The following is a 126,758-nucleotide window of genomic DNA, read 5'->3' as shown; positions in this document are numbered from 1 at the left end:
CCCCTCACTAACCCCCCTCTTCCCATTTCCTCCCCTCACTACCGCCCCTCTCGCCCTCACTCCCCCATCTCCTCCCCTCTCACTAACCCCCTCTCTCCACCTCACTCCCCCTCTCTCCCCATGTCCTCCCCTCACTAACCCCCTCTCGCCCTCACTCCCCCATCTCCTCTCCTCACTACCACCCCTCTTGCCCTCACTCCCCCATCTCCTCCCCTCACACCCCCTCTCCCCCATCTCCTCCCCTCACTAACCCCCCTCTCTCCCCCTCTACCCTTCACTCCCCTTCTCCCCCATCTCCTCCCCTCTCTAACCCCCTCTCTCCCCCTCTACCCCTCACTCCCCCTCTCCCCCATCTCCCCCCCTCACTAACCCCCTCTCTCCCTCTCTACCCCTCACTCCCCCTCTCACCCATCTCCTCCCCTCACTAACACCCTTCTCTTCCCCATCTCTTCCCATCACTAAACCCCTTCTCTCTCCCTGACCACCTGTATTCCCCTGCATTCAAGTGCTACCTCTAAAAATGTGTGAGATTAAGTATACTGACCATTAGCTGGCTAAATAGTGGGGCTTTGACACCGAGCTGGACGAAGGCAATACTCTCAACTTAACATTGAACCATTTCTGGAGGAGTCCAGCAGCATGTTCTGATGATTCCTTGGACAACAGTCCTTGTCTGTGGCCCAATTATCTATCCTTCCTCCTAAAGTGTGCTCTTGTTCACTTCCCTTCAATGAATTAAAAGGAAATGGCCGGTACAAGAAATATGGTGGAAACTCCCACTAGTCTATGTTTTCCACCAACTCAATGCTTTTAGATTTGTGGGAATTAGTGAAAGAGTACACACTTCAGGAGAAAGGAGACTGCATAGGTTGCAGTGGAAGGTGAGGTATGGGCACTGAAGTCAGAAGGGAGCTGTAGCATTCCTCAACCGGCTCACTAGTCTTAAAGAAACAGACAGCCATTTCCTAGGACTGACCCTGGTGATGCTTTCCTACTGCTGACAGGGTTCATTAACAACTTCAGGGACAGGAATACATGTAGATGTCTCTCTCTCTCTCTCTCTCTCTCTCTCTCTCTCTCTCTCTCTCTCTCTCTCTCTCTCTCTCTCTCTCTCTCTCTCTCTCTCTCTCTCTCTCTCTCTCTCTCTCTCTCTCTCTCTCTCTCTCTCTCTCTCTCTCTCTCTCTCATCCTCCACACACACATAGCCAGGTTGTCAGTCATCATGGTGTGAGATGTGAGTAATCACAAACCTGATTGAGGTGTGTGAGAGAGAACACTGACTATAGAATATAGAATTCAACATTCCAGAACAGCATCCAGTCCACACTTCGCTAGATCGATCCAGTCCACTAGCTAAATCCAGTACACTAGCTAGATCCAGTCCACTAGCTAAATCCAGTCCACTAGAAACAAACACATTGGTTAGTAGAACATCAGACATACACCTCTGCTTTAACCAACCACAGACATGCACACACACCAACACACACACACACACACACACACACACACACACACACACACACACACACACACACACACACACACACACACACACACACACACACACACACACACACACACACACACACACACACACACACACACACACACACACACACACACACACACACACATACACACACACACACACACACACACACCACACCGCACCGCACCGCAGCAGGAAAAGACACTTGTTGCATTTCTGACATACCTGGGTGTGTATGACTGGCAGGTCGGGGGTGTGGTCACAGTCAACCAGATGGGAGCAGCGAGTACATTGGAACTCAGACACAGGTAACTTCTGTGTGTGTGTGTACGTGACCTGGACAAGGTGACCAGGGGGAGGTACTAGGCTCTTTGGGCACGGGGCAAGAGGAGTGGTATATTATGTGTAATATGTGGGAGGGATGAGGTGTGTGTGTGTGTGCTGGCTGTGTCATTGTTTGACTGTGATTTATATTCAATGACTCATCAGTGTGTGTGTGTGTGTGTGTGCGTGTGTGTGTGTGTGTGTTTGTGTGGCTACCTGGGTGACATTTTAAGCAGATTGTCAAGGCACAAGCCAGTTCATCCAAAATATGAAAAGGAGAGGGGAGAAGTGGAGAGATGAGAGAAGAGAGAAGAGTTCCGTTTTTAGCCTGCTAGCTACGTTAGCTGGTAACCTTTGTGTGTTCAATGTTCAAGCTAACTAACACGGCTACTTAGCTAGCTAGCTAACACGGCTACTTAGATAGCTAGCTAGCATCTTCTGTATTCAGACTGTTTCGTACTCAAAGGAATCTAACAATAGCATCATGTAACTTAGGCTTGGAGCCTCAAGACTCATGACTCGGCTTTGACTTTGACTTGAGACCGATGACTTGAAATTATTTGGCCAGGATTTGTAAAGTTCTGTCACTCATTTTGTGGCACAGAGTCTCTGTGACTTGACTGAAGAAATAAACTTGTATCTCGACTTGACTTGCTCTTATAATGCATGACTTTCACTTGACTCAAGACTTGACCCGTTCTTCTTGGGACTCGACTTGAGACTCGACCTGTTCTACTTGAAACTTGACTCGAGACTTAACCCGTTCTACTTGGGATTCGACTTGAATAATTCATTTAAAAAATATATATGAATACTGTATGATCGTAAAAAAAATACTTGTCAGCAAGTTTTCATAGAATTGATTCAAACTCAATGTAATTGTATGTTAATTTCTCACGTTTCATCAGGAAAAGGGAAAATACTTTCATTCTGTTTCTTATCAAGCACTTTGCATTGATGTTCCTGAAGAAACTCTTGATTGGTTGGTAGTGGGACAGGAGGGACAAGTCTGAGCCTGTGGGGGTTGTTGGCACTGTGTGAAAACCAGGGGTGCAACTTTCACTGGGGGCGGGGGGGGGGACATAAACCCCCCGCCACCTTCTAAAATTGCATTTTTGCCCCCACCAGTTTTATTACTGCACTGTGATACAAAACATGGGACCAGTGTGCTTTAGGACCATGCAGACGCCCGGGTAGGCTGTTTCACGGTTTTAGACAGCTGGATGTAGGACCACACGGACACCAAAGAGTGTGCGGTAAGGCTGACTGGTTATAAAAATCTAGTGTATAGGAACAGCCTGGGAGAAATGAGGCAGCTGATTTCTGTCTGTGTTGCGCTTTTCCTCCGTTGTAAAAGCAAGTAGAGCAGAAACATGTTACTCTTTAGTTGACTGATCTAGTTTGCAAGGTAAATGCTGTTTGTCAGAAAAAAATATTTATTCCCAGTGCTGAGCTAGTAGTGTAGCTGACATGTTATGTTATCTAATGTTTCATCCCCTTTCCACTGAAGTGAATGAACTACTATCAGCTAGATAGCTAGCTAGTAGCTACCACAGCCAGTTCAACTCTAGCTAGCCTCTAGCTATCTGTCAGGTAGCAGTTTCTAACAACTCTTGTGTGTATGTAAATGTTTTGTTTTGTCCTGTTTCAACAGAAGTCAATTTGATGATGTACCATTGTACCATGAGCTAGCCAAAAGTTGACTAACATTAGCTACCTAGCTAGCTCACTAACTTTAGCTATTATTTTTGGACATGATTTGGAAAGGCACACACCTGTCTATATTAGGTCCAACAGTTGATAGTACCTGTCAGAGCAATAACCAAGCCTTGATGTCAAAGGAATTGTACGTAGAGGTCCGAAACAGGATTGTTTCAAGGCACAGATCTGGGTAAGGGTAGCAACTTTTTTTGCAGCGTTGAAGGTACCCATGAACACAGTGGCCTCCATCATTCTTAAATGGAGACATTTGGAACCACAAAGACTCTTCATAGAGCTGGCCGCCTGGCCAAACTGAGCAATCGGGGGAGAAGGTGACCAAGAACCCGATGGTCACTCTGACAGAGCTCCAGAGTTCCTCTGTGGAGATGGGAGAGTCTTCCTGAAGGACAACCATCTCTGCAGTACTCCACCAATCAGGCCTTTATGGTAAAGTGGCCAGACAGAAGGGCACATGACAGCCCTCTCGAAGTTTGGCAAAAGGCACCTAAAGACTCTCAGACAATGAGAAACAAGATTCTCTGGTCTGATGAAACCAAGATGGAACTCTTTTGCCCGAATGCCAAGCATCACATCTGGAGGAAACCTGGCACCATCCCTACGGTGAAGCATGGTGGTGGCAGCATCATGCTGTGGGGATGTTTTTCAGCGGCAGGGACTGGGAGACTAGTCAGGATCGAGGGAAAGATGAAGTACATAGAGATCCTTGATGAAAACCTGCTCCAGAGCACTCAGGACCTCAGACTGGGGCGAAGGTTCACCTTCCAACAGGACAATGACCCTAAGCACACAGCCAAGACAATGCAGGAGTGGCTTCGGGACAAGTCTCTGAATGTCCTTGAGAGGCCCAGCCAGAGCCCGTACTTGAACCCGATCGAGCATCTCTGGAAATACCTGAAAATAGCTGTGCAGCGATGCTCCCCATCCAACCTGACAGAGCTTGAGAGGATCTGCTAAGAAGAATGGGAGTAACTCCCCAATTACAGGTGTGCCAAGCTTGTTGCGTCATACCCAAGAAGACTCGAGGCTTTAATTGCTGCCAAAGATGCTCCAACAAAGTACTGAGTAAAGGGTCTGAATACTTATGTAATTGTGATATTTCATTTTTTTTGTAATAAATTTGCAAAAATGTCTAAATACCTGTTTTTGTTTTGTCATTATGAGGTATTGTGTGTAGATTGATGAGGGGAAAAACTATTTATTCCATTTTAGAATAAGGCGGTAACTTAAGAAAATGTGGAAAAAATCAAAGCATCTGAATACCTTCTGAATGCAGATTTTGCTGCGAAGAGACATACGATTTAGACCTGACAGAGCTTGAGAGGATCTGCAAAGAGGAATGGGAGTAACTCCCCAAATACAGGTGTGCCAAGCTAATCTGTTTTGGTACTGTTCATATGTAGCTTGTTTTTGGTCGCAGGTTCAAGGATTGGCTGAAGAATTGCAACATTTACCTGGAATTAACTCTGCAAATAGCACTGCTGGTGATCTGAAAAGTCATAGTCAATTAATCAATAACATAATAATACTCTTAACAAAATGTTTATCTTGAATTTACAATCTGTAGAAACTACGAGAATTGAAAGGCTCAGAACTTTAGTGAAACACCACGGCACAGTTGAAGAAAATATGGCAAATAAAAGTCAGAACTGCTTGTTCTTCAGAGATAGATAGGAGGGGTTGAGGGGAGCTGAAGGATGGGGCTAAAAACAAACAAAAGATAACTAATGTAAAATATTCTGTATCCGTAAAATGAATTTAAGTATGTATAAGCTGGAAGTAAAACACTAAGTGTTGTTGTCCATTAGTTTACTCCAATTAAGGGATGGGTGGAAGGGTTAGGGGAAAATAATAAAGTAAAATATATAATATTTTTGTATATATACATTTATAAAAAAATATACATTGGGATAAAAACAATTAAAACGTTTTTTTAAATGTGTTGCATCTTGAGATCTCCCCTCTTTCTACATTTCTAATGGATATTTTCATCTCTATCACATGAAACTGCATTCCAAAAAATATATATAATTTGTACATTACTTGTATGAATTTTAAATCTATTGTCCCAAAACTGTCCCAGAGTCAGTTTGAACTGTCCTAGACATATTTGTTTTTATTGTCCCCCGGGATGACGGGACAACCTTCATTTCAAGTCATGGCTACATACCCAGAGAGAAAGCACATTGTTCGATCCTCTCTCCCTCTCTCTGAAAATGTTGGATGATTATTTACCAGTTTCTCTCCCTTGCTGTGTTCACTCCGGTAATGATTGGTAGGATTGGTCAGGATACAAGGAACGAGGAGAACAACAATTACGAGCGAGAAGTATGTAGCTAGCTAGTTAATTAATGTGTTGTTCTCACATCACGAATGCCTGCTGTAGCACTATCTCCATACCACTAACTAACTAACTAACTACCTTAGCAACAGCCTGCCTGATAGTCATCAGTAGCAGGTCACAGTAAAATTATATTTATTTTTAAGAGAAATGCCATGGTGGCCCCAGTGCAACTTAGAAGTAGCCCAAAAACACGACCAATACATTTTCACCCACAACATCGTTTTGAAAGTAGCCCATTTTCTGGAAAACCGTGGATATGGCAACCCTGGCTGTAACGTTAGCTTGCAAGTCACTTTCGCATCCTCTCCAGCTCCGGGGCCATGGCAACAAGGTAATTGCCATAAGGCCAGCCCAAGGCGGCTCAGGGCTCAACCCTCTTGTCTTCGTTCAAAGTGAAAACACTACACAGTGGGGTGGCACAGGGCTACGTCCCCTACCGTGTGTGTGTGTGTGTGTGTGTGTGTGTGTGTGTGTGTGTGTGTGTGTGTGTGTGTGTGTGTGTGTGTGTGTGTGTGTGTGTGTGTGTGAGAGTGTGTGTGTGCGTGTAAGCATGTGTGTGTGTGTGTGTGTGCGTAAGCATGTGTGTGTGTGTGTGTGTGTGTGTGTGTGTGTGTGTGTGTGTGTGTGTGTGTGTGTGTGTGTGTGTGTGTGTGTGTGTGTGTGTGTGGGCACGTAAGCATGTGCATGTGTGTGTGTGTGCGCGCATAGGAATTTGTGTGTGTGTGTGTGTGTGTGTGTGTGTGTGTGTGTGTGTGTGTGTGTGTGTGTGTGTGTGTTGCGTAAGCATGTGTGTGTGTGTGCTTGTAAGCATGTGTGTCTGTGTGTGTATGTGAGTCTGGAGAACTGTTCTCTCCTGGTGTGGTGATGATGGGTCACACATATGACAGAACACTGTTGGTCTGTCTGAGGATATTAGGGGGATACAAAGTTTTACTAACATAATAACAACCTGCTCTCATTAAGGAGCTACATACAGAGTTGCAGTAGCGCTACACAGAACACATACACACTGAAGCATACTATAGGGCTGTGGTGGACATGACATTTGGTCAGACACTTTATTGTTATGCGAAAGACTGCCGGTCTCACGTTAATTGACCGTTAATTAACATAAACACGTTTAGCATCTCTAGGTCTCCACGTATTACAAAGACACATAAAAAGCAGCTGATGCCTTTGGACCATTTTTTATTTAAAAAGTCTAATAAATCAATTGAATTGAACACCATCACAATGAACATATTATCTATTTTAGGCAGGTCTAAAGAAACATTATGATATGAGGACAATTCAGAACATGAGTTGGTCTACTGTATGTTATCTGGCTATGCTCCATGCCGTAGGCTGTAGGCTTGTTCATGTAGCAGACTAGATACTGTATGTTATCTGGCTATGCTCCATGCCGTAGGCTGTAGGCTTGTTCATGTAGCAGACTAGATACTGTATGTTATCTGGCTATGCTCCATGCCGTAGGCTGTAGGCTTGTTCATGTAGCAGACTAGATACTGTATGTTATCTGGCTATGCTCCATGCCGTAGGCTGTAGGCTTGTTCATGTAGCAGACTAGATACTGTATGTTATCTGGCTATGCTCCATGCCGTAGGCTGTAGGCTTGTTCATGTAGCAGACTAGATACTGTATGTTATCTGGCTATGCTCCATGCCGTAGGCTGTAGGCTTGTTCATGTAGCAGACTAGATACTGTATGTTATCTGGCTATGCTCCATGCCGTAGGCTGTAGGCTTGTTCATGTAGCAGACTAGATACTGTATGTTATCTGGCTATGCTCCATGCCGTAGGCTGTAGGCTTGTTCATGTAGCAGACTAGATACTGTATGTTATCTGGCTATGCTCCATGCCGTAGGCTGTAGGCTTGTTCATGTAGCAGACTAGATACTGTATGTTATCTGGCTATGCTCCATGCCGTAGGCTGTAGGCTTGTTCATGTAGCAGACTAGATACTGTATGTTATCTGGCTATGCTCCATGCCGTAGGCTGTAGGCTTGTTCATGTAGCAGACTAGATACTGTATGTTATCTGGCTATGCTCCATGCCGTAGGCTTTAGGCTTGTTCATTTAGCAGACTAGATACTGTATGTTATCTGGCTATGCTCCATGCCGTAGGCTGTAGGCTTGTTCATGTAGCAGACTAGATACTGTATGTTATCTGGCTATGCTCCATGCCGTAGGCTGTAGGCTTGTTCATGTAGCAGACTAGATACTGTATGTTATCTGGCTATGCTCCATGCCGTAGGCTGTAGGCTTGTTCATGTAGCAGACTAGATACTGTATGTTATCTGGCTATGCTCCATGCCGTAGGCTGTAGGCTTGTTCATGTAGCAGACTAGATACTGTATGTTATCTGGCTATGCTCCATGCCGTAGGCTGTAGGCTTGTTCATGTAGCAGACTAGATACTGTATGTTATCTGGCTATGCTCCATGCCGTAGGCTGTAGGCTTGTTCATGTAGCAGACTAGATACTGTATGTTATCTGGCTATGCTCCATGCCGTAGGCTGTAGGCTTGTTCATGTAGCAGACAAGATACTGTATGTTATCTGGCTATGCTCCATGCCGTAGGCTGTAGGCTTGTTCATTTAGCAGACAAGATATGCTTATTAGTCCCGTGGCATTATTTTATATTACAGCGCCTTCAGAAAGTATTCACGCCCCTTGGCTTTTTCCACATTTTGTTGTGTTACAGTCTGAATTGAAAATGGATTAAATAGGGAATGCTTTTTGTTCACTGGCCTACCCACAATACCCCATAATGCCAAAGTGGATTTACAGCGCCTTCAGAAAGTATTCACACAGCTTGACTTTTTCAACATTTTGTTTTGTTACAGATGTTGGGTGACTGGTCTAAACACTACCCCATAATGCCAAAGTGGAACTATGGTTTTCTAAATGTTTACAAATGAATAAAAAAACTAAGAGTTGAAATGTCTTGAGTCAATACGTATTTAACCACTGTGTTATGGCAAGCCTAAATAAGTTCAGCTGTAAAAATTCTTAACCAGTCACATAATAAGTTGCATGGACTCACCGTGTGCAATAGTGTTTACCATGATTTCTAAATGACTACCTCATCTCTATACTCCACACATACAATTATCTGTAAGGTCACTCAGACGAGCAGTGAATTTGAAACACAGATTCCACCACAAAGAACAGGGAGGTTTTCCAATGCCTCGCAAAGAATGGCACCTATTGGTAGATGAGTGAATATCACTTTGAGCATGGGGAAGTTATTAAATAACTAATTTGGATGGTGTATCAATACACCCAGTCACTACAAAGATACAGGCGTCCTTCCTAACTCAGTTGCCAGAGAGGAAGGAAACCGCACAGGGATTTCACAAGGAGGCCAATGGTGACTTTAAAACAGTTACAGAGTTTAATGGCTGTGATAGGAGAAAATGGAGGATTTATAAATAACATTGTAGTTACTCCACAATACTACCCTAATTGACAGAGTGAAAAGAAATAAGCTTGTACAGAACACATGCATCCTGTTTGCAACAAAGCACTAAAGTAACACTGCAAAGAAAACTTGGCAAAGCAATTCACTTTTATCTTTGAGGCAAATCCAATACAACACATTACTGAGTACCACTCTCCATATTTTCAAGCATAGTGGTGGCTGCATCATGTTATGGGTATGCTTGTAATCATTAAGGACTGGGGAGTTTTTCTGGATAATAAAGAAATGGAAAGGAGCTAAGCACCGGCAAAATTCTAGAAGAAAACCAGGTTTAATCTGCTTTCCACCAGACATTGGGAGATAAATTCACCTTTCAGGAGGACAATGACCTAAAACACATGGCCAAACATACACTGGAAAGGCTCACCAAGAAGACAGTGAAGGATCCTGAGTGGCCGAGTTACAGTTTTGACTTAAATCTACTTGAAAATCTATGGCAAGACCTGAAAATTATTGTCTAGCAATGATCAATAACTAATTTGACAGAACTTGAAGAATTTAGAAAATAATTATGGGCAAATGTTGCACAATCCAGGTGTGCAAAGCTCTTAGAGACTTACCCAGAAAGACTCAAAAGTTCACATTTTTCTTCCACTTTGACATTTCAGAGATATTTTGTGTAGATCCTTGACAAAAAAATTATAATTTAATCAATTTTAATCCCACTTTGTAACACAATAAAATGTGGAAAAAGTCAAGGGGTGAGAATTCTTTATGAAGGCACTGTATATGCTTATATATTAAGAAAAATGTAATTGAACTTAAGTGAATAATACATAGAAAGAATATTTTTGTCCCATTCCGGAGCGAGTACGCATATGAAGTGGCTATGTTGAGCAGAAAAGTGATAATTTGGAACAGGTCCTATAAAACATAACTTGGATAGATTTTCAGAATGCATCGATAACTTGGTCCACGTGGAAAACTAAAGGCATGGAAACCGTAAATGACTTAGAATATAGGAAATACATGTATTTCCATGACAGAATTAAAAAGCAATTTTGGACTGACCCTAACCCCCTTTCACAGACCAGATAGAGAAAGGACTGTTCAAACCCCCTTTCACAGACCAGACCATAGAGATAGGACTGTTCAAACCCCCTTTCACAGACCAGACCATAGAGATAAGACTGTTCAAACCCCCTTTCACAGACCAGACCATAGAGATCGGACTGTTCAAACCCCCTTTCACAGACCAGACCATAGAGATAAGACTGTTCAAACCCCCTTTCACAGACCAGACCATAGAGATCGGACTGTTCAAACCCCCTTTCACAGACCAGACCATAGAGATCGGACTGTTCAAACCCCCTTTCACAGACCAGACCATAGAGATCGGACTGTTCAAACCCCCTTTCACAGACCAGACCATAGGGAAAGGACTGTTCAAACCCCCTTTCACAGACCAGACCATAGAGATAGGACTGTTCAAACCCCCTTTCACAGACCAGACCATAGAGATAGGACTGTTCAAACCCCCTTTCACAGACCAGACCATAGAGAAAGGCTTGGATGTAAATAGCTTGTGTTAGATCTTCCCATGGGTTGATATCTATGCTCCTGGGTGGCCTGCATGGGGAAACAAGCCAGAGCGCCAAAGACAAATTTCCATTGTGTAAACTTAATGGACAATAACGTTTTCTAATTTCATCTTATCTAAACACGTAACTATCCCAGCCTGTACACTGGTTAGAGAGAGACAGATCACTTCTGATTAAACCTACTGTATCGTGTTTACACAATATGTCTTATTTTAAGCAACGGGCGAGGAGATGAAGGAAGGGAGTGGAGGAATAAGAAAGCTCTCTCTGACATTAAGGCAGTATAAGGTAATATGGATTTGTCCAAAACCAACATGTGAAATCCCATGAAATCCTGAATAATGATGTGTCAGCTACTGTCAACACAGGATCAGACTGTTGGCTCTACATCCTGACATTTGACTCCACAGGGACAGGCTTGGAAAAAGATTCCACATGCTTTCCGGAACACACACACACACACACACACACACACACACACACACACACACACACACACACACACACACACACACACACACACACACACACACACACACACACACACAAGCACACACAAACATGCAAACAAACACACACGTACACACACGTACACACACACACAAACATGCAAACAAGCACACACACACACACACACACACACACACACACACACACACACACACACACACACACACACACACACACACACACACACACACACACACACACACACACACACACACAAACAAGCACACACGAAACCACAAAAGCCAGTACACACAGTCACAACATGTCCCAGCACTGTCATTATCATCAGTCATGTTCAGAGGTGGTTAATGGGAGAAGAAAGACTGGCATTACTCTTCAAGAATCAAAAGCCAAGGAGAAATATGCTGCTGAAATGAACAAGAATGGTGTCATTTCAAAGAGACATCACTAGAATTTATACCATACACTTTTAGAAAATTAATTTCATTTTAAAAACATTGAAGTATTAACTAACAATGGAATGTTTCTCAATAAAATGGAAAAAGATGGGACTTTAAACGGGATGATATTCCCCTGTATAGAGATGGGTTAGGGTGGTGAGTTTCCCCTGTATATAGTGAGGTGGTGAGTTGCCGCTGTATAGAGTGGGGTGCTGAGTTTCACCTGTATAGAGTGGGGTGAGGGTGGTGTGTTACCCCTTTATGGAGTGGGGTTAGGGAGGTGAGTTACCCCTTACCCCTGTATAGAGTGGAGTTAATGTGATGAGTGTCCAATGTACAGAGTGGGGTGGTGAATTGCCCCTGCATGGAGTGGGGTGCTGAGTTTCCCCTGTGTACAGTGGGTGAGAGTGGTGAGTTACCCCTGTACAGAGTGTTGTTAGGGTGGTGAGTTTCCCCTTTATAGAGTGAGGTGGTGAGTTGCCCCTGTGTATAGTGGGGTTCTGAGTTTCCCCAGTGTACAGTGGGTGAGAGTGATGCGTTTTCCCTGTATAGATTGGAGTTAGGGGGAGAATGTCCCCTGTATAGAGTGGAGTAGGGTTGGTGAGTTTCCCCTGTATAGAGTGGGGTTAGGGTGGTGAGTTACCCCTGTATAGAGTGGAGTGGTGAGTTACCCCTGTATAGAGTGGGGTTAGGTTTGGTGAGTTTCCCCTCTGTAGTGTGGGGTTAGGGTGGTGAGTTACCCCTGTATAGAGTGTTGTTAGGGTGGTGAGTTTCCACTGTAAAGATTGTAGTTCGGGGGGTGAGTTTCCCCTGTAAGGAGTGTAGTTAGGGGGGTGAGTTTCCACTGTAAAGGGTGGAGTTTGGGGGGTGAATTTCCACTGTAAAGGGTGGAGTTTGGGGGGTGAGTTTCCCCTGTGTAGAGTGTTGTTAGGGGGGTGAGTTTCCACTGTAAAGAGTGTAGTTAGGGGGGTGAGTTTCCACTGTAAAGGGTGGAGTTTGGGGGTGAGTTTCCACTGTAAAGATTGTAGTTAGGGGGGTGAGTTTCCCCTGTAAGGAGTGTAGTTATGGGGGGTGAGTTTCCCCTGTATAGAGTGTTGTTTGGGGGGTGAGTTTCCCCTGTAAAGAGTGAAGTTAGGGGGTGAGTTTCCCCTGTGTAGAGTGTTGTTAGGGGGGTGAGTTTCCACTGTAAAGAGTGTAGTTAGGGGGGTGAGTTTCCACTGTAAAGAGTGGAGTTTGGGGGGTGAGTTTCTACTGTAAAGAGTGTAGTTAGGGGGGGGGGGGGGGTGCCCCTCTACAGAGTGTTTATGGTGTGGTGAGTTTCCCCTTTATAGAATGAGGTGGTGAGTTGCCCCTGTATATAGTGGGGTCTGAGTTTCCCCTGTGTACATTAGGTGAGAGTGGTGAATTTCCCCTGTATAGATTGGAGTTAGGGTGGTGAGTTACCCTTGTATAGAGTGGGGTTAGGGGGGTGAGTTTCCCCTGTATATTGTGGGGATAGGTTGGTGAGTTTCCTCTGTATAGAGTGGGGTAGGGTGGTGAGTTTCCCCTGTTTAGAGTGGGGACAGGGGGGCGACTTTCCCCTGTATAGAGCCGAGTTAGGGTGGTTCTGAGTTTCCCCTGTATAAAGTGGGGACAGGGGGGCGACTTCACCCTGTATTGAGCTGAGGTAAGGTGGTGAGTTTCCCCTGTATAGAGTGTTGTTAGGGTGGTGAGTTTCCCCTGTATAGAGTGGGATTAGGGTGGTGAGTTTCCCCTGTATAGAGTGGGGTAAGGAGTTTCCCCTGTATAGAGTGATGTGGTGAGTTGCCCCTGTATAGAGTGGGGTAGGGAGTTTACCCTGTATAGAATGATGTGGCGAGTTGCCCCTGTATAGAGTAGGGTAGGGAGTTTACCCTGTATAGAATGATGTGGCGAGTTGCCCCTGTATAGAGTGGGGTAGGGAGTTTCCCCTGTATAGAGTGGAGTTAGGGGGGTGAGTTACCCCTGTATAGAGTGTTGTTAGGGTGGTGAGTTTCCCCTGTATAGAGTGTTGTTAGGGTGGTGAGTTTCCCCTGTATAGAGTGGGATTAGGGTGGTGAGTTGCCCCTGTATAGAGTGGGGTAGGGAGTTTCCCCTGTATAGAGTGATGTGGTGAGTTGCCCCTGTGTATAGGGGAGTTAATGTGGTGAGTTTCCCATGTACAGGGAGGGGTGGGGAATTACCCCTGTATATAGTGGGGTGGTGAGTTTCACCTGGATAGAGTGGGGTGGTGAGTTACCTCTGTATAGAGTGGGGTGGTGAGTTTCCCCTGTATAGAATGATGTGGTGAGTTACCCCTGTATATAGGGGAGTTAATGTGGTGAGTTTCCCATGTACAGGGAGGGGTGGGGAATTACCCCTGTATATAGTGGGGTGGTGAGTTTCACCTGGATAGAGTGGGGTGGTGAGTTACCTCTGTATAGAGTGGGGTGGTGAGTTTCCCCTGTATAGAATGATGTGGTGAGTTACCCTGTATAGAGTGGGGTTAGGGTGGTGAGTTTCCCCTGTATTGAGCGGGGTTAGGGTGGTGAGTTACCCTGTATAGAGTTGTTAGGGTGGTGAGTTACCCTGTATAGAGTGTTGTGGTGAGTTACCCCTGTATAGAATGGGGATAGGGTGGTAAGTTGCCCCTGTATATAGGGGAGTTAAAGTGCTTACTTTCACCTCTATATAGTGGAGTTATTAAAATTACACGTTGTAATGCAACAAAATAGGAAAAACGCCAAAGGGAATGAATACTTTTGCAAGGCACTGTAGATGGGTAAAAAAAAAAAAATTGCAAAATATACCTTTGAGCATGGTGAAGTTATTCATTACATTTTGAAATGTGTATCAATATTCCCAGTCACTAAAAATACAAAGAGTGGAAGGAAACTTCTCTGGGATTTCACCATGAGGCCAATGGTGACTTTAAAACAGCTACAGAGTTTAATGGCTGTGATAGGAGAATACAGAGGATGGATCAATCACAATACTAACCTAATTAACGGTGAAAAGAAGGAAGCCTGTTTCAGAATACACATATTCTAAACATACATCATGTTTGCAACAAGGCACTAAAGTAATACTGCAACAAAAAAAAAATGTGGCAATGCAATTCATTTACTAAATACCACTCTCCATATTTTCAAGCATCGTGTTATGGGTATGGATTGTTCAGGTAAAAAACAAACGGAATGGAGCTAAGCACAGGCAAAATCGTAGAGGAAAACCTGGTTCAGTCTGCTTTCCACCAGACATTGGGAGATGAATTCACTTTTCAGCAGGACAATAACCTAAAACACAAGGCCAAATCTACACTGGAGTTGCTTACCAAGAAGACAGTGAATGTTCCTGAGTTGACGAGTTACAGTTTTGACTTAAATCTATTTGAAAATCTATGGCAAGACCTGAAAATGGATGTCTAGAAATGATCAATAACCAACTTGACAAAGATTGAAGAATTTTGAAAAGAATAATGGGCAAATGTAGCACAATCCAGGTGTGGAAAGCTCTTAGAGACTTACACAGAAATACTCACAGCTGCAATCGCTTCCAAAGACGATGCTAACATGTATTGACTCAGGGGTAGAAATACTTTTTTAAATACTATTTAAATGACATATTTATTGAAAATGAAATGCTGCAAAAAAATTCTTAAAACATGTTTTCACTTTGTCATTATGGGGTATTGTGTGTAGATGGTTGAGAAGAAAACATATATTTAATCCATTTTTGAATTCTGACTGTAACACAACAAAATGTGTAATAAGTCAAGGGGTATGAATACTTTCTGAAGGCACTGTAGGTAGAGGTCAGAGGTCACTGGAGGGCATCCTATGGCACATACCAGGGTTATGGTCAATTCCAATTGTATGTAGAGAATTGAGGTATTGATTTGAATTTAATATACTTTTTTTCTAGCTTTCAAATAGGCACATTCTTCTCCTCTCCTCTGCAACTATTTACTAGGTCCTTAGAGAGAAAGTAGTGCACAGTTTTCTGTCAATTTACCTTGGTTTTTTTTACTCTTAAAAATACATTCTCTCACCCTCTCTCTCTCTCTCTCTCTCTCTCTCTCTCTCTCTCGTTTCAGTCTGGCAGGAATGTGGGCCTCTCATTTCAATCAGGCAGAGCTGTAGACACCTCTCAGTGCTAATGAAGGATCCCACTCAGTCTTCCCATGGGCCCAGACACCAACCCAACATCAGCTGACTGCCCTCTCTCCCTCTCAAACAGACACACAGTTCTCTCTGCAATCAGTGCTGTGGCTGCTGTTACAGGAGGCCCGGGGCTACACACATTCACATTGAAAATGAAGTTATGTAGCACAGATCCAGAACCCCAGTGAACTCTGGGCCATCTGTGGATCATGGGTTTAGTTTGTGACTTGACAGTGAACTTGTTGTCTGGTACGTCGAACACCATAACACATTTCTATCAGGGTCACTGAACGGCTCTTAAAAACACATGAGACCGATTCTGATAGGGACTCCTGACTAAAACTGTTGCCTAGATCAGGGGTGGCCAATCCTGTGCTCCTGAAGACCTACTGCAAAAGCTGAAGGGTAGTCTCCCAGGGTAGCACCGTAGAGGCCTACCACACACTCTCTCACACACATGCACACCTGCTTACGCATGTCTAGAAGATCAATTAGTATCTAATGAGAACATCAGGCCTCGGCAGAAAGCAGTCAAACAACAACACCATGCTTACACACACACACACATTGAGGACTATCCAATTACTCCTAATACACAGTTAACACACCGCTAACGAACAATCAGAGATTCAGAGAGAGCGAGAGAGAGAGCGAGAGAGAGAGCGAGAGAGAGCGAGAGAGATTCAGAGAGAGAGAGAGAGAGATTCAGAGACATATTCAGAGGAAGAGGTTCAGAGAGAGCGGTTCAGAGAGAGAGAGATTGAAAGAGAGAAAGAGGTTCAGAGAGATAGATAGATGGATAGATAGATAGATAGATAGATAGATAGATAGATAGATAGATAGATAGATAGATAGATAGATAGATAGATAGATAGATAGATAGATAGATAGATAGATAGATAGATAGATAGATAGATAGATAGATAGATAGATAGATAGATAGATAGATAGATAGATAGATAGATAGATAGATAGATGATATAGATATTATTCTCCTTCACATATTCTCCTTGAGAAGAGAAAAATACAGCAAAGTGAAACAGAAAATAAGCAATCAAAAAAGACAACTCGGCCAAACTGACTGAATGAAGCCCGTCTCTCAGTGTGGCTGTAGTCTCTCTCTCTCTCTCTCTCTCTCTCTCTCTCTCTTTCGCTCTCTCGCTCTCTCTCTCACTCTCTCTCTCTCTCTCTCACTCTCTCTCTCACTCTCTCTCCCACTCTCTCTCTCTGTCTCTCTCTCTGTCTCTCTCCCTCTCTCTCTCTCTGTCTCTCTCCCACTCTCTCTCTCTCTCTCTCTCCCAATCTCTCTCTCTCTCTCCCTCTCTCTCTCTCTCTCTGTCTCTCTCTCTCCCTCTCGCTCTCTCTCTCTGTCTCTCTCTCTGTCTCTCTCTCTGTCTCTCTCTGTCTCTCTCTGTCTCTCTCTGTCTCTCTCTCTGTCTCTCTCTCTCCCTCTTGATGTCTCTCTCTCTCTGTGTCTCTCTGTCTCTCTCTCTCTCTCTTTCTCTCTCTCTTTCTCTCTGTCTCTCTCTCTCTATCTCTCACTCTGTCTCTCTCTCTCTCTCTCTCAGTCTCTCTCTCTCTCTGTCTCTCTCTCTCTCTATATCTCACCCTGTCTCTCTCTCTCTCTCAGTCTCTCTCTCTCTCTCTGTCTCTCTCTCTCTTTCTCTCTCACAAAGACCGACGAGGGGGAGGCAGTATTGTTAGATCCGGAGGCACAGTCGCTATAGCGTACCAACCCCACATGACACATTTTAGAAGCTCGTATTTGTTATATAAAAACTGGCCTACTTACTTTTTATCAACAGTGAGTTGTTTCACTTCAGTATGAAAGTTTCCAGCTAGTTTGCTAGAATTTCAGCTCAGTCACCTGCGGCAGGTAACATGTATAAGATAGCTTCCTACACACCTCTTATCCTGGCTGTCTCAGGCACTGCCAGAAGGACCTTAACTTACACGATTATCAAATGGTGTCATAAACAATCAAACGGTGTCATAAACAATCTAACAGAAAGTTCTGGATCTTTGAATCTCCCTGACAATGAATCAGTTAGTCAATAGAGGTACTGTATGTCCGTCATCTATAGATCATTTTTTCCACCGTTTAAATACATTTACACACAGGCAGTGTGTGGACAGCCGGATCAGTGAAAGTGACACGGCAACACAAGGATCTCATAAAGACAGTACCAAAGATGAAGATCAGCAGAAACTGCTTCTCCGATAGAAAACCCCGATCTCACTTGTAGGTGATGTCATGGTGACTTTGGCATGCTAAGCTCATGCACAGAAACACGTCATTGGGTCTAACTGTCGTCTCGCGTAGAATTGCTCATATGTAGGACGATAAAATTTGATATACCTTTGACATAAAGTTGTTTATGACAAAAATGAAAATGTGTCAGTTTGGAGTAATGTCATGTTCAACTACTTAAGGTATCGAATTTAAGTTATGCCTTTAGATTTTGAGAAAATTAACAACTAAGGAAGAATGTGTCACTTCTCTCATTGACTTTAGGAGATGATTGTGGACTACAGGAAAAGGAGGACCGAGCACGCCCCCATTCTCAAGGACGGGGCTGTAGTGGAGCAGGTTGAGAGCTTCAAGTTCTTTAGTGTCCACATCACCAACAAACTAACATGGTCCAAGCACACCAAGACAGTCGTGAAGAGGGCACGACAAAGCCTATCTCACCTCAGGAGACTGAAAAGATTTGGCATGGGTCCTGAGATCCTCAAAAACTTCTACAGCTGCACCATCGAGAGCATCCTGACTGGTTACATCACTGCCTGGTATGGCAACTGCTTGGGCTCGGACCACAAGGCACTTCAGAGGGTACTGCGTACGGCCCAGTACATCACTGGGGCCAAGCTTCCTGCCATCCAGGACCTCTATACCGGGCGGTGTCAGAGGATGGCCCTAAAAATTGTCAAAGACTCCAGCCACCCTAGTCATAGACTGTTCTCTCTGGTACCGCACGACAAGCGGTACTGGAGCACCAAGTCTAGGTCCAAAAGGCTTCTTAACAGCTTCTAACCCCAAGCCATAAGACTCCTGATCAAATGGCTGCCAAGACTATGTGCGTTTCCCACTGCTACTCTCTGTTTATTATCTATGCATAGTCACTTTAACTCTACCTACATGTACATATTACCTCGACTAACCAGTGCCCCTGCACATTGACTCTGTACCGGTACCCCCTGTATATAGTCTCCACATTAACTCTGTACCGTAACACCCTGTATATAGCCTCCACATTGACTCTGTACCGGTACCCCCTGTATACAGCCTCCACATTGTTATTTCACTGCTGCTCTTTAATTATTTGTTTACTTATATTTTTTATTTATCTATTTTTTACTAAACACGTATTTTTTCATAAAACTGCATTGTTGGTTAAGGGCTTGTAAGTAAGTATTTCACTGTAAGGTCTACACCTGTTGCATTCGGCACACGTGAAAAATACAATTTGATTTGATTTGACTTGTCAAACCCCGAACTCCGACCTGATCTGCTTGGTGTGTTTTTTTGGAAGCGTTTCCCAGAAGTCTTGCTATCTTGCGCCTCTGGGTTTGGTACAATGGTTTAGAAACTCTGTGGAGACAACCCGCTGCGTGATGACGTGGGTTATTTTGGCTGACTTGGGTTATTTTGTTTGGAAAGCTGTGCGCTCACCAACAGAGAAAAGTTGATATATTATTTAGGGTATTAAAGTCCAGAAAATTCAGCCCACCATAATCATAAGTGTTCATTACAACAGTTTTCCTACAGTAATGGATATGGTTTCTCAACAGAAAGTTGCAAAAACATCTGGTCTATCTCTTTGCTTATTTTACCGTCAAGATAAACTCAGAAAAAAAAGAAACGTCCCTTTTTCAGGACCCTGTCTTTCAAATATAATTCGTAAAAATCAAAATAACTTCACAGATCTTCATTGTAAAGGGTGTTAACACAGTTTCCCATGCTTATTCAATGAACCATAAACAATTAATGAACATGCACCTGTGGAACGGTTGTTAAGACACTAACAGCTTACAGACGGTGGGCAATTAAGGTCACAGTTATGAAAACTTTGGACAGTAAAGAGGCCTTTCTACATACTCTGAAAAACACCAAAAGAAAGATGCCCAGGGTCCCTGCTTATCTGCGTGAATGTGCCTTAGGCAAGCTGCAAGGAGGCATGAGGACTGCAGATGTGGCCAGGGCAATAAATTGCAATGTCCGTGAGACGCCTAAGACAGCGCTACAGGGAGACAGGACGGACAGCTGATCATCCTCGCAGTGGCAGACCACGTGTAACAACACCTGTACAGGATCGGTACATCCGAACATCACACCTGCGGGACAGGTACATGATGGAAACAACATCTGCCCGAGTTACACCAGGAAAGTGTAATCCCTACATCAGTGCTCAGACTGTCCGCAATAGGCTGAGAGAGGCTGGACTGAGGGCTTGTAGGCCTGTTGTAAGGCAGGTCCTCACCAGACATCACCGGCAACAATGTCGTTCATGGGCACAAACCCACCGTTGCTGGACCAGACAGGACTGGCAAAAAGTGCTCTTCACTGACGAGTCGCGGTTTTGTCTCACCAGGGGTGATGGTCGGATTCGTGTTTATCGTCGAAGGAATGCGCGTTACACCGAGGCCTGTACTCTGGAGTGGGATCGACTTGGAGGGTCCGTCGTGGTCTGTGGCGGTGTGTCATAGCATCATCGGACTGAGCTTGTTGTCATTGCAGGCAATCTCAACACTGTGTGTTACAGGGAAGACATCCTCCTCCCTCATGTGGTACCCTTCCTGACATGACCCTCCAGCATGACAATACCACCAGCCATACTGCACGTTCTGTGCGTGATTTCCTGCAAGACAGGAATGTCAGTGTTCTGCCATGGCCAGCGAAGAGCCCGAATCTCAATCCCATTGTGCACGTCTGGGATTTGTTGGATCAGAGGGTGAGGGCTAGGGCCATTCCCCCCAGAAATGTGCTGGAACTTGCAGGTGCCTTGTCGGATGAGGGTGGTAACATCCCACAGCAAGAACCGGAAAATCTGGTGCGGTCAATGAGGAGGAGATGCACTGCAGTACTTCTTTGGGATAGGGGGCAGTATTTTCACGTCCCGATGAAAAGCGTGCCCAAATTAAACTGCCCGTTTCTCAGGCCCAGAAGCTAGGATATTCATATAATTGGTAGATAGGAAACACTCTGAAGTTTCTATAACTGTTTGAATGATGTCTGTGAGTATAACAGAACATATTTGGCAGGCGAAATCCCGAGGACAAACCAACCAGGACTTTTTTGTTGTTGTTGAGGTCACTCTCTTTTCAATGAGGTTCCTTTGGGAACCTATATTTCTAAGGCAGTTGCTTGCAGTTCCTATCGCTTCCACTGGATGTCAACAGTCTTTAGAAATTGGTTGATGTTTTTCATTTGTGTAATGAAGAAGTACGGCTGTTCAGAACGAGGCTCGAGGGAAGTGTACTGTTTGATAGAGGCGATTGACCAGAAAGCACACTCCACATTGTTTTCCTCCGGTATTGAATGCTGTTTATCCCTTCTTAAATGTTATCGATTAGTTACGTTAAAAAATACCTAACGTTGTTTTAGGAAAGATGTTTGAAATGTTTGGACAAAGATTACAGGTAACTTATGAGATATTTTGTAGTCATGTGGCGCGAGTTCGAACGGTGTTTTTCTGGATCAAACGTGCCAAATAAATGGACATTTTGGATATATAACGATGGAATTAATCAAACAAAAGGACCATTGGTGATGGTTATGGGACATATTGGAGTGCCAACAGAAGAAAATCTTCAAAGTTAAGGCATGCATTATATGTTAATTCTGACTTTTGTGTTGTGCCTGGCGGGTTGAATTCTGATTGTCTGTGTTTGTTTGTTTGTTTGGGGTGCTGTCCTCCGATAATAGCATGGTTTGCTTTTGCCGTAAAGCCTTTTTGAAATCGGACACTGTGGTTGGATTAACAAGAAGTTTATCTTTAAAATGGTGTATAATACTTATATGTTTGAGAAATTTTAATTATGAGATTTCTGTTGTTTGAATTTGGCACCCTGCAATTTCACTGGCTGTTGTCGAGGTGGGACGCTAGCGTCCCACATATCCCAGAGAAGTTAATGCAGCTGGTGGCCACACCAGATACTGACTGTCACTTTTGATTTTGACCCCCGCTTTGTTCAGGGACACATTATTCCATTTCTGTTAGTCACATGTCTGTGGAACTTGTTCAGTTTATGTCTCAGTTGTTGAATCTTGTTATTTTCATACAAATATTTCCACATGTTAAGTTTGCTGAAAATAAACGCAGTTGACAGTGAGAGGACGTTTCTTTTTTTGCTGAGTTTAAATCATTATTTAAAAAGGAGCTATTTAGCTTCCGGTAGGATGCTCTACCAAGGTTAGTGTATCAGGGGTAAATATTTTCTAATGGCCCTATGGTCTGTGAGGGGAGTAGTACAAATGTTTTTAGTAACACACTCACTATCAATACATTTTGATATAAGCCAAAAACCTATTCTGGACTGTCTGGAAGCTGTTTTGTTACTCCAAGTTAATGATCTGTCGGCCAGAAACCTCTCTCCATATATCAGTAAGATCAAACTTTTCCATAAAAAGTATTAAACCAAAATTCTGATTGGTTGGCCTACCTGGGGGCCATCTATCAGATGAACTGCAGTATCTATTGTCATGTTAAAGTCCCCTCCTATTAATTATAACCAATTGGGACATTTAGATAACCAATGAAGTGTATGTTTCTCAACAGATTCAAGCAACTCATCATTCTCCTGTTTAGTGTTGTACCCGTAGAAGTTCATTCCTCATCATGTCTTCTCTACTTTTGGTAGCCTTAACTTCATATCTGTTTGCAATTATAATATTGACAAAGTTCCAGTGAAACTCTTTTCTTTTCATCGGCAGGTTTTCTTGTCATGGTCCTTAATTTATAAGCACATTTTTTTCTTCACACAGATATTATATATGGAATAATCGGGACACATAAAATAAAAATACTTCTTTGTTTTTAGAATATTGGTTCTGAAGTAATATCCTATTGGTGAGCTAACTTGTAAATTCAGAGGGTCTTTTTACTTAGTTCTAAGGAATACTTATCACTTCACAAGGTCCCTGTAACACCTAAACATTTTTCTATTGTTTTAGATGCCATTCCCTCAGGTGTTGCTTTATTATTCAGGAACGTGTCAAGACCTGACCCTCAGAACATACCTACGATTTACCCTGTTGTCTCATCAGTAGGGAAAGATTCGTTTTTCTTTTGGTCCATTCAACAACAATAGAGCTATATGAGCCATGTTTCAACAGAAATACCTTATGTCATGCCTTATTGGAATGGTTTTATTAATAATATCTGTTGGAAAAAAGTTTGGATGTTGCCACACACATACCTACTTATTAACAAAATGAAGGAAGTTTATTTTACAATGATTCATAAATATTATCCTGCCAACCACTATATGAAGAAGTTTAAGAAAAACATAAATTCAAATTATACCTTTTGTAATGACCACACAGACACTGTGTTTTTTTACATTGTATCTGTGGCAAGACATCAGTAGATTTATAATTGAACACATTTATGAAGATTTTACGCTATTATGGAGATATGTACTGCTTGGATTCTTTACCTACGATAGAAATAAGTTGAAACAATTTTATGTAATTCATTTCATTATTCTTTTGGCCAAATTTGATATTCACAAAATGTAAATTTCCCAACAAAACACCACATTTTCTTACCTTACCAAAATAAATTGCACTGTATTTTAAGACAATTAAATACTCTACCAACGAAAAAGCTGTTCGAATTATAACTGTTTGTATGTCCCTTAAGGTCCTTGTGTAATGTGATATTGTAACCTCTAGCCCAATTGTCCTTTGTATATACTTTATATATTATAATTATAATTATAATAATTATAATTGTGTTTCCCCCCCATGTACTTTTCATATTGATTTGTTGTTAATACAAAAAAAAGAGATGATACACTATCATCCCTAGATACCACAGCCACAAAGTCAGAAGGCCCCCCCTACTCAACCAATCAGTTAAGGGAGTGTGATGATGTGTAATGCAGGTTCACGGTTCATGGGAATCGACCAATCAGATGAGGGAATGTGGTTACGTGTGTACCGACCGGCTTGCAGGAGCAGACGAGAGACATGTAAACATGAGTTGGTCAAGATGGAAATAAACAATTTAATTACACACTTCTGGGAAAAAAATCTATAAATGACAATTCATACAGTAATAACTGGGACCTTTTTTAAATATGAGGTTGGAAAATATTTAAGAAAATATGTGAGTATTCTTGCCAAGACGAGGCGAGCTGAAGAAGAAAGTGTAATTACAAAGATCACCTGTTTTTGTCAAAAGTCTGTTGAAAGTCTCTCAGAGGAGGACAAATCTGTATTGTTTGAGCTACAACACAAGTTGGATGATATGTATGAACTGAAAGCAGAGGGAGCCTGTATGAACTGAAAGCAGAGGGAGCCTGTATGAACTGAAAGCAGAGGGAGCCTGTATAAACTGAAAGCAGAGGGAGCCTGTAAGAACTGAAAGCAGAGGGAGCCTGTATGAACTGAAAGCAGAGGGAGCCTGTATGAGCTGAAAGCAGAGGAAGCCTGTATAAACTGAAAGCAGAGGGAGCCTGTATGAACTGAAAGCAGAGGGAACCTGTATGAACTGAAAGCAGAGGGAGCCTGTATAAACTGAAAGCAGAGGGAACCTGTATGAACTGAAAGCAGAGGGAGCCTGTATAAACTGAAAGCAGAGGGAGCCTGTATAAACTGAAAGCAGAGGGAGCCTGTATGAACTGAAAGCAGAGGGAACCTGTATGAACTGAAAGCAGAGGGAGCCTGTATAAACTGAAAGCAGAGGAAACCTGCATGAACTGAAAGCAGAGGGAGCCTTTGTCAGATCTCGGAAGAAGTGACTAGAGGAGGGTGGACAAAATTCATCTTATTTTTTCAGGTTAGAAAAATACCACTCTAAAAATAATACAATTCAACGATTAAATATTAATGGTCTCATCACAGATGATCTCAAATTAATCTCTAACTTTAGTTGCGACTTCTACAGGAATTTCTATAGTTCTCAGTATTGTGAGGTTTCCTCAACTCTTTTTTTTTGACTCTCTGGGGGGATGAAATCAATTGTGTAGGCTGTGAGGAAACAGTGTGATGACCTTATTATAGTTGAAGAGATCATTTATTCTATTGAACACCTTAAAAATAATAAGTCTCCTGGGACTGATGGTATATCTGCTGAGTTTTACACAACTTTTTCTCAACAGTTGGCCCCATTTCTGTTGTAGGTCTTTTTCTGAAAGCATCGCAAATAATGCTTTCCCTTCCAGTTTGACTCAAGGTCAAATTACATTAATACCTAAGCCCAAGAAAGACTTGCTTCTCCTCGATAATTGGCGTCCAATCTGACTGCTCAATAATGACTACAAAATATTAGCCTCTATACTTGCAAAAAGAATGAAGGCAGTATTGGACTCAATTATAGAAGATACCTAATCTGGCTTCATGAGGAATAGACATATCTAATAATAGCTGACTGGTGTTAGACCTTATTGACTATTCTGATCTAATCTTCGAAGACAGTTTTATTGTCTTCTTGGACTTTTATAAAGCCTTCGATACAGTGGAACATGAGCTTCTCCCTTGAGAAATTTGGTTTTGGGGAATTATTTTGTAGTACTATTAAAACTGTTTATGAATTTTTATGAATGGGAACAGTTCCATTAAATTAAAGCATGGCACTTCTCCTAGATTTGATTTGAAAAGAGGAACCAGGCAAGGCTGCCCAATTTTGCCTCACCTTTTCCTGCTTGCAACCCAACTTCTTACAAGTTCTGTTCAATCCAATGAGGGATCTCTATTGCTGACAGAGATATTAAAAGGGATGTATATTACTGACAGAGATATTATCATAAATCAGCTTGCAGATGACACCACCCACTTTTTGAAAGATACTGACCAGATTCCTAGAGCAATCGATTTTTTCCAAAGGATCAAGTCTTTGCCTAAACCTTAATAAGTGTGAATTGTTTGCTGTTAAAGACTGTGTGATACCCTCTATATGCAATATTCCAGTCAAGGAAAATGTAACATACCTTGGGATTAGAATTTCTAATGATCAACAGGAAAGATGCTCATTACATTTCATACCTATTATTGAAAAACCAAAAAGAAGTTGAACCATTGGTTGCAGAGGGATTTATCCTTGAAAGGTCAAGTATTGCTTTCTAAAGCTGAAGGTATCGCCAGACTTACTTTTGCAGCCCAGTCCCTACATGCTTTTCAACTTCATCTTGAAAAATCGTACACATTAAACTAGGAAATCTGTCGTTATGAACACATATGAGTATGGGGGGGTCTCCAATTTTTTTGATTTTCCTACTTTGAATAATACTTTTAAGATAAATTGGGCTAAACATTTCTGAAAGAATCCAACTTCAATTTGGAATTTCATCCCTCATTATATCTTCTCTCGTTTTGGTGACTTCAATTTTATGTTACTTTGTAACTATAACATTGATAAGATTCATACAAAATGATCTGCTTTTCATAGACACGTATTCATAGCGTGATTGTTAATATATAAACATCATTTTCCCCCGCATAGGTATTTCATTTGGAACAATAAGGATATTTTGTATAGAAACAAGTCTTTATTTTTTAAGAACCGGTTCAATAATCAAATCCTGTTGATGAGTCAACTTTTTAATGCAGAATGGTTGTTACTCAATTATGAGGATTTTTTTTTTATCTCGTTACAATATCCCTGTTACACCTAGAGAGTTCGCCATTGTCTTTGATGCTATTCCATCTGGAACTCTCATGTTGTTTAGAGGTGTAACCAGGCCTCACCTTCTTGACCTACCCTTGTTTGATCCAGTTGACTCACCAATAGGAAAAATGTCTTTCTCCCTTAGAACAACAGATCTATACATGTGTGACGATCGTCGGCGAAAGGAGTAGACCAAAGCGCAGCGTGGTAATGTCAACGTTATCCTTGGTAGCAGGAAAGGGGCAGAGTCAATTGCAGGAGACTGCGGTCCGTTCAACACAGATGTTTTATTAAACACTGTGTAAAATAAGGTAGCCACAAGGCTGGGTGCGCCAAAACACACGATAGGAGAACAACTCCAAAGTTCAAAACGCACGGGGCGCAGCCCGGCAATCTCAATACAAGATTCAAGTACGCTGCGTAGGAAAAGGCAGCGTAAAACACTAACTGCCACACACTCATGACATGTAATAATCCCGCACGAATTCTCAAACAAAAAGGACAAACTAAATACCCCCCCACTAATGACAAACAAAGAACAGGTGCGGACCTAGACAGACAAAACCAAAAGACACAGAAACATAGGTCGGTGGCAGCTAGTAGGCCGGCGACGACGACCGCCGAGCACCACCCGACCAGGGAGGGGCGCCACCTTCTGTGGATACTGTGACAGGTAAGTGCTCATGATATATCTTTATTTAATGTGGTGAGTTTCCCATGTACAGGGTGGGGTGGGGAATTACCCCTGTATATAGTGGGGTGATGAGTTTCACCTGTATAGAGTGGGATGGTGAGTTACCTCTGTATAGAGTGGGGTGGTGAGTTTCCCCTGTATAGAATGATGTGGTGAGTTACCCATGTATAGAGTGGGGTTAGGGTGGTGAGTTTCTTCTGTATAGAGTGATGTGGTGAGTTACCCCTGTATAGAATGGGGATATGGTGGTGAGTTGCCCCTGTATATAGGGGAGTTAAAGTGCTTACTTTCACCTCTATATAGTGGAGTTAACGTGGTGAGTTTCCCATGTACAGGATGGGGTGGGGAATTACCCCTGTATATAGTGGGATGCTGAGTTTCCCCTGTGTACAGTGGGGTCAAGGTGGTGAGTAACCCCTGTATAGGGTGTGGTTAGGGTGATGAGTTACCCCTGTATAGAGAGTATTTAGGGTGGTGAGTTTCACCTGTAAAAAGAACATCTGTGAACATTCTTGTGACACTGTGTACGTTTTACAGGTGGATTATTTGTGGGTATTGAAAATAAAAATCTATAATCAAGATGGATCAATTTCTCTACATGCCATTTTTAAAACAATGCAGATATGCGAGTAAACCTATTTTGGGTTAATAAGACAAGTAACATGAGTAAGGGTAAACATCATGTCAAGGTTGCAAGCTGAGTTTTAATAAACCATCCGATTAATTAACACTGTCTTTATAAACGGTTGGTTCTTACTATATGTAATAAATAGTCAAGTCATAGATGGAGTAACAGATCAAAGAAATACATGTTTCTTGTCTTTTTTCTTTCTGTTTTATTGCAGAAAAATCAGTATACGTACAAGAAGTATACAAACACATAATGATAAATAATAGATTATACAAAGACTATAGAATGGAATGGTCTTCATGTACTGCTCGAATTCCTTATAGAAAACACGGAGGAGTGTTGTTTTATTAGTGAATTTACATTTATGAATATTACATTTTCCATTAGCACAATTAGATTTATGAGGTAAAATAGTTTTTCTTTATCTTTATTATAGTTCAGGAAACCGAGCAGCACATTTTCCCATAACAAACAAAAGTCATCAAGAATATTAACAATTATAAAACTATGAATATCTTTTTTTTTACATGTAGACATTGCCAAAATAAATGTTAAACTGTTTCTGGATGCTCAACACAAAAAGTACAGTTATTAATGTAAATTATTTATTTTTTTGTTTCTTCAGGTAATGATTCACAGAGATCGATCATTCTGAAGGAGAATGAGGGATGAAATTCAAAATTGAAGTTAGATTCTTTAAGACCACGCTAAGAATACTTGTCTATGAAAAGCAGATAATTTTGTAGGACTCTTATCAATGTTATAGTTACAAAGTAACATAAAATTGAAGTCGCCAAAACGGGAGAAGCTATAATGAGAGATGAAATTCCAAATTGAAGTTGGATTCTTTCAGAAATGTATTAATCTTAAAAGTATTATTCAAAGTAGGAAAATCAAAACAATTGAGACCACCATAATCAAATGTGTTCATAACGACAGATTTCCTAATATAATGTGTACGATTTTTCCAGATGAAGTTGAGATGAAGTCCAGATGAAGTTTGACAATGCCAAAATAAATGCAAAACTGTTTCTGGATGCTCAACACAAAAAGTACAGCTAATGTTAATGTCTTTTTGGAGTTTCTTCAGGTAATGATTCACAGGGTAATACTTATGGATCATTCTGAAAGATACCTCTTTGACCTTGTTAACAAGCAGGTATTTGTGTGGTATTAACCAGACTTTGTTTCCAACAGATATTTACTGACAAATGTATTCTAGTAAGTTGTGACATAAGGAATGGATACAATATCCTTTTGAAACAAAGCACGTTGTCACGGCCTGACCTGAGAGAGACGGTTTATTTCTCTATTTTGTTAGGTCAGGGTGTGGGGTGGGCAGTCTATGTGTTATATTTCTATGTTGCCTTTTTCTTTGATTGGCCTAGTATGGTTTCCAATCAGAGGCAGCTGTCTATCGTTGTCTCTGATTGGGAATCATACTTAGGCAGCCCTTTTCCCCCCTTCTGTGTGGGATCTTGTTTTTGTACAGCTCAGTTAGCCTGCATAAGGTGACGTTCGTTTTCCGTTGTTTATTGTTTTGTTTTAGTGGTCTGAGTTAAATAAAGAAATATGATGAGCACTTACCACGCTGCGCTTTGGTTTACTCCTTTCGACGATGATCGTCACAGAAGATCCCACCACAATATGACCAAGCAGCGTGGTATGGACCAGTGGACTTTTGAGGAGATTAGGAGAAGTATATCCTGGACTTTGGAAGGAATAGTGGCAGGAGACAAGAGCCTGCCAAGGAAGCAGGCGGAAGCAGCGAGGGAGGGACAGCTACGAAGTCGGGAAGGAAGGCCACAGAAACCCCAAGAAAACATTTTTTGGGGGGCACATGGAGCAGTCGGCGGAGCCGAGGAGGGAACCAGAGCCAATCCAGGAGAAGAGAGATATGGGAGAGTTGTTGAGTTGGTGGAGGATGCACGGATTTTTCCCAAAGGAACATGTTATCAGTTTGGTGCCACCTGAGTCAGTTCCCTGTATTCGCACTGAGGTGCGTGTTACCAGTCTGATGCCATCTGTACCTGCTCCACGCACCCGGCCTCCAGGGAGTCTCTCCAGTCCGGTGTGTCCTGTTCCTGCTCTCCGTACTCGCCCTGAGGTGTGTGTTACCAGCCTGGCGCCACCTGTGCCAGCCCCACGCATCAGGCCTCCGGCGACAGTTCCCAGTCCAGAGCTTCCGGCGACAGTTCCCAGTCCAGAGCTTCCGGCGACAGTTCCCAGTCCAGAGCTTCTGGCGACAGTCCCCAGTTCAGTGAGACCTGTTCCGGCTCCACATAAGAAGCCTCCAGTGATGATCCATGGCCTGGAGCCTCCAGTGATAATCCATGGCAAGAAGCCTGTAGGGATGATCCATGGCCTGGAGCCTGTAGGGATGATCCATGGCACGAAGCCTCCAGTGGTGATCCATGGCGTGGAGCCTGCAATGATGATCCATGGCATGGAGCCTGCAGCGATGGTCCACAGTCCGGAACCTCCTGAGATGGCCCACAGTCCGGAACCTCCTTAGACGGCCCACAGTCCGGAACCTCCTGAGACGGCCCACAGTCCGGAATCTCCTGAGACGGCCCACAGTCCGGAACCTCCAGCGACGTTCCCCAGTCCGGAACCTCCAGCGACGTTCCCCAGTCCGGAACCTCCAGCGACGTTCCCCAGTCCGGAACCTCCAGCGACGTTCCCCAGCCCGGAGCCTCCAGTGGCGGCCTGCAGCCCAGAGCCTCCAGCGGCGGCCTGCAGCACAGAGCCTCCAGCGGCGGCCTGCAGCACAGAGCCTCCGGCGATGATCTACGGTCCGGTTCCTCCTCCGACGATCCACGGTCCGGTGGCACAAATGCGGAGGGATCAGTGGGCAGAGCGGGGGCTATGCCCCGAACCAGAGCCGCCACCATGGGTAGATGCCCACCCGGACCCTCCCCTATAGGTTTGCGGCCGGTAGTCCGCACCTTTGGGGGGGGGGGGGGGGGGGGGGGGTACTGTCACGCCCTGACCTGAGAGAGACGGTTTATTTCTCTATTTTGTTAGGTCAGGGTGTGGGGTGGGCAGTCTATGTGTTATATTTCTATGTTGCCTTTTTCTTTGATTGGCCTAGTATGGTTTCCAATCAGAGGCAGCTGTCTATCGTTGGGAATCATACTTAGGCAGCCCTTTTTCCCCCTTCTGTGTGGGATCTTGTTTTTGTACAGCTCAGTTAGCCTGCAGAAGGTGACGTTAGTTTTCCGTTGTTTATTGTTTTGTTTTAGTGTTCTGATATAACCTCTTGAGGATACCCTAGGATAGGGGGCGCCACAGCGCATTTTGAAAAAAAAATCGTTCCCATTTTCAACGGCCTACTAATCAAACTCAGAAGCTAGGGCATGCATATACTTATTATATATGGATAGAAAACACCCTAAAGTTTCTAAAACTGTTTGAATGGTGTCTGTGAGTATAACAGAACTCAAATGGCAGTCAAAACCCCGAGACCGATTGAAACAGGAAGTGGAATTCAGAATTGTGGACTCGACTTCTCATCTTTCCCTATAAATCACACCGTTAACCATGGTTCAGTGAGCACTTCCTATTGCTTCCACTAGATGTCGCCAGTCTTTTCACAGTGGTTTGAGCCTTATACAGTCGAAACTCAGTGAATGAGACTCTTTAGAAATTGGTCACAGGGGATGGGCCATCACCATTATGACGCCGGCGGCCATGTCTACCCCCACCTTTGGAATGGGTTTGAAAGACAATTAAATCATCCCCCTCGAATCTTATTGGCTCTCTTGGTGTTACAGGCCCTGAAGATTAATGTTTTACAACGTTTGACATGTTTGAACGAACCTACAGGCGGGAGAATCATTTTATCCGAAACTTCAGCCCTGCGCACATCGGAGAATTTGGAGAGAGCCCAAGGACGCGCTACCAACAGCAGGCTAATGGAACGTGAAGTATGGACTTTTTCGACCGAAAATACATCTGTTGTGGACCTGGGATGCTTTCTGATGAAGACAACTAAAGGTAGGCGATTATTGACAATATTATACAAGATGAGATGTGACATGCGATTGTGCCAAGATGGCGCCGAGCTCTGTATATTAGCTCATTTTCTGAGTATCGCATCTCCTTTTATTGCAAAGTGTGATTACCCAGTAAAGTTAATTTAAAATCTGGTATGACAGGTGTTCTCAAGAGATATTCATCTATAAATGTTAGATTGACAATATAAATTTAAAAAATCGTTATCGGATAGTATTTAGGGAATTGTAGCATTGTTTACCGGGACGCATTTGAGGGGAAATTATTTAGTCAACGTCAGACGCCGATGTAAAATGCTGTTTTTATATATAAATATGACCTTTATTGAACAAAAGAATGCATGCATTGTATAACATGATGTCCTAGGGGTGCCATCTGATGAAGTTTGTAAAAGGTTAGTGCTGCATTTAGCTGTTTTTTGATTATATGTGATGCAAGTGGTTGGTCGGAAAATGGCTATGAAGCTGCTTTTTACGATGGACTCATCTAACATAATCTAATGATTTGCTTTTCCTGTAAAACCTTTTTGAAATCGGACGACGTGGGTCGATTCAGGAGAGGTGTATCTATAAAAAAAAATATATGTATTATTATTTTTATTTTTTTTATTATGATTTTTATTTTATGCTAATTGGCGATATGATTTTTCGCTGGATTTTGATCCCTCTGACGGGATCAGACGCTGTGGATTTTTATTTGGATTTCATGTAATGGACATACACAAAATAGTCCAAATTGGTGAAGTGAAATGGAAAAAATACAAAACGGAAAGTGGTGTGCATATGTTATGAAACCCCTTTGTTATGAAACCCCTAAATAAGATCTGGTGCAAGTCACATAATTAGTTAAATAAAGTCCACCTGTGTGCAATCTAAGTGTCACATGATCTGTCACATGATCTCAGTATATATACACCTGTTCTGAAATGCCTGTAAGACCGTAAGACCACTAAGCAACGAGCACCACCAAAAAAGCAGCATCATGGAGCTCTCCAAACAGGTCAGGGGCAAAGTTGTGGAGAATTACAGATCAGGGTTGGGTTATAAAAACATATCGGTAACTTTGAACAACCCACGGAGCACCATTAAATCCATTATAAAAAAATTTAATATGGTACCACAACAAATCTGCCAAGAGAGGGCCGCCCACCAAAACTCACAGACCAGGCAAGGAGGGAATTAATCAGAGAGGCAACAAAGAGACGAAAGATAACCCTGAAGGAGATGCAAAGCTCCACAGCGGAGATTGGAGAATATGTCCATAGGACCACTTTAAGCCGTACACTCCACAGAGCTAAGCTTTACGGAAGAGTGGCCAGAAAAAAAGCATTTGCTTTGGTGTTCGCCAAAAGGCATGTGGGAGATTCTCCAAACATATGGAAGAAGGTACTCTGGTCAGATGAGACTAAAATTGAGCTTTTTGGCCATCAAGGAAAACACAATGTCTGGCGCAAATCCAACACCTCTCATCACCTCGTGAACACCATCCCCACGGTGAAGTATGGTGGTGGCAGCATCATGCTGTGGGGATGTTTTTCATCGGCAGGGACTGGGAAACTGGTCAAAATTTAAGGAATGATGGATGGCACTAAATACAGGGAAATTCTTGAGGGAAACCTGTGTCAGTCTTCCAGAAATTTGAGACTAGAACGGAGGTTCACCTTCCAGCAGGACAATGACCCTAAGCATACTGCAAAAGCAACACTCAAGTGGTTTAAGGGGTAAAAATTACATGTCTTGGAATGGCCTAGTCAAAGCCCAGACCTCAATCCAATTGAGAATCTGTGGTATGACTTAAAGATTGCTGTACACCAGCCGGACCCATCCAACTTGAAGGAGCTGGAGCAGTTTTTCTTTGAAGAATGGGCAAAAATGCCAGTGGCTAGATGTACCAAGCTTACAGAGACATACCCCAAGAGACTTTCTGCTGTAATTGCTGCAAAAGGTGGCTTTACAAAGTAGGAGGGGTGAATAGTTATGCACGCTCAAGTTTTCAGTTTTTTTGTTGTATTTCTTGTTTGTTTCACAATAAAAAATATATTATCTACACTATATACAGTGTCTTCGGTAAGTATTCAGACCCCTTGCCAGTTTCCACATTTTATTATGTTACAGCCTTATTTTAAATTTGATTAAATTAATGGTTTTCCTCATCTATCTACACGCAATACCCCATAATGACAAAAGCGAAAACAGGATTTTAGAAATATTAGCAAATGTATAAAAAATAAAAAACTGAAATACCTTATTTACATAAGTATTCAGCCCATTTGCTATGAGACTCGAAATTGAGCACAGATGCATCCTGTTTCCATTGATCATCCTTGAGATGTTTCTACAACTTGATTGTAGTCCATCTGTGGTAAATTCAATTGATTGGACATGATTTGGAAATGCACACCTGTCCATATAAGGTCCCACAGTTGAGAATGCGTTTCAGAGCAAAAACCAAGCCATGAGGTTGAAGGAATTGTCTGTAGAGCTCCGAGTCAGGATTGTGTCGAGGCAGAGATCTGGGGAGGGCTACTCAAACATTTCTGCAGCATTGAAGGTCCCCAAGAACACAGAGGCCTCCATCATTCTTAAATGGAATAAGTTTGGAACTAACAAGACTCTTCCTAGAGCTGGCCTCCCGGCCAAACTGAGCAATGGGGGGAGAAGGTCCTTGATCAGGGAGGTGACCAAGAAACCCAGTGGTCACTCTGACAGACCTCCAGAGTTCCTCTGTGGAGATGGGAGAACCTTCCAGAAGGACAATCATCTCTGCAGCACTCCAGCAATCAGGCCTTTATGGTAGAGTGGCCAGACGGAAGTCACTCCTCAGTTAAAGGCGCATGACAGGCCTCTTGGAATTTGCCAAAAGGCACCTAAAGACTCTCAGACCATGAGAAACAAGATTCTCCGGTCTGATGAAACTAGGATTGAACTCTTTGGCCTAAATTCCAAGCGTCACTCCTGGAGGAAACCTGGCACCATCCCTACGGTGAAGCATGGTGGTGGCAGCATCATGCTGTGGGGATGTTTTTCAGCGGCAGGGACTGGGAGACTAGTCGGGATCGAGGCAAAGACGAACGGAGCAAAGTACCGAGAGATCCTTGATGAAAACCTGCTCCAGACCGGCTCAGGACCTCAGACTGGGGCGAAGGTTCACCTTCCAACAGGACAATGACCCTAAGCACACAGCCAAGACAACACAAGAGTGGCTTCGGGACAAGTCTCTGAATGTCCTTGAGTGGCCCAGCCAGAGCGCGGACTTGAACCCGATCGAACATCTCTGGAGAGACCTGAAAATAGCTGAGCAGCGACGCTCCCCATCCAACCTGACAGAGCTTGAGAGGATCTGCAGAGAAGAATTGGAGAAGATCCCAAAATATAGGTGTGCCAAGCTTGTTGCGTCATACCCAAGAAGACTCGAGGCTGTAATCGCTGCCAAAGGTGCTACAACAAGGTACTGAGTAAAGGGTCTGAATACATATGTAAATGTGACCTTTTTGCTTTGTCGTTATGGGGTATTGTGATGTCATAATGGGGTATTGTGTGTAGATTGATGAGAGGAAAAAAACAATTTAATCCATTTTAGAATAAGGCTGTAATGTACCAAATGTGTAAAAAGTCAAAGGGTCTGAATACTTTCCGAATGCACTGTATATAGAAACGTATGTGTGAGGTAGTCATTAAAAAATGATGTTAAAGCCTCCCGGGTGGCGCAGTGGTCTAAGGCTCTACATCGCAGTGCTAGCTGTGCCACCAGGGATTCTGGGTTCGAGCCCAGGCTCTGTCGCAGCCGGCCACAACTGGGAGGCCCATGGGGCGGTGCACAATTGGCCCAGCGTCGTCCGGGTTAGGGAGGGTTTGGCCGGCAGGGATATCCTTGTCTCATCGCGCACTAGCGACTCCTGTGGCGGGCCGGGTGCAGTGCACGCTGACCAGGTCACTAGGTGTACAGTGTTTCCTCTGACACATTGGTGCGGCTTGCTTCCGGGTTGGAAGTGCCAAGAAGCAGTGTGGGTTATGTTTTGGACTCTCGACCGTCGCCTCTCTCAAGTCCGTACGGGAGTTGCAGCTCTACCATGAAATTTGGGAGAAAAATGTATTTATTTAAATAAATAAATTAATGATAAACATGTTAAGCATATTTTTACTCCTGAACTTATTTAGACTTGCCATAACTGAAGACATGTCAGCTTTCATGTTTTTATGAATTAGTAAAAAATTTGAAAAACATAATTCACTTTGACATTATGGGGTATTGTGTGTAGGCCAGTGACCAAACAATCGATAAGTATTCCATTTTAAATTCTGGCTGTAACACAACAAAATGTGGAAAAAGTCAAGGGGTGTGAAAACTTTCTAAATGGATTGTATTAAATTGGCACCTAAGTATCATGATAGTATCATATTGTGAGGTCCTTGGCAATTCCCAGCCATATGTTATAGGTTTGCTAATAGCCGTAAAACATTAGCTTATCATTGTTACCATGAATTAGCAAGTCTATCTACTTTCAGTCTGGAAAACATGCTCTTAAACTGTGTGACATGCTGAACTTCAGCTGTCCTGACCGAAGACTCAATCACTTCACATTACTAACTAATCATATGGGGACTTGTGTGTGTTGACAGTGAATTCTACTCATATGGGGACAGATGATGCTCATATGTATGTGTGTGTTGACAGTGAATAACCCCATCCCGTCCAACATGAAGTCGGAGGCAAAGAAAGCTGCCAAAATCCTCCGACACTTTACTGAGATCTCCAGCCGTACCGGGCCGGACAAACTCATCCCAGGTGTGTGTGGGTGTATGTGTTCCTTCTGTCCCTCCCTGAGTGTGTGTCTGTCTCCGTGTGTGTCTGTCTCCGTGTGTGTCTGTCTCCGTGTGTGTCTGTCTGTCTCTGTGTCTGTCTGTCTCTGTCTGTCTCTCTCTTTGTCTGTCTCTCTCTGTGTCTGTCTCTCTCGGTGTGTGTCTGTCTCGGTGTCTGTCTCTCTCGGTGTCTGTCTCTCTCGGTGTGTGTCTCTCTCGTTGTGTGTGTGTGTGTGTGTGTGCCCTTACTGAGCTCACATCTTTGACTCATACCTTTTGAATTTCTCTCTCATTCATTCTGAGCATGTCTTTATGTTGATGTCAGGGGACAGTCATAAATACTAGGCAGGAAATGATATCACTCATGCTAACATGCTAGCAGGACTCGCTAATAACTGTTTGTGTGTGTCTGTCTCAGTCTCCATGTGTGTGTGTGTGTTCTCCCTCCAGCCAATATATTAGCGAACGGTCAGGGCCTGGCTATCATCACCGTGGTCAAGGCAGGCTTCATGATCACAGCTTGGGGCAGCAGAGGCATAGTTATTGCTAGACTGGCTGACGGCCGTAAGTTCACTACCACACACACACATACACACACTAGGCTTGGGCGGTATGCCGTATATACCGTATACCGGGGTATTTGGAAAAAGCCACGGGATGTTTTTTCAATACCATCAAAACTATTTCTTTAAAGTTTTTCAATAAATGTTTATATTTGTGGCTACTTTTTAAGTTAATACCTGCAGTCAACTTGTACAGTACATTAGGAGATAAAGCAGATTTGCGTTCTTCATTTCACCTGTCACGTTATTTTACGTTACGAAGCTTACCGTAGTTAGGGGTTGTTTGTAAATAGCACAACGGGAGGAAATGGGAGCAGGTGAGTTCATAGCGAGTCACATGAGATTATGAATTTACACTACAATTCACTAATCCATTTTTTGCCATCAGATATCTTATAATGGCTTTCTGCCAGACGTTAAAGAGCTCTGGATGAGTTATTGGTACAGTGTCATGTTGCTTCCTACTAGCGTTTTCTTTTCTCCTCCATTCGTCTACCCTCTACTCTGTGTACACATGATCTCTTCCTTCAAAAAAATCATTCATCACAACTTTGTTTATTTGCACAATTTGTGTGGTTCACTTTCACTTGTAAATGTCCAGACTTGTCTGGAATGACATCCGGTAGCTACTAGCTATGCTTGTATAACTTTATGAGCTGTATTTGTCTGTCTATGCAATTTGTTTATGTTCGTTTTCGCTCGTTAGCATTTAGCTAACAGCGTCTATGTGATTTTGCTATTAGTTTGTGCAAATGTTGTTATCATTCTGGTAATAGAGGCCCAATGGGCTTTTCTTGTGTGGTATGACAATATGTAAATGGGTGGTATGATGATATGTAAATGGATGGTATGACGATATGAAAATGGATGGTATGACGATATGAAAATGGATGGTATGACGATATGAAAATGGGTGGTATGACGATATATAAATGGATGGTATGACAATATGTAAATGGCTGGTATGACAATATGAAAATCTGGATACCACCCAAGCCTAATACACACATAAACACACGGTGTCGACCCATTGTTCACCCGTCTTGGAATAGCTGATGGTCAAATACCGACCCTTCTACCTCTCAAGGGAGTTTTCAGCTGTTATCGTGACTGTTGTATACATTCCACTACAGGACAAGAAAAATAACAAGCTGGAACATAATGAATTGTACGAGGCTATAAACAAGCAGGAAAACTTACATCCAGATGCTGCTTTTCTGGTTGCCGGTGATTTTAAATTCCTCATTATTAAGACACGTGATGCCCAACTTCCATCAACACGTCTCCAATGTCACTAGGGGCGATAAAGTCCTAGACCACTGATATTCTACCAACACGCAAGCATACAAGGCCCTCCCTCGTCCCCCATTCGGCAAATCAGATCATGTCTCCGTACTCCTGCTTCCTGTTTACAAGCAGAAACTCAAACAGGATGTACCTGTGACTCGCTTCGTTGAGAAATGGTCTCCAGAATGAGATATTATGCTACAGTACTGCTTGGAATATGATTCCGGACTCTGCCGATAACATCGATGCTCTAACCACCTCCATCCACGGCTTCATTAGGAAATACATTGGCGACGTTGTCCCCACAGTTAAGGGTTCGCTGCTTCACCAATCAAAAGTCCTGAATTAACTCTGAGGTTGGTGCTAAACTAAAGGATAGGGCTACCGCACACAGGGATATCACAGACTACGGACTACGGACCTCACAGACTGAGGCTACGGCCGAGGACTGGAACAAGTACAAAAAGTCCTTCTACGACCATCCCAGAGTCCTCTTTAAGTTGGGAAACAAGGCTTTTTATCTCGTCTTCCTGTTTGGTTAGCTCCGTATTTATTTTCCCTAAGCTAAGTTAGTGGGGGGGTTTCTTTTCCTTAATTTTGTCTGATATCAGGCAGATCTAATGGGTGTCCATGGTGGGGAGGGGGTGATAAGACCCTACTCCAGTTGGCTTGTCCAGCCTCCAGGAAGTAGGCACCCCCATGGATGCTTTCCCTTTTAGAACCCTTTTTAAAAAGCCCACAAGAGTGTGCAAAGCTGTCATCAAGGCAAAGGGTGGCTACTTTGAAGAATATAAAATATATTTAGATTTGTTTAAATCAAATCAAATGTATTTATATAGCCCTTCTTACATCAGTTGATATCTCAAAGTGCTGTACAGAAACCCAGCCTAAAACCCCAAACAGCAAGCAATGCAGGTGTAGAAGCACGGTGGCTAGGAAAAACTCCCTAGAAAGGCCAAAACCTAGGAAGAAACCTAGAGAGGAACCAGGCTATGAGGGGTGGCCAGTCCTCTTCTGGCTGTGCCGGGTGGAGATTATAACAGAACATGGCCAAGATCTTCAAATGTTCATAAATGACAAGCATGATCAAATAATAATAATCACAGTTGTCGAGGGTGCAACAAGTCAGCACCTCAAGAGTAAATGTCAGTTGGCAATTCATAGCCGATCATTGAGAGTATCTCTACCGCACATCCGGTGAACAGGTCAGGGTTCCATAGCCGCAGGCAGAACAGTTGAAACTGGAGCAGCAGCATGGCCAGGTGGACTGGAGACAGCAAGGAGTCATCATGTCAGGTAGTCCTGAGGCATGGTCCTAGGGCTCAGGTCCTCCAAGAGAGAGAAAGAAAGAAAGAGAGAAAGAGAGAATTAGAGAGAGCATACTTAAATTCACACAGGACACCGGATAACACAGGAGAAATACTCTAGATATAACAGACTGAGCCTAGCCCCCCGACACATAAACTACTGCAGAATAAATACTGTAGGCTGAGACAGGAGGGGTCAGGAGACACTGTGGCCCCATCCGACGATACCCCCGGACAGGGCCAAACAGGAAGGATATAACCCCACCCACTTTGCCAAAGCACAGCCCCCACACCACTAGAGGGATGTCTTCAACCACCAACTTACCATCCTGAGACAAGGCCGAGTATAGCCCAGAAAGATCTCTGCCACGCCACAACCCAAGGGGGGGCGCGTCAGTGACTCAACCCACTCAAGTGACGCACCCCTCATATGGACGGCATGGAAGAACACCAATAAGCCAGTGACTCAGCCCCTGTAATAGGGTTAGAGGCAGAGAATCCCAGTGGAGAGAGGGGAACCGGCCCGGCAGAGACAGCAAGGGCGGTTCATTGCTCCAGAGCCTTTCCATTCCTGGGCCAGACTACACTCAATCATAGGACCCACTGAAGAGATGAGTCTTCAGTAAAGACTTAAAGGTTGAGACCGAGTCTGCATCTCTCACATGGGTAGGCAGACCATTCCATAAAAAATGGAGCTCTATAGGAGAAAGCCCTGCCTCCAGCTGTTTGCTTAGAAATTCTAGGGACAATTAGGAGGCCTGCGTCTTGTGACCGTAGCGTACATGTAGGTATGTACGGCAGGACCAAATCTGAAAGATAGGTAGGAGCAAGCCCATGTAATGCTTTGTAGGTTAGCAGTAAAACCTTGAAATCAGCCCTTGCCTTATCAGGAAGCCAGTGTAGGGAGGCTAGCACTGGAGTAATATGATCAAATTTTTGGGTTCTAGTCAGGATTCTAGCAGCCGTATTTAGCACTAACTGAAGATTATTTTGTGCTTTATCCAGGTAGCCGGAAAGTAGAGCATTGCAGTAGTGCAACCTAGAAGTAACAAAAGCATGGATTAATTGTTCTGCATAATTTGTGGACAGAAAGTTTCTGATTTTTGCAATGTTACGTAGATGGAAAAAAGCTCTCCTTGAAACAGTCTTGATATGTTCTTCAAAAGAGAGATAGGATCCAGAGTAACACCGAGGTCCTTCACAGTTTTATTTGAGATGACTGTACAACCATCAAGATTAATTGTCAGATTTAACAGAAGATCTCTTTGTTTCTTGGGACCTAGAACAAGCATCTCTGTTTTGTCCGAGTTTAAAAGTAGAAAGTTTGCAGCCATCCACTTCCTTATGTCTGAAACACAGGCTTCTAGCGAGGGCAATTTTGGGGCTTCACCATGTTTCATTGAAATGTACAGCTGTGTGTCATCCGCATAGCAGTGAAATGTAACATTATGTTTTCGAATGACATCCCCAAGAGGTAAAATATATAGTGAAAACAATAGTGGTACTAAAACGGAACCTTGACGAACACCGAAATTTACAGTTGATTTGTCAGAGGACAAACCATTCACAGAGACAAACTGATATCTTTCCGACAGATAAGATCTAAACCAGGCCAGAACTTGTCCGTGTAGACCAATTTGGGTTTCCAATCTCTCCAAAAGAATGTGGTGATCGATGGTATCAAAAGCAGTACTAAGATCTAGGAGTACGAGGACAGATGCAGAGCCTCGGTCTGGCATCATTAAAAGGTCATTTACCACCTTCACAAGAGCAGTCTCAGTGCTATGATGGGGTCTAAAACCAGACTGAAGCGTTTCGTATACATTGTTTGTCTTCAGGAAGGCAGTGAGTTGCTGCGCAACAGCTTTTTCTAACATTTTTGAGAGGAATGGAAGATTTGATATAGGCCGATAGTTTTTTATATTTTCTGGGTCAAGGTTAGTCTTTTTTAAGAGAGGCTTTATTACTGCCACTTTTAGGGAGTTTGGTACACATCCGGTGGATAGAGAGCCGTTTATTATGTTCAACATAGGAGGGCCAAGCACAGGAAGCAGCTCTTTCAGTAGTTTATTTGGAATAGGGTCCAGTATGCAGCTTGAAGGTTTAGAGGCCACAATTATTTTCATCATTGTGTCAAGAGATATAGTACTAAAACACTTTAGTGTCTCCCTTGATCCTAGGTCCTGGCAGAGTTGTGCAGACTCAGGACAACGGAGCTTTGGAGGAATACGCAGATTTAAAGAGGAGTCCGTAATTTCCTTTCTAATGATCATGATCTTTTCCTCAAAGAAGTTCATGAATTTATTACTGCTGAAGTGAAAGCCATCCTCTCTTGGGGAATGCTGCTTTTTACTTAGCTTTGCGACAGTATCAAAAATACATTTCGGATTGTTCTTATTTTCCTCAATTAAGTTGGAAAAATAGGATGATCGAGCAGCAGTGAGGGCTCTTCGATACTGCACGGTACTGTCTTTCCAAGCTAGTCGGAAGACTTCCAGTTTGGTGTGGTGCCATTTCCGTTCCAATTTTCTGGAAGCTTGCTTCAGAGCTCGTGTATTTTCTGTATACCAGGGAGCTAGTTTCTTATGACATATGTTTTTAGTTTTTAGTGGTGCAACTGCATCTAGGGTATTGCGCAAAGTTAAATTGAGTTCCTCAGTTAGGTGGTTAACTGATTTTTGTACTCTGGCGTCCTTGGGTAGGCAGAGGGAGTCTTGAAGGACATCAAGGAATCTTTGGGTTGTCTGAGAATTTATAGCACGACTTTTGATGCTCCTTGGTTGCGGTCTGAGCAGATTATTTGTTGCGATTGCAAACGTAATAAAATGGTGGTCCAATAGTCCAGGATTATGAGGAAAAACATTAAGATCCACAACATTTATTCCACAGGACAAAACTAGGTCCAGAGTATGACTGTGGCAGTGAGTAGGTCCAGAGACATGTTGGACAAAACCCACTGAGTCAATGATGGCTCCGAAAGCCTTTTGGAGTGGGACTGTGGACTTTTCCATGTGAATATTAAAGTCACCAAAAATTAGAATATTATCTGCTATGACTACAAGATCCGATAGGAATTCAGGGAACTCAGTGAGGAACACTGCATATGGCCCAGGAAGCCTGTAAACAGTAGCTATAGAAAGTGATTGAGTAGGCTGCATAGATTTCATGACTAGAAGCTCAAAAGACGAAAACTGCATTTTTTTTTTTGTAAATTGAAATTTGCTATCGTAAATGTTAGCAACACCTCCGCCTTTGCGGGATGCACGGGGGATATGGTCACTAGTGTAACCAGGAGGTGAGGCCTCATTTAACACAGTAAATTCATCAGGCTTAAGCCATGTTTCAGTCAGGACAATCACATCAAGATTATGATCAGTGATTAGTTCATTGACTATAACTGCCTTTGAAGTGAGGGATCTAACATTAAGTAGCCTTATTTTGAGATGTGAGGTATCACGATCTCTTTCAATAATGGCAGGAATGGAGGAGGTCTTTATTCTAGTTGAGATTGCTAAGGCGAACACCGCCATGTTTAGTTTTGCCCAAACTAGGTCGAGGCACAGACACGGTCTCAATTGGGATAGCTGAGCTGACTACACTGACTGTGCTATTGGCAGAGTCCACTAAGCTGGCTGGCTGGCTAACAGCCTGCTGCCTGGCCTGCACTCTATTTCATTGTGGAGCTAGAGGAGTTAACCATTCTTTTGGTTACTACATGATAAAGAAAATCCCTGGAATGAGTAAGTGAGTCTAGACTTTTGACTGGTACTGTATGTAGATTAAAAACAGAAGGGACCTTTATTAGACTTAGGGAAAAAATGGCTTCAGTAGGGAGAACAGGTTTTTGTTCCAACCTAGCACTAACACACCTGATTCCACTAATCAGCTCTTCTGGTGCGTGTGCATGTGTTTGTGTGTGCATGTGCGTATGCGTGTGTGTGTGTATATAGGTATCAGACCTGGTGGTGATTCTAATGCATCGCAGGGCGGTGTATTCCTTCTCTAAAGGAGGGAACCTCACTCTGGGGGTCAAATGTACTGTGTCGGTAGGACCGATGGGAAGGTGAGCACACTCACACTCACAACAGTGGAGGCTGATGAGGGTAGGACGACTCATAATAACGGAATGGAGTCAACGGAATGGTATCAAACGCATGGTTTTCATAAGTTTGATTTCACTCCATTTCAGTCATTATTATGAGCCGGCCTACCCTCAGCAGCCTCCACTGACATACACACACACATGCAACACACGTACTACGCATACATAAAAACACTCATGCTCCTAGAAGAATCCTGGTCCATGGTTGGCCAAAACCAGTCAGTGGCCAACCATGACTCAACTCTTTTGATGTTTTCCAGCCCACAGGCTGAGGCTGCGGGTTAAGGGTCAGGGGTCAGGGGTAGATGAGTTCTATGGACACACTGTGCTGTGATTTTGGAGGGGAAAATGGTTTCATAATGTCATCATGGATGACGTAACGGATGGTGTGTCGGGGTCGGGAAAGTCCTCACTGTGTGTTGACAGAAGAAGTGAGAGCTGGATAAGTGGTTAGGCTTTTATAGGGTGGAGGCAGGTGTGTGTGCGTGTGTGTGTGCGTATGTGTGTGCGTGCGTGTGTGAGATAGAGGGTTTGCTCGTGTTGGCACCGGTTAATTGCTGTTTATGAGTGGAGATGGAATGATGCCTGGAGCAGGTTCCCTCTCATACAGTCTTTATTTAGAATGGCATGCCAGGTTGGGTAGTTAAAACAACAACAATACAACAGGCATCAAACAAGGCCAGGTGGAGAGGTGGGAGGGAGGGGTGGGTGTGTACATGCGTCTGAGGTTGACTGTTGTTAAATACAGCAACAGTAAAACATTGGGATAATGAGGTTAATGTCTGAGATGGGCGTGTCTTTATGACATCAAGTGGGTTAATGAGGTTAATGTCTGAGATGGGCGTGTCTTTATGACATCAAGTGGGATAATGAGGTTAATGTCTGAGAAGGGCGTGTCTTTATGACATCAGGTGGGATAATGAGGTTAATGTCTGAGATGGGCGTGTCTTTATGACATCAAGTGGGATAATGAGGTTAATGTCTGAGATGGGCGTGTCTTTATGACATCCGGTGGGATAATGAGGTTAATGTCTGATATGGGCGTGTCTTTATGACATCAAGTGGGATAATGAGGTTAATGTCTGAGATGGGCGTGTCTTTATGACATCAAGTGGGATAATGAGGTTAATGTCTGAGATGGGCGTGTCTTTATGACATCAAGTGGAATAATGAGGCTAATGTCTGAGATGGGCGTGTCTTTATGACATCAGGTGGGATAATGAGGTTAATGTCTGAAATGGGCGTGTCTTTATGATATCAGGTGTCTGCTGCTTTCAGTCACAGCTCAGGTGACATAACACAGGACCACCCTCCACACACACATGCGCACACACAGACAGACAGACAGACAGACAGACAGACAGACAGACAGACAGACAGACAGACAGACAGACAGACAGACAGACAGACAGACAGACAGACAGACAGACAGACAGACAGACAGACAGACAGACAGACAGACAGACAGACAGAGACATCTCCTGAGGTGTGGTGAGTAAATTTAATGGATTCTGATGTCAGTGAAGTTCTAGTTGGCTCCTTCAATACTCATCGCTACAGTGCCTTGTGAAAGTATTCATCCCCCTTGGGGTTTTTCCTATTTTGTTGCATTACAATCTGTAATTTAAATAGATTTTTATATGAAATTCATGTAATGGACATACACAAAATAGTCCAAATTGGTGAAGTGAAATGGAAAAAATTACTTACAAAAAAAGAAAATGCTAAAGAAATAAAAAATTGAAAAGTGGTGTGTGCATATGTATTCATCCCCTTTGCTATGAAGCCCCTAAATAAGATCTGGTACTGCCAATTACCTTCAGAAGTCCCATAATTAGTTAAATAATGTCCACCTGTGTGCAATCTAAGTGTCACATGATCTGTCACATGATCTCAGTAGATATAAACCTGTTCTGAAAGGCCCCAGAGTCTGCAATACCACTAAGCAAGGGGCATCACCAAGCAAGCGGCACCATGAAGAACAAGGAGCTCTCCAAACAGGTCAGGGACAAAGTCGTGGAGAAGTAAAGATCAGTGTTGGGTTATAAGAAAATATCAGAAATTTGAACATCCCAAGGAGCACCATTAAATCCATTGTTAAAATTTTTTTAAGAATATGGTACCACAACAAACCTGCCAACCAAAACCAAAAGAAAAAGATAACCCTGAAGGAGCTGCAAAGCTCCACAGTGGAGATTGGAGTATCTGTCCATAGGACCACTTTAAGCCGTACACTCCACAGAGCTGGGCTTTACGGAAGAGTGGCCAGAAAAAAGCCATTGCTTAATGAAAAAAATAAGCAAACACGTTTGGTGTTCGCCAAAAGGCATGTGGGAGACTCCCCAAACATATGGAAAAGGTACTCTGGTCAGATGAAACTAAAATTGGCCATCAAAGAAAGCGCTATGTTTGGCACAAACTCAACACCTCTCATCACCCCGAGAACGCCATCCCCACAGTGAAACATGATCAAATCAAATCAAATGTATTTATAAAGCCCTTATTACATCAGTTGATATCACAAAGTGCTGTACAGAAACCCAGCCTAAAACCCCAAACAGCAAGCAATGCAGGTGTAGAAGCACGGTGGCTAGGAAAAAAATCCCTAGAAAGGCCAGAACCTAGGAGGAAACCTAGAGAGGAACCAGGCTATGAGGGGTGGCCAGTCCTCTTCTGGCTGTGCCGGATGGAGATTATTCAGGAAGGCAGTGAGTTGCTGCGCAACAGCTTTTTCTAACATTTTTGAGAGGAATGGGAGATTCGATATAGGCAGATATTTTTTTATATTTTCAGGGTCAAGGTTTGGCTTTTTCAAGAGAAGCTTTATTACTGCCACTTTTAGGGAGTTTGGTACACATCTGGTGGATACAGGGCCCTTTATTATGTTCAACATAGGAAGGCCAAGCACAGGAAGCAGCTCTTTCAGTAGTTTAGTTGGAATAGGGTCCAGTATGCAGCTTGAGGGTATAGAGGCCATGATTATTTTCAACAATGTGTCAAGAGATATAGTATTAAAATACTTGAGTGTCTCCCTTGATCCTAGGTCCTGGCAGAGTTGTGCAGACTCAGGACAACTGAGCTTTGGAGGAATACACAGATTTAAAGAGGAGTCCGTAATTTGCTTTCTAATGATCATGATCTTAAGTTCATGAATTTATCCCTGCTGAAGTGAAAGCCATCCTCTCTTGGGGAATGCTGCTTTTTAGTTAGCTTTGCTACAGTATCAAAAATACATTTTGGATTGTTCTTATTTTTCTCAATTAAGTTGGAAAAATAGGACGATCAAGCAGCAGTGAGGGCTCTTTGATACTGCACGGTACTGTCTTTCCAAGCTAGTCGGAAGACTTCCAGTTTGGTGTAGCGCCATTTCCGTTCCAATTTTCTGGAAGCTTGCTTCAGAGCTCGGATGTTTTCTGTATACCAGGAAGCTAGTTTCTTATCAAATCAAATCAAATCAAATGTATTTTTATATAGCCCTTCGTACATCAGCTGATATTCTCAAAGTGCTGTACAGAAACCCAGCCTAAAACCCCAAACAGCAAGCAAAGCATGTGAAAGAAGCACGGTGGCTAGGAAAAACTCCCTAGGAAAAACTCCCTAGAAAGGCCAAAAACCTAGGAAGAAACCTAGAGAGGAACCAGGCTATGAGGGGTGGCCAGTCCTCTTCTGGCTGTGCTGGGTGGATATTATAACAGAACATGGTCAAGATGTTAAAATGTTAAAATCTTCATAAATGACCAGCATGGTCAAATAATAATAATCATAGTAGTTGTCGAGGGTGCAACAAGCACGTCCGGTGAACAGGTCAGGGTTCCATAGCCGCAGGCAGAACAGTTGAAACTGGAGCAGCAGCACGGCCAGGTGGACTGGGGACAGCAAGGAGTCATCATACCAGGTAGTCCTGAGGCATGGTCCTAGGGCTCAGGTCCTCCGAGAGAAAGACAGAAAGAGAGAAAGAGAGAATTAGAGAGAGCATATTTAAATACACACAGGACACCGGATAAGACAAGAGAAATACTCCAGATGTAACAGACTGACCCTAGCCCCCCGACACATAAACTACTGCAGCATAAATACTGGAGGCTGAGACAGGAGGGATCAGAAGACACTGTGGCCCCATTCGATGATACCCCCGGACAGGGCCAAACAGGCAGGATATAACCCCACCCACTTTGCCAAAGCACAGCCCCCACACCACTAGAGGGATGTCTCCAACCACCAACTTACCGTCCTAAGACAAGGCCGAGTATAGCCCACAACGATCTCCGCCATGGCACAACCCAAGGGGGGGGCGCCAACCCAGACAGGAAGACCACGTCAGTGACTCAACCCACTCAAGTGACCCACCCCTCCCATGGACGGCATGGAAGAACACCAGTAGGCCAGTGACTCAGCCCCTGTAAAAGGGTTAGAGGCAGAGAATCCCAGTGGAAAGAGGGGAACCGGCAAGGCAGAGACAGCAAGGGCAGTTCGTTGCTCCAGCCTTTCCGTTCACCTTCACACTCCTGGGCCAGACTATACTTAATCATAGGACCTACTGAAGAGATAAGTCTTCAGTAAAGACTTAAAGGTTGAGACTGAGTCTGCGTCTCTCACATTGGTAGGCAGACCATTCCATAAAAATGGAGCTCTATAGGAGAAAGCCCTACCTCCAGCCGTTTGCTTAGAAATTCTAGGGACAATTAGGAGGCCTGCGTCTTGTGACCGTAGCGTACGTGTAGGTATGTACGGCAGGACCAAATCGGAAAGATAGGTAGGAGCAAGCCCATGTAATGCTTTGTAGGTTAGCAGTAAAACCTTGAAATCAGCCCTTGCCTTAACAGGAAGCCAGTGTAGGGAGGCTAGCACTGGAGTAATATGATCAAATTTTTTGGTTCTAGTCAGGATTCTAGCAGCCGTATTTAGCACTAACTGAAGTTTATTTAGTGCTTTATCCGGGTAGCCGGAAAGTAGAGCATTGCAGTAGTCCAGCCTAGAAGTAACAAAAGCATGGATTAATTTTTCTGCGTCATTTTTGGACAGAAAATTTCTGATTTTTGCAATGTTACGTAGATGGAAAAAAGCTGTCCTTGAAACAGTCTTGATATGTTCTTCAAAAGAGAGATCAGGGTCCAGAGTAACGCCGAGGTCCTTCACAGTTTTATTTGAGACGACTGTACAACCATCCAGATTAATTGTCAGATTCAACAGAAGATCTCTTTGTTTCTTGGGACCTAGAACAAGCATCTCTGTTTTGTCCGAGTTTAAAAGTAGAAAGTTTGCAGCCATCCACTTCTTTATGTCTGAAACACCGGCTTCTAGCGAGGGCAATTTTGGGGCTTCACCATGTTTCATTGAAATGTACAGCTGTGTATCGTCCGCATAGCAGTGAAATTTAACATTATGTTTTCGAATGACATCCCCAAGAGGTAAAATATATAGTAAAAACAATAGTGGTCCTAAAACGGAACCTTGAGGAACACCGAAAATTACAATTGATTTGTCAGAGGACAAACCATTCACAGAGACAAACTGATATCTGTCCAACAGATAAGATCTAAACCAGGCCAGAACTTGTCCATGTAGACCAATTTGGGTTTCCAATCTCTCCAAAAGAATGTGGTGATCGATGGTATCAAAAGCGGCACTAAGATCTAGGAGCACGAGGACAGATGCAGAGCCTCGGTCTGACGTCATTAAAAAAAAATTGTTAGGAATGGAAGATTCGATATAGGCCGATAGTTTTTTATAATTTCTGGATCAAGATTCGGCTTTTTCAAGAGAGGCTTTATTACTGCCACTTTTAGTGAGCTTGGTACACATCCGGTGGATAGAGAGCCGTTTATTATGTTCAACATAGGAGGGCCAAGCACAGGAAGCAGCTCTTTCAGTAGTTTAGTTGGAATAGGGTCTAGTATGCAGCTTGAGGGTTTGGAGGCCATGATTATTTTCATCATTGCGTCAAGAGATATAGTACTAAAACACTTTAGTATCTCCCTTGATCCTAGGTCCTGGCAGAGTTGTGTAGACTCAGGACAATGGAGCTTTGGAGGAATACCCAGATTTAAAGAGGAGTCTGTAATTTGCTTTCTAATAATCATGATCTTTTCCTCAAAGAAGTTCATAAATTTATTACTGCTGAAGTGAAAGCCATCCTCCATTTGCGAAGGCTGCTTTTTAGTTAGCTTTGCGACAGTATCAAAAAGAAATTTCGGATTGTTCTTATTTTCCTCAATTAAGTTGGAAAAATAGGATGATCGAGCAGCAGTAAGGGCTCTTCGATACTGCACGGTACTGTCTTTCCAAGCTAGTCGGAAGACTTCCAGTTTGGTGTGGCGCCATTTCCGTTCCAATTTTCTGGAAGCTTGCTTCAGAGCTCGTGTATTTTCTGTATACCAGGGAGCTAGTTTCTTATGACAGATGTTTTTAGTTTTTAGTGGTGCAACTGCATCTAGGGTATTGCGCAAGGTTAAATTGAGTTCCTCGGTTAGGTGGTTAACTGATTTTTGTCCTCTGACGTCCTTGGGTAGGCAGAGGCAGTCTGGAAGGGCATCAAGGAATCTTTGGGTTGTCTGAGAATTTATAGCACGACTTTTAATGCTCCTTGGTTGGGGTCTGAGCAGATTATTTGTTGCAATTGCAAACGTAATAAAATGGTGGTCCGATAGTCCAGGATTATGAGGAAAAACATTTAGATCCAGAACATTTATTCCATGGGACAAAACTAGGTCCAGAGTATGACTGTGGCAGTGAGTAGGTCCAGAGACATGTTGGACAAAACCCACTGAGTCGATGATGGCTCCGAAAGCCTTTTGGAGTGGGTCTGTGGACTTTTCCATGTAAATGTTAAAGTCACCAAAAATTAGAATATTATCTGCTATGACTACAAGATCCGATAGGAATTCAGGCAACTCAGTGAGGAACACTGCATATGGCCCAGGAGGCCTGTAAACAGTAGCTATAAAAAGTGATTGAGGAGGCTGCATAGATTTCATGACTAGAAGCTCAAAAGACGAAAACGTCATTGTTTTTTTTTTTGTAAATTGAAATTTGCTATCGTAAATGTTAGCAACACCTCCGCCTTTGCCGGATGCACGGGGGGTATGGTCACTAGTGTAACCAGGGGGTGAGGCCTCATTTAACACAGTAAATTCATCAGGCTTAAGCCATGTTTCAGTCAGGCCAATCACATCAAGATTATTATCAGTGATTAGTTCATTGACTATAACTGCCTTGGAAGTGAGGGATCTAACATTAAGTAACCCAATTTTGAGATGTGAGGTATCACAATCTCTTTCAATAATGGCAGGAATGGAGGAGGTCTTTATACTAGTGAGATTGCTAAAGCGAACACCGCCATTTTTAATTTTGCCCAACCTAGATCGAGGCACAGACACGGTCTCAATGGGGAAAGCTGAGCTGACTACGCTGACTGTGCTAGTGGCAGACTCCACTAAGCTGGCAGGCTGGCTAACAGCCTGCTGCCTGGCCTGCACCCTATTTCATTGTGGAGCTAGAGGAGTTAGAGCCCTGTCTATGTTCGTAGATAAGATGAGAGCACCCCTCCAGCTAGGATGGAGTCCGTCACTCCTCAACAGGCCAGGCTTGGTCCTGTTTGTGGGTGAGTCCCAGAAAGAGGGCCAATTATCTACAAATTCTATCTTTTGGGAGGGGCAGAAAACAGTTTTCAACCAGCGATTGAGTTGTGAGACTGCTGTAGAGCTCATCACTCCCCCTAACTGGGAGGGGGGCAGAGACAATTAATCGATGCCGACACATCTTTCTAGCTGATTTACATGCTGAAGCTATGTTGCGCTTGGTGACCTCTGACTGTTTCATCCTAACATCGTTGGTGCCGACGTGGATAACAATATCTCTATACTCTCTACACTCGCCAGTTTTAGCTTTAGCCAGCACCGTCTTTAGATTAGCCTTAACGTCGGTAGCCCTGCCCCCTGGTAAACAGTGTATGATCGCTGGATGATTAGTTTTAAGTCTAATACTGCGGGTAATGGAGTCGCCAATGACTAGGGTTTTCAATTTGTCAGAGCTAATGGTGGGAGCCGTCGGCGTCTCAGACCCCACAACGGGAGGAGTAGAGACCAGAGAAGTCTCGGCCTCCGACTCCGACTCGCTTAATGGGGAGAACCGGTTGAAAGTTTCTGTCGGCTGAATAAGCGACACCGGTTGAGCATTCCTTCAGCGTTTCCCTCCAGAAGCCATGAGAAAGATGTCCGGCTGCGGGGACCGTGCGAGGGGGTTTATACTAACATTACTATCTGTACTTACTGGTGGCACAGACGCTGTTTCATCCTTTCCTACACTGAAATTACCCTTGCCTAACGATCGCGTCTGAAGCTGGGCTTGCAGCACAGCTATCCTTGCCGTAAGGCGATCGTTCTCCTGTATATTATAAGTACAACGACTGCAATTAGAAGGCATCATGTTAATGTTACTTAGCTTCGGCTGTTTGAAGTCCTGACGAACCATGTCCAGATAAAACCTCCGGGGTGAAAAAGTTGAATGAAAAAAGTTAAGTGAGGGAAAAAGTAAAAATATACGGTAATGAAAAAGTAAAAAACCGTCAGGTAGCAAAGTAAGATCGGCAACAAAACGCACAGCAGCGTAAACAAGTCTGCAAGTTGTGACCGGAAACAGGAAACAGGAAACTGTAGGTACCTGGCACGAGACTTGCTTGACTGCTTGAACCTTGTAGTCATGGCAGATAATATTCACATTTTTGGTGACTTATGACAAATGCTTTTTGTTTTTAGGGGTGCGACTGCATCTAGAGTATTGCGCAAGGTTAAATTGAGTTCCTCAGTTAGGTGGTTAACTGATTTTTGTACTCTGGCGTCCTTGGGTAGGTGGAGGGAGTCTGGAAGGGCATCTAGGAATCTTTGCGTTGTCCGACAATTTATAGCACAACTTTTGATGATCCTTGGTTGGGGTCTGAGCAGATTATTTGTTGCGATTGCAAACGTAATAAAATGGTGGTCCTATAGTCCAGGATTATGAGGAAAAACATTAAGATCCACAACATTTATTCCACTGGACAAAACCAGGTCCAGAGTATGACTGTGGCAGTGAGTAGGTCCGGAGACATGTTGGACAAAACCCATTGAGTCGATGATGGCTCCTTTTGGAGTGGGTCTGTGGACTTTTCCATGTGAATATTAAAGTCACCAAAAATGTGAATATTATCTGCCATGACTACAAGGTTCGATAGGAATTCAGAGAACTCAGTGAGGAACTGTATGGCCCAGGAGGCCTGTAAACAGTTGCTACAAAAAATGATTGAGTAGGCTGCATAGATTTCATGACTAGAAGCTCAAAAGACGAAAATTTCTGTTTTTTTTTTTGGAAATTGAAATTTGCTATCATAAATGTTAGCAACACCACCGCCATTGCGGGATGCGCAGGGGATATGGTCACTAGTGTAACCAGGAGGTGAGGCCTCATTTAACACAGTAAATTCATCAGGCTTAAGCCATGAACCATCAGATCCTCCTCTCCACCCTCTCCGAGCTGGGCATCTCCGGCGCGGCCCACGCTTGGATTGCGTCCTACCTGACAGGTCGCTCCTACCAGGTGGCGTGGCGAGAATCTGTCTCCGCACCACGTGCTCTCACCATTGGTGTCCCCCAGGGCTCTGTTCTAGGCCCACTCCTATTCTCGCTATACACCAAGTCACTTGGCTCTGTCATATCCTCACATGGTCTCTCATATCATTGCTATGCAGATGACACACAATTAATCTTCTCCTTTCCCCCTTCTGACAACCAGGTGGCGAATCGCATCTCTGCATGTCTGGCAGACATATCAGTGTGGATGACGGATCACCACCTCAAGCTGAACCTCGGCAAGACGAAGCTGCTCTTCCTCCCGGGGAAGGACTGCCCGTTCCATGATCTCACCATCACGGTTGACAACTCCCTTGTGTCCTCCTCCCAGAGTGCTAAGAGCCTCGGCGTGACCCTGGACAACACCCTGTCGTTCTCCACTAACATCAAGGCGGTGACCCGATCCTGTAGGTTCATGCTCTACAACATTCGCAGAGTACGACCCTGCCTCACACAGGAAGCGGCGCAGGTCCTAATCCAGGCACTTGTCATCTCCCGTCTGCATTACTGCAACTCGTTGTTGGCTGGGCTCCCTGCCTGTGCCATTAAACCCCTACAACTCATCCAGAACGCCGCAGCCCGTCTGGTGTTCAACCTTCCCAAGTTCTCTCACGTCACCCCGCTCCTCCGCTCTCTCCACTGGCTTCCAGTCGAAGCTCGCATCCGCTACAAGACCATGGTGCTTGCCTACGGAGCTGTGAGGGGAACGGCACCTCCGTACCTTCAGGCTCTGATCAGGCCCTACACCCAAACAAGGGCACTGCGTTCATCCACCTCTGGCCTGCTCGCCTCCCTACCTCTGAGGAAGCACAGTTCCCGCTCAGCCCAGTCAAAACTGTTCGCTGCTCTGGCACCCCAATGGTGGAACAAGCTCCCTCACGACGCCAGGACAGCGGAGTCAATCACCACCTTCCGGAGACACCTGAAACCCCACCTCTTGAAGGAATACCTGGGATAGGATAAAGTAATCCTTCTAACCCCCCCCCCCCCCTTAAAAGATTTAGATGCACTATTGTAAAGTGGTTGTTCCACTGGATATTATAAGGTGAATGCACCAATTTGTAAGTCGCTCTGGATAAGAGCGTCTGCTAAATGACTTAAATGTAAATGTAAAATGTTTCAGTCAGGCCAATCACATCAAGATTATGATCAGTGATTAGTTCATTGACTATAACTGCCTTTGAAGTGAGGGATCTAACATTAAGTAGCCCTATTTTGAGATGTGAGGTATCACGATCTCTTTTAATAATGGCAGGAATGGAGGAGGTCTTCATTCCAGTGAGATTGCTCAGTCAAACACCGCCATGTTTAGTTTTGCCCAAACTAGGTCGAGGCACAGACACGGTCTCAATGGGGAATAGCTGAGCTGACTGCACTGACTGTGCTAGTGGCAGACTCCACTAAGCTGGCAGGCTGGCTAACAGCCTGCTGCCTGGCCTGCACCCTATCTCATTGTGGAGCTAGGGCAGTTAGAGCCCTGTCTATGTTCGTAGATAAGATGAGAGCACCCCTCCAGCTAGGATGGAGTCCGTCACTCCTCAACAGACCAGGCTTGGTCCTGTTTGTGGGTGAGTCCCAGAAAGAGGGCCAATTATCTACAAATTCTATGTTTTGGGAGGGGCAGAAAACAGTTTTCAACCAGCGATTGAGTTGTGAGACTCTGCTGTAGAGCTCATCACTCCCCCTAACTAGGACGGGGCCAGAGACAATTACTCGTTGCCGACACATCTTTCTAGCTGATTTACACGCTGAAGCTATGTTGCGCTTGGTGACCTCTGACTGTTTCATCCTAACATTGTTGGTGCTGACGTGGATAACAATATCCCTATACTCGCTACACTCACCAGTTTTAGCTTTAGCCAGCACCATCTTCAGATTAGCCTTAACGTCGGTAGCCCTGCCCCCTGGTAAAGATTGTATGATCGCTGGATGATTTGTTTTAAGTCTAATACTGCGGGTAATGGAGTCGCCAATGACTAGGGTTTTCAATTTGTCAGAGCTAATGGTGGGAGGCTTTGGCGTCTCAGACCCCGTAACGGGATGAGTAGAGACCTGAGAAGGCTCGGCCTCTGACTCTGACTCGCTGCTTAATGGGGAGAACCGGTTGACAGTTTCTGTCGGCTGAATAAGCGACACCGGTTGAGCGTTCCTACAGAATTTCCTTCCAGAAGCCATGAGAAAGTTGTCCGGCTGCGGGGACTGTGCGAGGGGATTTATACTACTATCTGTACTTACTGGTGGCACAGACGCTGTTTCATCCTTTCCTACACTTTAATTGCTCTTGCCTAACGATTGCGTCTGAAGCTGGGCTTTCAGCACAGCTATCCTCGCCGTAAGGCGATCGTTGTCCTGTATATTATGAGTACAGCAACTGCAATTAGAAGGCATCGTGTTAATGTTACTACTTAGCTTCGGCTGGTGGAGGTCCTGACGAACCACGTTCAAATAAAGCGTCCGAAGTGAAAAAGTTGAATGAAAAAAAAGATGAACGAGGGAAAAACAAAAAATATAAACGGCAATTAAAAAGTAAAAAACGTAAAGTTGGCAGGTAGCAAAGTAAGGTTAGCAACAAACGCACAGCAACACGTAAACAAGTCTACAAGTTGTGAACGGAAAATGATGGTGGCAGCATCATGCTGTGGGGATGTTTTTCATCGGCAGGGACTGGGAAACTGGTCAGAATTGAAGGAATGATGGATGTCGCTAAATACAGGGAAATTCTTGAGGGGAAACCTGTTTCAGTCTTCCAGAGATTGAGACTGGGATGAAGGTTCACCTTCCAGCAGGTCAAGGACCCTAAGCATACTGCTAAAGCAACACTTGAGTCAAAGCCCAGACCTCAATCCAATTGAGAATATGTGGTATGACTTAAAGATTGCTGTACACCAGCTGAACCCATCTGACTTGAAGGAGCTGGAGCAGTTTTGCCTTGAAGAATGGGAAAAGTTCCCAGTGGCTAGATGTGCCAAGCTTATAGAGACATACCCCAAGAGACTTGCAGCTGTAATTGCTGCAAAAGATGGCTCTACAAAGTATTGACTTTGGGGGGTGAATAGTTATACACGGTCAAGTTCTCCGTTTTTTTGTCTTATTTCTTGTTTGATTCACAATAAGAAATATTTTGTATCTTCAAGGTGGTAGACATGTTGTGTAAATCAAATGATACAATCCCCCCAAAAATCAATTTTAATTCCAGGTTGTAAGGCAACAAAATAGGAAAAATTCCAAGGGGGTTGAATACTTTCGCAAGCCACTGTAAGTAGTGGGATTCTGATGTCAGTGAAGTTCTGCTGGTCTCCTTCAATACTCATCGCTAAGTAGCGGGTTTCTAATCAGTGTACCATACTCTAAACACTCACATCTATCTACCTCTCTCTTGGTGTGTGTGTGTGTGTGTGTGTGTGTGTGTGTGTGTGTGTGTGTGTGTGTGTGTGTGTGTGTGTGTGTGTGTGTGTGTGTGTGTGTGTGTGTGTGTGTGTGTGTGTGTGTGTGTGTGTGTGTGTGTGTGTGTGTGTGTGTGTGAACGTGGAGGTTGACATAGCGTTGCGTAGTACAGCAGCGGTGTTTACCTACTGTAAGTCCAGAGGGCTGTTCGCTGGAGTCTCTCTGGAGGGACCCTGCCTCATAGAACACAAAGACACCAACCACAAGTATGTTACACACCGGGTGCTGTAATAACATGTATTATAACATAATTAGATGTTCATTCATATTAACATTTCGAGGTTGTTCCAAATGTCACATTTCAAAGTGTTTAAGGTTAAGACATTAACTCTGAATGGTTAAGGTTAAGACATGAACTCTGAATGGTTAAGGTTAGACATTAACTCTGAATAGTTAAGGTTAGACATTACCTCTGAATTGTTAAGGTTAGACATGACCTCTGAATGGTTAAGGTTAAACATTAACTCTGAATGGTTAAGGTTAGACATTACCTCTGAATGGTTAAGGTTAGGCATTAACTCTGAATGGTTAAGGTTAGACATTACCTCTGAATGGTTAAGGTTAGACATGAACTCTGAATGGTTAAGGTTAGCCATTACCTCTGAATGGTTAAGGTTAGACAATAACTCTGAATGGTTAAGGTTAAACATTAACTCTGAATGGTTAAGGTTAGACATTAACTCTGAATGGTTAAGGTTAGACATTAACTCTGAATGGTTAAGGTTAGACATTAACTCTGAATGGTTAAGGTTAGACATGAACTCTGAATGGTTAAGGTTAGACATTAACTCTGAATGGTTAAGGTTAGACATTACCTCTGAATGGTTAAGGTTAGACATGACCTCTGAATGGTTAAGGTTAGGCATTACCTCTGAATGGTTAAGGTTAGACATTAACTCTGAATGGTTAAGGTTAGACATGACCTCTGAATGGTTAAGGTTAGACATTACCTCTGAATGGTTAAGGTTAGGCATTACCTCTGAATGGTTAAGGTTAGACATTAACTCTGAATGGTTAAGGTTAGACATTACCTCTGAATGGTTAAGGTTAGACATTACCTCTGAATGGTTAAGGTTAGAGATGAACTCTGAATGGTTAAGGTTAGGCATTACCTCTGAATGGTTAAGGTTAGACATTAACTCTGAATGGTTAAGGTTAGGCATGAACTCTGAATGGTTAAGGTTAGACAATAACTGAATGATTAAGGTTAGGCATTACCTCTGAATGGTTAAGGTTAGACATTAACTCTGAATGGTTAAGGTTAGACATTAACTCTGAATGGTTAAGGTTAGACATTAACTCTGAATGGTTAAGGTTAGACATTAACTCTGAATGGTTAAGGTTAGACATGAACTCTGAATGGTTAAGGTTAGACATTAACTCTGAATGGTTAAGGTTAGACATTACCTCTGAATGGTTAAGGTTAGACATGACCTCTGAATGGTTAAGGTTAGGCATTACCTCTGAATGGTTAAGGTTAGACATTAACTCTGAATGGTTAAGGTTAGACATGACCTCTGAATGGTTAAGGTTAGACATTACCTCTGAATGGTTAAGGTTAGGCATTACCTCTGAATGGTTAAGGTTAGACATTAACTCTGAATGGTTAAGGTTAGACATTACCTCTGAATGGTTAAGGTTAGACATTACCTCTGAATGGTTAAGGTTAGAGATGAACTCTGAATGGTTAAGGTTAGGCATTACCTCTGAATGGTTAAGGTTAGACATTAACTCTGAATGGTTAAGGTTAGGCATGAACTCTGAATGGTTAAGGTTAGACAATAACTGAATGATTAAGGTTAGGCATTACCTCTGAATGGTTAAGGTTAGACATGACCTCTGAATGGTTAAGGTTAGACATTACCTCTGAATGGTTAAGGTTAGGCATTACCTCTGAATGGTTAAGGTTAGACATTAACTCTGAATGGTTAAGGTTAGACATTACCTCTGAATGGTTAAGGTTAGACATTACCTCTGAATGGTTAAGGTTAGAGATGAACTCTGAATGGTTAAGGTTAGGCATTACCTCTGAATGGTTAAGGTTAGACATTAACTCTGAATGGTTAAGGTTAGACATGAACTCTGAATGGTTAAGGTTAGACAATAACTGAATGATTAAGGTTAGGCATTACCTCTGAATGGTTAAGGTTAGACATGAACTCTGAATGGTTAAGGTTTGGGATAGACTTAAAACAAAAACCTCAAACAACTATATATTGCTGGATTTGAACTTGCAACCTTTGGAATCAGATGCTTACACCCATCCACCATCCCCTTCTTCAGCTGAAACCATCTTAAAGGTTACAGCAGACCTCTAGTGGTGGGTTTCACGTCATCTCCCGACGTCCTCACACATGGATGGAAGTCGAACACTGACTTGTATCACGAGTGACCTGGCTGGTTATATTCATTTGTGTGATGTGTTGTATTCATATACTTTGTGTGCGTGCGCATGTGTGTGTGTGTGTGTGTGTGTGTGTGTGTATAGCTATAATTAATGGAGATGCAGAGTTTCCCCCAGCAGCTCCTGACCTGTACTGTGTCCTGGAGACCTACACAGATCAATACACTACTGAGCGGACAGCCAAGCACCTATCACAGAAGTTACTCAATAACACTGTTTATTAATGCACATATTGATGGATAGTTTGGATACACTGAATGGACCAACAAGTGTACTGCAGTACTAGAGTGTACTGCATTGATGTACACTACCGGTCAAAAGTTTTAGAACACCTACTCATTCTAGGGTTTTTCTTTATTTTAACTATTTTCTTAATTGTAGAATAATAGTGAAGACATCAAAACTATGAAATAACACATATGAAATAATGTAGTAAGCAAAAAAATGATTCTTCAAGATTCTTCAAATAGCCACCCTTTGCCTTGATGACAGCTTTGCACACTCTTGGCATTCTCTCAACCAGCTTCACCTGGAATGCTGTTCCAACATGAAGGATTTCCCACAAATGTGCGTGTCTACTGCTGTTAGGGTAAACATGCTAGTTGTGTGGGGTTAGCCTCATGTTAGTTGTGTGGGGTTAGTCTCATGCTAGTTGTGTGGGGTTAGCCTCATGCTAGTGGTGTGGGGTTAGTCTCATGCTAGTTGTGTGGGGTTAGCCTCATGCTAGTTGTGTGGGGTTAGCCTCGTGCTAGTGGTGTGGGGTTAGTCTCATGCTAGTTGTGTGGGGTTAGCCTCATGCTAGTTGTGTGGGGTTAGCCTCATGCTAGTGGTGTGGGGTTAGCCTCATGCTAGTGGTGTGGGGTTAGCCTCATGCTTTTCTCCTCTTATCTCTCTCTCCTCCCATCAGTCCTCCAGCTAGAGCCCGAGCCCCTGCAGCACAGAGACCTGCAGGCACAGAGACCTGCAGGCACAGAGACCTGCAGGCACAGAGACCTGCAGGCACAGAGACCTGCAGCAGAGAGACCTGCAGGCACAGAGACCTGCAGCACAGAGACCTGCAGTACATACAGGTCAGAGGGTAACACACACACACACACACACACACACACACACACACACACACACACACACACACACACACACACACACACACACACACACAGCCACACACAGACACACACAAAGACACACACCCACCCATACACACACACACACACATCCGCACACAGACACACACACACATCCACACATACACAGACACACAGATGCACACACACACACACACAGACAGTAGTTTGTATTTATATTTGTATTTATTTAGGATCCCCATTAGTTCCTTCCAAGGCAGCAGCTACTCTTCCTGGGGTTTATTATGGATCCCCGTTAGTTCCTGCCAAGGCAGCAGCTACTCTTCCTGGGGTTTATTATGGATCCTCATTAGTTCCTGCCAAGGCAGCAGCTACTCTTCCTGGGGTTTATTATGGATCCTCATTAGTTCCTGCCAAGGCAGCAGCTACTCTTCCTGGGGTCTAGCAAAATTAAGGCAGTTATACAATTTAAAAAACATTACATTACATAACAGATTTCACAACACACTAAGTGTGTGCCCTCAGGCCCCTACTCCACTACCACATATCAACAACACAAAATCCATGTGTACGTGCGTGTATTGTGCATATGTTATTGTGTGTGTGTGTATGCATGTGTCTGTGCCTATGTTTGTTTTGCTTCACAGTCCCCGCTGTTCCATAAGGTGGTTTTTAATCTGTTTTTTAAATATAATTATACTATTTGCATCAGTTACCATTGTCCCTATACCTAAGAAAGCAAAGGGACTATCGCCCCGTTGCACTCACCTCTGTCATCATGAAGTGCTTTGAGAGATAGTCAAGGATCATATCACCTCCACCTTACCTGCCACCCTAGAACCTCTTCAATTTGCTCACCGCCCCAATAGATCAACAGACGATGCAATCGCCACTACGCTGCACACTGCCCTATCCCATCTGGACAAGAGGCATACCTATGTAAGAATGCTGTTTATTGACTACAGCTCAGCATTCAACACCATAGTACCCTCCAAGCTCATCATCAAACTCGAGGTCCTGGGTCTGAACCCCACCCTGTGTAACTGGGTCCTGGACTTCCTGACGGGTCTCCCCCAGGTGGTGAAGGTAGGAAACAACACCTCCTCTTCGCTGATCCTCAACACTGGGGCTCCACAAGGCTGCGTGCTCAGCCCCCTCCTGTACTCCCTGTTCACCCATGACTGCGTGGCCATGCACGCCGCCAACTCAATCATCAAGTTTGCAGATGAAACAACAATAGTAGGCTCTGATTACCAAAAACGATGAGACAGCTTACAGGGAGGAGGTGAGGGCTCTGGGAGTGTGGTGCCAGGAAAATAGCCTCTCACTCAATGTCAACAAAACTAAAGAGATTATCGTGGGCTTCAGGAAACAGCAGAGGGGGCACCCCCCCTATCCATATCGATGGGACCGCAGTGGTTAAGGTGGCTTTGGCTTAAACACCTAAAACCCTCACAAACTTTTACAGATGCACAATTGAGAGCATCCTGTCGGGTTGTATCACCGCCTAGTACGGCAACTGCACCACCCACAACAGCAAAGCTTTCCAGAGGGTGGTGGGGTCTGCCCAACGCATTACCAGGGGCAAAGTTCCCACCCTCCTGGACACCTACGGCACCCGATGCCATAGGAAGGCCAAAAAGATCATCAAGGACAACAACCACCCGAGCCACTGCCTGTTCACCCTGCTATCATCCAGAAGGCGAGGTCAGTACAGGTGCATCAAAGCTGGGACCGAGAGACTGAAAAACAGCTTCTATCTCAAGGCCATCAGACTGCTAAACAGCCTTCACCAGCACATCAGAGGAGGCTGCCTATAGACATAGATTAGGAATCACTGGCCACTTTTAGAAATGGATCACTAGCCACTTTAATAATGTATCTACCATTACTGATCTCATATGTACAAACTTCACTCCACCCTATTCTACGGTATCTTAGTCCCTTTAAAATTGTGTTTACATATTGCATCATCCATTTCATATGTATATACTGTATGCTATTATAGATTACACCACTGACTGTTAAACAGCCATCTCCAGCACATCAGAGGCTGCTGCCTATAGACATAGATTAGGAATCCGTGGCCACTTTAAGGAAATGAAACACTAGCAACTTCAATAATGTCTCCATATCTTGCATTACTCATCTCATATGTCTAAACTGTACTCTATACTATTCTACGGTATCTTAGTCACTTTAATTGTGTGTAAATATTGCATCACCCATCTCATATGTACAGTATACACTGTACTCTATACTATGCCACTGTATATTAGTCCAATGCCGCTCTGACATATATGTATATATATATTCTTAATCCATTCCTTACTTAGATTTACGTGTATATTGGGTATATGTTGTGAAACTGTTAGATATCACTTGTTAGATATTACTACACTGTCGGAGCTAGAAACACAAGCATTTCGCTACACACACAATAACATCTGCTATACATGTGTAAGTGACCAATAGAATTTGATTTGATTTGGAATAGAGTTCCATGTAGTCATGGCTCTATGCAGGGGCGAAAATCTGATATCAACTTTGGAGGGGACAATTACATGAAATTTTCTCAAGAGCAATTCCTGAGGGGGACACCAAAAGTAGTGCTGTAACACATAGCCTACATTGTAATATGGTAAATGTATATTGAGGAACCAAAGAAATAAGGTGTTTGACGTACTCCTAACTACCGGTACCCAAAACTACACAACTAATCACAACAGCAATACCATTGCCTTTAACAAATCTTAGTTCAGTCACCAGTTTAAGTTGAGAGTGGGGGTATCCATGGCATTTTCCAATTATGTTCCTATTTTACAAGTCAAAAAAATTGAGAACCTTTCATAATGTTGCCAAACAAAGACTCAACAAACTTACCTGAGACTCCCTGTCTCTGCCAGTCTGTCCCTGCATATCTGTCCCCAACTCTGCTGTCTGTGTGCCATCTGTTGCCTGCTCTGCCTAATGACATCATTGTGAAACATTTCCATTAGAATTGCATTTATTTCTTATGAACATTTTATCAACTAGTCTTTGAGATATTAGGCTACTAGGGTTCTTACTATGCGTTTTGGTGTATTGAAAAATACTCTGATGTCCGTCTTGTATTTTTCTGACATTTTTCTACCTGGCTGGCTGGCTGGCACACACACACACACACAGTGTGTAGGTTATTTACAGTAGGAGATGGTCTTCTATCATCTTCAATCATTCTATTTGGGCTTCGATCTAAAAGGTAGCTAGCAAATGTGAAACGGATTAAAATGACAAGAGTTGACAGCTGTATGAGTTCACCATTTACACAACATATGCTGCAACCTTTTGTAATTTTAATAGTTTGTTTCATATTGGCTGGCTTCCAACAATAGCTGAATTTGCAAAGCTAGCGAGCACCAATTCAGTTTCAGTGGTGTTTGCTATAATCTTTGCTACCCGGGTTAAATAAAGGTGAAATAAAATAAATAAATAAAAGTTCCCTTGCGACAATTTAGCTTTTGCAACGAGACCATTAAATATATTTAAGACAATGGTAGAAGAGAGTGTTGTTCTGTTCAGTTTGGACTTCAGTTTATCGCTAACCTTATCACAGGGACTTTGAAGCACTAACTTACATCATCATCTTCATGCTGATCTTGGAATACATTGACGATAGCAAAGATTCCATCTTTGACGACGCCACATAAATGGAATAGGTACTAGCTAGCTTAATAGTTAATATGTGCGCGCTAGCTCTGCATATTCAGCTAGTGTGTGTGTGCGCGATTGACTGGATGAACCTCACGGCAGTTACGTGCAAACTAAGGAACTGGCAGTGGATCAAACCATTGTGAGGCAAAGGGCGGGGGGGGTCGCAATCTTTTGAAACTTGAAAACGCGCTATTAAGTGTCTATAATCAGCACAATTGCTTTCATTGCGTATTATTAATATTATTTAAATTACATAGTTATGTTTCAGTGATATATTGGGGGGAACAAATCATATTTTTCCCAGGAAGGGGGGGGGGTCGTGTCCCCCCCGTCCCCCCCGGGATTTCCGCCCCTGGCTCTATGTAGTACTGTGTGCCTCCCATAGTCTGTTCTGGACTTGGGGACTGTGATGAGAACTCTGGGGTCATGTCTTGTGGGGTATCCATGGGTATCCGAGCTGTGTGCCAGTAATTTAAACAGACACGTCGGGGGTATTCAACATGTCAACACCTCTCATAAATACAAGCTGTGCTGTTTTCTAACAGTAGCATGCCTGCTGTGTAGCCAGTGAGGGCATGTTTGTGTGGGTTGGCTAGAATATTTTATCCTCTAGGAAGAAATTCCTCTGTCTTTGACTGATATTGCCGTGTGTTTGTGTGCATGTGTCTGTCTGTCTGTGTGCGTGTGTCTGTGTCTGAGTCTGTGTGTGTCTGAGTCTCTGTGTGTGTCTGTGTGTGACTGTGTATGTCTGTGTGCGTGTGTCTGTGTCTGAGTCTGTGTGTGTCTGAGTCTCTGTGTGTGACTGTGTCTGAGTCTCAGTGTGTGTCAGTGTGTGACTGTGTATGTCTGTGTGTGTGTGTCTGAGTCTGTGTGTGTCTGAGTCTCTGTGTGTGACTGTGTCTGAGTCTCAGTGTGTGTCAGTGTGTGACTGTGTATGTCTGTGTGTGTGTGTCTGAGTCTGTGTGTGTCTGAGTCTCTGTGTGTGACTGTGTCTGAGTCTCAGTGTGTGTCAGTGTGTGACTGTGTATGTCTGTGTGTGTGTGTCTGAGTCTGTGTGTGTCTGAGTCTCTGTGTGTGACTGTGTCTGAGTCTCAGTGTGTGTCAGTGTGTGACTGTGTATGTCTGTGTGCGTGTGTCTGTGTCTGAGTCTCTGTGTGTGCGTGTATGTGTGTGCGTTTGTGTTTTAGCAGTGAAGCCCTCTCTCTATCCAATGACTCCTCCCCTAAACCCTTCATCATCATCATCATCATCCTCCTCTCCATTGGAACACACATACACTGTGCAACTCTTCTCCAGGATGTTGTTGTAAAGGAGAATGTGTTTTCAGTTAACTAACCTGCTAAAATAAGGGCTAAACCAGGGCTTTCCAACCCTGTTCCTGGACAGCTACCCTCCTGTAGGTTTACACCAGGACTCTCCAACCCTGTTCCTGGACAGCTACCCTCCTGTAGGTTTAAACCAGGACTCTCCAACCCTGTTCCTGGAGAGCTACCCTCCTGTAGGTTTAAACCAGGGCTCTCCAACCCTGTTCCTGGACAGCTACCCTCCTGTAGGTTTAAACCAGGACTCTCCAACCCTGTTCCTGGAGAGCTACCCTCCTGTAGGTTTACACCAAGGCTCTCCAACCCTGTTCCTGGAGAGCTACCCTCCTGTAGGTTTACACCAGGAAGGTTCCTGGAGAGCTACCTACTGTCATGTACGTTCTCGCTCCAATCCCTACTCTAACACACCTGATTCTTACCATTAACTGGTTGATTGGTTACAGTGAAAAGCTACAGGAGACGGATGGAGGAGACGGATGGAGGAGACGGATGGGAGAGTCCTGGGCTGGGGTACTCTTGTTTTGGGCTGGGGTAGTCTTTTCCTGGGCTGGGGTACTCTTGTTTTGGGCTGGGGTACTCTTGTTTTGGGCTGGGGTAGTCTTTTCCTGGGCTGGGGTAGTCTTTTCCTGGGCTGGGGTAGTCTTTTCCTGGGCTGGGGTAGTCTTTTCCTGGGCTGGGGTAGTCTTGTTTTGGGCTGGGGTAGTCTTTTCCTGGGCTGGGGTAGTCTTGTTCAGGGCTTGGGTAGTCTTGTCGGTATGGCAGCTGCTGCAGCTCCACACACACACACACACACACACACACACACACACACACACACACACACACACACACACACACACACACACACACACACACACACACACACACACACACACACACAGCCTCACACACACGTAGGAGTTTGATCATCCTTCAGTGGTTTGGTGACAAGAGGAATGCTTTCATTTAAACAGTGGCCGACCACCGTGCCAAAACACACACCACTGTGTCGACACAGCATGACATGAATGTAGTGTGCGTGTTCTCGCTGCAGGTGAAGTGTGAGGTGATTGTAGAGATTGTGTGTGCCTAGGTGATGTATTAAACTGTGACCTCATGCCCAGCCAAAATAAACATACTGACTTCCCAATGCACCTTGGGTAAGGAGACCAGCTAGCTACTATAATGGTAGCAGTGTGTGTGTGTGTGTGTGTGTGTGTGTGTGTGTGTGTGTGTGTGTGTGTGTGTGTGTGTGTGTGTGTGTGTGTGTGTGTGTGTGTGCAGAGCAAACTTCAAACGCAGTAGTCACAGACCCTCCTAGTAGCCTTGTCTCTCTCTCTGTCTCTCTCTCTCCTTCTCTCTATCTCTCTCTGTATCTCTCACTCTGTCTCTCTCTCGCTATCTCTCTTTGTCTCTCCCTGTCTCTCAAGGGCTTTATTGGCATAGAAAAAATATGTTAACATTGCCAAAGCAAGTGAACTAGATAATAAACAAATGTGAAATAAACAATTACAATTAACAGTAAACATTACACTCACAAAAGTTCCAGAATAATAAAGACATGTCATATTATTAGATTATTATATTATGTCTATATACAGTGTTGTAATGATGTGCAAATAGTTAAAGTACAAAAGGGAAAATAAATAAACATAAATATGGGTTGTATTTACAATGGTGTTTGTTCTTCATTGGTTGCCCTTTTCTTGTGGCAACAGGTCACACATGTTGCTGCTGTGATGGCACACTGTGGTATTTCACCTAATAGATATGGGAGTCAATCAAAATTGGGTTTATTTTCTAATTCTTTGTGGGTCTGTGTAATCTGAGGAAATACACTGCTGTTCAAAAGTTTGGGGTCACTTAGAAATGTCCTTGTTTTTGAAAGAAAAGCATTTTTTTTTGTCCTCAATCCCATAGAACATTTTTGGGCAGAATCTAAAAAGCTTGTGCGAGCAAGGAGACCTACAAACCTGACTCAGTTAAACCAGCTCTGTCAGGAGGAATGGGCCAAAATTCACCCAACTTAATGTGGGAAGCTTGTGGAAGGCTACCCGAAATGTTTGACCCAAGTAAAAAAATGTAAATGCAATGCTACCAAATACTAATTGAGTGTATGTAAACTTCTGACCCACTGGGAATGTGATAAATGAAATGAAAGCTGAAATAAATAATTCTCTCTACTATTATTCTGACATTTCACATTCTTAGAATAAAGTGGTGATCCTAACTGACCTAAGACCCAGAATTTCTGGGTTCGACTACAGGCTCATAATGACCAGAAACAAAGAACTTACTTCTGAAACTCGTCAGTCTATTCTTGTTCTGAGAAATGAAGGCTATTCCATGTGAGAAATTGCCGGCCTTTCTCAATAGCAAGGCTATGCTCACTGAGTCTGTACATAGTCAAAGCTTTCCTTAAGTTTGGGTCAGTCACAATGGTCAGGTACTCTGCCACTGTTTAGGGCCAAATAGCATTTTAGTTTGCTATATTTTTTTGTTAATTATTTCCAATGTGTTAAGTAATTATCTTTTAGTTTTCTCATGATTTGGTTGGGTCTAATTGTGTTGTTGACCTGGGGCTCTGTGGGGTCTGTGTTTGTGAACAGAATCCCAGGACCAGCTTGCTTAGGGGACTCTTTGTCAAGGTGTGCGCTACTGGTGGAGAAGTCAGGTGCAGGAGAACAGAGAGTTCTGAACAGGCGCACACTTTATTAAGGCAGAGGCAAATAAAACCAACAGACGCCACTGCGTCAAAACCTCCAGCCAAAGGTAAAAGTGCAATGCGCGAAACAGTCACAAAAAAATGAGCAAATGTTGTACAATAAACATCCCTCGTGAAAAGCCACGGACTAACGGGGAAAAACCCAGCCTGGGTAACAAAAACAATATCACACAAAGACATGGCGGGGAACAGAGGAATAAATACATGCAGTGTGATTATGGAATGAATAACCAGGTGTGCAGGGAACAAGACAAAACCAATGGAACAATGGAGCGGCGATGGCTAGAAAGCCGGTGACGTCGACCGCCGAACGTCGCCCGAACAAGGAGAGGAGCCGACTTCAGCGGAAGTTGTGACACTCTTCTCCAGGTTGATCTCTCTGTTGGTGATGGCTCTGTTATGGAAGGTTTGGGAATCTCTTTCTTTTAGGTGGTTGTAGATTTTAACAGCTCTTTTCTAGATTTTGATAATTACCGGGTATCGGCCTAATTCTGCTCTGCATTATTTGGTGTTTTATGTTTCACACAGAGGATATTTTAGCAGAATTCTGAATGCAGAGTCAATATTTCGTTGTTGGTCCCATTTTAGTGAATTCTTGGTTGGCGAGCGGAACCCAGACCTCACAACCATAAAAGGCAATGGGTTCTACAACTGATTCAAGTATTTTTAGCTAGATCCTAATTGGTGTGTCGAATTTTATGATCCTTTTGATGGCATAGAAGGCCCCTCTTGCCTTCTCTCTCAGCTCATTCACACCTTTGTGGAAGTTACCTGTGTCGCTGACCTTTAGGCCGAGGTACAGTACAAGTCAAAAGTTTTGACACACTTACTCATTACAGGGTTTTTCTTTATTTTTTCTATTTTCTACATTGTAGAATAATAGTGAAGACATCAAAACTATGAAATAACACATATGGAATCATGTAGTAACCAAAAAAGTGTTAAACAAATCAAAATATATTTGATATTCTTCAAAGTAGCCACCCTTTGCCTTGATGACCGCTTGGCATACTCTTGGCATTGTTTTTTTTTTGTGTATTTCTCTACTGTTTTAGTGTTTCACCATAGTGAAGGTGTATTTTCTGGTTCTCTCTCACTTTCTCAACTCAACGTTTCAAACTAACAGACACTCACTCTTTCTGACTGTTCCTTGTATTTCTGTGTTTCAGTATCCTATACGATTAGTCCCAGAGCAGCCCAAAACTATTTGTGTGTTTGGCTGAAACCGCCTAACCATATCAATACATTCTCACACGTTTATCACACTGTCTGCTCAATCCAGTACCATTGTATCTGCAACATTCTAAACACAGGTCGACTTGAGCATTCATCTAGGCATACTGTTCCCCAAGGCATACTGTTCACCTAGGCATACTGTTCCCCAAGGCATACTGTTCACCAAGGCATACTGTTCCCCAAGGCATACTGTTCCCCAAGGCATACTGTTCACCAAGGCATACTGTTCCCCAAGGCATACTGTTCACCAAGGCATACTGTTCCCCAAGGCATACTGTTCCCCAAGGCATACTGTTCACCTAGGCATACTGTTCCCCAAGGCATACTGTTCACCTAGGCATACTGTTCCCCAAGGCATACTGTTCACCTAGGCATACTGTTCCCCAAGGCATACTGTTCACCTAGGCATACTGTTCACCAACATGATTCACTGTATACAGCTGTGATCATGTGCCTGTTCCTAGTGGTACGCGTGGCCTGTAGTCGTCCCGGCGATACACCCGTTCACAGGGCGACACCCTAGCGACCTGAGCTTCAACCCCAGCAACCGCATCGCCGTGGTTCCCAAGACCGAGTTACAGTATGACTGGTGGGAGGGAATGCTAAACGGACGGACCGGAATCTTCCCCGCTAACTTCCTGTCCTACCCCTGAACACACACACAAGTCTGTCACACACATTGACACTTACATTGCTGGGAGGGATGTTTGACACACTACTTAGACACACACATGATCACACTATGGAAATACACACAAATTAGTGCACATATAGGGTGCCTTCGGAAAGTAATCAAACCCCTTGACTTTTTCCACATTTTGTTACGTTACAGCTTTTTTCTGAAATGGATTAAATAAATACAAATCCTCAGCAATCTGCACACAATACCCCATAATGACATCACAATACCCCATAATGACATCACAATACCCCATAATGACATCACAATACCGCCTAATGACAAAGCAAAAACAGGTTTTTAGAAATGTTCGCAAATGTATAAATCAAAAATATAAAACAACTTTGCTATCAGACTCGAAGTTGAGCTAAGGTGCATCCTGTTTCCATTCATCATCCTGGAGATGTTTCTACAACTTGACTGGAGTCCACCTGTGGTAAATTCAATTGATTGGACATGATTTGGAAAGGCACACATCTGTCTATATAAGGTCCCACAGTTGACAGTGCATATCAGAGCAAAAACCAAGCCATGGGGTCGAAGGAATTGTCCGGAGAGCTCCGAGAGCGGATTGTGTCAAGGCACAGATCTGGGGAAGGGTACCAAAACATTTCTGCAGCATTGAAGGTCCCCAAGAATACAGTGGCCTCCATCATTCTTAAATTGAAACATTTTGGAACCACCAAGACAATCGAGGGAGAAGGGCTTTGGTCAGAAAGTTGACCAAGAACCCGATGGTCACTCTGACAGAGCTCTAGAGTTCCTCTGTGGAGATGGGAGAACCTTCCAGAAGGACAACCATCTCTGCAGTACTCCACCAATCAGGTCTTTATGGTAGATTGGCCAAACGGAAGCCACTCCTCAGAAAAAAGGCACATGACAGCCCGCTTGGAGTTGACCAAAATGCACCTAAAGACTCTCAGACCATGAGAAACAAAAGAATCTGGTCTGATGAAACCAAGATTGAACTCTTTGGCCTAAATGCTAAGTGTTGCGTCTACAGTGAGGCATGGTGGTGGCAGCATCATGCTGTGGGGATGCTTATGTACACACGCTACTCGCCATACTGCCATTGTTACGATGCCGGATCAACTTATTTAATATTAAATAATATTTTATCTTAACAAACCTATATGGGTTTCTCTAAGGATGTGTGTATATTATTAAATAACCTGGTGTAGTTTCTCTTCTGTCCACAGGAGGGCGATGTACATCTACTGTCAGTCTGTATCCCCATTTCCTACCTTCACCTCATTTTTTCTTTCACCTTTATTTAACCAGGTAGGCTAGTTGAGAACAAGTTCTCATTTACAACTGCGACCTGGCCAAGATAAAGCAAAGCAGTGCGACACAAACAACAACACAGAGTTACACATGGAATAAACAAGCGTACAGTCAATAACACAACAGGTAACCACAAAATAACCTCATACGCCCTGTCATGCATTTAAAAGCATGGGATTAGTGCAAGCATGGCTGGTCAAGATGTCATATAGGTGTATAGAGGCATTTTAATTCATTATATGAAGAGTGCCTTGGTCCTCCTTTCTTTTTGATGACCAATTCACCCCTTTTACCAAAGAGCACCTTCTGTCTACTAAAATGTACTATTGTTTACCTTAGTAGCGCTTCCCTTCCTCCTCTTTCTACGATGTCATAGAGGTGATTTCGTTCTAATTCCCCATGTCAATGCACCACTAAGCACTCGCTTTGTTTGTACGTGTGAATGGATTTGTGTAAATGGTGAATGATTGTCCAGGGTGACTAAGTTGATTATTGCAGAACAGGAGGGTGCACATCCTAAACTCCTAAACCACCGGTGCAGATAAAGAAATGAGGGGCCCACACACACACAGAATATGGTTCCCTAGTTTCATCTTCGTCGAGGGTAATAATGTACTTGAGAGAAACTATACTCCGTGTGAGGATCACTGATTTCTTTATAGTTGATTCTTTCCCCTGGTAGGGTAACTTTCCCCAAATTCCCTGGTTTCCCAGAAATCCTGGTTGGAGGATTCCCGGATTTGCTGCTTATTCCCATGTAATACCAGGAATCATCTAACCAGGATTTCTGGAAAACAGGGGGATGTTACCGGAATGTTGCAACCCTAGACCCAAGCCAGACAAACACACATTCTTATGAAATTGAAAAATTCTAGTTTTTTATTTAATAGCAAAGAACAGGAAATGTACAGCCTGTACAGGAGAACATTCCTCAGCCTGTCATAGGCCTATAAGAACACACAACAGCACATAATGGGAAACATTTGGTTATTTCAACAGCGTGACCCTGCCACCGGACAGGACAACATTCCTAGACATAACTACAGACATCAGATTTCAATACCAAACATACAGCAACAAGACCACACCCTTTATGATAAGACAGCCCCCCCATCTCAAGTCAACATGACATGAAAAACAGTGTAGAAATGTCAGCAAGGTGCAAGGGAGGTTCATGATTGTGCAAGGATAACACAGACGTACAGAAAATGCACACACAGAACCTTCCTGCAGAGCTGTTTACACAATGCTACATTAGCAATGTTTCCTCACATCTCACACAGACAGGTCTGTGTTTAAACACGCTGTCAGCAAGCCTCTACAGGCTGTGGGAGATACAGGATCTAACCTATAAAACACTAAATCCAGGATCGTGTTCAGTAGGTCACAACGTCGCAAAATGTATTGCAATGTTTATTGTTCAAAGTTCAGGTAGTACCTCCCAGTTTCTTGTGTTCTGTACCAACTGAGCACCATGGAACTTCAAATGCATGCATCTACAGCATGTGTGTGTGTTTGTGGTGTGTGTGTGTGTGAGTATGTGCTGTTTGAGTCAGTTGAGATCCTGTGGGTTGTGGGAGGGCTTCTCTGGGTCTGTCTCCCAGGAATGGACTGGCTTTGTCAGCTGGGGCATCCGCTGAGCACCTGTCAGGAAAAACACACAAATCTCAGCTGGAGAGACATTAACCTACAAGAGTGCACTATTCCTCAGAATGTGTGTCTCTATTGAGCATGCTTCTTGGTCCAGGACTCTGGTCAGCAGACCACAGACTGGGGGTTACGGTTATCCCACTGGGCACAAACTGGTTAAATTAACATTGTTTCCACATCATTTAAATATATATATACATATTTAATGATGTGGAATCAACATGGGAAACTGATTGAATTTGTATTGGGGGGGGGGGGATTTTATTCCCCTACCCAACTTTTAACATAAATCAAATGACATGGCCAAATGTTTTGTTTATTTCTTGTTGAATTCACGTAAGCTGACAGACAACTCAATCAAATATAAATGAATACTAGACGTTTAACTGGTGTCTGCTCAGCGGGTAGGGAATGAAACAGGTCACATGACACACGGCAGCAACGAGGGTTTCCGGAATAGGATTCTCAATCCTCGAAACCCATGCTAATATTTTAATATTATTTTAATATTAGCAATATCACTATGCAACGTAGACGTAGTATTTTCTACTGAGATTGCAAAACAATTCCTATAATGAGGTGAAACATAAACTCATACCTCTGTGTTGAGAAATCCTGCTTTTACCATCAGTTTATGTTTCAAAGTGCAACAAAACCTACACCAACCACAGAGCAGATACGAATCACGTGATCTGTTAGCGGCTCTGACAGACCACGTGACTTGTATCTGTTCTGTGATTGGACGATACAGACCGCAATGCTATATGGGATTCGTTGATTTTTGCCTCCTAACTATGTGCACAGTGTTGTACCTTTGACTTAAAAAAAATATATATAACACCGTTTTTATAAAGCGATTTCTAATCTTCTAATCTAATCTTCTGAATTAATGATTCACACCAGTTTTGTAGCTATTCACCACTTGGAAACACGATAAAAAAGCATGTTAAAATTTGTATGCTGAAAATTAGTGGCTGTGTCAATTCCTGGAACCATAACCGCAGAAAGAGGGACGTTGCAGCCCTATAGAGGTAGAGGGAGAGTGAGAAAGGGTGTAAATAGCTGACCTAAAAGGAGAGGTTACGTAACACACCAGCTGCCTGTGAACTCTTGAGTATAGCGTTTCACAGTCAGATGCTGTTGACAACACACTGAAGAGAGACAACAAGTCACCAACCAGTTGATCGCCATCTCCAAGGCATTTCTATTCAATCACCAGACATTTATGCAAAAAAATAAACAACGATAAAGCCGTGTGTTCCTTGTTATTCATCTCACGCTGTTGGTGGCAGGTGCACTTGATTCACTGCACGCAAGATAGGCAAACTATTGCCATTTTGAATCATTTCATGGGTACAAACTGCCTTCCTGGTGGGCGCAGAGAGCAAATCAAGCGCACCGCTGGCCAATCGGATGTCTCAGATGACCGTGTCTGCAGTAAAGTACCAGGCATTAAAGAAAGATACAGCAAAGAGCTGCTGTGAGATTTCAAAACGTTTAAAACCACGACTAGAGAGAGACTGTCAAAGAATACAGCAAAGAACTGCTGTCTCTAAACGTTTAAAACCACGTCTAGAGAGATTGTCAACGAACACAGCAAAGAACTGCTGTTTCTAAACGTTTAAAACCACGACTAGAGAGAGAATACAACGTTTCCCGGTTGGAATATTATAGCTATTTTACGAGAAAAATAGCATCAAAATTGATTTTAAACAGCGTTTGACATGTTTCGAAGTACGGTAATGGAATATTTTGAATTTTTTTGTCACGAAATGCGCTCGCGCATCACCCTTCGGATAGTGACCTGAACGCACGAACAAAACGGTGCTACGGTCAGCTATTTCAATATAACTATGGATTATTTGGAACCAAAACAACATTTGTTGTTGAAGTAGAAGTCCTGGGAGTGCATTCTGACTAAGAACAGCAAAGGTAATCCAATTTTTCTAATAGTAATTCTGAGTTTAGTGAGCCCCAAACTTGGTGGGTGTCAAAATAGCTAGCCATGATGGCCGAGCTATGTACTCAGAATATTGCAAAATGTGCTTTCGCCGAAAAGCTATTTTAAAATCTGACACCGCGATTGCGTAAAGGAGTTCTGTATCTATAATTCTTAAAATAATTGTTATGTTTTTTGTGAACGTTTATCATGAGTCATTTAGTAAATTCACCGGACTTTTTCGGTGGGTATGCTAGTTCTGAACATCACATGCTAATGTAAAAAGCTGTTTTTTGATATAAATATGAACTTGATTGAACAAAACATGCATGTATTGTATAACATAATGTCCTAGGAGTGTCATCTGATGAAGATCATCAAAGGTTAGTGCTGCATTTAGCTGTGGTTTTGGTTTTTGTGACATATATCCTTGCTTTGAAAACGGCTGTGTGATTATTTTTGGCAGGGTACATTTTACATTTTTACATTTTAGTCATTTAGCAGACGCTCTTATCCAGAGCGACTTACAGTAGTGAATGCATACATTTCATACATTTTTTTTTTTTTTTCTGTGCTGGCCCCCCCGTGGGAATCGAACCCACAACCCTGGTGTTGCAAACACCATGCTCTACCAACTGAGCTACAGGGAAGGGTACTCTCCTGACATAATCTAATGTTTTGCTTTCGCTGTAAAGCCTTTTTGAAATCGGACAATGTGGTTAGATTAACGAGAGTCTTGTCTTTCAAATGGTGTAAAATAGTCATATGTTTGAGAAATTGAAGTTATAGCATTTTTTAGGTATTTGTATATCAAGCCACGCGATTCCACTGGCTGTTGACTAGGGTGCAAGCGTCCCACCTAGCCCATAGAAGTTAATAGTTGTGTTAAATATATATATATAAGCAGTAGATCTCGACATTTTGACTTAGAAACACACATACACACACACACACACACACACACACACACACACACACACACACACACACACACACACACACACACACACACACACACACACACACACACACACACACACACACACGTCAGGGGTCTCTCACCCTCTGAAGACCAAAGGGAAGGGAAGGTTGGTAGATGAAGACTGGGCTGTTTGTCACAGTCCTCCAGCGAATCAGGGAGTGGCACACCACTGGTCTCCGGTAGAAACAGACACAGTCCCGCCCCAACAATGGGGCCACTCCCATAAAGAATCATAGCGGCCAATGGGATGGTTTCTCCTCTAGGACTGACCACCGCATTCAGGATACAGCCCACCCTGTAACACAGACACACCAAGCCCACACACTTCTGTCTGAAACACACACACACACACACACACACACACACACACACACACACACACACACACACACACACACACACACACACACACACACACACACCCACACAGTAGGGGACACTGTACTTGCTGTGTTGAGAGGATAACAGTAAAAACTGGCATTAATCAGAATAGAAAGAGGAGTGGGAGGCCCCGGTGCACAACTGAGCAAGAGGACAAGTACATTAGAATGTCTAGTTTGAGAAACAGATGCCTCACAAGTCCTCATCTGGCAGCTTCATTAAATAGTACCCGCAAAACACCAGTCTCAACGTCAACAGTGAAGAGGCGACTCCGGGATGCTGGCCTTCTAGGCAGAGTTGCAAAGAAAAAAACACATCTCAGACTGGCCAATAAAAAGAAAAGATTAAGATGGGCAAAAGAACACAGACACTGGACAAAGGAACTCTGCCTAGAAGGCCAGCATCCTGGAGTCGCCTCTTCACTGTTGACGTTAAGACTGGAGTTTTGTAGGTCTATTTAATGAAGCTTCCAGTTGATGACTTGTGAGGCGTCTGTTTCTCAAACTAGACACTCTAATGTACTTGTCCTCTTACTCAGTTGTGCACCGGGGCCTCCCACTCCTGTTTCTATTCTGGTTAGAGCCAGTTTGCGCTGTTCTTTGAAGGGAGTAGTACACAGAGTTGTACAAGATCTTCAGTTTATAGGCAATTTCTCACATGGAATAGCCTTCATTTCTCAGAACAAGAATAGACTGACGAGTTTCAGAAGAAAGTTCTTTGTTTCTGGACATTTTGAGCCTGTAATGGAACCCAGTGCTGATGCTCCAGATACTCAACTAGTCTAAAGAAGCCCTGTTTAACGGCTTCTTTAAAATCAGGACAACAGTGTTCAGCTGTACTAACATAATTGCAAAAGGGTTTTCTAATGATCAATTAGCCTTTTAAAATAAAAAACTTGGATTAGCTAACACAACGTGCCTTTGGAACACAGGAGTGATGGTTGCTGATAGGCGTACAGAGGCCCATTCATGTAGATAGTACATTTTTTAAAATTCAGCCGTTTCCAGTTACAATAGTTATTTACAACATTAGCAATGTCTACACTGTACTTCTGGTCAATTTGATGTTATTTTAATGGACACATTTGGACACAACAAGGACATTTCCAAGTGACCCCAAACTTTTGAACGGTAGTGTACACACGTGAGTGATAATTGATCAGGGGTCAAACACACACACACAGACACACACACACACACGCACGCACGCACGCACGCACGCACGCACACACTCCATACCTGATGAGCGTAGGGAAGAGTTCGATGCCGTAGAGTACAGAGACAAACACACTGGTCTGCATACACAGCTTCCCCACCAGGGCCAGAGCCATCACCAACCCTGGGACAGCTACACACACAACGTTGGATCACTGGAGGTGTGTGAGTGTGTGTGTGTGTGTGTGTGTGTGTGTGTGTGTGTGTGTGTGTGTGTGTGTGTGTGTGTGTGTGTGTGTGTGTGTGTGTGTGTGTGTGCTTACCATAGAAGCGTGATGCGAGCAGGGACAGCAGGCAGAAGGAGCCACTGAGGAACAGGGATAGCATGCAGATTGGGCGTCTGCCCCAGCGAGCCAATAGCAATGGGACGAGCAGGCAGGGAGCCTCTGATAGGCCGCTGAAGAACTGAGCGAGGAAGACATCCACCCCGAACCGCCCGACATTCATACAGATACCGTAGTACGTCAGGGCTGATGCTAACCTAACACACACACACGCGCGTGCGCACACACACGCGCACGCACACACACAGACGGCATCAGACAAATACTGTAGAACAGACCTGTCAAATAGAATACAGAGGTAGAATCTGACAGCCCCTCTCTCTCTCTCACACACACACACACACACACACACACACACACACACACACACACACACCCTACCCAATGTAACTCAAGATGACCAGGCGCAGTAGGATGGTGGGACTTCTCATGTGTCCGCAGTGGGAAAATGTGTGTTCCTCCCATGTTTGTGTGTCTGCCTTTGGTGTGTGTGTCTCATTGTCAGCTGTGTCTGTCTCCAGTGTATTATCAGTCTCCAGTGTATGATCAGTCTCCAGTGTATGATCAGTCTCCAGCGTATGATCAGTCTCCAGTGTATGATCAGTCTCCAGTGTATGATCAGTCTCCAGTGTGTGTGTCTCATTGTCAGGTGTGTCTGTCTCCAGGTGGACTTCCTGCAGGTCCTTCCCCTCTGTGTCCAACAACTAGGTCAGAAAGACCACACACAGGCTTGATTTGAGTTAGGGAATACTGATGTGTGTGTGTGTGTGTGTGTGTGTGTGTGTGTGTGTGTGTGTGTGTGTGTGTGTGTGTGTGTGTGTGTGTGTGTGTGTGTGTTTGTACCAGGTCTAGAAAGTGTTTGTCCTCAGGACTGTGTCTCCTATACTCCTCCAGAGTCTCTGTCCTCCTCTTCAGGAGCAGCCAGCGAGGAGACTCAGGAATAGAACTGAGAGGGGGGGGGTGGAGAGAGAGAGAGAAAGAGAGTTATCATTATTTCTCTGTCAAATTACATTCCTATTTGCATAAGAATACGACATTATAGTCAACTCTGAACACTGTGTGTGTGTGTGTGTGTGTGTGTGTCTGTACTCACTAGTAGAGAGGCAGACAGAGGATCTGTGGTACGGCCAGTGCCAGGTGTAGCTGTGTCCAGGTGTGTGTAAGGTATGCCAGCGGTGCCAGGGCCATCATACCCAGGCTGAAGGAAAAGGACAGGAGGGCCGGGGGCCAAATACGATACTTGGGAAGACTCCATTCCACACCTACACACAGACACACACACACTGTTAAATCCATGCACACAGGCACACACATGCACACGCACACAGTTACATCAGGTTAGGTGTGTTTGTGTTACCCAGGCTGAAGCTGCAGATATTGATGCAGCAGCAGGAGACACCGGCCAGACAGCGCAGGGTGAGGAAGAGGATTGCGTGAGGAAGGACTGCTGGCAGCACAGCAGTCACAGCCTTAACACACACACACACCAGCAACACTGCTCGCTTACCGTACCTGGTCACACACACACACACACACACACACACACACACACACACACACACACACACACACACACACACACACACACACACACACACACACACACACACACACACACACACACACACACACCTTCCATGTGTTACAGTGTATGATTTACTGTGAGTGTGTGTGTGTGTGTGTGTGTGTGTGTGTGTGGTGTGTGTGTGTGTGTGTGTGTGTGTGTGTGTGTGTGTGTGTGTGTGCCTGAGAGAGAGTCTCACCTGTCAGAGAGAGCTCCTCCAAACAGAGATCCCAGCAGAAGGCCAGTCATGTAGATGGTCTGACTGTATGACATCACCTCAGGATCCATACACACTGTGCCCTGTAACACACACAGATGTTTGTACCAGATAATGTTGTAGTAATCTAGCTGTATGTTGTAACACTGACTCTGTCCTCAGCCCCGGGCGTTTCCCTGAGATATGATGGTATTTCTTATCACTACTGTGTTGTGAAACGTCTTGCCATATGACACTCCTTTTAGTCACTTACTTTCTATTGTCGTTCCATTGCCGAGGGGAAGCGTTTCGTTCCGTTGCTGAGGGGAAGCGTTTCGTTACGTTGCCGAGGGGAAGCGTTTCGTTCCGTTGCCGAGGGGAAGCGTTTCGTTCCGTTGCCGAGGGGAAGCGTTTCGTTCCGTTGCCGAGGGGAAGCGTTTCGTTCCGTTGCCCAGGGGAAGCGTTCCGTTCCATTGCCGAGGGGAACCGTTCCGTTCCATTGCCGAGGGGAACCGTTCCGTTCCATTGCCGAGGGGAAGCGTTTCGTTCCGTTGCCGAGGGGAAGCGTTTCGTTCCGTTGCCGAGGGGAAGCGTTTCGTTCCGTTGCCGAGGGGAAGCGTTTCGTTCCGTTCCCGAGGGGAAGCGTTTCGTTACGTTGCCGAGGGGAAGCGTTTCGTTCTGTTGCCGAGGGGAAGCGTTTCGTTCCGTTGCCGAGGGGAAGCGTTTTGTTCCGTTGCCGAGGGGAAGCGTTTCGTTCCGTTCCCGAGGGGAAGCGTTTCGTTCCGTTGCCGAGGGGAAGCGTTTCGTTCCGTTGCCGAGGGGAAGCGTTTCGTTCCGTTGCCGAGGGGAAGCGTTTCGTTCCATTGCCGAGGGGAAGCGTTACGTTGCCGAGGGGAAGCGTTTCGTTACGTTGCCGAGGGGAAGCGTTTCGTTACGTTCCCGAGGGGAAACGTTTCGTTCCGTTGCCGAGGGGAAGCGTTTCGTTCCGTTGCCGAGGGGAAGCGTTTCGTTCCGTTGCCGAGGGGAAGCGTTTCGTTACGTTGCCGAGGGGAAGCGTTCCGTTCCATTGTCGAAGGGAAGCATTTCGTTCCATTTTCGAAGGGAAGCATTTCGTTCCATTTTCGAAGGGAAGCATTTCGTTCCATTGTCAAAGGGAAGCATTTTGTTCCATTGTCGAAGGGAAGCATTTCGTTCCACTGTTGAAGGGAAGCATTTCGTTCCACTGTCGAAGGGGAAGCATTTTGTTCCATTGTCGAAGGGAAGCATTTCGTTCCACTGTCGAAGGGAAGCATTTCGTTCCATTGTCGCGGGGGAAGCATTTCGTTCCATTGTCGAGGGGGAAGCATTTCATTTCACTGTCGTGGGGGAAGCATTTCATTCCACTGTGTACCCCATTACAGTATATCATGTCTCTATGACTAATAAACAAACTGGAACTTCTAAGTTGTTTCCTAACACACACACACAGAGAGATACATCTGACATACATTCTGGGAGTGTGTTTAATTGGTCAGTGAGTGTGTAGATGGCTGACTCTGTACCCAGGTTACCCTGGCTATTTCTATGATTAGGTATTCATTGACTCATCTATTGTTGTTCGAGTGGAAGTTAGAGTACAAACAGGAGGGATGCAATGCTGCTTAATCAGTGTTGATTACATTATATCCTATCTGTTAATAAACTGAAGCTGGGTTCAACTGAGTCTGTGAAACCCGCTTGTACACTACCTTTCTACGTCGTAGGAATCTGTTCATGCAGCTTGTTGACGTTTACACTGATTTAGACCGTTATAATAACTGCCAATCATGTTGAAACTAAAACTTTTGCGGTTTAGTCACATTCTCTCTTTCCGTGTCGTTCCCACCCGTGATCTCATCCTTTTGCGTTAATAATACCTGGAAAAGTGATCCGTTTACCTCGCGCACCTCCCATGTACTCCAGTTCTGTGAATGGGCACTAGAAGATACTTCTCCACCAGTTTGACTCCCGGCCGGTAACTCACCCCGGACGTTATTGCACGAGGAGGTTGCTCTGCCAACAGCGAAGAGGTCGAGGAAGAAGAGAAACGCCATGAAGAAGAATATGAGCGCGAGACGCCAGTACACCGCGAGCTGTAATGGAGCCATAGTAGTAGGCACTTCTCTTTCACTATCTCTCTCTGCTTACCGCCTCTCTCGCCGTGTCACCAGACTCTGGTTAAATCTTAGAACTCCCGGTCAACTGTCTCCTCAGCGGAAGAAGTGCTGTAACAGCAAAGTCTAATCATAACAAATCGTGACGTAGTAGTCTGGCGTGAATAAATACCTTACTAGTGTCGTGCACCAGATTTCCCGAGGACACGGTTACCTAAACCTATACCTTCTCTAGAACTACACAACTTCTATTCTCCTTCTCCCCCCTTTTTCTTCTCTCGCTCATGTCTCTTCTCTCTCCTTCCCATTCACTGTCTCTCTCAATTCAATTTGAGATGGCAGGTACCTTAGTGGTTAGAGCATTGGGCCAATAACTGAAAGGTTGCTGGTTCAAATCCCTGAGCTGACAATGTAAAAATCTGTTGTTCTGCCCCTGAACGAGGCAGTTGGCTGTCATTTTAAATAATAATTTGTTTATAACTGTAAACTGTTGTTTATTAACTGCCTAGTTACTTCAAACAAGGTTCAGAATGTACACTCAGTGGGCCTACATATTGCACACCCTTTAGTTTGTCCATTTTCATCTCACAAGATTTAACATACATTTTTTTAAATAAAAATGTTCAATAGCTCTTTGGTCATGTGACCTGCTGACCTCAAACAAGGTTCAGAATGTCCACTGACTATACCTTCATATCGCACACTCTGATGTTTGTCTACTTTCATATCATGTTATTAGACGTAAATCTGTAAGCTTTGCAGTCCTCCATTTCACATGGGTGTTAATTTTTGTTGTTGTTGAAGTTAACAAATGTTCCAGCCACGCAATAACTATCTTTCACATGGACACTGAAAACATCCGCAAATGACTGTATGTGGTATGGATCAAGGACAGGGGAGGTGTTCGAACAGAGGTGCTTAAAGGAAGGCGCACAGGTAGGCCTCATGAACAACAATGTTTCATATGCTCTTTTTAATCACAGTAATAGGCAGTGATTTGTCAGTCAGCGTGAGCTTGATAAGGTGAAAGAATCCTTTTCATAGCATCACTTTCATATTACTGTACATTAAGACAAATCCTTCTACGTTGAGTATTAAAACACAGTTTCCATAACCTGATAATGACTTGATATTTGAGTGCATTCACAACAAGCCACCTGCAGACAACTTCCAAAATGCAATAGTGCATTTGAGGGTTCGTTTTTCCAGACGCAAATAGTTATTTGATGCATGGCCTACTATTTCTAACTGGAAAAATACATTCCTACGTCTTTTGTTCTCTGTAAAGAGAGAGTAATCCAAAAGGCACAGACACACCCCTTGACTTTCAATTGGCACCATTGACCTGTATGTATTCTCTCCTGATTGGCTCTGTGGTGCACAGTCTGGCAGTCTGACTAAAGTGCCAGAGGTATGAGGAGAGACATCCTCCTTTGTATTTATGGGAACAAATATTTCCTAACACTTTGGATCCTATTGTTGGACAGTTAGAAGACACAATGCATCAATGCAAAAAATATATATACTAAATTACTGTGAATGAGGTACCTCAACCTTGTGGGTTTGTGGGTGTGTTTGGGCCAATAAAGTGCCAACTCAATTCTACTACTGACTAGTCTCTCATGCCCCTATGAATGGGGACACAGGGCAATAGTTTTTCATCTAAACCAGCCCTTTTTTACTGGAGTACACTAACCCCTAATTGGGGCTCATTTTCTTGACACATAGTAGCAGTTTACCAGATAAGAAGTCAAGAAGATCAAAAAGTAGATTGTTGTAAGGGTGTATTACATCCTGTGCTGGCCCCATTGTCATATCCGTTCTGGATTCTGAGTGGTAAAATCAGAGTTGAAAAATGCCTCTATGTATGTGTACATTTTCCCCCAAGACAGAATTGCCAAAGGGTGTGGAGTTGCAATCTACTGCAGAGACAGCCTGCAGAGTTCTGTCATGCTATCCAGGTCTGTGCCCAAACAGTTCGAGCTTCTACTTTTAAAAATCCACCTTTCCAGAAATAAGTCTCTCACTGTTGCCGCTTGTTACAGACCTCCCTCAGCCCCCAGCTAAGCCCTGGACACCGTATGTGAATTAATTGCCCCCCATTTATCTTCAGAGTTCGTACTGTTAGGTGGCCTAAACTGGGATATGCTTAACACCCCGGCCGTCCTACAATCTAAGCTAGATGTCCTCAATCTCACACAAATCAAGGAACCTACCAGGTACAACCCTAAATCCGTAAACACGGGCACCCTCATAGATATCATCCTGACCAACCGACCCTCTAAATACACCTCTGCTGTCTTCAACCAGGATCTCAGCGATCACTGTCCCATTGCCTGTGTCCGTAATGGGTCCGCTGGACAAACGACCACCCCTCATCACTGTCAAACGCTCCCTAAAACACTTCAGCGAGCAGGCCTTTCTAATCGACCTGGCCCGGGTATCCTGGAAAGATATTGACCTCATTCCGTCAGTAGAGGATGCCTGGTTATTCTTTAAAAGTGCTTTCCTCACCATCTTAAATAACCATGCCCCATTCAAAAAATGTAAAACCAGAAACAGATATAGCCCTTGGTTCACTCCAGACCCGACTGCCCTTGACCAGCACAAAAACATCCTGTGGCGTACTGCAGTAGCATCGAATAGCCCCCGCGATATGCAACTTGTTAGGAACTTATCGGCAGACTCAACAGCCTTGGTTTCTCAAATGACTGCCTCGCCTGGTTCACCAACTACTTCTCAGATAGAGTTCAGTGTGTCAAAGCGGTGGGGCTGTTGTCCGGACCTCTGGCAGTCTCTATGGGGGTGCCACAGGGTTCAATTCTCGGATCGACTGTTTTCTCTGTATACATCAATGATGTCGCTCTTGCGGCTGGTGATTCTCTGATCCACTTCTACGCAGACGACACCATTCTGTATACTTCTGGCCCTTCTTTGGACACTGTGTTAACTAACCATACAACTCTCCTTCCGTGGCCTCCAACTGCTCTTAAATGCAAGTAAAACTAAATACACGCTCTTCAACCGATCGCTGCCCGCACCTACCTGCCAGCCTAGCACCACTGCTCTGGACGGTTCTGACTTAGAATATGCGGACAACTACAAATACCTAGGTGTCTGGTTAGACTGTAAACTCTCCTTCCAGACTCATATTAAACATCTCCAATCCAAAGTTAAATCTAGAATTGGCTTCCTATTTCGCAACAAAGCATCCTTCACTCATGCTGCCAAACATACCCTCGTACAACTGACTATCCTACCGGTCCTCGACTTCGGCGATGTCATTTACAAAATAGCCTCCAACACTCTACTCAGCAAATTGGATGCAGTCTATCACAGTGCCATCTGTTTCGTCACCAAAGCCCCATATGCTACCCACCACTGCGACCTGTATGCTCTCGTCGGCTGGCCCTCGCTTCATATTCGTCGCCAAACCCACTGGCTCCAGGTCATCTATAAGTTCTTGCTAGGTAAAGCCGAGCCTTATCTCAGCTCACTGGTCACCATAGCAGCACCCACCCGTCGCATGCGCTCCAGCAGGTATATTTCACTGGTCATCCCCAAAGCCAATTCCTACTTTGGCCGCCTTTCCTTCCAGTTCTCTGCTGCCAATGACTGGAACGATTTGCAAAAATCACTGAAGCTGGAGACTCATTTCTCCCTCACTATCTTTAAGCATCAGCTATCCGAGCAGCTTACAGATCATTGCACCTGTACATAGCCCATCTGTAAATAGCCCATCTAACTACCTCATCCCCATATTGTTATTTATTTTATTTATATACATATACATATATATATATATATATTTTTGTCCTTTGCACCCCAATATCTCTACCCGCACATTCATCTTCTGCACATCTATCACTTCAGTGTTTATTTGCGAAAATGTAATTATTTTACCACTATGGCCTATTTATTGCCTTACCTCCCTAATTTTACTTCATTTGCCCACACTGTATATAGACTTTTCTATTGTGTTATTGACTGTACGTTTTTTTATTCCATGTGTAACTCTGTGTTGTTGTTTGTGTCACAATGCTTTGCTTTATCTTGGCCTGGTCGCAGTTGTAAATGAGAACTTGTTCTCAACTGCCTTACCTGGTTGAATAAAGGTGTAATAAAAAATAAAATAAATAAAAAAATACTGTAGGTGGGAATGTCTTATGTCCGTCCTACATGTACTGTTGGTACATGGAATATTCCTCAACTGCATATATCATAAATTGCTATTGCAAATAGAAGTATTATGGTGAACAACTGACATTTTCAGATATTATTTTGACAAACACACTTTGGTGCTTACAATTCATTCTCTATTGTCATAGATTTGGTGGGCACTGTCATCTGTGATCTTTGTGATATGACTTTCTTTAAAGCACGTACTGATGAAACTGTCACTTAATATTTTTTTTCTTAAAGTGTACAAACGCTCTACATTCATTCACTCTGTGATAGGGTTGGATCCTGTATGCTACTTTTATTATTGTCCTGTAAATGGTTCAGTGCCTATAATTTAGGTTGTGTGTAGAATGGGGCATACTAATAAATTACTACTAGATTATAGTGATAAGGAAAACAGCATACAAATTTGGCTTGTGTATTCATTTACCTATAACTAATCAGAATTCCATTATGTTTACATAAAAAACAGAATACTTCAAAATGAGAAGATCCTGCCATGGAAAAGACGACTGGGTGGACATAAAGTGGAAAGGAGGGGAAATTACTCACACCATGCAGCAGGACACCTTCAGCTGCAGGGTCTTTGTAATGCAGGTTTGATAGTTATATTTTCTATAATGAATGGTTAGCTGTTATGTGACAATAAGGTCAAAAACTCTATTTTATTTTTTGGTGTAGATGGCCAAGGAAGTTGCACAGAACTTCACCAACATCCCCTCCCAAATTGATATGGAACCTTCAAAAACACATGGAGCAACTGTGAAAAGAAATGGCTGAGGATATGCTAAAAATGTCTGATATGTAATGACATTTAATTCAAAGGAAATGTAAATTCTTTATTTTTATGTAGTTGTGTGGGACAGCCATATGTTCAGTTCAGGCCTATGATTTAAGAGTTCAAGAAAGCCAACAACTGCTTCATGTGTGCCACTGATAAAGAACCTGGATGTGGCCGAAAGACTGACTGGGTTAGTAACTTTATTTAACATGTTTATAATCTTTTGACAACAGTGACGGCATGTAAGACAATTTATGATATAACACAATGGATGGCTAATTCATCATTCATCATACTGCACTGATATTTGATATTATTTATAACGTGTTACGCTTTGTTTTGTTTTAGATTGAATGTTTTGCATGCCAACGGTGGTTCCATGTGCTGTAACTAGGAATGAAGACAAAAGAGTTCAACAGAGTAAAGAACACAAACTGGAAGTGCAGTCTGTTGTTGAAAATGTATGCTATTCCCCATCCACACCGAAGAGGCTCTGAAATGTACATCAACCAGGGATTTACATTTACATTTAAGTCATTTAGCAGACGCTCTTATCCAGAGCGACTTACAAATTGGTGCATTCACCTTATGATATCCAGTGGAACAACCACTTTACAATAGTGCATCTAACTCTTTTTTTGGGGGGGGGTTACTTTATCCTATCCTAGGTATTCCTTAAAGAACGGATAAAGAGAAAGTTAACACTGTGAAATGTTTCATACTTAATTGAAGGTAAGTGTCTGTTGACATGTTGGAAAAGATTAAAGGTCTACAATTTCTGTTAAATTTGTCAATATAACATTTTTATTCATTGATTTACTGGCCACCATTACTGTGGTTACATGTTCAGTATATGTATTGACCAGCAAACCCACTGCAGCCTACCTCACTAGCTCACTCTCCATCCCTGCTTTGGACAATTAATAGCATGACTCTCGTACTTTTGAAATTTAAAACTCTGAGAAATGTACGTTACACTGCGTGATTTTACAGTACACAAATAGAAGGGTACATTCTGCACCATGTTTGAAGTCACTTAGTCACATGACGAAGGAGCTATTGAAATTTTACATTTAGAAAAATTCATGTAAAATCTTGTGAGACAAAAATGGACTAACTAAAGGGTTTGAAATATATAAGGGTAGTCAATGGACATACTGAACCTTGTTTGAACCTTGAAAATTGACAAACTAAAGGGTGTGCAATATGTAGGCCCACTCAGTGGACATTCTGAACCTTGTTTGAAGTCACTAGGTCACATGACCAAGGAGCTATTGAAATGTTCAAGTTTGAAAAATTTATGTAAAAATGTGTGAGATGAAAATGGACAAACTAAATGCTGTGCAATATAGAAGGGTAGTCATTGGACATTCTGGACTTGTTTGAGTCAAGTAGGTCACATGACCAATGAGCTATTGAAATTCATGTGTAAAAAAAAGTTTGTACTTTGTTTACGCTCCCTAACTAATTCAACTAGGAATACAAAATGCTGCTTACATTTCGACATGTTTATTAGCTTTGGAATGCGAATTAATGTCCAAATCGTGAAAATAAGACCTGTGCAATGTTGTGCGCAATTTTTCCAACATAATGAAACTTATTTGGAGTCTGTTGCTCAAGTGGTTTGAAAGCTATTGAGGTTTGAATACACACATTTCCGTCGAATATCGAACTTGAAACGGTCTTTACCTCGGTAGAATTAGTCTATTCCGTTTTTGGACAGTTAGACATTTTCTGGGCAGAGTTGAGATAGCCTACAATACTTCTATGAAAATTATAACTGGCACGCATATCTTTAGAAATTGTAGGATCATTTGTAAATTGTCACTCATATGAAAAAGGTTTCAGGCCTCCTGCTATAGATCTGAAATCAACCTTGTGGAACGGCGCATACAGTGACATTATCTTGTGCTATTGCCAATAAAATTGTTGCCCTGCTTTCAGAGGTTGTTCTTTATGTGTGCGCCCCAGCTCATTTTTGCATTTGCCAGTCTACATTATCCGCATTAACAAGGTGTTTTTGAGGATATTGAAAGATTTTGTATCAACAAGACTGCTCAGAGAAAGCATATATGCAGTACCAGTCAAACGTTTGGACACAGCTACTTATTCCAGGGTTTATTTGTACTATTCCCTACATTGTAAAACAATAGTGAAGACATCAAAACTATGAAATAACACATATGGAATCATGTAGTAACCAAAAAAGTGTTAAACAAATGAAAATATATTTAGATTCTTCAAAGTAGCCAGCCTTTACCTTGATGACAGCTTTGCACACTCTTGGCATTCTCTCAACCAGCTTCATGAGGTAGTCACCTGGAATACATTTCAATTAACAGGTGTGCCTTGTTAAAAGTTAATTTGTGAAATGTATTTCATTCTTAATCACTTGTTCTTAATTGTGTTGTGACAAGGTAGGGGTGGTATACAGAAGATAGCCCTATTTGGTAAAAGACCAAGTCCACATTATGGGAAGAACAGCTCAAATAAGCAAAGAGAAATGACAGTCCATCATTCAAGTGCAGTTGCAAAAACCATCAAGTGCTATGATGTAACTGGCTCTCATAACGACCGCCACCGGAAAGGAAGACCCAGAGTTACCTCTGCTGAAGAGGATATATTCATTAGAGTTAACTGCAACTCAGATAGCAGCCCAAATAAGTAACAGACACATTTCAACATCAATTGTTCACAGGAGACTGCGTGAATCAGTCCTTCATGGTTGAATTTCTGCAAAGAAACCACTACTAAAGGACATCAATAATAAGAAGAGACTTATTTTGGTCAAGAAACACGAGCAATGGACATTAGACCGGTGGAAATCTGTCCTTCGGTCTGATGAGTCCAGATTTGAGATTTTTGGTTCCAACCGCCTTGTCTTTGTGAGGCGCAGAGTAGGTGAACGGATGATCTCTGCGTGTTTTTGGAGAAATGTCCTCTGGTCTGATGAAACAAATATAGAACTGTTTGGCCATAATGACCATTGTTATGTTTGGAGGAAAAAGGGGGAGGCTTGCAAGCCAAAGAACACCATCCCAACCGTGAAGGACGGGGGTGGCAGCATCATGTTGTGGGGGTGCTTTGCTGCAGGAGGGACTGGTGCACTTCACAAAATGAATGGCATCATGAGGTAGGAAAATTATGTGGATATATTGAAGCAACATCTCAAGACATCAGTCAGGATGTCAAAGCTTAGTTGCAAATGGGTCTTCCAAATGGACAATGACCCCAAACATACTTCCAAAGTTGTAGCAAAATGGCTTAAGGACAAGAAAGTCAAGGTATTGGAGTGGCCATCACAAAGCCCTGACCTCAATCCTATAGAAAATTTGTGGGCAGATCTGAAAAATCGTGTGAGAGCAAGGAGGTCTTACAATCCTGACTCAGTTACACCAGCTCTGTCAGGAGGAATGGGCCAAAATTCACCCAACTTATTGTGGGAGGAAGCTTGTGGAAGGCTACCCGAAACATTTGACCCAAGTTAAACAATTTAAAGGCAATGCTACCAAATACTAATTGAGTGTATGTAAACTTCTGACCCACTGGGAATGTGATGAAAGAAATAAAAGCTGAAATAAATAATTATCTCTACTATTATTCTGACATGTCACATTCTTAAAATAAAGTGGTGATCCTAACTGACCTAAGAGGGAATTTTTACGAGGATTAAATGTCAGGAATTGTGAAAAACTGAGTTTAAATATATTTGGCTAAGGTGTATGTAAACATCTGACTTCAACTGTAAATACTGAACAAAAACATAAACGCAACAATTAAAGGTTTTACTGAGTTACAGTTCATATAAGGAAATCATTCAATTGAAATTAATTCAATATGCCATAATGTATGGATTTCACATACGGGGCAGGGGCGCAGCCGTGGGTGGGCCTTGGAGGGCATAGGCTCACCCATTGGGGAAGAAGTCAGATGTGAAGAAGTCAGATGTGGAGGTCCTGGTTACATGTTGTCTGTGGTTGTGAGGTCGGTTGGCCAAATTCAGTAAAACAACATTGGAGGCAACTTATGCTACAGAAATTAACATTAAGTTCTCTTGCAGAGAGCTCTGGTTGACATTCCTGCAGCTCTGGTTGACATTCCTGCAGTCAGCATGCTAATTGCACTCTCCCTCAAAACTTGACACATCTGTGGCATTGTGTTGTGGGACAAAACTGCACATTTTAGTGGCCTTTTATTGTCCCCAGCACAAGGTGCACATGTGTAATGATCATGTTGTTTAATAAGCTTTTTGATATGCCACACCTGTCAGGTGGGTGGATTATCTTGGCAAAGGAGAAATGTTCACTAACAGGGATATAAACACATTTGAGAGAAATAAGCTTTTTGTGTGTATAGAACATTTCTGGGATCTTTTATTTCAGCTCATGTAACATGGGACCAACACTTTACATGTTGCGTTTATATTTTTGTTCAGTATATGTATTCAGACCCCTTGACTTTTTCCACATTTTGTTAGGTTACAGCCTTATTCTAAAATGGATTCAATTGTTTTTATCCTCAATCTACACACACCGCATAATGACAAAGCAACTTTATAAAAAATAACACTGAAATATGACATTTACATAAGTATTCAGACCTTCCCAGCGCTGCAGATTTTGCTGTGAATTAGATCATTTGTTTTGGTACTGTCCATATGTAGCCTGTTTTTGGTCACAGGTCCAGGAATGGATGAAGAATTGCAACATTTAACTGGAGCTAACTCTGCAGATAGCACTACTGGGTGATTTGAAAAGTCATAGTCAATTAATAATATAATACTTTTAGCAAAACATTTTCTTTATTGTACAGTCTGTAGAAACTCTGAGAATAGAAAGGTTCAGAACTTGTGAAACATCACAGCACAGTTGAGAAATATATGGTAAATAGAAATTAAACTGGATGTTCATCAGAATTAAACCATTTCATTTAACCTTTATTTAATTAGGTAAGTCAGTCAAGAACAAATTCTTATTGGCATACCCCGGCCGACGCGGTGGTAATTGTGCGCCGCCCTATGGGACTTCCAATCACAGCCGGATGTGATGCAGCCTGTATTCAAACCAGGTACTGCAGTGACGCCTCTTGCACTGAGATGCAGTCTTAGACCACTGTGCCACTCAGGAGCCCCAAATAGATGGGAGACTTTGAGGGTAGAGGAAGGACTAAAAACAAACAAAATTTAACTAGTGTTTTTGTTAATTAGTTTACTCCAATTTGGCCAGGGGTGGTAAGGTTAGTGGAAAATAAAAATATATTTTAAAAGTGCCTTCGGAAAGTATTCAGGCCCTTTGACTTTTTCCACCTTTTGTTACATTACAGCCTTATCCTAAAATTGATTAAAGTGTAATTCCCCCTCATCAATCTACACACAATCCCTCATAATGACAAAGCAAATCGTTTTTTTAGAAATGTTTGCTAATTTATAAAAAATGAAAAACAGAAATATCACATTTACAAAAGTATTCAGACCCTCTAATCAGTACTTTGTTGAAGCACCTTTGGCAGCGATTAATGCATTGAGTCTTCTTGGGTATGACGCTACAAGCTTGGCACACCTGTATTTGGGGAGTTTCTCCCATTTTTCTCTGAAGATCCTCCCATTCTTCTCTGAAGATCCTCTCAAGCTCTGTCAGGTTGGATGGGGAGCATTGCTGCACAGCTATTCCCCAGATCTGTGCCTCATCTCGGAGCTCTAAGGACAATTCCTTCGACCTCATGGCTTGGTTTTTGCTCTGAAACAAATTCTCTCAACCTTACGGCTTGGTTTTTGCTCTGACATGCACTGTCAACTGTGGGAACTTATATAGACAGGTGTGTGCCTTTCCAAATCATGTCCAATCAATTGAATTTACCCCAGGTGAACTCCAGTCAAGTTGTAGAAACATCTCAAGGATGATCAATGGAAACAGGATGCACCTGAGCTCAATTTCGAGTCTCATAGCAAAGGGTCTGAATACGTATGTAAACAAGGTATTTCAGTTTTTTATTTTTAATACATTTGCAAATATTTCTAAAAACCTGTTTTCGCTTTGTCATTATGGGGTATTTTGTGTAGATTGATGAGGAATTTGATTTATTTAATCCATTTTAGAATAAGGCTGTTGCGTAATGACCTCCCGAGTGGCGCAGCTGTCTAAGCCACTGCATCGCAGTGCATGAGGCGTCACTACACACCCAGGTTCGATCCCAGGCTGTGTCACAGCCAGCCGTGACCGGGAGACCCATGAGGTGGTGCACAATTGGCGCAGTGTCATCTGGGTTAAGGGAGGGTTTGTCCTGCCGGCATTTCCTTGTCCCATCACGCTCTAGCGACTCCTTGTGGCGGGCTAGACACCTTCAAGCTGACACCAGTCGAACGCTGGACGGTGTTTCTTCCGATACATTGGTGTGGCTGTTTTCCCGGTTAAGCGAGCAGTGTGCTAAGAAGCAGTGTGGCTTGGCAGGGTCGTGTTTCGGAAGGACGCATGGCTCCTGTCTGTGACGTAACAAAATGTGGAAAATACTTTCCTGGATGCACACCAATTGCTGCTGTCAAAGGCTCAGAACCCCTCTGTGAGAGAGTACCGGGGCATGCAAGACATGAATACCAATTAGCAGCATCAGTTTCCTAAACAATGTAATAATACATAAAAATACTAAAGGAGGACCATGTAGAATGAGCACTAGTAGAGAGCTCTTAGGTGCCACTGGATAGGGTTACAGCCACCATAGGTCTGTCCAGCAAGAAGTCCAAGATATCTTCAGACAGGGACGGGCAAAAATGACAAAATAAAATGACAAAATATAGATACATTGATTTTTATGGTATTTTGTTACAAAATAAACAACAAAATACTTGTATTTTGTCATTTAATTAATAAAATACATATATTTTGCCTCCACATTGGTGCAGCTGGCTTCCGGGTTAAGCGGGCAGGTGTTAAGAAGCGCGGTTTGCCGGGTCATGTTTCGGAGGGCTTATGGCTAGACCTTTGCCTCTCCCAACCCCGTTGGGGAGTTGCAGCGATGAGACAAGATCGTAATTGGATCGCAAAAAGGGGGTAAAATACAAAACAAAAACAAAAAATTTAACAAATTCATATATTTTGTATTTTAAAATACAAAACACATTTGCAAGTAGCTGGCCCGAACAGCAATAACATTCTCATTAACAGTTTCCAAAAACTTTTACTTGCTATGACTGTGATATGTTGTTGTTGATCTACCTAAGCTGAGCAAGTCACTCTGGATAAGCGTGATTGCTAAATATGAAAATTAACACACCAAAATGAACTGCAAAACAGACTGTGTATTGTTTCAGGGCAGAGCTCATTAGAATAATACTCAGCAATGGTTACTTTTTACATATACATTTATATTTAGTTCATTTGGCAGTCACTTTTATCATTCCATAGTGCTATCAGACTTCTGATACCAATGCTGGGTGACAGGGGGTTACAAAATGTGAACCGCTACAAATATATATATATATATATATATATATATATATATATATATATATATATATATATATACACACACGTTACAGTATTTTGAAAATACTAAATACAAAATACATCGGTGTGTAGTTCAGCCCAGTGTAATTCAAGTTACAAAATACTCAGAAGTAATTAAAATATGTATTTCAAATACATGTAACAGAAATAGTGCCCGTCTCTGATTGTAGATAAGGGTTCAACCACGCCACACTAAGGCCTTTGTATTGACAGCTCACAGAAGTGACAGTGTATAAAAGGTGTGGTTCTATAAAGAAATAGAGAATACAGTAATGAACATACAGAGCATTGGCAGTAATGCAGATAGATACATATGGCGTCTAATAGCTAAACTAGCTTAGCAGCAGATAGCCTAGTGGTTAGCGCTTTGGACTAGTAACTGGAAGGTTGCAAGTTCAAATCCCTGAGCTGACAAGGTAAACATCTGTTGTTCTGCCCCTGAACAAGGCAGTTAACCCACTGTTCCTAGGTTGTCATTGAAAATAAGAATTTGTTCTTAACTGACTTGCCTAGTTAAATAAAAAATATTACTATGGCCAGGTCTGGCTTAGCATAGTTGCACAACAAATAGACTGGCTTAGCATAGTAGTAGGGCCTTTTTACAAAAAATACACTGACTTCACAGAGTAAAATGGCCTGTTTACAACCAATAGACAGGCTTAGCATAGAAGTATGGCCGGTTTACTACCAATAGACTGGCTTAGCATAGTAAAATGGCCTGCTAACAACAAATAGACAGGCTTAGACTGGTACGTACTAGAGGTCGATCGATTATGATTTTTCAACACCGATACCGATTATTGGAGGGCCAAAAGAACCGATACCGATTAATCGGACGATTTTTTTGCCATGTATTTATTTGTAATAATGACAATTACAACAATACTGAATGAACACTTATTTTAACTTAATATAATACATAAATACTATCAATTTAGCCTCAATTAAATAATGAAACATGTTCAATTTGGTTTAAATAATGCAAAAACAAAGTTTTGGATAAGAAAGTAAAAGTACAATATGTGCCATGTAAAAAAGCTAACGTTTAAGTGCCTTGCTCAGAACATGGGAACATATGAAAGCTGGTGGTTCCTTTTAATATGAGTCGTCAGTATTCCCAGGTAAGAAGTTTTAGGTTGTAGTTATTATAGGAATTATAGGACTATTTCTCTCTATACGATTTGTATTTCATATACCTTTGACAATTGGATGTTCTTATAGGCACTTTAGTATTGCCAGTGTAACAGTATAGCTTCCGTCCCTCTCCTCGCTCCTACCTGGGCTCGAACCAGGAACACATCGACAACAGCCACCCTCGAAGTAGCGTTACCCATGTAGAGCAAGGGGAACAACTACTCCAAGTCTCAGAGCGAGTGACGTTTGAAACGCTATTAGCGCGCACCCGGCTAACTAGCTAGCCATTTCACATCGGTTTCACCAGCCTAATCTTGGGAGTTGATAGGCTTGAAGTCATAAACAGCGCAATGCTTGAAGAATTGGGAAGAGCTGCTGGCAAATTGCACGAAGGTGCTGTTTGAATGAATGCTTACGAGCCCGCTGCTGCCTACCATCGCTCAGTCAGACTGCGCTATCAAATATCAAATCATAGACTTAATTATAACATAATAACACACAGAAATACGAGCCTTTGGTCATTAATATGGTCGAATCCGGAAACTATCATTTCGAAAACGAAACTTTTATTATTTCAGTGAAATACGGAACCGTTCCGTATTTTATCTAACGGGTGGCATCCGTAAGTCTAAATATTCCTGTTACATTGCACAACCTTCAATGTTATGTCATAATTATGTACAATTCTGGCAAATTAATTACGGCCTTTGTTAGGAATAAATGGACTTCACACAGTCCGCAATGAGCCAGGCGGCCCAAACTGCTGTATATACCCGGACTACTTGCACGGAACGCTAGAGAAGTGATACAAATTCATGTTAGCAGGCAATATTAACTAAATATGCAGGTTTAAAAATATATACTTGTGTATTGATTTTAAAGAAAGGCATTGATGTTTATAGTTACATTGGTGCAACGACAGTGCTTTTTTCGCAAATGCGCTTGTTAAATCATCACCCGTTTGTCGAAGTAGGCTGTGATTCGATGAGAAATTAACAGGCACCGCATCGATTATATGCAACGCAGGACACATTAGATAAACTAGTAATATCATCAACCATGTGTAGTTAACTAGTGGTTATGTTAAGATTGATAGTTTTTTCTAAGATACGTTTAATGCTAGCTAGCAATTTACCTTGGCTTCTTGCTGCCCTCGCGTAACAGGTAGTCAGCCTGCCATGCAGGCTCCTCGTGGAGTGCAATGTAAGGCAGGTGGTTAGAGGGTTGGACTAGTAATCGGAAGGTTGCAAAAACGAAACCCTGAATCCCCCCTGAACAAGGCAGTTAACCCCCGTTCCTAGGCCGTCATTGAAAATAAGAATGTGTTCTTAATCTGACTTGCCTAGTTAAATAAAGGTGTAAAGAAAAAAAAAACGTCCCTAATTAATCGGCCATTCCGATTAAACGGTCGACCTCTAGTACGTACATCAACACACAAATCTAGGCATTATAATGCTCAATGACGGATTACTAATAAAGAAATAATAAAGGACATACATCAGCTATAGCCTCAATAGACTCAAAGCCGAAACAAAACTGGCTGTAATAGGCCGGTACATATAGACTACCACAGTACCATAACTGGCTGTAATAGGCCAGTACATATAGACTAACACAGTACCAAAACTGGCTGTAATAGGCCAGTACATATAGACTACCACAGTACCATAACTGGCTGTAATGGGCCAGTACATATACATTTACATTTACATTTAAGTCATTTAGCAGACGCTCTTATCCAGAGCGACTTACAAATTGGTGCATTCACCTTATGATATCCAGTGGAACAACCACTTTACAATAGTGCATCTAAATCTTTTAAGGGGGGGGGGGGGGTTAGAAGGATTACTTTATCCTATCCTAGGTATTCCTTAAAGAGGTGGGGTTTCAGGTGTCTCCGGAAGGTGGTGATTGACTCCGCTGTCCTGGCGTCGTGAGGGAGCTTGTTCCACCATTGGGGTGCCAGAGCAGCGAACAGTTTTGACTGGGCTGAGTGGGAACTGTGCTTCCTCAGAGGTAGGGGGGCCAGCAGGCCAGAGGTGGATGAACGCAGTGCCCTTGTTTGGGTGTAGGGCCTGATCAGAGCCTGAAGGTATGGAGGTGCCGTTCCCTTCACGGCTCCGTAGGCAATCACCATGGTCTTGTAGCGGATGCGAGCTTCAACTGGAAGCCAGTGGAGAGAGCGGAGGAGCGGGGTGACGTGAGAGAACTTGGGAAGGTTGAACACCAGACGGGCTGCGGCGTTCTGGATGAGTTGTAGGGGTTTAATGGCACAGGCAGGGAGCCCAGCCAACAGCGAGTTGCAGTAATCCAGACGGGAGATGACAAGTGCCTGGATTAGGACCTGCGCCGCTTCCTGTGTGAGGCAGGGTCGTACTCTGCGAATGTTGTAGAGCATGAACCTACAGGATCGGGTCACCGCCTTGATGTTAGTGGAGAACGACAGGGTGTTGTCCAGGATCACGCCAAGGTTCTTAGCACTCTGGGAGGAGGACACAAGGGAGTTGTCAACCGTGATGGCGAGATCATGGAACGGGCAGTCCTTCCCCGGGAGGAAGAGCAGCTCCGTCTTGCCGAGGTTCAGCTTGAGCTGGTGATCCGTCATCCACACTGATATGTCTGACAGACATGCAGAGATGCGATTCACCGCCTGGTTATCAGAAGGGGGAAAGGAGAAGATTAATTGTGTGTCGTCTGCATAGCAATGATAGGAGAGACCATGTGAGGATATGACAGAGCCAAGTGACTTGGTGTATAGCGAGAATAGGAGAGGGCCTAGAACTGAGCCCTGGGGGACACCAGTGGTGAGAGCGCATGGTGCGGAGACAGATTCTGGCCACGCCACCTGGTAGGAGCGACCTGTCAGGTAGGACGCAATCCAAGCGTGGGCCGCGCCGGAGATGCCCAACTCGGAGAGGGTGGAGAGGAGGATCTGATGGTTCACAGTATCAAAGGCAGCAGATAGGTCTAGAAGGATGAGAGCAGAGGAGAGAGAGTTAGCTTTAGCAGTGCGGAGAGCCTCCGTGACACAGAGAAGAGCAGTCTCAGTTGAATGCCCAGTCTTGAAACCTGACTGATTAGGATCAAGAAGGTCATTCTGAGAGAGATAGCAGGAGAGCTGGCCAAGGACGGCACGTTCAAGAGTTTTGGAGAGAAAAGAAAGAAGGGATACTGGTCTGTAGTTGTTGACATCGGAGGGATATATATATATATAGTCTATATATATATATAGACTACCACAGTACCATAACTGGCTGTAACAGGCCAGTACATATAGACTACCACAGTACCATAACTGGCTGTAATAGGCCAGTACATATAGACTACCACAGTACCATAACTGGCTGTAACAGGCTGGTACATATAGACTACCACAGTACCATAACTGGCTGTAATAGGCTAGTACATATAGACTACCACAGTACCATAACTGGCTGTAATAGGCCAGTACATATAGACTTAATAGGAAGTACGCCTGCAGACCACACCGAGGCCACATTGCAAAGACATGTCTAGGCTAGCAAGCTAACGTCTAGGCTAGCAAGCTAACGTCTAGGCTTAACGTTTAGGCTACATTTTTACATTTTAGTCATTTAGCAGACGCTCTTATCCAGAGCGACTTACAGTAGTGAATGCATACATTTCATACATTTTTCCCCCATACTGGTCCCCCGTGGGAATCGAACCCACAACCCTGGCATGGCAAACACCGTCTAGGCTTAACGTCTAGGCTAGCAATAGGCCAATAGGCCTGGCTGTAATAGGCCATTACATATAGACTTCACCTGTCTAGTAACTAAATAGGAAGTACGCCTGCAGACCACACCGAGGCCACAGGGCAAAGACATGTCTAGGCTAGCAAGCTAACGTCTAGGCTAGCAAGCTAACATCTAGGCTAGCAAGCTAACGTCTAGGCTTAACGTCTAGGCTAGCAAGCTAACGCCTAGGCTTAACGTCTAGGCTAGCAAGCTAACGTCTAGGCTTAACGTCTAGGCTAGCAAGCTAACGTCTAGGCTAGCAAGCTAGCATACACTGTTTTACTATCCTTGTGGGGACCAAATAATTGATTTCCACTAAAAATCCTATTTTCCATAACCCAAATGTTCCTTGTTTTACTATCTTGAGGACTTTAGGTCCCTACAAGGATAGTAAAACCAAAAACACACACACAGGGTGATGGAATAGGTTGAAAGAGCCCAGAAGGCCTTCACCATGGTTTGAAATTAAGTGTATTTTCCGCAGTGATACTGCAGCAGTGTACATGTTACTGCAGCACCGTGACTTCATCGTTCCATACTACTGTCAACACACTGCAGGCTCCTAGACCTCTAGCTCCCTCCTGTGGCAGACTGTTCTACCCTACTAGTCTCTCTAGACATTCGGGTTGCATCTCACAATTTTAAATGCCTAGGGTCGGGTTTACGAGACTTTTACCGTACAGCAGTTGATTCACTATATGCCTGCACATGATATCGTAGAAGTTCCTGTTAATAACAGATATCCTTGTCTGTGTCAGATAAAATATGGAGTCATCTCAGCTCTAGATTTAGTATTTCTGTCTTTAATGATGAAAATCTCACTGAATGCACCCCTGAGCCACGTTCAGCAGCCAAACGTTGTTTAACATTGTAGATAGAAATGCCATGATTAGAGCTGTTGTGATTCTTTATTCTATGCCAGAGGCATGTAAACTCTACGAAGCATGTTTCTATCTGAACGTTCCAAAACTTTGCGTCCTGCTGAATACACGCCTGGGCCTGGTTTCCCGATAGCGATGGAACTTAGACTAACACGTGTTTTTAACGATGCATCGTTCCTACAACGGCCCAAGATGCAACGTGTTTCTCAAAACACCATGCAGAAGGAATGTTTGCTCAGTGTGTCGTTGGAGCACATGTCGATACTGATAGGATCGAAAGAAAGGCAACGTTGCTCTCAGATCAGCTTTCTCCATTCGCATCTTGCCTTAAAGGGTCCTGAACTTCCTGACTTGGACAAAGGCACTTCATTAAGACCTATTATTATTACAGTATTATATCTCTTGCTTCATCCCCTTTCTCTCTCGCTAACATGCTCTTTTTTTTTTGCGTTGTTAGTAAACTAAACAGGATACGTTGACATTGCATAACAATCAACCTCATTTAATCTGGCAATAACATCTGCTAAATATGTCTATGTGACCAATACATTTGATAATCACATATGGGGTAAAGGTTAAGGAGTCTGAAATAATGACCTAAAATACAATTGATACTGTGCATGTGGGTGTGTGTGTGCACGTGTGTGCACACACACACTCCTACCGCCCCTCCCTAACACCTACCGCCCCTCCCTAACCCCTACCGCCCCTCCCTAACCCCTACCACCCTTCCTTAACCCCTACCGCCCCTGCCTAACCCCTACCACTCCTCCCTAACCCCTACCGCACCTCCCTAACCCCTACCACTCCTCCCTAAACCCTACCACCCCTCCCTAACCCCTACAGCCCCTCCCTAACCCCTACCGCCCCTCCCCAACCCCTACCGCTCCGAAACCAACCCCTACCGCCCCTTCCTAACCCCTACCGCCCTTCCTTAACCCCTACCGCCCCTCCCTAACCCCTACCGCCCCTCCCTAACCCCTACCGCCCATCCCTAACCCCTACCGCCCCTCCCTAACCCCTACCGCCCTTCCTTAACCCCTACCACCCCTCCATAACCCCTACCACCCCTCCCTAACCCCTACCACCCCTCCCTAACCCCTACCGCCCTTCCTTAACCCCTACCGCTCCTCCCTAACCCCTACCGCCCCTCCCTAACCCCTACCGCCCCTCCCTAACCCCTACCGCCCTTCCTTAACCCCTACCGCCCCTCCTTAACCCCTACCGCCCCTCCCTAACCCCTACCGCTCCTCCCTAACCCCTACCGCCCCTCCCTAACCCCTACCGCTCCTCCCTAACCCCTACCGCTCCTCCCTAACCCCTACCGCTCCTCCCTAACCCCTACCACCCCTCCCTAACCCCTACCACCCCTCCTTAACCCCTACCACCCCTCCCTAACCCCTACAGCTCCTCCCTAACTCCTACCGCTCCTCCCTAACCCCTACCGCTCCTCCCTAACCCCTACCGCCCCTCCCTAACCCCTACCGCCCCTCCTTAACCCCTACCGCCCCTTCCTAACCCCTACCCCCCCTCCCTAACCCCTACCACCCCTCCCTAACCCCTACCACCCCTCCCTAACCCCTACCCCCTCCCTAACCCCTACCGCCCCTCCCTAACCCCTACCGCCCCTCCCTAACCCCTACCCCCCACCCTAACCCTATATAGTATGATCAAAACAATTAGAAATATGATTAATACTGATACAATTAGAAATATTATTTATACCTATACAATTGCTCAGAGAAATAGATTTTGTTTATTAACAAACAATACTTTTTTCTCAAAAAGATAGGGGTAAAAATGATTGGTAGCCCTGTTTTCAATATCTTTCAATACCTCACCTTGTGAGGATAACAGCACTGAGCTTTTTTCTAAAAATTTTTATAATTAAGGATCGGACCCTTTTCTAAAAATGTTCACCTAAAATAACTGCCTGCAGCTCAGGACCTGAAGCAAGGATATACATATTCTTGACACCATTTGAAAGGAAATACTTTGAAGTTTGTGGAAATGTGAAATGAATGTAGGAGAATATAACACATTAGATCTGGTAAAAGATAATACAAAGAAAAAAACAACTGCTTTTTTGTACCATCATCTTTGAAATGCAAGAGAAAGGCCATAACGTATTATTCCAGCCCAGGCGCAATTTCGATTTTGGCTACTAGATACATTTTTCTCAAATGTTTTATAAGATTGGAGAACACATTGGGAGGGATCTTAGTCTGTTCCTCCATACAGAATCTTTTCAAATCCTGGATATTCTTCATCTGCGCTTATGGATCACCCTCTTAATTTCAAACCACAGGTTTTCACAGGGGTTCAAGTCCAGAGACTGAGATGACCATTGCAAAATGTTGATTTTGTGGTCAATTAACAATTTCTTTGTGAATGTTTTGTGCTTGGGGTTATTGTCCTGCTGGAAGATCGACTTGCGACCATTTCAGCCTCCTGGCAAAAGGCATCTAGATTTTGGCAAAAAAAGGTACTGGTACTTGTTAAAGTTCATGATGCCGTTGACCTTAACAAGGGCCCCAGGACCAGTGGTAGGAAAATATCCCGATAACATCAAAGATCCACCACCACATTTTACAGTAGGAATGAGGCATATGCAGCTTCTTTTTTTATTTTTTTACGCCAAACCCACCACTGGCGTGCGTGGATTGAAGACGTGGATGTCGATTGAGGCAGCCCACCGCACCTCTCTGATTCAGAGGGGTTGGGTTAAATGCGGAAGACACATTTCAGTTGAATGCATACAGTTGTACAACTGACTAGGTTAGCTCTATTTTCATGTCATCCAACAAATGTTGGCATTGTTACTTAGAACAGGAGCTAGGGATGATCATGGGCAAAACCTACACTCGATCCCTCCGATGTCAACAACTACAGACCAGTATCCCTTCTTTCTTTTCTCTCCAAAACTCTTGAACGTGCCGTCCTTGGCCAGCTCTCCTGCTATCTCTCTCAGAATGACCTTCTCGATCCAAATCAGTCAGGTTTCAAGGCTGGTCATTCAACTGAGACTGCTCTTCTCTGTGTCACGGAGGCTCTCCGCACTGCTAAAGCTAACTCTCTCTCCTCTGCTCTCATCCTTCTAGACCTATCTGCTGCCTTTGATACTGTGAACCATCAGATCCTCCTCTCCACCCTCTCCGAGTTGGGTATCTCCGGCGTGGCTCACTCTTGGATTGCGTCCTACCTGACAGGTCGCTCCTACCAGGTGGCGTGGCGAGAATCCGTCTCCGCACCACGTGCTCTCACCACTGGTGTCCCCCAGGGCTCAGTTCTAGGCCCTCTCCTATTCTCGCTATACACCAAGTCACTTGGTTCTGTCATATCCTCACATGGTCTCTCCTATCATTGCTACGCAGACGACACACAATTAATCTTCTCCTTTCCCCCTTCTGATAACCAGGTGGCGAATCGCATCTCTGCATGTCTGGCAGACATATCAGTGTGGATGACGGATCACCACCTCAAGCTGAACCTTGGCAAGACGGAGCTGCTCTTCCTCCCGGGGAAGGACTGCCCTTTCCATGATCTCGCCATCATGGTGGACAACTCCATTGTGTCCTCCCAGAGTGCTAAGAGCCTCGGCGTTACCCTGGACAACACCTTGTCGTTCTCCGCTAACATCAAGGCGGTGACCCGATCCTGTAGGTTCATGCTATACAACATTTGCAGAGTACGACCCTGCCTTACACAGGAAGCGGCGCAGGTCCTAATCCAGGCACTTGTCATCTCCCGTCTGGATTACTGCAACTCCCTGTTGGCGGGGCTCCCTGCCTGTGCCATTAAACCCCTACAACTCATCCAGAACGCCGCAGCCCGTCTGGTGTTCAACCTTCCCAAGTTCTCTCACGTCACCCCACTCCTCCGCACACTCCACTGGCTTCCAGTTGAAGCTCGCATCTGCTACAAGAACATGGTGCTTGCCTACGGAGCTGTGAGGGGAACGGCACCTCCGTACCTTCAGGCTCTGATCAGGCCCTACACCCAAACAAGGGCACTGCGTTCATCCACCTCTGGCCTGCTGGCCCCTCTACCTCTGCGGAAGCACAGTTCCCGCTCAGCCCAGTCAAAACTGTTCGCTGCTCTGGCACCCCAATGGTGGAACAAGCTCCCTCACGACGCCAGGACAGCGGAGTCAATCACCACCTTCCGTAGACACCTGAAACCCCACCTCTTTAAGGAATACCTGGGATAGGATAAAGCAATCCTTCTGACCCCCCCCCCCCCCCCAAAAAAAAAGATATAGATGTACTATTGTAAAGTGGTTGTTCCACTGGATATCATAAGGTGAATGCACCAATTTGTAAGTCGCTCTGGATAAGAGCGTCTGCTAAATGACGTAAATGTAAATGTAAATGGCAATACCACATGGAACATTAATGAGCCCAATTTTGATCTTTTTACACTAATTGGTATTTTGACCAATCAGATAAGCTCTCACGCCAATAATTGTGGGGGAAAAATAATCTGAATTGGGCTGCCTGTGTAAACGCAGCCATATAATCCTCAAACTCTGCTGTGAACATATATATGAACTGATATGAACTGATACGAAACGATAGGCTCACATTGGTCTGGTAACGGTTTCCCAATAGCAATGAAACTTATTAAAGGCTTACAAGTGTTTTAACGATGCATCTTTCCTAGGGCTGTGGCGGTCATGACTTTTTGTCAGCCGGTTATTGTCACGCAAATGTCTGCCGGCCTCACGGTAACTGACCGTTAATTAACATAAACACGTTTATCTCCAGGCCTCCACACATACAAGCCACTGATGCAGACCTTTGGAACATCTACATTTTTTTTAAAAACGACTAAATAAATCATAGTAATATAGTCTACACCATCACAATAAATCCATGATTTAATTTAGGCAGCTCTAAAGAAACATTATAAAGAAAATGTATTTCAGAACAAAACGCTATGTGTTGGCCTACTGTATGTTATCTGGCTATGAGCCATGCTATAGGCCGTAGGCTTGTTCATTTAGCAGACAAGATATGCTTTATTTTATATCATTTGATATTTTAGTAATAGGAATATAATTGAACTTAACTGGATAAAATAGAAAGAATATTTTTCCCATTCCGGAGCGAGTACGCATACAAAGTGGCTATGGGAAGGCAACGACACATCTACTGATGTTGTTCTACAGTGGTTTGAGGCCTCGTTAGATCACCAGTGTTTTCAAGTGTGACCTTATTAACAATGGGTTTTGGAGATGTAACAATGCTCCTACCAAGGTTCTAGCAGTGAACTTAGCCTTAAGCCTTGGCCCCAGTCGTTCAAAAGTTATCCGGCCCTGTATGATGATCTTGGTAATGAGTTGGACTGTAGAGGGCAGTACAGGGCTTGTCCTGATGGATGAGTTGGACTGTAGAGGGCAGTACAGGGCTTGTCCTGATGGTTTAAGGTCAGTGCTGGTTTAGGGTCAGTGCTGGTGTAGGGTTTAGGGTCAGTGCTGGTGTAGGGTTTAGGGTTTAGGGTCAGTGCTGGTGTAGGGTTTAGGGTTTAGGGTCAGTGCTGGAGTAGGGTTTAGGGTCAGTGCTGGTTTAGGGTTTAGGGTCAGTGCTGGTGTAGGGTTTAGGGTTTAGGGTCAGTGCTGGTGTAGGGTTAAGGGTTTAGGGTCAGTGCTGGTGTAGGGTTTAGGGTCAGTGCTGGTTTAGGGTTTAGGGTCAGTGCTGGTGTAGGGTTTAGGGTTTAGGGTCAGTGCTGGTGTAGGGTTAAGGGTTTAGGGTCAGTGCTGGTGTAGGGTTTAGGGTTTAGGGTCAGTGCTGGTGTAGGGTTTAGGGTCAGTGCTGGTGTAGGGTTTAGGGTTTAGGGTCAGTGCTGGTGTAGGGTTTTAGGTTTAGGGTCAGTGCTGGTGTAGGGTTTAGGGTCAGTGCTGGTGTAGGGTTTAGGGTTTAGGGTCAGTGCTGGTGTAGGGTTTAGGGTTTAGGGTCAGTGCTGGTGTAGGGTTTTAGGTTTAGGGTCAGTGCTGGTGTAGGGTTTAGGGTCAGTGCTGGTGTAGGGTTTAGGGTTTAGGGTCAGTGCTGGTGTAGGGTTTTAGGTTTAGGGTCAGTGCTGGTGTAGGGTTTAGGGTCAGTGCTGCTCCTCCTGGTGGTCCTCATGGCGACGTGTCTTCATGTGAGCATTACGACTCTTCACTTTAGAGAACACCCTGAAGGAGAGGAGGAGAGATGAGAACACAGTACAGACAGACAGACAGACAGACAGACAGACAGACAGACAGACAGACAGACAGACAGACAGACAGACAGACAGACAGACAGACAGACAGACAGACAGACAGACAGACAGACAGACAGACAGACAGACAGACAGACAGACAGACAGACAGACAGACAGACAGACAGACAAGAGAATATACAGTAGAGAAGTTGCTGGATGGATAGATAGAAGGTATCTCTCTTACTTGGCACACGCCCTACAGGGGTATGGAGGGGTAGGCTGTGTGTGGTGCTTGGCGCTGGGGGGGAGAGTCGCTCGGTCTGGGACTGGAGCTGAATAGAGAGGGGGACATGCTCAGACAGACCGGCCCATAAAAGTGAACCTTGCTGGGCCTCTCTACCTCTCCCAGGGCTGGGCTACAGCAACCAGAACCAGAACCAACCTGGAGAAGGGGACAGGAGGAACTACTGTGGATCGGTTGGCAGGCATTCTGTGTGGAAATGGCGTGGAGCCCCATCTTACCATTCATGGTGGGCTGAGATGGATAGACCTAGAGAGAGAACAGGTTACAGTAGTACTGACAGCTAGTCTGGTAGGTTCTCTCTATACCTTGTCTGGCTTCTCTCTCTCTCTCTCTCTCTCTCTCTCTCTCTCTCTCTCTCTTTCAGTTCAAATCAAATGAGCTTTATTGGCAATGGGAAAAGTGTTTACATTGCCTAAGCAACTGAAATAAACAATAAACAAAAGTGAGAAGACACAAAACAACATAGTTTTTTTAATTTGAAATGGACAGTAAATATTGCACTCTCTCTGTCTCTATTTCTCTCCACAGAGACACTCACCTGTCTGTCATTGTAGTCCCCGCTGACGAGGGAGACGATGTGATTGGCTGTGGGCCCAGAGCAGGGGAGAACGACTGCCCCCTCTCAGTGAAGCCACAAAGTTCAAGGCCGACCATGGTACTGCAGGCATTGTTTGTAGAAAACAAGACCCCCCCATTATAGTGAGGGGAAAATGACAATCTTTGTGGTCTATCTACAGGGGCGCAACTTTAGTTTTAGAAGTGGGGGGGTTCATTGAAGGTCCTCCCATTTTTGGGGGCATCTAAAGCTAATTTCCTGTATTTCTACACAATCTAAAATGACCCATAGCCCTTCTAGCAGTCATCAAGCTAGGTAAGTGATTGATAAGACTGAACTAGATCAATGATAATTCAATATTGTGTTCCACCTTTATTAACTAATAGCCTAACAAATGAACAACTCTTACAAATGAAGTACAAAGACTTCACTTTTGAGTGTCTTTAAGACATCCTCTATATGAAATTTCAGCCAGAGCCGCTCAGCCAGCCCGAGCCACTCAGCCAGCCAGAGCCGCCCAGCCAGCCAGAGCCGCCTAGCCAGCCCGAGCCGCCCAGCCAGCCAGAGCTGCACAGCCAGCCAGAGCCTCCCAGCCAGCCAGAGCCGCCCAGCCAGCCCGAGCCGCCTGCATGCCTGACCCCCACCAGTCTAGTTAATAACTCTCTCCCCAACAACTTCCTTCCCATCTCTTTTTTTTATGTCTTAAGGGAAATGTTTGAAAAACAATAGTTTTAACAAAACAGACATAGACCTCCTACACATGAACACACAGAAGCAGTACATCCTCCATGTAATTCACATCATAGGCCTAATAGTACTAATAGTACATAGTACCTAGAGGTCCACGGCCCTGCAGTGCCCCAACCCAACACACCCAGCTTTAGGATCTTAGTGAAACATTCCTTATTGGTTTCAGGTGTCTTAGGCCAAGGCCAGAGTGACAACCAACAGTACAACAGAGCCCAAGGGCCAGGAATGAGCAGCCCAGCAGCTAGGGATTGCCTAAATAGGTATCTCTCCTAGTGTCTCCCAAGTCTTTCCTCACATTTTTGTTTTACATGTTTTGTGTCATTGGGAAAAGCCTCTATCAACCTTGATACAGTTTGGAAATCAACTTGAGAGGTTTATCAGACTGCCTTAAAACAGTTCCAACTTTGAAGCTTCTTGCTTGTCCAGTGTTTGCTGCACAGAGAGAATAAAGGGTTGTATCTATGGAAGTTCCCTGGTTGCCTGACCCTGATGAGACCCCAGTCACCATCTGATCCTGCTCAGATGAGGCATGACAAAGAATTACCTTGGTGTACATTTATACATTATATTATCCAAGAATAGAATCAATGGTTCAATAATTGAAATTATTATTCCCAGATCCCAGACTGTAGCCAACCCATCAACTCAAGATGGAACGTTGTATCCATTCACTGGTTGTTATAATATACTGCAAAATTCACCTGAGCTCCGTAGACTGGTCTTCCCTGGCTGTCTGACCCTGCTGGGACACCTGTCACCATCTGATCCTGCTAAGAGACATGATGAGCATAGTGTTGTGTACTGACTGTGCAAAATGACAGTGAAGCCTGTAGAGCTGTTAATACCATGTCAGTGTGAAAACTAGGGAATTAGCTAGGGAAACTGACAGATCAATAACATTACATTGCTATACTGACTAATAAAAACTAACATTAAGGTTAGCCAATGTTTGGCTAGCTCTAGCTAATGGTACTATGGTACATCATCAAATGTACTTCTGTTGAAATGGGACAAAACAAAGGCTACAAAATATTTCCATACACACAACAGCCTTTAGGTACTGCTACCTGACAGATAGCTAGAGGCTAGCTAGAGCTGGATTGGCTGTGGTAGCTACTAGCTAGCTATCTAGCTGCTAGTAGTTCATTCACTTCAGTGGAGAGGGGATGAAACATTAGCTAACATAACATGTCAGTTACACTTCTAGCTCAGCACTAGGAATAAATAAAAACAATTATGTCAAACAGCAGTTACCTTGCCAGCTAGATCATTCAACTAAAGAGTAGCCAGTTTCTGCTATGCTTGCTTTTACAACTCTGAGAAAAAGCGCAACACAGACAGCAACTGCCTCTGATCATCTCTCCTGTGCTGATCCTATATGCCAGCCTTTCAGAAGCTTTGCCTTCACACAGCCTGTCCGCATGCTCTGTGGTGTCCAGTACAGTCCTAAATCCAGCTGGCTGAAAACGGAAAACAGCCTACCCAACCGCTCTGAGGAATCCACATGGTCCTAAAGCACACCGGTGCTGCGTTTTGTATCACAGTGCAATTATAAAACTGGGGGGGACAAAAATACAATTTCAGAATGTGTGTGTGTGGGGGGGGGGGGTCATATCCCCCCCGTCCCCAGTGAAAGTTGCGCCCCTGTCAATCTTCATGTGAATAAATACATGTTGGAAGACAATCATGGAGACAATAATTGGTTCTAACACACTAGATGTATGCCCTGATTATGTTTAAATCACTCAGAAGACGTGATAATGATAATTTAGTAGCTATTGGCAGCCTGCAGTACCCTGGTTGGCCTTCAACTTGAGATACTCAATCAGAGGGGGCAGCACTAAGCTAGCCTGCAACTTCATTTCCTGGAGAAGCTTAAACTTCCTTGGCTTCAAATGCACTTTTGAATCTTCACAAAGGAATGACTGGTGTCATGTGATCAATGGCTCTGTCCATTCAGATATATAGTCATTGGCCCAGAGAGGTCAGGTGATCTGTTTATTGAGAGCTCCTTATTGGTGGGGCACCTCCTCAAGTCCCTCCCTAACCATTGTGCCCCCTTATCAAAGAGCAGAGACACAGTCTGGGTCCCAGCAATCTAAAATGGCTTCCTTTACTTCGTGACTATGTAAAAGCCCTGGATAGACTAACGACTCAACGCCTTCACTGGAAAACAGAAAGTGATGCAGCATTCAACAAGGCTGATTGTATGTGAACGTTTCTTTACACGTGCTAACATATTCCATAAGCTTTCTGTTCAATGTCCTTACATTTACCTCAGGCAGTGTGCTGGCCAGCCCGACTGGGGTCCTTACATTTAGACGCAGCCTCCTCTTCCAGGTGTAGTAATACTCTACACACTGAGACACTGACTTAGTCCCCACCTACACACACACACACACACACACACACACACACACACACACACACACACACACACACACACACACACACACACACACACACACACACACACACACACACACACACACACACACACACACACACACACACACACACACACACACACACACACGTTAATCCAAAAATCTATAGAGTGATAGTAGTTAGTGAGGGTGTGAAAAGCGTTGTGTTCCGTACTGTTTTCTGAATGCGGTGGAAGTCCTTCTGGTACATCATAAAGGCTTTCTTCACCAATCTCTTCTCCACTGGACTCCACTTATCACTCCCTGAGACAGAGAGAGAGAGAAAGAGAGAAAGAGAGAGAGAAAGAGAGCGAGGAGAGAGAGAGAGAGAGAGAGAGAGCTAGAGAGAGAGAGAATGAGAGAGAGAAAGAGAGAAAAAGAGAAAGATAGACAGGGAAAGAGAGCGAGAGAGAAAGAGAGAGAGAGCGAGAGAGAGAGAAAGAGAGAGAGAAAGAGAGAGAAAGAGAGACAGAGAAAGAGAGAGAGAGAGAAAGAGAGACAGAGAAAGAGAACGAGAGAGAGAGAGAGGAGAGAGAGAGAAAGACAGAGAAAGACAGAGAGGGTGAGAGAGTTTCTGACAGACCAACCAACTTGCACATGTCCTCTATACCATTGTTATTTTTACCCTAGATTATTGCTGTTACTGATTGACAATCTTGATTATCTTGATTATCATCGACAATCATGATTATTATCATTTTTAATTATGTTAATATTGTAAATGTATGTATCACTTCATCGCCAAAGTATGCTTTGGCAAGATGTACATTGTTACGTCATGCTAATAAAGCAAATTGAATTTAGAAATTGAGAGAGAGACAGAGAGTTATGTATGGAACTGCTTAGACAGTGTTTGAGTGTGTGAATCACACACACCTGCGTAGTGGTAGGAGGAGAGAGCGTTGGCTGGCATCGGCCAGTGCTGAAGGAGCATCTTCTCCAGAGTCTCCTAGAGGTGGAGACAGCGAGAGGAAATGAGGGAAATCTCAAGACTGATTCATCGACTGATTTATTGGTGGTTGATTTTATTGATTAGATAATACAAAGTAGAAGAATGCTGTAGCCAGAGGCGACATGTTGGAGTTGGAGCTGAGGTTAGGTTAGGACACGACATTACAACACAGTGATTAGTGTTTCTTCATTCTGTCTTTTCTGTGTTAATGTTGCTGATTTTTCCCTCAGAGACAAAACAACATGTGATTGATTGAGGTGATGTAAATGTAAACTCTGACCAGGAAGTCTCCTCTGCTCTCAGATAGGCTGTGCAGGGCGTACTCAGAGTTAGTCCCGCCCCCTGGACACACACTGGAACGTGACATCATCAACAGACACTCCACTGGGGGGGGAAGAGAGAGAGAGAGAGAGAGAGAGAGAGAGAGAGAGAGAGAGAGAGAGAGAGAGAGAGAGAGAGAGTGAGATATTATCTCTTTTGAGAGGGAACATGACCACACTCTCAATCTACATGATTTCGTATAGAATGTGTGTGTGTGTATTGTGTGTGTGGCAGTGCTGGGAAGTCAATTCAGGAAGTGATTTTAATTTTAAAATTAAAACATAAAAAAAACTTTTTTAAAGTAATTGAAAAAAAAAAAATCTAATGTTGAATTTTTATATAGTTTACCTCCTGAACTGACTGCCTTCAATTCCAATTGACCCCAGCCCTGGTGTGTGGGTGGGTGGTTGTGTGGGTGGTTGTGTGGGTGGTTGGGTAGGAACGGTTGTTGAAAATTGATAAAAGGTCAAAAATACAGTTCTGATAAATGTAACAGCTGCATAATGGAGTATGCAGCTGTAGTACATTATTATCTAATAAAACATTTAAAAAAATTATACTATCCCACAAAGTTTTCTCTCAGATCATGTAGTGGCCGTGTCAGTGTGTTTAATCCCCATCAATATATACATTTTTATACACTATATATACAAAAGTATGTGGACACCCCTTCATATTAGTGGATTCGGCTATTTCAGCCACACCCATTGCTGACAGATGTATAAAATGGAGCACACAGCCATGCAATCTCCATAGACAAACATTTGCAGTAGAATGGCACGTACTGAAGAGCTCAGTGACTTTCAATGTGGCAATGGCACAGGATGCCACCTTTCCAACAAGTCAGTTCGTCACATTTCTACCCTGCTAGAGCTGCCTCGGTCAACTGTAAGTGCTGATTATGTAAGTGTAAATGTCTAGGAGCAACAACGGCTCAGCCACAAAGTGGTAGGCCACACAAGCTCACAGAATGGGACCACCCAGTGCTGAAGCACGTAGCGCATAAATATCATTTGTCCTCGGGTGCAACACTCACTACCGAGTTCCAAACTGCCTCTGGAAGCAACATCAGCACAAGAACTGTTCGTCGGGAGCTTCATGAAATGGGTTTCCATGGCCGAGCAGCATTGGCTGGAGTGGTGTAAACCTCTCCGCCATTGGACTGTAAAGGAGTGGAAACGTGTTCTCTGGAGTGCTGAATCATGCTTCAATGTTTGGCAGTCCGACGGATTAATCTGGGTTTGGCAGATGCCAGGAGAAGCAACCTGCCCCAATGCATAGTGCCAACTGTAAAGTTTGGTAGAGGAGGAATAATAGACTAGGGCTGTTTTTCATGGTTCAGTCTAGTCCCCGTAGGTCCAATGAAGGCAAATCTTAACACTACAGCATACAATGACATTCTAGCAACAGTTTGGGGAAGGCCCTTTCCTGTTTCAGCATGACAATGCCCCCATCCACAAAGTGAGTTCCATACAGAAATGGTTTGTCGAGATCGGTGTGGAAGAACTTGACTGGCCTGCACAGAGCCCTGACCTCAACCCTCATCGAACACCTTTGGAATGAATTGGAGCGCTGGCTGCGAGCCAGGCCTAATCGCCCAACGTCAGTGCCGACCTCACAAATGCTCTTCTGGCTGAATGGAAGCAAGTCTTCACAGCAATTTTCCAAGAACAAATGGAAAGCCTTCTTAGAATATTGGAGGCTGTTAGAGCAGCAAAGGAGGGAGGACCAACTCCATATTTAATGCCAATGATTTTGGAATGAATTGTTCGACGAGCAGGTGTCCACATACTTTCGGTCATGTAGTGTAAACACGTGGGTCAAAACATTTTTGTTCCCATGTCTACGATTTCCCATGATTCCACCATCCATTTCAGATATCGCTTCACACTTTTCCCTGATAGTAAAGTCCAAGAGAAAAGGTGGTTTGAACATGTAATAGTATGAATATTGTCAGTTTATATTTTGACAGTAATTGGTGAAGTGATAATTAGTTGACAAATAAATGATCCACTTCTCAAACACAGCCAAATGAAAACAGAACAGAGGGGTAATATCAGGTGGGCATGGCTTGAGCCTTGCTAGAGAGTGTGTGTGTGTGTGTGTGTGTGTGTGTGTGTGTGTGTGTGTGTGTGTGTGTGTGTGTGTGTGTGTGTGTGTGTGTGTGTGTGTGTGTGTGTGTGTGTGTGTGTGTGTGTGTGTGCAGTGGAGGCTCCTCAGAGGAGGAAGGAGAGGACCATCCACAGTGAATTTCAGAAAAATAAAATATTGAAACATTTAAAAAGTTATCCTTTTTAGACAAAACTACAATAGATATATTCACGTCACCGAATAATTGAATAAAACACAATGTTTTGCAATGAAGGTCTACAGTAGCTTCAACAGCACTCTGTAGGGTAGCACCATGGTGTAGCCGGAGGACAGCTAGTTTCCGTCCTCCTCTGGGTAAATTGAATTCAATACAAAACCTAGGAGGCTCATGGTTCTCACCCCTTTCCATAGACTTATACAGCAATTATGACAACTTCCGGAGGACATCCTCCAACCTATCAGAGCTCTTGCAGCATGAACTGACATGTTCTCCACCCAATCAAAGGATCAGAAAATGAATCTAGAACTGAATGCATAAGCTACAGCTAGCTAGCACTGCAGTGCATCAAATGTAGTGAGTAGTTGACTCAAAGAGAGAGAAAGACAATAGTTGAACAGTTTTGAACAAATTAATTAATTCAACAATGAAAGAGAAGCAAGAGAGAGAGAGAGCTAGCTATATTTCACAGTATTTTTTTTCGCTTTCACTTTCTTAGCTAGCAAATGCAGCTAGCTAGTTTAGCTTACTCAAACACCTGGCTAAAACAGAGAGGGATGCTATGTTAGCTAGTTGGGTATGGCTATCCAACACTGGAACTCTTTCACGTCAAGGTAAGCTTTTGGTTTTATTAATTTATTGCCACCGGGGCCTGCCGGTGTAACTGCTAAACTGCTTGCTGTATACTGTACTGCATGATTGTAGTGGGTGTACTAATGCGTTAGCTTTGAGTGTGTACCTCTGTGCTGGGTGGATGAGTTCTCCAGGGCATCCCAGGGCGTCCACAACACCAGTGCATTGTGGGTGTCTGAGTGAGAGTGTCTTTGGTCCTGAAGAGGTGGGACATCAGCCTGAAATCCAATCCCCACGTTGATCCTCCTGTGAGTGATAGGTCAATAACCAATCATAGTTGCATATGCTTCACAGATGTGTTTCTCTGCACTAAAAATAGACTTGAAGCGTAAAAGATGGTTTAGTAATGCAAGTCTAGGAGGTTAGTAAGGGGTGATGTGATTGGGTAGGAGGTTAGTAAGGGGTGATGTGATTGGGTAAGAGGTTAGTAAGGGGTGATGTGATTGGGTAGGAGGTTAGTAAGGGGTGATGTGATTGGGTAGGAGGTTAGTAAGGGGTGATATGATTGGGTAGGCGGTTAGTAACGGATGATGTGATTGGATAGGCGGTTAGTAAGGGGTGATGTGATTGGGTAGGTGGTTAGTAAGGGGCGATGTGATTGGGTAGGAGGTTAGTAAGGGGTAATGTGATTGGGTAGGAGGTTAGTAAGGGGTGATGTTCTTACGGTTTGATCTTTATTGTCTGCTCCCCGGACATTAGCAAGTCACCATCACTCGTGGTTAGAGAGCAGTATAGCCCAGTTCCCTCCCTGTCTGGCCTCAGCAAGGGAGGAGGGGTGTAGTAGGTCAGTTGAACAATTGAACGCAGAACACTCTGGAACACCACAACACCCCTAGTGGACTGGCAGGGCAGGACAAGAGGAGGGTGGCGATGGGGATACCTCCTCTTGTCTTTTTTCCTTTCTTTCCTTCCCTCATCCTCCCCCTCTTGGCGCTCCTCTTCCAGGCATGGAAGGGGGGAGGCAGGGAGTCTGACGGGCACAGAGACAGGCATCACTATGGGGACAGGAGACCCTGGAATCACCCCTTCCTTCTGCTGAGAGAGCGAGAGAGAGAGAAAGAGACATGAGAAAGAGAATGCTTCTTCACCTGCATTGCTTGCTGTTTGGGGTTTTAGGCTGGGTTTCTGTACAGCACTTTGATATATCAGCTGATCTAAGAAGGGCTATATAAATAAATACATTTCATTTGAATTTAAATTTCAGGGATAGAGAAGTATTGTGTGTGTGTGTGTGTGTGTGTCATCTCACCGTTCTGTATGTTTGTGACCTGCCGGTCTGTCCTCGGAGTCCTCCGTGAGAGCGCATGTGTCCGTTCAGAGCAGGAAGACTCTTAAAGACCCTCTGACACACAGAACACAGCAACCTGCTGACACACACACACACACACACACACACACACACACACACACACACACACACACACACACACACACACACACACACACACACACATTAATATCATCATCATAATGATAATCATCATAATCAATATCATCATCATCATCATCAATATCATCATCAATCAATTTCATCATCATGATCAATATCATCATCATCAATATCATCATCATAATCAATATTATCATCATAATCAATATCATCATCATCATCATCAATATCATCATCATAATCAATATCATCATCATCATCATCATCATCAATATCATCATCATAATCAATATCATCATCATCATAATCAATATTATCATCATAATCAATATCATCATCATCATAATCAATATCATCATCACTTTTTTGAGGCCCCCATCTTGGCGGAGAGAAATGTTGGTGTTTTAAAGCCAATTTCCTGTAATTCTACACATTTTTTAACGTAGCTGATTAAAATCTTGTAGTTTGAAAGCTAATTTCCTGCAATTATATGCATTTTTGCCATGGCTAGGGATGTGTTCCTATGCTCAAACCAGTCAAAAGTTTGGACACACCTACTTATTTTTGCTGTTTTTTACATTGTAGAATAATAGTGAAGACATCAAAACTATGAAATAACACATGGAATCATGTAGTAACCAAAAAAAGTGTTAATCAAATCAAAATATATTTTATATTTGAGATTCTTCAAAGTAGCCACCCTTTGCCTTGATGACAGCTTTGCACACTCTTGGCATTCTCTCAACCAGTTCATGAGGTGGTCACTTGGAATGCATTTAAATTAAAAGGTGTGCCTTTTTAAAAGTTAATTTGTTGAATTCCTTTCCTTCTTAATGTGTTTGAGCCAATCAGTTGTGTTGTGACAAGGTAGGGATGGTATACAGAAGATAGCCCTATTTGGAAAAAGACCAAGTCCATATTATGGCAAAAACAGCTCAAATAAGCAAAGAGTAACGACAGTTCATCATTACTTTAACACATGAAGGTCAGTCAATTTCAAGAACATTAAAAGTTTCTTAAAGTGCAGTCGCAAAAACCATCAAGCGCTATGATGAAACTGGCTCTCACGAGGACCGCTTTAGGAAAGGAAGACCCAGAGTTACCTCTCCTGCAGAGGATAAGTTCAATAGAGTTACCAGCCTCAGATTGCAGCCCAAATAAATGCTTCACAGAGTTCAAGTAACAGACACACTGTTACTTTCAACATCAACTGTTCAGAGGAGACTGCATGAATCAGGCCTTCATGGTCGAATTGCTGCAAAGAAACTACTACTAAAGGGCACCAATAAGAAGAAGAGACTTGCTTGGGCCAAGAAACATGAGCAATGGGCATTAGACCAGTGGAAATCTGTCCTTTAGTCTGATGAGTCCACATTTTTGGTTACAACAGCCGCATCTTTCTGAGACGCAGAGTAGGAGAACATCTCCGCATGTGTGGTACCCAACGTGAAGCATGGAGGAGGTGTGATGGTATGGGGGTGCTTTGCTGGTGACACTGTCAGTGATTTATTTTGAATTCAAGTTACACTTAACCAGCATGGCTACCATAGCATTCTGCAGCGATACGCCATCCCATCTGGTTTGAGTTTAGTGGGACTATCATTTGGTTTTCAACAGGACAATGACCCAACACAAGCTCTGTAAGGGCTATTTGACCAAGAAGGAGATTGATAGAGTGCTGCATCAGATGACCTGGCCTCCACAATCACCCGACCTCAACCAAATTGAGATGGTTTGGGATGAGTTGGACCACAGACTGAAGGAAAAGCAGCCAACAAGTGCTCAGCATATGTGGGAACTCCTTCAAGACTGTTGGAAAAGCATTCCAGGTGAAGCTGGTTGAGAGAATGTCAAGAGTGTTCAAAGCTGTCATCAAGGCAAAGGGTGGCTACTTTGAAGAATCTCAAATATAAAATATATTTTGTTTTGTTCAACACTTTTTTAGGTACAACATGATTCTATGTGTTATTTCATCATTTTGATGTCTTCACTATTATTCTACAATGTAGAAAATACTAAAAATAAAGAAAAACCCTGGAATGAGTAGGTGTGTCCAGACTTTACACTGGTACTGTCTATGTCTGCATGTAAGCATTTCACTGCACGCCTTATAGTAGCACAAGTAATGTTGTTACATTTCCCTGTCCCACCCTCTGTATATATATTTTTATCCCCCCCCCCCCAGAAAACCCTGTATATCTAACACACACACACACACGCACACGCACACGCACACACGCGCGCACACGCACACACGCACATGCACACACACACACACACACACCACACACACACACACACACACACACACACACACACACACACACACACACACACACACACACACACACACACACACACACATGCACACACACCAGCATACCTGCAGTTTGGTGTCTCATAGTTTCCCAAATGTTCTCTCAATGTCATCTAAAAGAGCAACAAAACCAACATTAATTTAACACACTCTGTTAAGTATATCAGATATCCTTAATGCTTTAGTTGTTAGCTCAGCGAGCTAACACAGACTACCCAGACTCCCCCTTGGGAGGATGTTACTGTACCTGTGTCTGCTGTGCTGGGGGCGAGTAGAGAGGCTTCAGATGGTTCAATTGATTGAAATGGTTCAAGTGATTCAATTGATTCAGGTGGTTCACGTGTGGTCCTCTCCTCTCTGTGGTCATCTGCTGGACGGCTGGACTTACCCCCCTCTCTGACTCCCACCCCCCACGCAGAAGGAGAGGGGGAGAGAGGTAGAGAGGGCTGCATCTAGGGCTAGGGTTTGGGTAGGGAATATAGGAAGGGCTTGGGCCGGGCTGGTTAGGATGGGGTATGGGGCTGGATTGAGGGCTGAGGTGAGGGTAAGAGTAGGGACTATGGTTAGGGTGGGAGCTGTAGGTAGGGTTAGGGTTGTGGCTGTAAATGGGGTTAGGGGTAGGGTTTGGGCTGTAGGTAGGGTTGGGGTTAGGGATGTGGCTGTAGGTAGGGTTAGGGTTAGGGTTGGGGCTGTAGGTAGTGTTGGGGTTAGGGTTGGGGTTGTAGGTAGGGTTAGGGTTTGGGCTGTAGGTAGGGTTGGGGCTGGGGCTGGGGTTGGGGTTGGGGCTGGGGCTGTAGCTCGGGTTGGTGCTGGGGTTGGGGTTAGGGTTGGGGTTGTAGGTAGGGTTAGGGTTGGGGCTGTAGGTAGGGTTGGTGCTGGGGTTGGGGTTAGGGTTGGGGTTGTAGGTAGGGTTGGGTTTGGGGCTGTAGGTAGGGTTGGTGCTGGGGTTGGGGTTAGGGTTGGGGTTGTAGGTAGGGTTGGGGTTGGGGCTGTAGGTAGGGTTGGGGCTATAAGTAGGGTTTGGGTTGGGGCTGTAGTTAGGGTTGGGGCTGTAGGTAGGGTTAGGGTTGTAGGTAGTATTGGGGTTAGGGTTAGGGTTGTTGGTAGGGTTAGGGTTTGGGCTGTAGGTAGGGTTGGGGCTGGGGTTGGGGCTGTAGGTAGGGTTAGGGTTGGGGCTGTAGTTAGGGTTGGGGTTGGGGCTGTAGTTAGGGTTGGGGTTGGGGCTGTAGTTAGGGTTGGGGTTGGGGAGGAGGCTGTACTTGGATTGAAGATGGGGCTGAGTGCTGGGGTTGGATTGAGGGTGAGAGTTAAAGTTAGAGTTGGGATGGGAGTGGAAGTGAGGGAAAGGGTTGGAGTAAGACTGGGGACCAGGGTACCAGGGTGAGGTGGGTTCCACAGAGGTTAGAGGGCTCTGTGCTGGCTGTGTGTACAAACAGGGGCTTGGTTGTTGGTCTGCGTGGGCCTGTGTGTACAGATAGGAGCTTTGTGCGTGGGTCTGTGTTTGAGTGTAGGAGATGTGTGTGTGCTGCTGGATGTGACTGTGGTTCTGTGAAGGGGGCTGTGGGGGACAGTAGCCCCCTCCCTGTCCTTGTTCTTGTCTCTGGAGCTGGGCTAGGATGTGGAGTCTGACCTGGTGCTTCTGGATCTTTAGCTGGCTCTGGACAGACTGATGTTGGTGATGGTCCAGCTGGCTCTGTAGCTGGCTCTGGACAGACTGATGTTGGTGATGGTCCAGCTGGCTCTGGACAGACTGATGCTGGTGATGGTCCAGCTGGCTCTGGACAGACTGATGTTGATGATGGTCCAGCTGGCTCTGGACAGACTGATGCTGGTGATGGTCCAGCTGGCTCTGTAGCTGGCTCTGGACAGACTGATGTTGATGATGGTCCAGCTGGCTCTGGACAGACTGATGTTGATGATGGTCCAGCTGGCTCTGGACAGACTGATGTTGATGATGGTCCACCTGGTTCTGTAGCTGGCTCTGGAGAGACTGATGTTGATGATGGTCCACCTGGTTCAGTAGCTGGCTCTCGACAGACTGATGTTGATGATGGTCCACCTGGTTCTGTAGCTGGCTCTGGAGAGACTGATGTTGATGATGGTCCACCTGGTTCAGTAGCTGGCTCTCGACAGACTGATGTTGATGATGGGCCACCTGGTTCTGTAGCTCGCTCTGGAGAGACTGATGTTGATGATGGTCCACCTGGTTCAGTAGCTGGCTCTGGAGAGACTGATGTTGATGATGGTCCACCTGGTTCTGTAGCTCGCTCTGGAGAGACTGATGTTGATGATGGTCCACCTGGTTCTGTAGCTGGCTCTGGAGAGACTGATGGTGATGATGGTCCACCTGGTTCTGTAGCTGGCTCTGGAGAGGCTGATGTTGTTGATGGTCCACCTGGTTCTGTAGCTGGCTCTGGAGAGGCTGATGTTGATGATGGTCCACCTGGTTCTGTAGCTGGCTCTGGAGAGGCTGATGTTGATGATGGTCCACCTGGTTCTGTAGCTGGCTCTGGACAGACTGATGGTGATGATGGTCCACCTGGTTCTGTAGCTGGCTCTGGAGAGACTGATGTTGATGATGATCCACCTGGTTCTGTAGCTGGCTCTGGACAGACTGATGTTGATGATGGTCCACCTGGTTCTGTAGCTGGCTCTGGAGAGACTGGTTCTGTAGCTGGCTCTGGAGAGACTGATGTTGATGATGGTCCACCTCCATCTGCTGGCTCTGATGGTGGTTGCAGTTCTGAAGGTCCAGTTGAGTCTGAAGGTCCAGAGACTGCTGTTTCATGTGATGGTTCTGCTGGTTCTGCTGGTTGCTGTACATGGTCTGGGAGTCCAGTAGGGGATCCTGATAGCTGTTGGGAGTCTGATGGATCTTGTGGGTCTTGAGCTGCCTCTGGTGGTTTCTGTTGCTGGTGTTAGTCTGCTGGTCCAGCTGGTGGTTCTTCCCCCGGTCCAGCTGATGTTTGTTGAGGTTAGTTTGGGAGCCATGGTCGTGGTAGTCCTGCAGAGTTTCTGGGTCAGGGTGGGTCTCTGTCTGCTGGTATGACTGGTCCTGGGTATAGCCCTGGTAGCTATATTGTAGGGAGGGCTGGGAGAGGGGAGACAGTAACTGACATGTGTTCACATCAGAAGGGATGTCTGTCTCTACTAGGTCCTGGGGCTGAGAGAGGGGGGAGAAGGGCTGAGGGAAGGGGAGCTGAGTTTGGGAGAAGAGGGGCTGGTGGACAGGGGAGAGAGGATTGGGCCTGGGGGACACGGGGGAGTGAAGTGGGGAGAGAGGAGCGGGCTTGGGGGACACGGGGGAGAGTGGGGGGGAATGGTGAGGGGAGAGGTGAAGTCCCTCTGAGTCCTTGATAGGAGGATGCTGCTTAGACATCACGTCAATAACCCTCGCTCATAACACAGAGCTACTGCTCACAACACTCTGTCTGACATATGGTTTGCTACATTGGCCCTGCAGCGAGGGAGTTCTCTTCATCTAGTAGTGGGGTTGATGCTCATAGGAGTATGTTGTTCTCACTGTCAGACCTACAACAAAGGAGAGAGAGGCTTAACACACCTTTAAGAAGGCCCCATTTCTGGGTCTGAGTATTGGAAAGGGATTGTGTGCACATAACAGGGTATGTAAAGTATTTGACATCGACGTTGACATTCACATGCAGACTCTCTAACACACTAACCCATATCATACCATCACTTTCATATCCACACATGAAAGCAAGCACACACACACACACACACATTCTCACTGGCAGCAAGTCCTATATAACGTCCTGTCACATGACCTTGAGTAACTAAGAGAGTATCAGTTGAACTCTCCTTTCCTTTAAAGGAGCGAATCATGAAACCCTGTGTGTAATGGCTATAGGGGCCAATTAGAAACAAAACGACAGAAAGTGTTTGTATGTGTCTCTGTTTGTGTGTGTCCGGGAGGGGGGGGGGGGGGGGGGGGGGGTGTCAGTGTGCGTGGAAGAGAGGGCAGTATGGTTAAGAGTTTCCAACCACACTAACCTTGCTTTTGCAATGACTGCCACTGTACACACACACACACACACACACACACACACACACACACACACACACACAAGTGTGTGTGTGTGTCCAACCATGTTATTATTGTCCAGGAAAACTTTGAACAGTTCAAAGTTTTCCTGGACAATAATAAGGTGGTTGGATGAGCCAGGTAGGAAGCATGAGAGAGTGAGATAGAGAGGGGGGGAGAGAGAGGGGGGGAGAGAGGGGGAGAGAGAAAGAGAGAAAGAGGGGATAGAGGAGAGAGAGCGAAAGAGATAGAGAGGGGGCAGAGAGAGAGAAAAAGATAGAGAAAGAGTTAGAGAGGGGGCAGAGAAAGAGAGAGAGTGGGCAGAGAGAGAGAGATGGAGGGAGTGTGTGTGTTTCAGGAAGTACAGTCATCTCTCTCTGAGGCAAGAGTCTTCCTGCACACACACACACACCCACCCACACACATACACACACAGACACACACACACACACACACACACACACACACACACACACACAAAGCGTGACTGAGCATTATTATTCATTATTTAGTAAACTAGCAAACAAATCAAAAACTCATACAGTGATAAATGCATCGACTCATACAGTGATAAATACATTAACTCATACAGTGACAAATGCATTAACTCATACAGTGATAAATGCATCGACTCATACAGTGATAAATGCATCGACTCATACAGTGATAAATGCATCGACTCATACAGTGATAAATGCATTGACTCATCACTACAAATGTATTACATACATCTCTAATATACATATTGATCTTTAAACGTTACATCTGTGAATGGTTTCCATACCTTGAAGTGACTGAATGGAGGAAGGCTATAAAGGCTGTAATCCAGGAGGTGACTGAATGGAGGAAGGCTATAAAGGCTGTAATCCAGGAGGTGACTGAATGGAGGAAGGCTATAAAGGCTGTAATCCAGGAGGTGACTGAATGGAGGAAGGCTATAAAGGCTGTAATCCAGGAGGTGACTGAATGGAGGAAGGCTATAAAGGCTGTAATCCAGGAGGTGACTGAATGGCTCTGTTGCTTTTGTAGCAGTGATCTCACTGACTGACTGTTCAGACATACAGGCACGTGCATGTGTGAGTGTGTGACCGTGTGTGTGTGTGTGACCGTGTGTGTGTGTGTGTGTGTGTGTGTGTGTGTGTGTGTGTGTGTGTGTGTGTGTGTGTGTGTGTGTGTGTGTGTGTGTGTGTGTGTGTGTGTGTGTGTGTGTGTGTGTGTGGACTGTGTTTGGTTTTACTATCCTTCTGGGGACCAGAAGTTCTCACAAGGATAGTAAAACAAGGAACATTTGGACAATTGGGGATATTTTTGCTGGTCCCCACAAAGAAAAAGGCTATTTTAGGTTTAGAGGGTTAGGATTAGAATTAGGGTTAGGTTTATGGTTAGGATTAGAATTTGGGTTAGGTTTAGAGGGTTAGAATTAGAATTAGGGTTAGGTTTAGAGGGTTAGGATTAGAATTAGGGTTAAGTTTATGGTTAGGGAAAATAGGATTTTGAATGGAAATTGTTTGATAGTAAAACAAACGTGTGTGTGTGTGTGTGTGTTGTGTGTGTGTGTGTGTGTGTGTGTGTGTGTGTGTGTGTGTGTGTGTGTGTGTAAGTATGTGTCTCGTGACTAGCACTGACAGAGCCCTTCAACCCTCAGGTAGAGGAGGATGTGGTTAGGAGCCTGTACATAACTAAGGCCAAAGTCTCACACACAGACACACATCACAAGGTGTTAAGTCAGTACAAAGAAAGATGAACAGAAGAGACAAAAAAAAGTGAGATTACATTAGAGACTAGAACTCCTATTACTATCACTAATCCCTTTCATCGACCAATCAAACGTCCAAATGATCAATCGGTCTACAAATCAATGAATCAGACAATCAATTCATGCACTTTGTTCCAGTCGGGCTGTTTATACACAACCCGACCAGGTCTCTGTCTCAGTAGGTCTTAATGAACTACGTGTGTGAGTGTCTACTGTACTGTAGCCTACTCACCTGGCTATTGTCTGTACCATCTACCTTACCAGGTGTGTGTGTGTGTGTGTGTGTGTGTGTGTGTGTGTGTGTGTGTGTGTGTGTGTGTGTGTGTGTGTGTGTGTGTGTGTGTGTTTGCGTGCGTGCGTGCGTGCGTGCGTGTGTGTGTGTGTGTGTGGTGTGTGTGTGTGTGTGTGTGTGTGTGTGTGTGTGTGCAGAAGGGACGGAGTGTGTGTGTGTGTGTGTGTGTGTGTGTGTGTGTGTGTGTGTGACTTTTTTGATGCCCTGACTATTTTGATGGCCTGACTATTTTTGATGGCCTGACTATTTTGATGCCCTGACTATTTTGATGCCCTGACTATTTTTGATGCCCTGACTATTTTCATGCCCTGACTTATTTGATGCCCTGACTATTTTGATGCCCTGACTTTTTTGATGCCCTGACTTTTTTGATGCCCTGACTTATTTGATGCCCTGACTATTTTGATGCCCTGACTATTTTGATGCCCTGACTTATTTGATGCCCTGACTATTTTAATGCCCTGACTTTTTTGATGCGCGCCGCACACCTAGTCTATATTCAGAGGAATATCATCTGCAGGCAGCAAGAGTGTGCCGCTCTCAACTGGTTGTTGCATGGAGTAGCTTACAGAAAAATTACATCGGTAGCAGGTAGGGCAGGAAAGACATTTCAACTGATGATATGTACCAGTAAATGCTAACTAAAGCAACAATGGGTACGCAAACCAGGTATTGGAAACGTTTAGTCCAGTGTTGGTTAGTAGGCTATTTGTAATGCGCAATTATCATCATGTGCTCTTTGTGCTCTTTGCATCAGGGGCGTAGACATGGATGGGCCTGGGTAGACAGAGACACACCCACTGGGGAACTAGGCCCTGACAGGCCTACCCAATCAGATTGATGTTGGTTTAAGAATTGTTGTGGATTTAGACCATGAAATGTGTGTCTTTTTTTCTATGATTTTGAGAGTGAAAATCTGAAAAAAATCTACAGGACAACAACTAAAAACATAGGAAAACATGATTGTTCTCACAAGGTGGCTTTCCTTCGGCTGGACGAACAGTTTGTGAACTTTTTGGGCAAAATTAGAGTATACCCACTTCTCCAGGCACCACTACACCACTGGATAGGGCCAATGGAAAGACAGCAGTCACACACAGCATGATGTTAAAGCACCACTACACCACTGGATAGGGCCGATGGAAAGACAGCAGTCACACACAGCATGATGTTAAAGCAATCCATAAACTAAGACATAATAATCCAGTAGGTCCCTGTCATAAGAATACAAAAACACAACCATTAGGCATTTCACAATCAAAATGTACAACTATTACTTCCTATTGCAAAAAACACATTTCACGTTTAGCACATAAAGTAACTGGTGACCTAAAGTTTAAAGTGGAACTGACAGCATTTTAACTACTTTGCACATATGAAACAAACAGACAATCATAATATAACATTCCCAGTTTATGCTACAAAACCAACTTTCTAAGAGGTTTTAAAATAGGTTCTATTTGTCTCAACGTTCCATGACGTACACTAAGATATTGTTGTCAGAATAGATGGATGCAGTTCAATGCATGATTAATATAATTCACCAATACATTTCTTGGAAGTCCCAAAAATATTGCTATCAGGTTGTAAATCACGGCTGGCCTGGTACATTGTTTACTGTTGGTAGTACAAAACATACTGCTATCAGGCTGTAAATCACGGCTGGCCTGGTACATTGTTTACTGTTGGTAGTACAAAACATATTGCTATCAGGTTGTAAATCACAGCTGATCTGGTACATTGTTTACTGTTGGTAGTCCAAAACATATTGCTATCAGGTTGTAAATCACAGCTGATCTGGTACATTGTTTACTGTTGGTAGTCCAAAACATATTGTTATCAGGTTGTAAATCACAGCTGATCTGGTACATTGTTTACTGTTGGTAGTCCAAAACATATTGTTATCAGGTTGTAAATCACGGCTGGTCTGGTACATTGTTTACTGTTGGTAGTCCAAAACATATTGCTATCAGGTTGTAAATCACAGCTGATCTGGTACATTGTTTACTGTTGGTAGTCCAAAACATATTGCTATCAGGTTGTAAATCACAGCTGATCTGGTACATTGTTTACTGTTGGTAGTCCAAAACATATTGTTATCAGGTTGTAAATCACAGCTGATCTGGTACATTGTTTACTGTTGGTAGTCCAAAACATATTGCTATCAGGTTGTAAATCACAGCTGATCTGGTACATTGTTTACTGTTGGTAGTCCAAAACATATTGCTATCAGGTTGTAAATCACAGATGATCTGGTACATTGTTTGCTGCCTCCATTCGGGAT

General features: G+C 43.8%; 3 protein-coding genes across 10 annotated transcripts; 1 reads left to right on the top strand and 2 right to left on the bottom strand.

Moving 5' to 3' along the window:
• The first annotated feature begins 10,294 nt into the window (after positions 1-10,294).
• Positions 10,295-70,351, top strand: LOC145857943 (SH3 domain-containing YSC84-like protein 1). Its single transcript, XM_082955495.1, has 9 exons — positions 10,295-10,303; positions 10,396-10,888; positions 36,822-36,932; positions 37,397-37,510; positions 42,151-42,212; positions 44,054-44,166; positions 57,329-57,457; positions 60,563-60,725; positions 70,163-70,351. Exons 1-9 carry the CDS (start codon positions 10,295-10,297, stop codon positions 70,349-70,351), a joined length of 1,383 nt encoding a protein of 460 aa, XP_082811621.1.
• Positions 70,352-72,511: 2,160 nt separating this feature from the next.
• LOC106611409 (solute carrier family 22 member 13) lies at positions 72,512-82,231 on the bottom strand. Of its 3 annotated transcripts, none has more exons than XR_014378763.1 (10): positions 81,767-82,231; positions 79,875-79,975; positions 79,469-79,623; positions 79,205-79,373; positions 78,955-79,057; positions 78,493-78,815; positions 78,091-78,308; positions 77,852-77,960; positions 76,313-76,559; positions 72,512-73,305 (listed from the first exon to the last, which is right to left on the bottom strand). XR_014378763.1 is itself a non-coding variant. In XM_014211588.3 (10 exons), the coding sequence occupies exons 1-10, from the start codon at positions 81,995-81,997 to the stop codon at positions 73,214-73,216; spliced, it is 1,731 nt and encodes a 576-aa protein (XP_014067063.2). In that variant the 5' UTR covers positions 81,998-82,222; the 3' UTR covers positions 72,512-73,213. The 3 variants fall into 3 exon arrangements, 2 of the variants coding, with proteins under 2 accessions (XP_014067063.2, XP_014067062.2); XM_014211588.3 differs by having other exon boundaries at positions 76,313-76,563; positions 81,788-82,222; XM_014211587.3 differs by having other exon boundaries at positions 76,313-76,563; positions 81,767-82,218.
• Positions 82,232-104,494: 22,263 nt separating this feature from the next.
• LOC106611410 (uncharacterized) lies at positions 104,495-123,475 on the bottom strand. 6 transcript variants are annotated; one of them, XM_045723702.2, is made up of 13 exons: positions 123,211-123,475; positions 118,629-121,912; positions 118,448-118,494; positions 115,924-116,041; positions 115,339-115,709; positions 114,781-114,920; positions 111,693-111,796; positions 111,337-111,409; positions 110,636-110,724; positions 110,311-110,418; positions 106,867-106,974; positions 106,669-106,756; positions 104,495-106,413 (listed from the first exon to the last, which is right to left on the bottom strand). In XM_045723702.2, the coding sequence occupies exons 2-13, from the start codon at positions 121,758-121,760 to the stop codon at positions 106,397-106,399; spliced, it is 4,395 nt and encodes a 1,464-aa protein (XP_045579658.2). In that variant the 5' UTR covers positions 121,761-121,912; positions 123,211-123,475; the 3' UTR covers positions 104,495-106,396. The 6 variants fall into 6 exon arrangements, 1 of the variants encoding a protein (XP_045579658.2); XR_006771004.2 differs by lacking the exon at positions 104,495-106,413 and adding an exon at positions 107,267-108,804 and having other exon boundaries at positions 106,678-106,756; XR_006771006.2 differs by lacking the exon at positions 104,495-106,413 and adding an exon at positions 108,736-108,804 and having other exon boundaries at positions 106,693-106,756; positions 106,867-107,386.
• Between the last annotated feature and the right edge of the window lie 3,283 nt (positions 123,476-126,758).

Source organism: Salmo salar, chromosome 09 (assembly GCF_965601325.2).
Source record: "Salmo salar chromosome 09, fSalSal1, whole genome shotgun sequence".
Lineage (NCBI taxonomy): Eukaryota > Metazoa > Chordata > Actinopteri > Salmoniformes > Salmonidae > Salmo > Salmo salar.
Note: the sequence above shows the minus strand (reverse complement) of the source record. Positions and strands in the feature narration are given on the sequence as shown.

Coding starts and splice junctions, on each gene's coding strand:
- LOC106611410 (XM_045723702.2), bottom strand. CDS start 121,760: ATGTCTAAGCAGCATCCTCCTATCAAGGACTCAGAGGGACTTCACCTC. Junction 111,410..111,692: donor AGAGCAGAGGAGACTTCCTG/GTCAGAGTTTAC, acceptor CTCCACCTCTAG/GAGACTCTGGAGAAGATGCT. Junction 106,757..106,866: donor CCTCCTGTCCCCTTCTCCAG/GTTGGTTCTGGT, acceptor CTCTCTATTCAG/CTCCAGTCCCAGACCGAGCG.
- LOC106611409 (XM_014211587.3), bottom strand. CDS start 81,997: ATGGCTCCATTACAGCTCGCGGTGTACTGGCGTCTCGCGCTCATATTC. Junction 79,624..79,874: donor GGAGGAGCTCTCTCTGACAG/GTGAGACTCTCT, acceptor GTGTGTGACCAG/GTACGGTAAGCGAGCAGTGT. Junction 79,058..79,204: donor CTCTGTCTGCCTCTCTACTA/GTGAGTACAGAC, acceptor CCCCCCTCTCAG/TTCTATTCCTGAGTCTCCTC.
- LOC145857943 (XM_082955495.1), top strand. Junction 44,167..57,328: donor TCGGTAGGACCGATGGGAAG/GTGAGCACACTC, acceptor GTGTGTGTGTGT/GAACGTGGAGGTTGACATAG. Junction 60,726..70,162: donor GAGACCTGCAGTACATACAG/GTCAGAGGGTAA, acceptor GCCTGTTCCTAG/TGGTACGCGTGGCCTGTAGT.